Source organism: Tachysurus vachellii, chromosome 9 (assembly GCF_030014155.1).
Source record: "Tachysurus vachellii isolate PV-2020 chromosome 9, HZAU_Pvac_v1, whole genome shotgun sequence".
NCBI classification, from domain to species: Eukaryota; Metazoa; Chordata; class Actinopteri; order Siluriformes; family Bagridae; genus Tachysurus; species Tachysurus vachellii.
In genome coordinates, this window is record NC_083468.1 from 16,651,352 (window position 1) to 16,795,530 (window position 144,179).

Consider the following 144,179-nt stretch of genomic DNA (forward strand, 5'->3'; position numbering starts at 1 on the left):
CAGAAGTGAACTAAAGTGCAGCTTTAAATGCCAAACCGAGGCATCAAAGGACTCATCACACTTGCCTCCTATTTCATGATGTTATAAAACACTGTTCCTTTCATCTGACAGGTTCAGATAGCACCTCAATATCTGCCTGTTTAATGTGCTGCCCATAATGAACTCTCATAAAGCAAATTCATTAAAGGAAAAGTGCACTCCAAAGCTCTGAAAAGCCATACCTGCTATGAATTATGGGTTCATTTTGAGCAAAGAAATTATCTTAGAATGGAACAATGAAAAAGGAGTCTGAAAAGGCGTCAAGCTCCTCATCACCCAGTCCCATCTTACAATCTAATTGAGGATTTAGGATCTTATCATGCTGTTCAAAATAAGACGATGGTATTAGCTTTTGAAACAATTTTAATCCCACCTGCTATCATCCTCGTTTGTTGCTCTGAGTTTTCTCGCAATTCAATTCCCAATCCAATTTTATGCTCACATGTCTGTTTTGTTCTGTTTTCTCTCTCTCTCTCTCTCTCTCTCTCTCTCTCTCTCTCTCTCTCGCGTCTGACCTCGCTAATGCTTTTGTGTCTTAATGAGCAAAAGTCCTTACAGTCACACTCCAAAATTTTGAGGAAAGCCTTCTCAGCCAATCTGGAATGGGAATCATAAAGTGCATGAATATGAGTGATGCACTGAGTGACTATGAACTATATCCATGTTTCCTCTCATATATTTTAGCAAGGGAAAGCAGTCACAGCTCAAAATAACAAAATCCTAAACTACTAAACTATATATATATATATACATAGAGAAAGAGAGAGAGAGAGAGAGAGAGAGAGAGAGAGAGATTCTTTTAAATTTTTTTTTTTTTTTTTTTTAACTTTAAGGTAGTTTTTTTTTGGAAATCCATTTCATTGCTGATGTTAATACTGCATTACACTACCAGTGGAAGAAAAGACTTTTAATTATGCTGACAGGGTACCATGGCAACAGTGACAGGCCAATCTACAGTGTTTAATAGCTAATAGTTCTGAATGGAGAGAATGAAGAAACGAAATGGTAAAGAAGTCATTTTGAAGTCATATGAAGCATGAAACCTGAGAAAGCCTGCAATGCCATAAGCGACAGTTAAGTCTGGATCCAGCGTGCACTATAATAATATTGCAGACCCTTACTGTCCGTGCTGCCATGATACCGGCATAAAATAAGCTCAATACTCTATTTTTTGATTGATTGAATGATTTCACAGATCTACATGTTTCTAAAGACTTTTTTTAAATATTTTTACAACAGTGTTTATATTCTGGTGTTGGACTTAGTTACAGGGTGAGGGTTCAGCCAAACAGGTGGCTCAGGAGACACTTGTTATTTTATATGTTGAGTTGCAGAAGCATTATAGGCAGTGAAAGGGTAGAGGACAACGTACATGAACAACTGGGAGAGCATTTTAAATTACACATAAACGAGTGATTCCATAATTATTGGCACCCTTCAAAAGAATTGTATTTCATCAACAATAATCATTCATAAAATTGTGCAAAATTGTTCGCAAGTCTGGAACAATAAACTTACATTAAGATGATGATTAAAAGAAAAAGGCAAAGTGCATGTCATTAATTGTTTTCCTTTTCCTTCTTTTCATAGAGTGCCAAATATTCTGGAAAATTATGGTTTTAAGAATGAGAGAATGGTCTTTGCATGTGCGTGTGTGTGTATATATATATATATCAATTTAAATTATACGTCTCCCCTGACATGGGTGTAAGACGCTTTTACATGTCACATGCTGAGATTACCTCGACACGAAATGAACATACAGTAGGACACAATCCTCTGATGACTAATACTCTATTCATTTTCCTGCCTCATTTTCTAAAGCCAAGCATCATATTCCTGGCATCCCATCCAATTACTTGAGCCAGCAGTCTCCACGTTTAACAAAGCCATCAACTCACAAAGACAGCCAGCGAACAGTTTCAGCCGCGCTTGCGTCCTCCAACGCACAGAGCGTGAGATGCACGAACCACGGGAGCCAGTATTGATTTGGCCCTAGCCAGAAAAAACTAATGACAACACTGAACACACGAGTGCACAAACAGAGCAGGACAAGACGGCCTTGGCTCTGCTCATACTGCTCCAACAGCTGCCGCTGTCAATCTAGGTGTAACTCTGTCATCTGTCATGTGAGAATCACAGCAAGCACACACACACACACACACACACACACACACACACACACATGCACCAATTCTAGATTATGACTTTTGATACATGATTGAATTGTATACGATGTTTTCATTTCCTGTGTAGTGTAGTTCACTCTGAGAAAGGCTAAGGTCCATGCACATAAACACACTCAATACACATAGTGCTTCTTTTCACAGCCTCCCACATGGTTGTAAACCAAGCAGCACTTTTGATAACTCTCTCTCTCCCTCCGTCTGACCTGCGTACCTGCACGAAATAAATAAAAGGCTGTGGGGAGTGGGTGTAAGCGTTGCCCTGGCAATGATAAAATAAGAGGTGGCTACCATGGAGATGTAATGGAGAAATGAGAGACACCAAACACTCACACTGGCTTCTGGTGGGCTGCTGCATCACACTCAATTCAGACTGCTTTGTTTAAACAAAGACACTCCATACCAGACATTCACAACAGGACAATTTGAGGACTATGAGTAGATGTCCTAAACTATGCAAAGAAACAGCACTAAAACTGAGCTTTGTGAAAAGCATGCTTCTGTATCATGTTTGTTTTTTTGTCTCAGACATCCTACAGACAGACTGTAAAGAGCATTTTCCCTTCCAACAAGCCCCATTCCATCTCAAACCAGTACAGCTTTTTTTTTAAGATAGAGGAATGTCACTGACCTGCCTGGGCTGAAGATTATTTCTGTTCAGGAAAAAAAACTAAAAAAACAAAACAAAACAGAAGCTTAAAATACACAAATTAATCAGCTGTACATTTTCTTTAAAATAAAAGTTAGTAGGTTTATAAACATTCAATCATGACAAACTACACTTTTGCTTTTAGGCTTTGTGCACATCCATACGTCCCTAGACCTTTATTACGTTTTATAGAATAAATTAAACATGGTGATTTTTTTGCATCAGGTTTGCGAAAGACATTAAGTCCTGCTGGACATGTCAGGAAAATACAGAGAACATTGCAGACACACAGACACACATACAGACACACAGACACACACACACACACACACAAACAGACACACATACAGACACACATACTAACACACATACAGACACACACACGGACACACACACATTAAGCTGCACATTAATCTAATAATAAAAAATAAAAGTTGGCAGGTCTGAGCTAATTTCAACTTGAATTTGTGCTGGATATTCTATTGACTGGAACAGAACTTGCTTACAGACTACAATCCTCCTCACTGAGATTATACACATATATAAACGTACATATACACATACATGCAAACTATAAACATAAATACACACATGTAGACAATATACAAACATATAAACTAAAATACAAACAAACAGACAGACGTTCACATATACACAGAGACATGTAGGGGTAAAAGTATTGTAAAAATCATAATGTTGATGATGCGTATGTTCATGAGACAAAGTATATCCATGTTCTATTATTAAGGGTCTAAAAAATTCTGGACATACACAGATCTCTTGTCCTGTACTTAACATAAACTTGCCTAAAGTTCAGCAATATTCAGTGCTCAGTAAAGAGCAGACCATATTAGCTCATAACACCACGGTGCCTTGTGAATTAGCTGTAAGACAGGCTGAAACAGTGAGCAGGGCATTGTAGCTAGCTCATTACTCATCGTCCGCACTCCTATGTAGACATTCGCTCCCGGAGCAGCTGCTGACCCATCACCATGAGTCTCTCTGCTGTCCAGGACAAAGCAGGACGAACCAGTCAAAACCTGTGAGTCAGCCATATCAGAGCCAGCCACTCCCGCTTGTCTCAGCAGGATGCAGAAAATCTGTACTCTGGAGTTTATACAATACTGAACTTAAAGACACTAATAGCAAACTTTTGGAGGACTGCGAGCTAGGATGATGTCGTATCGATAACATTCTAACATTTATAATAATATAAGCATTTACTTTGTACACATTAAATAAAAGTGTCCTTAAACTACTTGGGAGGTTTTGCCAGTTTTGCCAATATAATGTGATGCATATTGTGTATCATAGAAATGTCCTGATCGTTATATGATCTTTTGTACTGTAATGTCGTCCATCCCTAATTCTATCCTGCTACTTAACTTAGCAAACCTGATTATATAATTGGTATCTTAGGAGTAAATTCTGCTAACTGCCCTTTACATTGTAGACGTTTCCCCAGCTTCCAAATCCTCTGATTCAACACATCAGCAAATAACAAGACTGCATTGGGTGACTTATATGAGCAAAGACTCTAAACTGTGCAGAGTTGTGGGTCTGCAGGACCAGGATTGAGAAGCACTATGTATAAATAATAGTTATGGCTCCACTGAATTGTAAAATATACAATAAGGATAAGGTTAAAGTGTATGCAGTCAATGATTTTAAGCAGAGCATTACCGCTATCACATGCATTTATTTCTCATATGCATTCCCTCCATCTCTGGGCTGCTCAGGTTTTGTATGTTTTTTTCAGTTTTGCATCATTGCTTTTTTTTGTTTGTTTGTTCTAGTTGATTCTTGATTAGATGCACAGAGAATAGTTTTGAACATGAAGAAAAAAATGAACAAATCTGAAATCCATGTAATCCACTGTAAAGCAAGATTAAATCTTCAGGTCAAAATACATTTTTAAATAAAAAAAACAAGATTAAGATTTTGTGACAGCACAGACCAATTTATTGAGACTATGTGTTGGGTAATCCCAATGTGTTGGGTAATCTCAATGTGTTGGGTAATCCCAAAGGTTTGGGTAATCCCAATTAATACATCAGGTGTGTGAAGACCAAGTCCAAGTCCAAAAGACTGCGAGCACTAATGACAATGTTTTCTTTTTCATTTTTTTTTGTAAATCTAAGCCTGTGTATAAAGGAGTTAACGTATGACATTTAATTTGCTTACATTTAAATTGTGACCTAGAAATTGTTCAACATCTTGAATATTGAATAGTCAAAATGTCGCACATTTCTGTTTTTGTTTTGCATTTAATTTTTTTTTTTTTAATTTCTGTTTATTTTTAGTTTTAAATGTTTATAAAAGTCCCAGATTTTCAATGTGGGTATAGGGTTAGTGTTATATAGCTCCTAGAGGAAGTGAATTATGTAACAAATCAGACATAATATGCGTGCTGTTTATAATGAAGGAAATGGTAGTGTGATGTGGCCCAAGAAAGATTTATTAAAGAATTTTCCATTTCTTAATACAACTTGATACAACGTCGTACATCTCATGATAGATTTAGGTTTAATGTTGTGGAAAATCTGACATTATAACAACTATAAACAATCATTCTCTCACCACCTCTCTTATTCTCTCTCTTCAAGATAATAAGATTAAAAAAAAGCATCTTGTCATGTTGCCAAAAAACTAAAATATACATTCTGCCCTCTGTCCTAAAGACATTCCTGTGTCAGAAAAATAAAAGGAAAGGATTTTGTCACCGGAGACAGAAATATATCCATAACCTGGGGTGAAAAAATACTTAAAAAATTGTACTAAACTATTATTGTGAATCATTTATATTTTATGTATTACTTACTTTAATACATTATATTAAATCTTATCTAGCTGCATTTCCAAAAAAAAATCTATACATTTAGACCTTCAAAGCACTCATTACAAATCTCAAAGGTTTCTCCTCTCATCCAGTCAGTGACTGTAAGCTGCATGTCAACTGAAATTGCTCAGTTTAGCATCCAATTATTTCAGTTTAGTATCCAATCAAGTTCATCGGTGTGGAAAAAACAATCTCAATACTCGTACAGTGACCTTCTCATGCTACACAATGTAGTTAACGCTATAGTTAGCTGTGTATATTTGAATATGGATAAGACACCAGACTGCAGTGTTGAGCCAGAGGATGATCGTCCTGGCCGTACCTCAGTAAAATGTGCTAAAATGAGGTGTCTGAACTACAGCTGCTAATATTAGCTAGCTGTATTTTACCAAATTAGCCTGATTTCTCTGCTAATGCCTGGTTATACTAGAATCAACTCCAGCAGCTAACATAAACAGGCTGGGCAGAAAGGCAAATTCTATCTAATGATAATTATTAGCTATTTCCAGGATATTGTATTTCTGATTGTTTTATCATCAAACTACGTAGCATTATTTGTGTATATGAGCAGCAAACGTACAGAGAATGAATTTCTAAAGATTTAAATAAGTAAGAAAACTTTTTTAATATGGGACCTTATGTTTAATTTTATCAGTTGAAAACATCTTTTTCATCTTTTACTTGAGTACATTTTGTGACCAGATTCACTTTTAATTGTTTCTGACATATTTCCTACACCTATTCTATTTAGATTTTTCCATTCCTGATCATAACAATAATTTTTTCTCTGTGAACTATTTTATAGAAACCCTAACATTAGAACGAGTGCAGTAATACAACCCTGTCATTTGTCTTGTAGCCAGCACTGCTGTTATAGAAATTGGAAGAAAAAAAAAAGAAATTCCAAAAACTGGAAATTTTCCAAAAACTGGAATTTCTGCCTGTTTTGAGGGTGCTCTGGTTGAGCACTTAATTTATTTGGGATGTCACACTTCACAGTAATGATTAATGGCTCAAGTAGACACTCTTTAAGAAGAGTGACATAGGGCTTTAAGAATAGTCACATAGAAGTCCCCTTTTCCATCGTCCTTCTCACCAGCAGCTAAACATACATTCATGATACTCTACACACAGAAACCCAATAGTGTCCTGACTAATCTTATAAACTGACATCCAATCCAACGCAACTGTACTGAGAGAAAGGGATAATCCTCACCGCCAGCCAGAATTGAGAATGTAATAGTGCTGTAAGATAACTGTTTTTGCCAATAAATTAATTGAGTAAGAATAATTAAATGAAGTATCCTTAATTTCTTGGTGAAGACAAGACTGAAGAAAAAAGTTCCCATTAAAATAAAGAAAGAAAGCATCTTTATAATCTCTGTATTATGGGTATCGCATAGTAAGAACGACAGTCAGGTAAACACAAGATGTATGAACGTCTCGTATGTTCTCCTAGTGTTATTGTAGGTTTCCCTCAGGGTTCTCTGTTTTTCCCCCTACGACCCATCAACATGCACATACAGACTGGCTATGCTGAATTGGAATGAGGGTGTGAACATGTGTGCATGGAGCCTTGTGATAAGCAGCCTCCTTGTTCAGATGTATTCTGCCAGCCTTTAGCCAATGTTACCAGGACAGACTCCAGATCCACTGTAACCCTGACTAAGATAAAGCAGTTAAAGATGAATTAGTGATTTCTTACTAATGCTGGAGTACAGGGTAAATAAAAATAAACGTTTTCCATGATCCAATAATATATGCGCTGCACTGTTCATTTAGTTATGTAATTTCAAAAGACAAAACTTACTGTCAAATACAGTCAGCCAAGTAAAAACCGAAGCACATAGGACTTTGTATGCAATACTGAAACTGCCAACAGCATTCCATGTCCCTTGTGAATAGTGGTACAGCACAAACACTACACTGTTTTCATGAACAGTGCACAATTGTCAAGGACTCGCACAGCGCTTTTTAGTCTGTGTCTGCATGAAATAATAAAAACGCACCCATCGGGTGGGCTGGGGTGCTACCTATGATTGTTCTGTACTTGTATCTGAGTGTCTCTTTAACCCCCTTCCAATCTGTTTGCTATTAATTGATCATCTTTGTCAACAACCTGCTCCTACAGGCAGCTTGGCTAATCTGTACAGCTTCCATTACTCACACTCAGGCTGAAGTAGTTTCTCCCCTAGAAGTCTCTCAGTCTGTCTTCCTGCAGTAGAGATTCTCACAACCCCCCCAAGGAGTAGGGCAAAATGCCAAGGCTTGTCTCAAAGCCCATTGATCTAAAGGAAAGCAGGGGCACCAGGGCATCCTAATGCAGTCCCTTTTTTACCCACATGCTGACAAATTCCACACCCACTTAACCTCCAGTCACACTCATCTTAAAACAAATTATCCTTCGATAGCACACACGCTGGAATGGACGAATGTGATAAGAAATCATGCTCTTGAAATTTAAATCTATTTTGGTTCCTACAACAATTTTCAGTAAGTGGAAACTACTAAAACTGACAGGAAGCAAATAACATAATTATTTCAATTATCAGTAACTAGCCAATGAGATGAAATAGCTGCACTGTTCTTTCCTCCTTTCCTATGTTAATGAATCACCAAATGAGGGCTCCTCTTTTCGGGTTAAAACTCGAAAACTAGATTTTATAAACAATAAAAATGTATTATTGATAAAATTAAAAGCTTGATCTTTATCATTATCATATTTTTTGTTACTTGAGCATCTTTGCTACAAGACAATATACCATCTGTTTGGGTTTCAGATCCCAGTTCGTAGTTTGTAGCCTACAGAATGTGCCTAACACATACGCATACACAATTAGAGGGCTTTCACACTGGCATTTTAGTCTGAAACAGAGCACGGTTTGCATGAAAAATTGGTAATGTGAAAGACTATCTATACGAGGTGGCCTGAGTTCAGGTTCACTGGAACTATGCTGCAATTCACATGAATGTGAACGCATCTGGTAGTCGGGTATGCACTTGTTCAGGGTGTAAAGTAACCTGCATGTGTGTTTTAGCTGATCACGTCATTAGTTTCATAAAAGCATGTGTATCATGAGTGGCAGGGGAATACTGTGGGACACAGAAAAGGTGCATTATTCAGATACGTGTAGAAGAAAATCATACAGGAGCCGTTGCACGATTTGTTCAAATGCAGATGTATAAGATCACAGAATTTAAAAAAAAGAAAAGTGAGTTATCTTGCTTTCTCCATGTGCATTTTGTGATGGTATAAGAGAAATGCAAATGCAATGGGGTTCAATGGAAGTAAGTGAGTCTGAAACCAGACCAATGCTGTGGGGGCGCCGGGAACAATCACACTCAGATTCGGACCATTGCAGCCAATGTTCCCAGTGTGAAACCACCTTAAATATATTTCTTTAAAGCATGAGTCTCTGTATATGACATTGCTCCAGTATGCAGGTCAAACTGAAAATACTGCTGTTAAAAATACATGTATAGGAAATCCACTGGTTTTGGCTGGATCTTCTTAACCTGAGACGAATACAAATGGATCTCTATTTCAGCTAAAGTTGGAGCACAATGTGAGCGAGAATATTTCAATCTATTAGATGAGAGCTCCAATGCAAGAGTAACCTATTTATAAGCTCTTGAATAGGGCAGGCTTCTAGACAGCAGTCTGCATTTGTAAGGAGAGTTAACCTAGTTACATCTGCAGGACTTCTGTTTGCCACATTCTGCTCCCTAGGTTCTGCGTTAGCCTAGTTACAGTACAAAAAGAGTTGCTGAACCGCCATCAAATAAAGCTGGCAGCTTATCACTCTGAATCACATTTTCTGATTCAATGCATTTTTATTAAATGTAACTCTAGATACGTACAGAATAGTACTGTACATCGCTTACTATTCATTGTACTGATTTATTCACAACAAAGTTTCAGCGCAGTGTCACACTACATGCACTGTGCATAATTTCCGAGCATTATGGCAGGAAATAGATGGTTCTCTATTACGCCTTGCATTTACGGGTCAGTGGAAGCACAGAGCTGCAAAACAAAATCGGGTTGACTACATGTGCTCACAACGCATCTAATTTATCACAACAAACTGTAGCCATCTCTCAAATAATGCAATTAATCCCAAAAGCGATTTCTCATGTCACTCTACATCAACAAGGGTGGATGTTATCTAATTAGCTAAAGACAAATATGTGTCGAAGAAAATCAATGGTAATTCATCTCCAGAATACAGGCATGCTGTGTGTGCAGTGGGGGTCGTTAGGGGTGCACTTTATGTTTTAAATGAGGCACATCTCTATGCCATCACTTTCTCTCAACATGGATTATGTTCAATTTTTTTGTCATTGCAAATATTTTACATAGTATTTTTACAGCGATTTCTGGCAGAGCCACACACAGAAGTTTAATAAAGACCTGCTAGGGTATGGCATATTAAACGTTTAGAATGAGCTAAAGTTTTGTGCTCATCAAGGTGTGCAAGGGATTTCAACTGAATTAAAGGACCAACAGTTGACTGAATATAAACCACAGTATTTAACTGGACCAATAGAATTTGAAAATTTCAACATAACAGATATTGCATACTATATACTACAGTATACATATATGTCTAAGCTCTATAAAGACTACTATTATGACTACATGCCACACCATCAATACCATTCTTTTGTCAAACAAAATATACTGTAACTGCTTTAGACACATACTGCATGCAGATCTGAAAGGTAACCATTACTGATCCCAGCTTATTGGGATGCTTGTATTTCCTGGAGCCTGTCTAATTATTAAAGCTAAGGATTTTCCATTTAAAAGTGAGACAAAAACTATTTCTTCATACTAGTGCCTATGGAATGTTACATGAAAAAATGCTCGAGTTGAATGTGGAGGCGGGATGTATGCAGATGAAACTGGGGCATATATATGAGAAATGAGGGCATATACATGTGGTAATGTTATATATGCATTACGTTATACGTTAGCATATGATAGGGAGCACACTTTTCTGTTGCACCATTCTAAAGCTCCTGGCTAAGCTGATTTGATTAAAAATACATAAATAAAACAAATAAAAAATATTTTGTGTTAAATTAAAAATAGCTCGCTATTGAATCACTTTAAATGGTGTGCAGAGATCAACAGAATATGGATTTTTACACTGTATCTGCCTTTCAGCACAGAATACATGTATTTGTCTGCCGTAAATCTGTATCTATGTCTGTAGTAAGGTGAATGTGAGAAAATTGAAGCGAGCAATTGAGAGAGAGACAGAGCGAGAACATGCGCACGTGAGAGAGAGAGAGAGAGAGACAGAGTAGATGAGCACATCAGTCAGGGGAGTTATGGGAGAATCCCTTCACTTTAGCCAAGCAGAACTCCATCACGCTACCTTCTTAAACAAAGCTTGTAAACTCTACCTTTCGATGTCACTGGGGTCTCCAAAGACATACACTATTTGTACCCTTAGTATGTATCATTTACATAGATATATCCATGTTAAACGTATGAAAGACGTTCCACCCAAGTGTAAAGGAAAACATACAGCTTTATACCCTTTTTCAATTAATTAACTTTTATTTTTGTGATGTATTCTATAAATAATATACTGAGTGTCCCTTTAAATGATCTTTTAACATATGTTTTCCAGGTACACTATGACCTTTATTGTCAGAGGCATTTTTAAACAGCATAATATAAACTAAGCATGAAAAATGTTGTTTTTTTCCTCTATGTGTGGAAATGTTTGGGACACCCTGTTTATGTATGTATGTGTGTATATCGCTCTATCTATTTATCTATCTATCTATACACACAGAGCACTATTAGGAACACTATACCAATACAGCATAGAACCTGCGTTTACTCTTTAAACAGCCAGAAGCCTGCAGAATTTTCAAGTTCATTTTCATGCTGTGAACCTCCTGTTCTACCACATCCCAAAGGTGTTTTATTAAGAACAGTGAAGTCATTGCCATGTTTATGAAACCAGTGTGAGTTGCCTTTTGCTTTGTTATAAGGTGCATATAATATAGTACATTGTGTGCATGATGGGATGCAGATATTCAGCAAAAATACTCAAAAGTCTGTGGCATTCTAGCAATGATCGCTTGCTATTAACGAGCCCTATTAACAAAGTGTGCCATGAAAACATTCCCCTCACCACTACACTGCCTCCACCAGCCTTTATCAATACAAGGCAAGTTGAGTCCATGGATTCATGCTGTTGGCAGCAGATAATGAAACCTATAATCGGTGTGCCTTACAGAGCCGGTTCCTGCCAATTCTATTAGGATGGACTTGTACAAAAAATAGTTGGGCAATCAGTGGTAGTGGCCCCAACACCTAATCCAGTTCAAATTTACAAAATTCCAAAGCCAGAACTCGTTCACACACAAACCTAATTACACAAATGATGCACAAATGATGATGACATTAATAACGTTTTTGTTGTTTTTTACTAACCAGCATACAATCTAGGGTTTCCCCTGTTGCTTCTGCACATGACTGTAGCTGGATGCATGCGTCTGTTATACAAAAAATGTTCTGTGCTGCAGGCACGAAGCTTTTTTAGTGTGGGGCTGCTGCAGACAGATCATTGTCCACTGGCTGTAGGCTGCCCACCCAAACAGAAAATAGAAATCATGCAGGTATTTTCTATGTTATTTTTCCCTTTGGCTAAAATAGAAAAAAAAAATTTAACTTTAATTGGTTGGGCAAGAGCCACATTTGAGTGCTGCTCCCAGCCCAGGTGCCTCAGCAGAAATGAAGATTCATCAGATTACTGGGATCACATTATTCCCATTGCTGATGTTACTTAAATCTACACTTTTCAGATATGGACTAGACTTTTCAGGTGTTTTTACAGATCTCTACCTGAGAGACAGAGAAACACTGAAGGCGTTTTGAGAGAAATCCTACAAATGCAAACACCATACTGTATGGATTCAAATGATTTCGTTCAGGTTTGTAGCTGCGCGTGAAGAAGGGTGCGTGTACAGAATAAAAGCATCATGGAAGAACCCCTGTACTTGAACCCCATGCAAACCCACCATGCGCTCGTGCAGCACCGCTGTCTCTTAGCAACGCAGGCTCCGGGCGGAAGCATCAATCAGACGGGAGGACTACAAAGACAGGGGAAAGCCAAAAGGAATACCAGAGAGAGAGAGAGAGAGAGAGAGAGAGAGAGAGAGAGAGAGAGAGAGAGAGAGAGAAATAACTATCATCTATGCTATAACCACTGCATAAATCTAAATTAAAGGACCAACAGTTGACTGAATATAAACCACAGTATTTAACTGGACCAATAGAATTTGAAAATTTCAACATAACAGATATTGCATACTATATACTACAGTATACATATATGTCTAAGCTCTATAAAGACTACTATTATGACTACATGCCACACCATCAATACCATTCTTTTGTCAAACAAAATATACTGTAACTGCTTTAGACACATACTGCATGCAGATCTGAAAGGTAACCATTACTGATCCCAGCTTATTGGGATGCTTGTATTTCCTGGAGCCTGTCTAATTATTAAAGCTAAGGATTTTCCATTTAAAAGTGAGACAAAAACTATTTCTTCATACTAGTGCCTATGGAATGTTACATGAAAAAATGCTCGAGTTGAATGTGGAGGCGGGATGTATGCAGATGAAACTGGGGCATATATATGAGAAATGAGGGCATATACATGTGGTAATGTTATATATGCATTACGTTATACGTTAGCATATGATAGGGAGCACACTTTTCTGTTGCACCATTCTAAAGCTCCTGGCTAAGCTGATTTGATTAAAAATACATAAATAAAACAAATAAAAAATATTTTGTGTTAAATTAAAAATAGCTCGCTATTGAATCACTTTAAATGGTGTGCAGAGATCAACAGAATATGGATTTTTACACTGTATCTGCCTTTCAGCACAGAATACATGTATTTGTCTGCCGTAAATCTGTATCTATGTCTGTAGTAAGGTGAATGTGAGAAAATTGAAGCGAGCAATTGAGAGAGAGACAGAGCGAGAACATGCGCACGTGAGAGAGAGAGAGAGAGAGACAGAGTAGATGAGCACATCAGTCAGGGGAGTTATGGGAGAATCCCTTCACTTTAGCCAAGCAGAACTCCATCACGCTACCTTCTTAAACAAAGCTTGTAAACTCTACCTTTCGATGTCACTGGGGTCTCCAAAGACATACACTATTTGTACCCTTAGTATGTATCATTTACATAGATATATCCATGTTAAACGTATGAAAGACGTTCCACCCAAGTGTAAAGGAAAACATACAGCTTTATACCCTTTTTCAATTAATTAACTTTTATTTTTGTGATGTATTCTATAAATAATATACTGAGTGTCCCTTTAAATGATCTTTTAACATATGTTTTCCAGGTACACTATGACCTTTATTGTCAGAGGCATTTTTAAACAGCATAATATAAACTAAGCATGAAAAATGTTGTTTTTTTCCTCTATGTGTGGAAATGTTTGGGACACCCTGTTTATGTATGTATGTGTGTATATCGCTCTATCTATTTATCTATCTATCTATACACACAGAGCACTATTAGGAACACTATACCAATACAGCATAGAACCTGCGTTTACTCTTTAAACAGCCAGAAGCCTGCAGAATTTTCAAGTTCATTTTCATGCTGTGAACCTCCTGTTCTACCACATCCCAAAGGTGTTTTATTAAGAACAGTGAAGTCATTGCCATGTTTATGAAACCAGTGTGAGTTGCCTTTTGCTTTGTTATAAGGTGCATATAATATAGTACATTGTGTGCATGATGGGATGCAGATATTCAGCAAAAATACTCAAAAGTCTGTGGCATTCTAGCAATGATCGCTTGCTATTAACGAGCCCTATTAACAAAGTGTGCCATGAAAACATTCCCCTCACCACTACACTGCCTCCACCAGCCTTTATCAATACAAGGCAAGTTGAGTCCATGGATTCATGCTGTTGGCAGCAGATAATGAAACCTATAATCGGTGTGCCTTACAGAGCCGGTTCCTGCCAATTCTATTAGGATGGACTTGTACAAAAAATAGTTGGGCAATCAGTGGTAGTGGCCCCAACACCTAATCCAGTTCAAATTTACAAAATTCCAAAGCCAGAACTCGTTCACACACAAACCTAATTACACAAATGATGCACAAATGATGATGACATTAATAACGTTTTTGTTGTTTTTTACTAACCAGCATACAATCTAGGGTTTCCCCTGTTGCTTCTGCACATGACTGTAGCTGGATGCATGCGTCTGTTATACAAAAAATGTTCTGTGCTGCAGGCACGAAGCTTTTTTAGTGTGGGGCTGCTGCAGACAGATCATTGTCCACTGGCTGTAGGCTGCCCACCCAAACAGAAAATAGAAATCATGCAGGTATTTTCTATGTTATTTTTCCCTTTGGCTAAAATAGAAAAAAAAAATTTAACTTTAATTGGTTGGGCAAGAGCCACATTTGAGTGCTGCTCCCAGCCCAGGTGCCTCAGCAGAAATGAAGATTCATCAGATTACTGGGATCACATTATTCCCATTGCTGATGTTACTTAAATCTACACTTTTCAGATATGGACTAGACTTTTCAGGTGTTTTTACAGATCTCTACCTGAGAGACAGAGAAATACTGAAGGCGTTTTGAGAGAAATCCTACAAATGCAAACACCATACTGTATGGATTCAAATGATTTCGTTCAGGTTTGTAGCTGCGCGTGAAGAAGGGTGCGTGTACAGAATAAAAGCATCATGGAAGAACCCCTGTACTTGAACCCCATGCAAACCCACCATGCGCTCGTGCAGCACCGCTGTCTCTTAGCAACGCAGGCTCCGGGCGGAAGCATCAATCAGACGGGAGGACTACAAAGACAGGGGAAAGCCAAAAGGAATACCAGAGAGAGAGAGAGAGAGAGAGAGAGAGAGAGAGAGAGAGAGAGAGAGAGAGAGAGAGAAATAACTATCATCTATGCTATAACCACTGCATATGTGTCAAAGCATGTGTCATATCTATTATTTAGCCATATATAATAACAACAGAAATAAGACTCGTGCACAATTTCACTCTTTCAATAAGTACCATAGCTGCAGAAAACTATTAACATACCTTGCAAATCGTCTGAAGCATGCATCTCCATCCGGTTTTCTTAAAATTTACGCCCCCCTGCTGCTGAGCTGAGACTGGAAAATCAACGCTAAATCATTCCCACATCTTTCTTCCATAAGCCTCGTAAAAGGTTTACTCTTTCAGCCTGGAGAAGATGCTAACGCGCTGCAGAATGAATGCATGCAGCCTAAGATGCTAGTCGATGAATTTGCTCTGTCCAGATGTGATGCTGTCTGCTTTTGCTTCCCTGCTGGAAATCTGTGAATCCCTGCTTTAAATACAGCCTATAACTCCTGTGTGAGGTGAATCTGTTCACCTGAATCTTTCAGACAGGACAGCTTTGCATTAGAACACCCCTGAATAAAGCACCCCTTCCACCCGCATTCCCTAAACTCACCAAAAGGGCTGATTGGAAATGTAGTTCTCTACTGCTGGATCCACAACCACGTTTTCCCAAAATCGTTACCCAATGAACACGATAGAAATAAATGCTTACATGTATATTGGGTTTTATAAACGAACAATTCTGCATTTTAATAAACGGTACGTACACAGTGTAAGGCGTTACCCGTGGATTATTTTGAAACTACATCTCCCATGATGCACTGCGCTCAGAGCGTCTTTACAGAAGATTTTTGAGCAGAGTGACAGAGCAGTGATTTTTCTCGCCGTGCATTTTCACAGCTTCTTATTTATGTGTTGGGTATAGCTATAGTTCATGGCAGAATCATACCAGTAAAGATTTTTAGGGAGTTTTTAGACACTTTTTAAATATTTAAAAACATATTTTGTTTTAAACAATTAGACATTCCTTTATAAGCGTTTATGCCAAGGGTTCTGGGTAACACCAGCCAAAAAGACATGGCTAAATTGATTTTGTTGGTTGTTCTGTCTCTCACCCTCCCATTCTCAGAGATGGCATGGTTTAGTTCCATAGAGGACTTTATTATATGGCGTCACCGTGTGGATGCGATGTTAACATGCACTGCAACTAAGTCTGTCTTATTGGTGGCTAAGATAAACAACTGAAACCTAACAGAGAACAATGTTATTATTTGGTCTGTCACACGAAGAACACAGACTGAGTTCTTGCACAAGTTCCAAATGGATGAATATAATAGTTAACTGCTTTCTTTTTTGCTGTAGACAATCACTCCTATTCACTCGCTTATTCACCCACTAGTTTGTTTGTCCTGGGCCACTGTGAATTCCAAGCCTCTCCATATCTGTCCATTGGAGGGCATCAAATGTATACAGATTCACACTTATTTACACTTTTCAAAAAGAAAAAAGAGTGACCTAAAGAGATCTGGTGTGTGCACCTGTATGCAATACATACATATGATGCCTGATAAGATAAGATAAACATTTTATTATGTTATACAGAGTAGATAAGTAATAAGGTAATTACATATAAATATGACAGTAGTAATAGGATCAAAAAAAAAAAGATGCCATGTTATAAGTCTAGAATATATGGAAAGGACAGTACATAAAGTACATAAAGCACAAAGGAGCCAGTCCAATTTTCTTGGTTATTGTCCACATATGTAAAAGTACAAAGAAAATGTAGTGCTTAAAGCTGTTGTTTAATATAACAGTGAGTGTACTGTACTTATGTCCAGGTGTTATACATCCTTACACCTGCACATATAAAGGACCTATGGGATCATTCTTTTCCATAATATGGGTGGAACAAAAAAACTAGTTTGTAGTAGTCTGTCATGATGGGTCACCGTTGTGGTAAATACTGTACGTCTGGCTGTCTTAGGTAGATCCAGTCAAGTCTCTTTAATACAAGGTATGTGTATGTACTTTACTGCAGTGGTGCAATACTTGATGCTAAATGTTTTTCTCTTTTACAGTTTAGGAAGTCAAACAGTTATGAAACAGAGGTATAAACACAACCAGTATACAAGTAATATAAGTTTTCATATAATTGATATATGATCTCATTGTGTTAATAATTAATATTTGATTTCATTGCATTCTCTTTCAATTACATTTGATCATTTACCAACTATCTTCAAGAGATCAAGGTTTATTCCCATCCTGAAGAAACCTGCTCTGAATATCCCAGACATAAGCCACAACAAACTGGTATCATATCTCTCTTTTCTTTCTAAAATCCTTGAATGCACTGTTTAGAATCAACTATCACTCTTTCTCTCACAGATTAACCTCTAAGATCCTGACCAGTCTAGAACATTCCAAAAGAGACTGACATTGAGAAACTGCATGCTGCTAAATCAGCCAAATTGTCATCCATCCTTGACCTCTCAGCAGCGTTTGATATGGACCATAAAAAAGTCCAAAAGACCTCCCTAACTTGAAAGTTGTTCATATCAAGCAACATGGAAGGGATTGATATCTTCACACAGGCAAAGTTGCTCAACTCATCTTCTTCTTACCTTCATACCTTAGACACCACTGCATGTGCTTGGATCTCAGTATGTCTGGCAGATATTTCATCTTTGAAGGCAACTCATCTTAAATTCAATCCTAGCAAAACTGAACTGCTGTTCATCCCAGGTGATTCATCCGTTATGTCAGGATCTTGCAATCTCTCTGGACAACTCACTTTTGTAAATTACACTGGGTTAAGGGTGTCTACCAAATGCTGTAAATGTAAATGTAAAATACATGCTTGGAGGTGAACTGGCAACACTAAACTGACCTTAGATGTGAATCTGTGTCCACAGATCCACCATTACCCTGACAAGCATAAAGTGTTGAAAAGATGAATGAATTATATCATCAAGAATTGGGCCAACGGACAATTCTAGGTACAAAGAATTGTATGTGCACCCAGATAAAATGTAAAAGATGGTGACTAATTGCTTTCATTTTTATGTAAGATGGTAATACCTGGAGCTAAAGTAGTGAAGAATCTTAGCTCTGATTCTTTTAATATAAGGGCAGTCACTATTAGTCCTGGGAGTCCTAAGAACATTTGGTGGATCCACCAACCACCGGTCAATATGTGCTTTTCTATACTTTACTAAAACAGTGCTGACCACTCAAGTTTTCTTTTTCTTGTGCTCTGTGAACCATGTGTCCTTTTTTATAACATTCCCACAGCTCACTGCTTCCTGTAAACAAACTTACTATCTTACTATACTGATACAAAATGTCTTCCTAATATTAATTACCTCCATTCATGTGCAATATTTCCTCACTACTATGCTGTAAAAACAGCTCTAACGCAATACCTCAACCTGTGACAAAAATCAAACGAGGGCACAACAACTTTAGTGAAATTATTTCCTTCAGGCATCGCGCAGGACAGCTAACGCTAGCGCCTGGAAATCAGAAGGACCCTAAAATCGTTAGAGCGGCGTTTGCAAAACCCGAAGTTCGCGAGCTAATGTTGTGAATGCGTTGTTCATCTGTCGATATCTGCAACATCCTGATAGTAACGTCGGTAAATTGTTTTTGTACGCTATTATAAGACATCAGAGAATGATATTATCGATAAATGCGTCTGTTTGAAACACAAAAGAATAAATTAGAGTCTGATTGCGACTTTAGCTACACAGGCTAGTTATGAATGAATATGCTAACCCGATAACTAGCAAGTCACTGATTGTGATTGTGGAGTTTAGCAGTTTTAAACTTAAAAGCCCACACTTGTGTTTATATAATGACCAGGTTTCTTCATGTAAGCGTAGATGTTTGCTGCTCATTCGGAACCGTGTTATTATTATGTACTCAAACGAGTGTGTAGTGTGTTAGCCTGAGTGCTAGCTAGTGACAAGCTAAGTCAGATTACAGCTCTATAACCGCCGCGTTTCTTTTGTTTATAAGACAAATGGGTGTTTTATATGTTCTAGGTAACGAATAAAAACCAAAAACGAGCAGAAATCTTAAAAAACCAGATGGCAGTTAAAACAGTTTAGCAGTGTTTGTAGCTTAGCATGCAGCATTGTTCATCAGCCAGAGTGTTCAGTTCATGGAATCTCGTGTAAGATGTTATGTAAAATGTTTAGTCAGTTCTGATCATCCCTATTTATTTTTTGGTGGTTAGAGGTGAAGAGGTAACGTTCTCCATCCAGAGCTGAAGGTCCAGAGACATTGATCATGTTTCTGTACAACCTGACCTTGCAGCGTGCCACTGGCATCACTCATGCCATCCATGGCAACTTCTCAGGTAGCCCATTCACACTGTTTTAAACTAATGATGATCGCATTTGTATATAAATGCACCTGTACCACACTGTTTGTATTTCGTTCGACTAATGATTGTTGTGGTCCCATATCTTTCTATTTCACCAACATCCTTAGCTCAAACGTTCACAGTGTAGTTTGTATTGATGTATATTATTTTTTTTTAACTTCAGGTACCAAGCAGCAGGAGATTGTTGTTTCTCGAGGAAAGATTCTGGAGCTGCTGCGCCCCGATGCCAACACTGGCAAAGTGCACACACTGCTCACGATGGAGGTGTTTGGCATTGTCCGCTCTCTCATGGCATTCAGGCTGACTGGTGGCACAAAAGGCAAGTTTTATTTGCTATATGACTTAACTTCTTACTTCCGAAAAAATTCTTAGCAATCCTCAGAATTGTTATTATTTTCTGTAAGTAATTTAACCACTCTGTGTCCCTGACCATGATACAGCAGTTACTCCTGTATGAATGAATGAACGCAGTACAAATCTAACCCAGAACCACTATATGCACACTCACATTAATGAAGTGGTCTGTCTTTGGCATGTGATTTCCATATTTGTCAAGTCAATAAGCTTTTATTGTCATTTCAACCATATATAGCTGTTGCAGTACACAGTGAAATGAAAAAAGTTTCTCCAGGATCATGGTGCTACATAAAACAAAGACAGGGCTAAGGACTCAGTAAGTTAGTCCTAGATACATAACGTGCAACTGTGCAACCTGGTGCAAACCATGCAGGACAAGACAGTGCAGAACAAAACACAGAACAAAAAAATACAATACAAAAAAGACAATACACAAAAGAAAATAAACGGAAACAGCTCCGACCAGTGTAAATACTGTATGTTCAACAATACTGCGTGCAGTAATACTAGAATGAACATAGTTTCATAGCAGCAGGTCCCTGAGATAATGTAAAGAATTGTGCAAAACAGCAAATGACTGAAATATGAGACAGTATGTGCAAAGAGCAAAAAAGTGTGCAAAAACAGCATGTAAACAGGCTGATGGATATAAACAGCATGTAAACAGGCTGATGGATATTGGAAGTGTGTGTAGTTGTGTGGCTGCCCACTAAAGACTGACCACTCTGGCAACTTTCTTGTCCTGCAGGATTCCAATCCTGATATTCAAATTTTCTGTGTATTTAGAGATTGATTTTTTCCCCCATGTCTCACTTTGTTGGTGTGTTTCTTCTTCTCTTGTTAAATTGTAGACTACATTGTGGTAGGCAGTGATTCAGGTCGCATTGTTATCCTGGAATATCACCCATCTAAGAACATGTTTGAAAAGGTGCACCAGGAGACCTTCGGCAAGAGTGGCTGTCGACGCATTGTTCCAGGACAGTTTTTGGCTGTGGATCCCAAAGGCAGAGCTGTTATGATAGGTGAGGTTTTTCCCTTTTTTACACCATATATTCAAGGAGACTATTAGGATGCCATTTGGAGTTCTAAGTATAGCTGTGTATGTGTCTCTTACGAAAAAAAGTCTACTTTTACTGTGCAGGTACTGTGCAGGTCTACTTTTACTCTCCCAGGTGTCCTTTTGCTCTTTCCAAAATGCAAGGCAACTATATTGTTAAAAAAAAAGAAGAATTTTGCCCTGTATGGCATATATATATGCTAACAATATATATATATTGTTTACCTTACAACAGACTAATTATTTAAGGTTTTCACTGTTAAGTTTTCAAAATCGTTTTTTGAAAAACAAAAAAGTTTTTAAATTCACCCGTTTAAGACTAATTGTTTTAATGCTCCGATTCAGGTGAAATGTTCATGACCAACAATTTATTTTTACATATCTGACCTTGGAGAGCTGTTTCAAAAAAAAAGATTTATTCAGTGAATAAAAACACTTTCATATTGAAAGAGAGACCAGTGTACATTTTTTTCTCATTCCATTGAAGTTTTCACATTTCTCTCTCAGTAACTGGATATGGTAAATAGGTTCACTTACACAAAACCAAGGCAAGACCTTGCTGTGGATTAAGTTTGCCAGCGAATCCTCATTTCTCCTGCTTTTCTGTAACTTTATGACATCTGTTAAAGATTGTTGTAGTTCTTATGTATGAGTAAACACACATTTGATCTTCCCATATGTGAAGTTTTTGCAATTGTTTAGTGTACTTAAGATTATTATTTTTTAATTACATTTTGTTATAAGCCAAAAATATAGATTCTACTATATGAAATTGTACCTTGGCTGTGTGTTTCACTTAACTCCATTGTTTTATGCCCCTTTTCCACCAAAAAGAACCGGGTGCTGGTTCAGAGCTAGCACTGGTGCTGGTTCAAAGTTGGTTCCACTGGCGAACCTTCTAAGAACCGGTTTGTCTTTCCACCAGCTAGAGAGCCATCACAGAGCCGAGTCTGACGTCACTGTATACGTGTCACGTGTCCCAGCAACTTTAGCGCAGCAGCGGCAAACACAAACACATCAACAATGGCGGATGTTGCTTTACTGTTAATGCTCATGGCTTTGTGAACCTACATTAACACCCAAACGCGGCGAATCTAACGTGTACGTGCAGCTCCATGTAATCTGTATAAACGGAGGTTGTAATCGAAAGTACATAACGTTATTTTATCATTAACACAGAAAAAAGTTAGCCTTAGCATGTAGCTACTTACTATCATGTGTGCTGATAATGTATCATATTGTAAAAGTATGCCCACAGCCCCTGACACAAGCGGTTCTTAAGTCTAGACCAGCAACGTTTTGGTGCTACTTAAGAACCACTTTTCCTGGTTCAGAGCCGGTGCTTTGGCGGTCGAAACAGAAAGAACTGGTTCTAAATTAGGCTCTGGCTCCGAACCAGCACTCAAACTGCCTCGGTGGAAAAGGGGCATAAGACTGGTTTCTTTATATAATGTCTGTATTGCTGATTTTGAAGCAGAGCATGCCATCTGCAATGAACCGTTAGTGGTTTTCCTTCTTTACTATGGCAGTATTAAAATGAATAGGTAAGTTGTTTTATTTGAGACATAGGTGCTGGAAGCTGGCAGACCACTAACATGTTCAGGGAAACACATCTGCATAATCCATGTGTTTTTAAATGGCTTTGTGGGTTTTTCAATACAGGTGCTATAGAGAAGCAGAAATTGGTGTACATTCTGAACAGAGATGCAGCTGCTCGCCTCACCATCTCCTCCCCTCTGGAAGCACACAAAGCTAACACGTTGGTCTACCATGTGGTTGGGGTGGATGTGGGTTTTGAGAACCCAATGTTTGCCTGTCTTGAGATGGACTACGAGGTGAGAATAGTTTTTTAATTTTTCCATTTATTTTGGTGCCATTTCTGTTTAAATGTGATTATTTTTTTTATTTTTTGAACAAAATGTTCTTTGTTTTTCCCTGTGAAATGATGAGTTTACTCATGTCTCTTCTCTGACATCTAAATGGGGAGATTGTAAACACTTCTGATCACTGCATGTACACTGAACTACACTTTTTTTTTTTATAACCCTGCATGTTTTTCCTCTTTAAGACACATGATTCTCTTTGACAGGAAGCTGATAACGACCCCACAGGGGAAGCGGCAGCAAATACACAGCAGACTCTGACTTTCTATGAGTTGGACCTTGGTCTCAACCATGTAGTACGCAAGTACAGTGAGGCTTTGGAAGAGCACGGCAACTTCCTCATCACAGGTATGGCCTAGTTGAGTCTTGTCAAAATGAATGTGGTTGTGAGAATTCACATTTAGTGTGTAATCAATATGATGAGCCTTCATGTCTCTTCTCTGATTGATGTGAAGAGAAATGTTGATATCTGAGTTAAACTTGCCAAGACACAATCTGCGGATGCAGTGTAAATGTTGATTGCAGTAAGTTTTAGCACTTGCCTTATTCATATATATTGTCTTGTGTACTTGTGTCACAGTGCCAGGTGGCTCTGATGGGCCGAGCGGTGTGCTCATTTGCTCAGAAAATTACATCACTTACAAGAACTTTGGGGACCAGCCGGATATCCGGTGCCCAATTCCACGCAGAAGGGTGAGTATATTGTTGTGCATCATTGAGGAGTTTCAGGATTAAAACCATATTTCAAACAGCTGTAATCTGGCTGTAGTACTCCCAACGAAATGATGAGGTTTTCATGTCTCTTCTCTGCCCCAAACCCTGGAGACAACCAAGACTTCTGATCTTGTAACTGCTAGGTTTAGCAAAAACATAATTATATGGTACTTGTGGTTTTCCTTGTCTGTATTGTAGAATATGTTGTGAGTAACGTACAAGAGCTTGAAAATCTGCCATCGTGGTTTAGAACTGATCCGTTTCATTTCCTTTCTCCCTTCACCAACGCAGAATGACCTGGATGATCCAGAGAGGGGCATGATCTTCGTCTGCTCAGCCACACACAAAACCAAGTCCATGTTTTTCTTCCTTACCCAGACTGAGCAAGGAGACATCTTCAAGGTTACCCTGGAAACAGATGAGGAGATGGTAAGATCTGTGGGCACTGACTGTGCTCTAGTTATTATAAAAGTGTCTCTGCACAACCATATGATCACAGCATCCCATTTAAAGCAAAAACATGGGTAAGCTAAATGTCTGGTTTGTGAGACTAAGCTGATCACTGTTAGTGAGTTACAGATCACTAAAGGAAATTCTCCTTTAGTTCACACAAGCAACATCAAGTAGTCTGTGTCTAGTGTTATTTGCGGGTATTTGATGACTGCTACTGTGGTCGCTTGTTGGTATACCCTTTACATTTAATTAAAATGTTTGTGCATCAGACAGTCAAAAGGGTTTCTAACTGCAGGTAGCCCGCGTGTGAGTAGGAACTAAATATTTTGCTGTGTGCTCGGAATACATTGTGGTTTTATTTGAGCCAGTCATTTGCGTCATACCTAATTTGCATAAACTCAACCTGTGTTGCACATTTAAATGCATAGGATTAAAGAGTTGTATATTGATTTGTCTATTGCCTATTTCAGTATTGTGAACGCAGGACATGTCTGTAATTTGGAAATGATGATATACCTTCATGTCTCTTCTCTGAATAATGCTGAAGAGAATGTTGATATCTGACCTCTACTTCGACATGTTAAAAAAAACAGCCTGTGAATTAGTTTGAGCTGCATTCCACAAGTTTGTCATCTAAAGACGGTTATGTTTTCTTAGGTCACAGAGATCAGGATGAAATATTTTGACACCATCCCAGTGGCCACTGCAATGTGTGTGCTGAAGACTGGCTTCCTGTTTGTGTCATCAGAGTTTGGAAACCAGTAAGTTGCAAAATACAGTCACAACTGACAGCAGACGTTAACTGAGACTGCATTTACTGATAAAAGAACTTGTTTACAAGAAAGAGGCAGGAAACTTTTTTTTATTTTTTTATTTTTTTTTTTTTATTATAAGCATCTCTGTAATAAAAAACTGTAATAGATTGACCCTTTAATTATTGTGAACGTGAACTGTTTGAGCACGTCACAATAGTGCTGGAAAGGTTTTACGTGATTGAGCACAATTGGAGAAAAGGCTAACACTGAGAACAGACACACTTTTTTTGGACCAGAACAGATTTGCAGTTTGATTAAAAAAAGCTTTGACATGTGTCTCACTTACCATGATGTGTAACAGTAAAAAACTGAAAGAAAAATATTTCAACTACATGAAAGATAATTAGCTCAGAATAGCTCATATGACTTTTGGCCAATCCAATCTGTTGTTGCTATGGTTAAAAATGTAAAATAAATAAATAAATATATATATATATATATATATATATATATATATATTATTTATATTTATATATATATATTATTTATATTTATTTATATATATTATTTATATTTATTTATATATATATATATATATATATATATAATTTATATATATATATTATTTATATATAATATAATTTTTGTATGTGTATATATATATTTAATTTATTGTATATATTGTATATTAGAAATATACAATATATACAATAATAAAAACAATTTATATACAAATATATAAAAGATATTACAAATCTTTTCATCTTTAAATATTTGAACTGTAAGAATTGTTAGAGCTGTGTATGTGGACTCTGGAATTGGAAAACTTTACACCGCAAGTCAGAATTTGGCAGCATGTTTGGAAAAGGTGCTTCAGTACAGACTGTCAGTCAGTCGGCTGTAAAGAACAGTTGCATTTATTTGAAATGGATGGTAATGTGAAGTTTGCATGACCATCAAAACTATTTACCTCATGTAAATGATTGCATGTGATTCAACACACGTTCCTTTGTTGTTGTTTTTTTTTTTGTTTGTTTGTTTTTTTCCTCCCTCTTGCCATTTTGCATTAAAAACAAAATTATGATCAAAAGACTCCTTAATGGAATTAAGAGACAATGTCTTTGAAGTGATGGAATCACATGTAATTTTATTGGAATGGGCCACAGATCATAAATGCTAATGAACTGAACTTGAATTTAAATGCTGGTGTGTGTTGTTGAAACAATTATTGTATCCAGTATGAAGTTAAAAATTGGCAGAACTCCTTTCAGAACAATGGGTAGAGGCAGGTTATAAAAAGGTTTACAGTCTTATAAATTCTTATCCATATTTCATGAATGTGACTATAGTAAAAGGTTGAAACCCGAACTTTAATGTTCAGTCGGGTGAAAAATGAATAGAGAATTTTTTTGAACCACAAACAAAATGTAGAAATAGTATAAATTAGCTTGGATTTGACAATAATGTGAACATAAGGAATGTGCCTTCTACCTAACTTTTAATATTTAGACATCTGTACTAGAGTTTAAGGTATTTGGTTTAAATATTGATTTAAATTCTCAATTTCTTTCTCCCAATATATGAAAAAATATTGTTGCATTATACGGACTATGGACGTTTTTCTATTGTTGAGTTCAATGAATAATGTTGAAATGCTGAAAATTTCATCAGGTGACACTGGAAATTATGCATTAGGGTAATCGCAAATGTGTATGCTTTATATATCATCACACCTGTCTTAGTATCTGCCTCCTGTTTCTGTCTTAGTTATCTGTATCAGATAGCACATCTGGGTGATGATGACGAAGAACCAGAGTTCTCTTCCGCCATGCCTCTGGAGGAAGGAGACACCTTTTTCTTCCAGCCACGACCACTTAAGAACCTGGTGCTTGTGGACGAACAGGAGAACCTTTCCCCCATCATGTCCTGCCAGGTATGTTAGTGGTATGTGGGTGATTGGCTAAAATCTGTTTGCAAGTGTTGGCTAATTCCGATCATTGTTTGCTTGTAGCACAAGTTTATTAATTGCGGAAGCTAACGTGAAATTGTTCGAATTATTTTCCAAGTGTTTGGTATTACAGTTTTGTTAGGAACTACAGAATAAATAGCACAATTATTGGTCAGTCATTCCCGTTTGGTGATTCGTTGCTCCAGGGATTCTTTTTCATTTTAGAAGATTGAAGCTGTCAAAGTTGGAGGCAAAAATTGTTTTGAAGTAGTCTTCCTCCTGTCAGACTTGTGCAAGTGCACTGAAGTGAAGTGTTTTCTCAACTGTCTGTTAATGATTGTTCATGGGGGGGGGGGGGGGAGCTGCACAATTATTTTCCATGTAATAAATGACTTGAAATTAATAAGAAACATTTTCACAACAGTATAATGGAATCAAAGTTTAATGGGGAGGCTTACTGTTGCAAAATATTTTTGTTTGTCAATGTGTATTGTTTATTGTTAAATTAAAATTTATCCAGAGTAAATTGGTACAAGCTTTAGTCTGGTTTCCAGTCAAGTGACCTCAAATTATAAAACAATACACTGCTTTTTTATGTTTTCATAAATCTTAGGAAAACCCCTGTCAAACATAAGGTTTTTGTATACATTTATACCGTACAGGACACAACACAGTGAAATGCTGGATGGTTAACAGAATAGAATTTAAAAAAAAAAGCTGAGTAAGTGGTAAAAAGAAAAGTAATGAGGTGGAATGGTGTTAACAGCTGTGCTTAGTACATCATGGAGAGAGTATAAAGTGACTGTTCATATGCAGTTGGGTGGATAAAGTGATTTCATGTGAATTCCTGTTGGACTGTGAGTAGCTTCTGAGCTTTTGCGCACTCCTTACCTGGGCTGGAAAGTATCCATGATAATTTTGTGGGCCTGTAACCTGAATCCTGTTTTTATAAAAGGATGTATTGTTCTCAGTATGAGGTGGCAAAACTATTTCTTGGTTCTCTTGTTGTGTGACCAGAAGATGTCTATGGTCTATTTACGCCAAGTTATGTGAAGATGGTTGTCATTTCCACTGAAAAGCTGTAGATCCTGAGAAAGGTGGAGTCACCTACGTGCTTTTCATTGAAGTCCACACCCATCTCCTTGGATTTACTGAGGTTTTCAGCCCAAGCGTATTGGCCAAACACTATATACCTGAGCCTTCAGCAATGTCACTGGCAGCTTTGTTCTTTATGTAGCCTGGATTTCATCCAAGGCTTGTACCTGGGTTGTTTGTGGAGACATGGTGATTGAAGTAGAGGGCAGATAGAAAGGGCAACACATGATTGTCAGATGGTCCAGAAAGCCAGAACATTTCAAGGAATCACTCGTTTTTCTCCTTGTACTTGCTGGAATCAGTTATTTTGTCCTTGTAGGAAACAGAAGGGCTCTGAAAGTTTGGTCAGGTATGAGTGCTTTTGGATAAGTTTCAATGAAAGGATGTTTTGAATCTCTGACATCTCATCATTATTAGAAGTTTGCTGATGCCCCTTGTTCAAACCCAGGGGTCGGCAACTTTAAACACTCAAAGAGCCACTTGGACCCATTTCCCACAGAAAAAAACATGGAACCACAAAACCCTTTTGACATCTAAAAAGAACATAACACTGCATATGTCATTTTTTTACCTTTATGGAAAGTAGGGATGGGCAATATGGCCTAAAATCCATATTTCGATATACATTGCAGCCTCTTGCGATAACGATATATATTGCGATATATAAATTATAATAGAACCATTTCAGAACAGGTTACACAAACCCTTAGGAAAGCCAAACTGCTAAATGTATTTTTTTTTTTTTAAGAAATAAAGAAACGTATATCGTTTTGAGAACATTTATTGTGCAAAAGCAAAACTGTAATTATACATCAAAATGTTGCAGATAAATAAAAGTCTTTCCTATAAAACTATACTTAGTTTAAGTCCTTGGTTATTAAATGCCACCCAAGTTGCAGAGAACAGAAAAGCTGGTGTCTTTTTAGTTAAGGAACATACACTGTACTGAAAATACTTCCAGTATTAATTAGGCAAAGAAAATTATTTTGTGTAAATGCACAGATACTTTAAATAAAAACATATTTCAAACCTGCAGCCGAGGTAACGCATTTGGTTTTAAACATTTTGTTCTCCTAATGAAATTAAAACTGGTATCTTGTCTTCTCAGTTAAAAAGCAACAACAACGAACCCTAAAATCAGGCACTCACTGAGATTTTGTTTAATACACACCATTTGTCATTTGTTAGGCCCTAAAGATTATTAGCCAGGAACACAAGCTTGTCCACAGTCTCTGGCTTCAACAGAGACCGGTGGCATGTAGCAATGTTGCGGTTACCGCTCTTAGCTGGAACTTTTGCCCCACACACTCTACAGAGTATATTTTTCTGCGATAGTGCAATAGAATTAAAATCTCTATCGTAGGCCAATTTTGTATCGTTTATATCGCATATCGTTTATATCGCCCATTACTAATGGAAAGTGTAGAAAAAACTGTAGTGTGTTGCATTTATGAAATCAATGAACTGCTACCGAGTAAATGATTTTATTTCCTCAAGCAAACAAAAATATTTTGAACAGTTTGAACTAACCTTAACAAAAAAGACGCCGGGTTGAAGGTTACTTTCAAATAAAATGTTCAATGTCTAATTGAGTCCTCTTCGTATTCGTGACATCAAAATTTGAACTTGCCGGCTGCAGCAAACCAAAAATGCGTCTGCTTCTGTGTGTCGGATTTCGCAAGTCGGCAGTTATGACGCATAAATTGAGCAACAAATAAACACGGTTTATTTCAATGTTACAAGAGCATCATAATCTTAGAATTTAGAATTACATTTTTTAAAAAACGAACTAACTAAAATAAAATAAATTTAAATTAAATATTTATTTTACAAATCTTCAGAGAGCTGCAGCAGAGAGATGAAAGAGCCACTTGTGGCTCCGGAGCCGCGGGTTGCCGACCCCTGTTCTAACCACTAAACAGTTCTCTCTTCTCACTAGTACAGCAAAACATTAAGCAAATGAACTTCACCTTTGTTTTTTAGTACATGTGCACAAATTTTAATATTGATTTTTGACATGTACTTACTGAAACGGTTTACTTTGTAGTGTGCACTGCAGGGTTATTCTAGAAATACAGTTTTATGTTTGTGCAGTAAAACACATTCAATACTCCTGATATTTCTTGGTGCAGTGTCCACTCGTCCAACACTGTCTGGCTCAGCATCATTATAAATAATTTCTTTTAATGTTGTGCTTAACAGTAGTATGATCGAGTGCAAAAGACCACTTTGTTTCTGTCAAAGTGAAGAATGTTACTTCGGTGCTGGCTGCTTCTTGTAACACTAAGCCTGTTTTTTTCCCTCTTGCAGATTGCTGATTTGGCCAACGAGGACACACCTCAGCTGTATGTGGCATGTGGTAGAGGTCCAAAATCCACGCTAAGGGTTCTTAGACATGGTCTGGAGGTACGTGTGTCTGTTTAGACAAGTGTCTCATTTTTGTTCACTGCCTACAAAGTTATTTCCTCTGTTTATATTTAGTGGTATATCTGTGGTTTGAAACCTTTTATTTTATGGTATGTTGCATATGTGGCCTGTTGGAACATCTGAAGTAAGTGTGTGTGTGTGTGTGTGTGTGTGTGTGTACTTGTACACATAGGTCTCAGAGATGGCTGTGTCTGAGCTTCCTGGTAACCCCAATGCTGTGTGGACTGTGAGGAGGCATGTAGAAGGTACATGCCCTATATATACCTTGAAGTGGGAAAAAATTTGACCTTTTAGGAACATATCTCTTGAGAGAAAACGCAAGCACTATATACAACTGAAGGCTTTTTAATGCATTTTTTGATTAACATTGCTATAAAGGAAGCCTTTAGTGAGTACTAGAAATTACTGGTGTTAGGTCAATACTGACATATGTGAGTATGCAAATCTTGTGTCCTGTAATAACATGAACAAATGAAGGGAAACTATTCCACTTTTTAGTTTTAGTCTCCTATTTCTTTAGTTTTGGTCTACTTGGTTTTGAATAGTTAATAAATCTGTGTGATTGAAGTTTGAAGAACACAACTATCATGTTCTTTTAATTAGGAAATATTGTGATAATGTAGTATTAGTGTAGTAAATCGTCCATCTAATTTTAATTGATTTAATTGACAAAGATAAGAAAAAAGAATAGTTTGCTGCAGATCTACATAGAAACGCTGATTCTCACAGGCTTCTGAACTGCAGTACATGATCAAACAAACTAGTTACAAGTGCTGGACCAAACTTGTTGATTTTTGTCTGTAGTCTTGGCGCTTATGAGGAACAGTTACACTATTCAGAGTTCAGCCTCAGTGTCAGACTTGCTCTCACTTGCTTAACTATTTAGTGGGAGTTATTCTGCCCATATTACCCTTTCTCTGTCAAACAAGGCCTAATGCTAAGCTGTGGTGTGGTGCATTTTAGGTTAATTGTTCTCTGCCAGAGAGGATTCCTTAATCATGTGATGTTTTTATATTATTTTTTAAACAGTCAAAACATATCAGGTTGAGGGAAAGGTTTATGTGGATAAATTTGGTTCAGTGTTACATAATTATATATATATATATATATATATATATATATACACACACACATGGTTATATAATTATTTGCACTCAGTAGCAAGGTCTTATTTTGTAGAGAAACTTGAAACACTTCTATAAAAGTGGCACTAATCTCATTTTATAATGTACATGTTTTTGAATTGACAACAGTAGAGGAATAAATGACACTGGCGTGATTAGTTTCTGGTTTTGTAAGAGTTGCCTGACACTGTAGTTTCCTTCTTACTGTGAATTAACTTTACCAACATCTGGCTTCCATTTCGCAGATGAGTTTGACGCCTACATCATTGTGTCCTTCGTTAACGCAACGCTTGTGCTGTCGATCGGAGAAACTGTGGAAGAAGTGACAGACTCTGGCTTCCTGGGAACTACCCCAACTTTGTCTTGTTCTCTGCTGGGGGAAGATGCTCTGGTGCAGGCAAGTAATGTGATGTTTCTCACGCTCTGCTATGCTGACAAAAATGCTCATCATAGTTTAAATGAATCCACTTTGTATAAGAAGTGGTTCATGTTGACATGTTCATACAGATCCTTCAAATCACGCATGTCCACCCACACAGTTCTCATACTGTGTTCTATTGGCTGCAGTAACACCCCGGCTATTATTACCGTACTATTATTGCAGCGCACACGCTGACTGTTTCATGGCTGTTCCCAAGGAGTTCAGGTGGCAAAAGTTCCTTCTAGAATTAGGTTGCAGTGAGTCCACAAGAGTGCAATTCCTATAAGGGATAACCGATGGAACAGTAGAGAAATTCTTTGTCTTTACAGAGTGGAAAATGAAATCTATGCAGTGCATTAAAAAATTTTCAGACTCCTGTCACTATTTTCAATTTTATGACGTTAGCCTGATACTACAATCTTTCAAATGATTTTTTCCCCCCCATTAATCTACACTCAGTACCCCATAATTACGACGTGAAAACAGAATTATAGCAATGTTTGCAAATGTATCAAAAAGGAAAAACTGAAATATCACATGTACATAAGTAATCAGCAACAACACTTGAAATTTAGTTCAGGTGTCTCCCATTTCTCAATCATTGCTGAGATGTTTCGACACCTTGTTTGGAGTCCATCCATCACTGCAACCCTCCACAGATCTGGGCTTTGGCAGAGTGACTAGACGGAAGCCTCTTCTCAGTGCAAAACACATGAAAGCCTGCTTAGAGTTTGCAAAATAAAGAACACGACTGACTCTCAGACTGTAAGGAACAAGAATCTCTGGTCTGAGGAAATCAAGATTTAAACAGTTTGGCCTTTATTCTAAATGTCATGTCTGCTGGAAACCAGGCACCGCGCATCACTTGCCCAATAGCCTCCCAACAGTAAAGCATGGTGGTGGCAGCGTCATGTGGAGGTGTTTTTCAGCTCCAGGTACTCAAACTGGTCAGGCCAAACCGAATGTTCACTTTCGGAGAGACATCCAGAAGTGGCTTACGGTCAATTCTGTGAATGTCCTTGATTGGCCCAGCCAGAGCCCTGACTCGAACCTTATTAAATAAGGTTAAGGCCTGACTGAGCTTGATGGTATTTGGAAAGAAGACTGACAGAAAAGCCCCTATCCAGGTGTGCAAAGCTTGTTGCATCAAACCCAAAAAGACTTCAGTTGCTGCCAAAGGTGCTTCAGTACTGAGTAAAGGGCTTGAATACTTGTGTACATGTGAGATTTTAGTTTTTGCTTTTTACTAAGCTCAGGCATTTCTAGAATTCTGTTTTTACTTTGTCGTAATTGTGTACTTGATTTTTGACTTTCTATTTGAGTTTAACGATTGTGGTATCAGGATGTAACAAACAAATTGAAGAAAGTGCAGGGGGTTGGATTACTTTCTGAATACACTGTCTAAGTGGTGCTTTTAAAGTTATAAAATTATACTCTGTGCTCCCATGTACAGCAGATTGCATGAATCAAAAATAAAATGTGCCGAGGGTGCACATGCTATGGAGGAGAGCCATGTTTTCTAAAATCAATGATAATCAATTTAATAAAATGAATGATTCACATTTGGTAAGAATTGGATTTTACTTAAAAGTAAAAAATCACCAGCAGACCCTAAGGTCTTTTTATATTTAATTTCTCTTTTAACTTTCTGATTTTTGGCATCAGGTTTACCCAGATGGTATTCGCCATATCCGAGCAGATAAGCGTGTGAACGAGTGGAAGACTCCAGGAAAGAAAACAATCGTGCGCTGTGCCGTGAACCAACGGCAGGTGGTCATTGCCCTGACAGGAGGAGAGCTGGTGTACTTTGAGATGGACCCAGTATGTCAACAGAAGCAAAGCATTTTCAATTGATCATCCTCACATTTTATACCTAGAATAATTCTCGGTCTCTCTGCAGTCAGGTCAGCTGAATGAGTACACTGAGAGAAAGGAGATGTCTGCAGATGTTGTGTGCATGAGCCTTGCGAACGTTCCACCAGGTGAACAGCGCTCACGGTTTCTGGCTGTGGGTTTGGTGGATAACACAGTGCGCATTATCTCCCTAGACCCCTCGGTATGTTTATTTTTTACTTGCTCTCTGTTCAAGAACATTGACTTTTTTCCCCCCTCTATGTCCAAAACTGTAATACTTTGCTTCTTAAAAAAAGCATAAATATCCATATTATTAATTACATAGAAGTCATAGATTGTCTACTGTTCTTTAGATTTGCCTGTGTAGCATATTGTGTAGTTCTTATCTGCAGTAACACTAAGTTGGGGAAACAAAACTAGATAAAAATCAGGTTTGCACTTTAATTGGTTACAGTTGAAACTTGTAAATAGGGAGATTTTGATTTGATGCATGTCAGTAAAATACTATTATTCTTCAATTAGCTAATTGTAATCACCAATGATAAATTAGGAGGCCAAACATTTTTAACTCCCCTTTTTTGTTTGTCTGGTTTGGTAGGATTGTCTACAGCCACTGAGTATGCAGGCTCTGCCTGCACAGCCAGAATCACTGTGTATAGTGGAGATGGGAGGTGTTGAGAAACAAGATGAGTTGGGAGAGAAAGGTACCATTGGCTTTCTCTACCTCAACATTGGCCTGCAGGTAATGAGCCTTCTGTTTTTCTCTGTATTATCATCCATCATTAACTATAGCACAGATTTTGTACCCTGATTAATTTAACCAGGATAATTTATATATATATATATATATATATATATATATAAAAAAAAATTCTTGACACCATCTGTTTTGGTGACATGTATTAAATGTCTCACTGTGTGTGTCTGCCTGCCTGCCTGCCAGAATGGTGTGTTACTCCGCACCGTGCTGGACCCAGTGACTGGAGACCTCTCTGACACTCGCACACGCTACCTGGGCTCTCGACCCGTAAAGCTTTTCAGAGTGCGGATGCAGGGCCAGGAAGCTGTAAGTGTCAATGCGTATTCTGGAGCAGTAGCTGGTTCTGATCTATGTGCTCTTTGTGAAGGAAGATTTTTATTTTTATCATGCTGTTTGTCTTCTACAGGTATTGGCCATGTCCAGCCGATCATGGCTGAGCTACTCTTACCAGTCACGTTTCCATTTAACACCACTTTCCTATGAAACTCTGGAATATGCCTCAGGGTTTGCTTCAGAGCAGTGTCCTGAAGGCATTGTGGCCATCTCTACCAACACACTGAGGTAATGGCAACACTGTATAGACCACAAAGTATATGCTGAAAATATTCACCATGTCAGACATGTATGCCGCTTTTAGGGTTCTCGTTAAGGTCCTGGAAGTGTAATGTTGGACTTTTTAAATTGGATGAATTGGATAACCATTTTTTAAAATCTATAAATGAAAAATCAGGTGGGCTTTTACCGCATCATATATTAACATTTCTCTCATTTTAGCATATTTGCTCCCCGAGTTAATGCTACATAATGTAGTAGGAACATCTGTACACCTGATCATTCATGCCATTATCCAGTCAGCCAATCATGTAACCAGAATCAGCACAATATGCAACCAGACCAGTTGTATCTGACACCACCAACCATGAAAGGTTCACTCAGGATCACATAATAGTATTATGTGTGTAAATTACATTCTGTGTGTATACAGAGTCATAATAAAACTGATCACATTAGAGCCATTTAAGGTAAAACGGAAATATTTTTTTTATGAGGTAGGGGGTTGTTAAACAAATGGAAAAATTGTTTCAGAAATACCTTCAGGGTGCAAAAAAGTTTTTTCCCATGACTGTATACATGCTTGGCTGTCTTCAAGCTTAGTCACAACACATCAACACAGAGGCTGGAGGAATTTTAAAAATAGCGGTCACTTTATTGAGTAACTTGTAATTTTAGATTTCACACTTTGGCTGAAGTCATGCATGTTAGAGGGAACTGACTAAAAGGAACATTGGTTGCAGAATTTGCAGGGTGGTAGTACGAGTTGTATAGTTGAGCATTTAAGATTAAATTGGTGTCACGAGTATAGCAGATTACTGGTGCTTACAGCAGTAATTAAAATTCTATATGTTTACATCTTTCCTTTAGATTATCAAGAAATGATTTTAGTTAAAAATAGCTTTGTTCTGTAACTTGAATCTACTTGCACTTAAATTATAGTTTAATTCCAGTCACAAACAAACTACTGCAAGAGTATTAACTTGAGAAATATGCTTGTCATTTTATAGCGCTCTTTTCTCTCACTGCTGCAAGATGTGTCTTCAACACAAACGAAACATTTGTAGTATTATATTTGTAATAAAATTTATAATTTTTCATTTCATTTTAAAAATTTTATTTGTTTTTGTTTGTGGTGTTTTCTTGGTTAATATTAATCCCTTTTGTGGGTTTTTTTTTTTTTAAAATGCTTTCAATTTTAGTTCTTTGATAAACATGCTTCTGCACTGCAACCGCATGTTTAAGCTGCTGTGGTTTTTCTGAGTAATTCTTGCACCTCACAGTACATAAGAATCTGGTCATGATCTTTCTTTTTTCTATTTTTTTCTTCTTTTTTTCCTATAGGTATGTTCTTTTATCTGGTTTATCTTGCTTTATTCTGATGCTTTACCATAGTAGGAAAAGCATTGAGAAATGAAAGTAATACAGATGCGAGAATGTTAAATGGAAGTCATGCATTTAATCATGAAATAGTTATAACATGTGTATCTAGCTTAATGATCTCAGACTTAAAAGTAAAATTGTCTTTTAAATCCTGATCTACATTTCATATTGCAGTGGTTAATGTCATTACTAAATAACTGAATTAAAATTTCATGTTTTATTATATAACAGCTCATGTAAGTTGTCAAAGCCTGTATTGAGAGATGTCTTGTGGCTTGTGTGAATCACTTCATGCCTGCACATGCATAGCTACAGCATTACTTGTACTGTGTACCATGAGATGTTATATAAATGTATATCTATTTATTATTTATATCAATAATCTTTTATGTATGTTATCAGACTGTAGTATGTGTTTTGGTAGATGATTCATATGTCTTCAAATGGTGTTTGGTTTGTACTTGGTGTTCTAAAGGAATGTGAAGGAATCTTGATAAATGTTAAAGTGTACTTTCACTTTTGCTTTCCTCACACCTCTGACAGAATTTTGGCTCTGGAGAAGCTGGGTGCTGTGTTTAACCAGGTGGCATTTCCTCTGCAGTATACACCACGTAGGTTTGTCATTCACCCAGAGACCAACAACTTGGTCCTTATTGAAACAGACCACAATGCCTACACTGAAGCCACCAAGGCCCAGCGCAAGCAGCAGATGGCAGAGGTGAGGACACAAGGCAATTGGGGTTATCATGGGTTTGACATTCAGCTGTTCTTGGTGCTGATTCACTCACTTAATGATGCCTTTACATTTGGAGTTGAATCATTAGCTAAATCAAAGTGCTCTGTATTGCATGTTGTTTGGTATGTTTAGGTTGGTGGCCAGTGTCAGGTCTCATTGGCTCAGTGGGATTACACATTACGAGTGTTATGAGCTAAGAACCACACGTGGTACATTCAAAGCACACTGCCAGGATCATAGCCAACACAAACATTGGAAATTCCTCGGTGCTATTTTTATGTTTGTAGGAAATGGTGGAGGCTGCAGGAGAGGATGAGCGGGAGCTGGCTGCAGAAATGGCTGCTGCCTTTTTGAACGAGAACCTTCCAGAAGCGATCTTTGGTGCCCCGAAGGCTGGCTCAGGACAGTGGGCCTCATTGGTGCGCCTGATCAACCCCATCCAGGGAAACACCCTGGATTTGGTTCAGCTGGAGCAGAATGAAGCTGCCTTTAGGTAAGACAGGAAATGATGGGAAAGTACTTGCAACAGTCTGGAAAAGTCTGGAATCAGGCATGTGTGGAAACAGGAAATGGTGCATTTGATATAATCATTGGACAGAAATAAGAAGAAAATTCTTGCGTTGTGATTTTAATTGTTTTGACTGTTTTGTTCATTTACAAAACCTGGGGTGGGTTCTCTCTCTCTTTTTCTCTCTTTCTCTCTCTCTCTCTCTCTCTTTTTCTCTCTCTCTCTCTCTCTCCCTCTCTCTCTCTCTCTCTCTCTCTCTCTCTCTCTTTGTGCAGTGTGGCTGTTTGTCGCTTTGCTAATGGAGGTGATGACTGGTATGTGTTGGTGGGTGTCTCAAGAGACATGATTCTTAACCCCCGCTCAGTGGCCGGTGGCTACATTTATACCTATCGCCTGGTAGGAGGTGGAGAAAAACTGGAGTTTGTACACAAGGTGAGTTCAGGGGGAAATAACTTCAAAACTGCCCACCACTTATCACTTCTGTAGACAGTTGGGTGAAGAATGAAATCCCCTACATATTTTTTTTGCATGCAGTGTTATAACTATTATAAGACTCTCAGGGTCAGAGATTAGCTTCTCTGGGCTGTAGGAAACTTTTTTCTTAGCTAATAACTGAACTTTGAAACCGTTGTTAGTCTTTTTTTATGCCCTCACATTGTTGATTCAGTAAACTCATTTTGTCTTGCTGTACTTGCAGACCCCAGTGGAGGATGTGCCCCTGGCTATTGCACCCTTCCAAGGCAGAGTGTTGATTGGGGTGGGCAAACTGCTGCGCATCTACGACCTTGGCAAAAAGAAGCTGCTCCGCAAGTGTGAGAACAAGGTAAGCAAGCAGGAGAATTAGACAAACTTGTGTTTTCCATTGATTGGAATCACACATCAGAATGAATGTTTAAACAGTATTGGTTTATGGTTTCTAAAGAAATCAAATTTTGTTTTTTTTCCTTTGACTCCTCAGGTCAGGACCTTGCAGTTTAGTGTCTGCACAAATAAGATGGTCATTTTATAGTTTATAGAGACTGGAGCTGTACCAGGTCTTTGAGAACCCGCAGTGACGTAATTAACCCCCACAGAATTGACCAAATTCCAGTACAGCGCCAATTATTATGAACTCAAATGTAATTCAGTACCCATACTACTTTATTCTTTTTGCCATATAGTAATAATAATAATCACAGTAGTATTAACTGTTGGTGTTATTTTAAAAACTAAATTTAAAAAAAGGTAATTTTTTTGTAGTCCTTAGCATGCTTGAAAACTTGGACGGCACAAGCAAAAGATTGGACATGCTTGTGTACCCCACTGACTCTATATTGCCCAGAGACATTTTAATTGCGGTAAATCCTGATTCACCTGCATATGCCTCTTTTTAAGATGGACAAATTTACAATTGCATTTATTAACTCTGCACCAAAGGATGTCACACACTTGATTTTGTGGGGGATTTTTTTTTTTGACAGCAACTTTAACTTATAGGATTTGTTCACTTAATGATTTTTTAATGCCCAGTTGATGGCAAAATTTTCATGATATTCATATAGGCTTTTTGCTGCCTAAAACGGCGCTACCATGATGAGATTTTTCAACTGTCATGCCACCTAAACTGGAAAAGCAATGCAATTCTGTACATTGTGTAATGTGCCCCAAAGTTTTCATGCATGTACATTGATGGGGCATATTCAGATGTGCATTGACATTTTCTGTTTGGCTAGCATTACTATTGATAGTATTGCCATGGCAACATTTTCTGTTTGGCTAGCATTACAATTGATTGTATTGCCATGGCAACACCAAATAAACAATTAAACAACAATCATACCACATTTGGTCAGCATGAAAATTTTGTTTTGAATAGTTTCGCCATGTCAGCATCAATAATGATGCAGTCCAAATAGCTGCTGTTTCCTCTATACATCATAGGATGTGGCTCATGTTCATGCGTGTTTCATTCCAAACCTGTGTAATAGCATCCACCCACCCAATGCTGTACAGTACTGTCACAATGTCACAGCAGACTGTTAAAACATGAGGCTTCAAGAACAGTCTTTTATATTTTACAAAAGCCTTTAAGTTCACAGGGATTTCTTAAAAATCATCTTTTATAATATAACTCAGAACTGTGTATTTAAATAATCTATGCCGTTAAAGTGCGATTACTGGTTAAGATGTGTATTTGAATAATTATACAGCTTTTAATTACAGCCTGTGGGTGATTTGCTTGTATTGTCTCTCAGATCCTTTGTCATTTATAAATATTTCAAATGATTGTATACTTATTTTCTGCTAGCTATATATTTTTTTGCTGCCTCTATGGAATACTTAGGAAAGTTGCACTTCTTGGCATCTGATTATCTTGTTGTCTATTACATGCCATGTTAAACTGCAATTGCATTTTTCATATTTTTAAAGCATGTTCCTAACCTGGTGACGGGCATCCACACCATCGGCCAGCGTGTGGTTGTGTCGGACATCCAGGAAAGTCTGTTCTGGGTGCGCTACAAGCGCAATGAAAACCAGCTCATCATTTTTGCTGATGATACAAACCCACGCTGGGTTACCACTGCCTGCCTGCTCGACTATGACACCATGGCTGCAGCTGACAAGTTTGGCAATATTAGTATTGTGAGTACTGTATGCATTAGCTGTTAAATTCATTTTAAATTCAGTGTCATTTCTAAACAATGAAGACTGATTAGTCTTGTTTCTCACATCAATTCTAGGTTCGTCTACCACCAAACACCAGTGATGATGTGGAGGAGGACCCCACAGGGAACAAAGCACTGTGGGACAGAGGCCTGCTCAATGGAGCTTCCCAAAAGGTACTGGCCTTCATTAAATCTTCACTCTGTCCGGGCATGGGAAAATTGCACCAGACAGCCTCTACAATTGTTTCTGCGTCAGTGTTTGTGTCTAGCTGGGGTTGAGGTCACTTTAACACACAACCAAACATCTAGAACAGTTTTCTGTGGTCTGTGCTGTGGTCAGTTTCTAAAGACCCCAGAACCACGTTTCTCTACATGCCAGACGTCAGGTTCCTAGAATTGCTTAGGTGGACATGGGGGAAATTCCCAGTGTGCTCCAATGACTTGTTGGGAATTTATGGACATGCCAAGAGTGTGTGTAAGCAAGTAAGAGGAGGCAATGGTTGGTTGACCTTGGCTTATTGACAGGGTGCTTGCTTGTTTATGCTACTATAATGACCTTTAATACGAACTAGATATGAATATTAGGGCTTAATTTATCAGAACCTTGTGTGTTGAGTGTAAAGTGTTCACTAAGAGGACTTTGGAGGACTTTAGTGGGCAGTTGACCAACACATTCTTACACTTTATTTTCTGTTTCAGGCTGATATAATTATGAACTACCACATAGGAGAAACTGTCTTGTCACTGCAGAAGACCACACTCATCCCTGGAGGCTCGGAGTCTCTAGTGTACACCACTCTGTCAGGTGGCATTGGCATCCTTGTGCCCTTCACCTCTCATGAGGTATGCCTTTATTGTAGTTGAACAGAAAAAGGATCTGTTTTTTTAAATATATATAAACGTGTCCAGTTCAGTGCTCTTGTACTGCTTATTCAAAAGTAATTAGTTTTTGTCCACCAGTAGTAACAAAAAAAAAAAAGCATTTTTAAATTAATTATTGGCTGGAATTTGGCAATGACCTACACAATGTTATTAGTTATTATTGTATTTGATATATGCCTATGCTTTTTTTTTTTTTTTTTTTTTTTTTTTTGTACTGCAAACAAACCCATGCAAATGAATATTATTTCTGTCCCCTCAGGACCACGACTTCTTCCAGCACTTGGAAATGCACATGCGCTCAGAGTTCCCTCCACTTTGCGGCCGAGACCATCTTAGCTTCCGTTCCTACTACTTCCCTGTGAAGGTCGGTACCTGTACAGGAAAGACTGTCAGTGTTTCACAATCCTCTTTTCACAAGTGTTGGAATTTCTTAGTATGTTTAAAGATAGAGTACAGTTATTTTGAGCCTCTAGTGGTTATATAAATATCAAATAATGACTTTTCAGTAATCAAGCCGAAAGCTCGCATTAAAAGAATTGCTCTGAGAAGCTGTCATTACTGTATGGTTTTGCCTAAGGGAGCAGAAAAGGAAGTCTGTTTCATGGGCCAGAGGCAAGCTTCACCTGAGGCAACTTGCCAGTGTAATTCTAACGAGTGAATATTTTTCTTTAGTCAGATTTCTTGTTCCTAGTAGGTTTGGAATGTTGTCTCTCAACAGATCGGTCATATAGTGCAGCTCTGTTAATGCTTTTCTTTGTACTGAAAGCCAAACTAGTATTACTACAAAAAATTAATTAAATTGAGGCCCAACAAGGGACATTATAAGCAAAAGCCCTCAACAGCCCTTTAATTTACTGAGTCATGTTCTACATTGTGTTTTAGTGCTGAATTAAATAAAGGGAAAGATTAAAATAGGAGGGTAGGAGAATAAACTTCTGAATGGTGCTTTAAACTGCATTTTACCTGTTTACTCTGTGTTGCAGAATGTAATTGATGGGGATCTCTGTGAGCAGTTTAACTCCATGGATCCTCATAAGCAGAAGAGTGTTGCTGAAGAGTTGGACCGCACACCACCAGAAGTGTCTAAGAAACTGGAAGACATCCGCACACGTTATGCCTTTTAAAATTGTTTGTTATACTGATTGTGAATGAGTGCTCCAAAAACTGTTCAAAACAAACCATTAAAGAGGTGTTCCTTATGCAGGGTAGTAAAAGCTTTCCATTCCAAGGTTGTGGCTTAAGGAATAAGAGCAAGGAGTTGAACATGTTGGCAAATATTTTTCTGCTGCCAGTGTTTGAAGTTGTCTGATTTTTATTGTGTGAATAATAAGATTTCAGATTTAGCAACATGTTTTAGTTCTTTTGAAGGATGAAAATAGTACTGCTCTTATATCCCATTGTTCCAAATGATTTGTGGAATTTGTAAAATAACTATAGCTGTCTGTGCAGAGGAACAGGGGTGTTTGTGGTTGACTTTTTTCCTTTATACTTGGACCTTTTGTCCATTTCAAACACAAACCCACACTTTTTTTTCCCTTTTAGATAAATCTGTACTAAAAATACTCTTTGTAAAATTGATGTTTGAAAGAATTTTGTAAATAAATTTTTTAAATTAATTTTGGTGTTTTTGCTCTTTGACACCTTTTGTTAGGCTTTGCAGAGAATGGTTTGTGTTAAGAATACAGACACTTTACACACTTAAATAATCACACTGGTAAGACAGGATTCCAGTGCCTCCACTTTCAACTACAACCTAAATTCTGTTTGTTCCTCACAATAATGTAAATCTACCTATGTGAAGTGGGGAAGGTCTGTTTCTCTTCCAGTGTGACAAATATTTCATTTGCCTTCGGCCCCAGAGATTCAGTGATGTTCTTAAGTTTTTCTAGTAAAACCTCAGGACTGTCTGTAAAGGTTAAATTACTTTAAATCGATTTTGTGTTAACAAAAAAACCTGTGTGGATTTTTTCATGTTTTGAATGGCCCTTTGTCTTAAAATGTGTTTTACTTGATTTTTCCCCCAGTTACTATTTTAGTTTGCTACTTGTATGGGTTGGCTGGCATGATTGGAACATTTTTATTGGCTGAGCCCTTTGGATTTCTCCATAATACTAAGATAATATAGACAAAATTAAAAAAGATTTAACACCAGTGTGTGTGTGGATTCTGCAGCTAATGGTTTGGGTAAGCACATTATACTGGATTGATCTATATTGGAAATGTTTGTTTGTGATTGCTTGGTTACTGAAAACCCCTTTCAACATCACATGCATTCATCTTGATCATATGGTTAGAAGTGTGAGTAACGTGTGGGGGATGGGGGGTTATGTGAAAGTCTATTGTCTTGAAATGTCATCTGACCTCTAATTTATTATTTATTAAAAAATATAATTACCTGGTAAAAAGAAATGATTGTTAATCTCATGCAAATATGTGAAATACATATGTTAAAGCATGTGTGTAAAAACCCCATGACCTGTTTGTAAGGGATTACAATGCTGTCTGGTTTGTTATTGATTTTGCAAAAATGTGATGATTAGAGGGATCTCTAAATAGTATGATGTACGAGTCACAGACTGGCACAGTTACTGGGGTAGGGGGATGTTACATAAGAGAAATTCTGTACTCAAAGAGTGTGGCCTTGTTGTTTGTTCCAGAATAACTCAAGCCATCTAGCACTCAGTATTAAAAAAAACAAAACTTCAATATTCATGCAGGATTATTGGGTCTCTTTTGTAGTTATTGTTTAAAAGCTTCAGTCTCTAATCACTATCATTGTTATGGTCAGAGTGTATCTGGGGCCTTTCCTGCAAAGACTAAGCACTAGGTGGGAATTCCCGCTCCATGAGGCCACCAAACTTTCAGACATAGACTGTCCGCCTACATGCATGTCTTTTGGGAGGTGGAAGAAAACTGGAAATTCCCAGAGCAAATGTGAATAATGCATGAAGCAGTATCCCAAGCCCAGGATCGGCCTAGGGACCCAAGAGCTGGAGGCCACCCTTCAATTTATAGTATCAGTTAAAAATATGTAACGTAATTAAAATCTCTAACAAAAGATGTTATGGTCACGTGTGCCTAGGTCGTCATATCTGATGTGAGTAAAAAAAAAGGTAAACCGGAGGTATTTAGGGAACATAAAGATGGCTAGGACCTATTTAAAAAGGATCAGTTAAAATCACGTCATGTGGGTCTATGCATGTCTCTACACATCTCTACAGAATCTACAGGAGAGCAACCAACAGGGTCCCTAATTAGAGAAAAGAGACTTTGACTCAGTGTCAGTAAACAAGGCTGACAGTAGCAGTAGAATTGGAGTGATGACACGAAGAGATTTTTTTTGTTGTACAAATAATACGTAAAAGTATGAGTGTGACGCAACAGAAAAATACACAATATTATGTCTCAACCTTTCTTTAAACAAGTTAAAAAAAGAAGCACCTGTTCACCATCATAAGAGTTTTGAGGGTAAAATAACTTTAATAACTTTTGATGACTGAATTTACTAAAAGCCATATAATAAAATACTTGTTATTTTTTGTATTGCTCATGTTCTAAAAACCAATAGATAAATCCTTAAACAACACTGAGAACCGGTTATTAAACTTTACAAAAATCAATCCAGGATAACGGGAGATAAAAGGGGAGTATTAGACAACCTGTATCACCACGAGAATTACTCATTAATTTGTGAAGCCGATTTAAAGCTTTCATTCATGATTTTCCTTCTGGGTTTTCCCAGTTGACATCATGCTGTGTGACAGATGGCGTTTTTTGGCTTGAGGTGGGGGCCACGAAATCCCCCTTTGTTCTGCTTTCGAGCTTCTGTTTGTTAGTTGAAACTCGACAAAGTAATCTGGATGATAAATGTGGATTGTTGGAAGCAAAAAAATAAGCAGGATATCAGCCTGTTCCTGAGAAGAGTCAGACTCAAGGCAATGCAGGCTGTGGTTTTTGGCTTTATACAGCCAAGCTGAGTGTACTTGTGTGGTAGGCAGGCAGGCGTAGCCCACTTCAAGCAGCCTCACAAATAGCGTTTTAACAAACTTTGCCCAGCTTGACATTCTTAGTAGCTTCTTTACCGCAATGAATGATGGAAGGAATTAGTAATGTAGGCAGGTGGGCGTCTGCGGGGAAGCCAGTGGTTTGTGGAGAGAGCGAGATGTGGGGGTGTGTACACACAAATATATGGGTTGATTGGGTTGTTTGCTTGCTTGCTTGCTTTTAAATTGTGTTCTAATTTGACCAGATGATTATTACAATGAGGCAAGTGTGTAAATGCCAAAAGTGTTGGAAAGCAGGAGTTAAATTAGGACTTAGGAAGTGATTTAGTCCTAGGTAAAGGAATTGCTCAGCCTGAAACACATTAAATGTGTATACATTGAAATATTTGAGATATGCTTAGGAATTCTAGTATTTTAATATCTGTTAAATAGGAGGAAAAAATACAAGAATTTTGAACATAAGGGATGTCATATTTCACAGTTAGCTCACACACACATTCGTGTTTTGCAGTCTCAGATGAAACTGTGTTACTGTAAAGCAATGTAGATTTGTATTCTTCATTCTTACTGAAAAGTCACATTCGAATAATCCCATTAGACCAGTAAACATACATATGTGTTTTTCATTTTGAACACATATTTAACACTTTCTGCATGTGATTTAAAAACCCATTAAAATTGTCTCATCACATGGTTTTAGTTTTTAGTGTAGTTACATATTATTAAGACAATGTCATATGTTTAATTGAATTCACATGACATGATGAAATGCATGTTCACATGCTTTTCTTGTGGTCACGTATTCTAATCACGTGAAAAAATGGATGATCTCATAAAATGTGTGTGATTTTTCTGTAAAGGCAACATTGCTTTGTAGCTTTGGAATGTTAATAAGCTTTGCCGAGTTTGAACTAATAGTGTTTGTATAGGCATGGACAACACAAATTAAGACTGGAGTTAACCTTAAGGGGAAAAAAGCACTTACACTTCACTGGTGCTCATGTTTTTAACATGTAAATAAAATGTAAAGGTGTCATGTTCTCAAACTGCACATGTGAATTCAAGTAAACACATGAAATCTGTCTATGAACTGCATCTCAAGAAAAAATAGGTCTTACACCAAGACAATGAGCCAAGCACCCAAGTGTGTGTGCAAAAGAATGATTAAAGAGGAACAAAGATAATGTTTTGGAATGGCCAAAAAATTGTTAAAGGTGTTTTGTACTGAGGAATGAAATAAAATTCTTCCAAGACATGGAAGTGGATTGATCAAAAGTTATTGACACTTTAGTTGGAGTTATTTCTTCACAAGAGCTTACAACAGATAATGAAAACAAATGTTCACATAGTTAACCTTATGATTATGAGTTAATCAGATATGTAATGCCTGATCATTTTTCTCAATAATTAAATAAAGAAGTATAATATGGAGTTAAAAATAGCATGGAGTTAAAAAAAATCTGTATTTCACTGCAGACTTAGAAGCACTTTGGTTAAGTGCTCTGCTGTGCACTATAAGAAATATTCCTCACTACACTTCTGCAATTGCCTGGAACTCTATAACTTAAAAAACAAGTAACCTCAAGTGACAACAGGAAACACAACAGACTTCAATATTTAGTCATTTGTTCCGAAAAAGTAAACATTCAGAGACCTGGTGGGAAAAATTTGTATACCCTTCCCACTTTCACAATCCTAAAGTGAGTAATTAGCAGCCAGGTGTAACTAATGAAACATGTAAGATTAGTTAGTAATCAGGAGTGTGACTATTTCTATAAAACCAGATCCTTTGGCAGTTTGGCATTTTAGAAAAGCATTCTTGTGTTTATAGCCTGCCAAGAAGAATGCTAGCTTTGATGTAGTTCCTTTCATTCAGCGTTTGATTTTGGTCTGAGATGTTTGAAGGGTTGGCCTTTCTGGTCCAACACGTTTTGGTATTTTTCAATATGAGGGTGAGTTTTTTTTAATGACTTATGCTTGCAAAATTATTCCACCCCCAGCGCTTTCAAAACTTCCGATTTACACTGATGAAATGAACTGCCTTAATGAGAACCAATGGCATCCACTTGTGAATCATTAAAGTTTTTGTCACTAAGAACATACAGAAGTTAAAGAAATGGTATAAAGAGTATAAAATATTAACTAGGTGTTTGGAAATCCCAATGATTACAGCTGGATTCATAATCCGGATGTGGAAGCTCCCAGACATGCATGCCAAGAAACAGCTCAAACATATAGAGTTGTGCCTGGAAGTGTGATAACAGTGCACCCTATCAATATTACTGCACACTTTGTATATAAGCGTGGCAATGAAAGGATCCTTTACTAAACAAAAGTACCATATGAAGGCAAATATAAAGGTGACCAGAAAGCATGTGACCTACTTGCATTGTAGGTAAGATTAAGTAATCAAATAAGATCAAGATAGAGTCTTGAAAAAGCACTCTGTGTGGCACAAATCTGAAACTTCCCATACTTCCACACACCATCGAAACAGAGAAATGTGTTGGTGGCATAATGCTGAGGGGTTGCTTCTCATCAGTAAGGACTGGGCATCTTGTTAGAATTGAAGGAAGAATGGATGGAGCAAAATATAATTTGCTTCAGCCTGGTAAAAAAAAACAAAAACTGATGTTTGGGAGACAATTCAGCTTTCAGCAGGACAATGATCCCAAGTACAAGGGCATCACAACACTGCCCTGGCTCAAGAACAAAAATGTAAATGTTCTACAGTGGCCCAGTTAAAGTCCTGATCTCAATTTCACTGGGAAGCTGTGTAACTGTAGTAAAAGGTAATTAACAAAGTAATATTTCTTTTTTATTGATTATTACACTAGCTTGATTTTACTGAAAAGTTACGAATTTGAAAATTGAAGATTGTCTTAGTACTGTATGCCAAAAACTTTACTGTCTACTGTGTTTTTTATATTATTCATTTCAATGAGAAATTTGGAGACAATTCCTGTTATTGAAAGTCGATTTCCCAATGCCGCAAACAAGAATGCTACAAAAAATAAGAATTGTCCATACATGTAAAGCCCTAAACCAATGTGAATATTATAAATGTCCCAAATTCCCAATACAATCCTAAATTCCCAACTGTTTTCACTTTTGTTTTCACAAAAGTGCTGCTTTCCCTTAACAGTCAACAGACACTAAGCACTTCGTAAATGGATTTTTGTGTTATGATATGTTAAGAGAGATTAGACAAGGTACAAATCTAAAAACTGTACATTTCATAAGAACTTCACAAGAACTTAATAGTTGAACTAACCATGCAAACGATTCTTCACGAATTCTAAACTTCTGGTGTTAATGATTAATTGTAATCTTGGTCTTGAGGTCTGTGCTAAGCCTTTGCTTCCACATGCTTTGCAGTGAGCAGATGAACAGATTGGTAAACAAGTGAGCTCTGTGCTTTGGGTCAGGGCCGGGCTAAACGAGCTGAAAAGTGAAAGTAAAAATGTCGCACAAGATCTCAGCTCTGCGTGTTCACACAGGAGGAACTCCAAGCAGAAACGCACAGGCAAAACGTCAGCATTAGAAGGGGCTTTCGCACTGTCGGGCTTTACAAGACATAGTGTCGGAGTAGGAAGATTGATTTTATTTTCTAATCCCACGACAGACGAATAGGACCTCTGGACTGAACACCGAGCTGTCGCGCAGCACATTATCATAAAAAAGAGGTGCGTGGACTTTCCTTTCTCGAACCTGGGTGGTTTTTTTTTTCCTCAATTGTCTTTTTTTCCCTCAGTTGCCTCGATTCACCTTATTTTAGATTGTTTTCGAATTGTGAAGCTTTTATGATGAGTTGCGTATTTTTTTGCGCGGTTTTGTGCACTGTTTAACGTATAAAGGAAGGCTTTTTATTTATTTGCGCTTGTACTTTTTTGCCTTTTACGCACATGTGCACTTCATTGCGCAATGCATCTGCTTTTCATCACACTTCAGTATGTTAAACTCGTGCCTTCTTTTTTCCTTTATACTGTCCATGTACCTTAGATCCAATTTCAACATATTTTAGTTACAGGTTTTAACCTTTCTTTTACAGCAGACACTTCTTGAACAGGGGGTGAAGCAGCAGCCTGCATAAGCTCATTGAAAAGGCTTTCCAGCACGTGTCGGTAAGGTCTGGAATCCAGCATGGAACACATATTACTAATACTAAGGTGCCATGCTGGAAGATATAGGTACAGATAGGTTTCTACAAAAAATACAAAAGTCAATGTTTGACTACATATTGTAGGAAGAAGAGATGCTCAGTTTATGAATTAAAAATGAAATTGCTGAATTTAATGGTGTTTACACTTAAAGATCTTATATATGTCAAATAGGACACACTCAACAGATTAGTATTAGGAATTTTGCTGTGTTCAAATGAGACAGGATCTTCATGGGATTTGGAATATGATGGCATATAACAGGATGGTAACATTTTTTTGAATTTTTTTTTTTTTTTTTTTACAATTATTTATAAAGGAGGTTAATTTGTTAGGGAAAAACATTGGGTTTCATTTGCTGTCCTTGGAAGTATATTAGGTGTATTAGCACTATCCTCTCTGTCACAGACATGTAAATAGATGTATCTGATTGTACTATGTTAGCATTAAACCTTTAGCATTAAGCCTATTGGCTACAGCGAGAACATCTAGTACAACACAAACATCACATGACTGTTTCAGATGACTTTATAATTTTTTTAGCTACACTTACATGCATGTACATGTAGGTGCCTAACAATTGCTAACCCTCTGCATGCTTTAAATGACAGAAATGTATGAAGACAATGCTGATGGCTATGGCTGGTCTTATATCTGTTGTTCCAGGTTTGGAAAAGTTTGGAGACCTTTGTGCTTGAGATTGATTTGGATTTCACTTGAGTGCAACTTCAACAGAAACATGGTTCGATTTGAAGCTTGGCTCTTTAAGCTGTTTCTGGGTAAGTGGAGCCCTTACAATTTTTAGGGAAAATACATTGAAATGGGTCACTTTAGTCTTAAATAATCTATTTTTGGTAGAAACATCTGTTTTACATTCACATTGTAAACGTCTGCACCATATTGTCTCAGTGTTAGGAGTTCTGACTTACTCATCTGTCAGTCATCAGAATGAATTAGTTGAAAGGGATGCCATTGGAGAATTTTGAGAGTTGCTTGTGACCAATAAATGAGCAATCCCAAGTGGCAAGTTAACTCAGATCTAGTTTTTAACCAAGACAAAACTCATATTACTGAAGATGGATTGACGCAGAATGACGTTAGTTATGTCATGTGGTTTTTACAGCTACTGAGCTACTGTATTAAATTCTTGTGCATGATGTGTCATTTCATCGTCTGAGGTGAGAGGTCTGCTTCAGCTATTTTTTTCTCTCACCACTTCCTCTACTGAGGAAGGATGTAAAGGGGTGATTAGAAGGAGCAAAAGAAAGCTAAATGAGGAGGACCAAGTTCAGAAGGATACCACTGTGAAGTATTTGACTGGGATCCAAATATAGTCCTGTAGCCAATTTGAAGAGTGTCATCTGAAACTTGGCTCAGCTGAAGAACAGACTGACAGCCCTGTCTGTGTCTGTATCCTTCTCTCTTAGCCTTGAGTTATGCAGTCACAATCACTTAGTTTCAACTATAAAAGCCTCTCTAGTACAATAGGCACATGATTTAATCTGTGTCTGCATTACAGCTATGGTTCCACTGCTCCCAGTGGGATTCTAACCCATAACTTTCTGGAAACCCTGTGCTTTATACCCCTGACCGATTTCACAGTGAATTACAGTGTAGCAATGTTGAAGAAGCAATTGTATTGTTGCTGCTTATAGCTTGTATGTATTTATTCAGTGTTTGTGGAATTGTTTGCCTTAGGGAGGAGATGAAATACCTCGACAAGTGCTTTGGAGGAAACAATAATTTGATCATTTATTTTTAGTCTGTACAATGTATAACAATATAATTAGCAAGAGTGTGCACTATGTTGAAAGAGTGATACGTTTCTTTGTAAAATTAGCAGTGGTTTGAGGTTTTTGTTTGACTTGGTGTGAGCTGTTTCCTTTCACACTTTATCCTTTAGTTGTTGTGACTACAGTCACTGGGTCTTTCAAAAGAAGTTTGAGTAAACTTGCAACCTTCTTTCTCTCTTACTTGCAGTTTCTTGTGTGTTATAATAAAAGTAATTTACAAAAACAAACATATTTCCATTAACATATATTAGATAAAAGTTATAAAACCAGCCCAAAAAATAAGTTATGTGATAGACCTTTGATATGTTTGCTGAGAAGCATTTGTGGTGTGTGTGTGTGTGTATGTGTGAGTGTGTGTGTGTGTGTGTGTGTGTGTATATATATATATATATATGTGTATATAAAAAAAACATTTACAATCCAGCTCGTAAATCTGTCACTGGTGGTCACTGGTAAAGTGCCAACACCACAGAAATGATTAAATAATACTCTCAAAAGCTTTATTTTACCAGAAGCTATATATGTGTGCCAGTTAGCATTTCCACATGCTACTCATATAAAGCCTGAAGTTAAGAATGTGAATCTTCATTCCGGATACAGCTCCAATGTGTTTATATAATGCTGGACTCTCTCTTGCTATTGTTTTTGCTTTAGGTCTGATGTGGGCATTACCATTCTGGATGAGTCCTGTAACATCTAATTTATGCACATCTCTGACAACCCTGAAAGATGGGCTCAATGCAACATTAAGGAGACGATTTTTGGTAAAGTAATACTTTTAAATTGCTGATGTTAGAAAGAGCAGTGCTACATATGTCATAGGGATTTTGATCAGTTTGTTTCATCTTGCTCTTCTTATTTTACATGTTGCAAGGAAAGTGACGTTATTTTTATGTTTTCCATTATTATATTTTCAGAAATATAACTTTCCTATTAACTACACCATTCAAGTGCGTTATGAAGAGGTCTTCAGACTAAGAAATATCAGTCGGCTGGTGAGCAATTGCCCCTGACTCATTGGATTACTATGACTTTTTCCCCACACATTCCACAACTTCCTCCCCTTTCACACACTCACTTTGATATTGTCTCTCTCTAACCATGATGTCACCATTTCTTTATGATATCCACTCATTGTCTATTCTTTCCTTGTGTTATTTTCTTGTCTTGTGGTACTTTTTCTGTTTTTTTCCAAATCACATCCAGTCTGTCATTTTTTTTCCTTATAGAATGACACTGTAGATGTGAGGGATCTCCAGGATGTGTGGGTCAAGGTCACCAAGACAGGAATAAAGAAGATTTTGGCTGTGCTGCCAGAGAAACACCCAACACGCCATAAATACCTGAAAAACCTTGATGAACTTTTCTCAAGCTTCTTGCAAATCTATCTAAAGCAGAACTCTGGGGAGGTGAGGACAAAGACTTCCAGTGTGCAGTCTTATATGCAGCTGCCTGAAAGCTCATTTTTATGCACCCCACCTCCTCAACACACTGGGTCTCTGAACTCATTTGTTATGTGACAATAAGGGAATCTGAGTTATAAATCTAGCATTTTGCTGTATTGATCTAAATGGTGGAAGACAAAATGTTAATTTCAGATCCAATGCCTATAAAAACAAGATATTTAAATCAAGGCAGCATACTTTTCAATGGGCACACACATAAGAAATAATGAGATTTTAACATTTTAGATAAGCCAAAATGACTTTAGAGTAGACAGTTATGGAAGAGTAATGAATTATAATCAGTATTTGGTGTCACCCAGAAGAGAATGAGTTTACTTTGAGCCTGACTCCTCTTCAGGTTTCCGCCGTACTTTGGAAACAAAATCTAAACCTGAAGTTGCTTTGTGATAGCTGTTAAAAGCACCATACAAATACGATCCAACAAAAGTGTATTGGAGGACGCTAAAATTCTACAAACTTTAACAATCTTTGTTTTCTGGGGTTTTGAGGAATTGCTTGCATAGTAAACCATAACTATTATTAACAGCCTATGGAATTTTTTTCTAAAATGTTTTTCTAAGACCTGAATCAAACTTGTTTCATACATTTTATATGAACTCAGGGTGAGTCTTAACCTTGTGATGCTGAGTCATACTGACAATGATGCCTGTGTGTTTGTGAGACAGAGAGATATTCCAGATGTCATTGAGGACATTTTTGAACGCTTGGAGGACCCATACTACCAGGGCTGGAGATCTGTCACACCTAAATCATTGCTCGACAACTGTTATCGGACCATGCACTGCCTATTCAAGGACTGCTTCTTAATCAACGGCGACGAAGACTGTAAGTGATCTGTTAATTATTTACACTGTAGATGAAATTACATTGAGATGATTGTGTAAATCCTTGTTAAACTGGTTATACAGAAACATGAGAAGTTGTTGACTTTGTTGCTTGGTTTTAGTTACATATTTGAAAATGATAGTCAATGTGGTAAGGTTGATGCATATAATGTGAATGCTCTTATAAACTCTGTTATGCAGTTGCTTGGCCTTAGGGGTTAAAACTTTGCAATGCTGAGTTGATATACAAATATGATATACAAACCTGTTGAGGAAAATTAGAAGCCACTTCCGGAAAGAACATCTGGTGTACAATAAGACATTACTGTTAAGTCACAGTTGGAGAGGTTTTGCAACATGGTGGCATAAAACCTCAGCTGACCATCATATCTGGTTAGGCACACATTGAGTGGGAGCACATGCTAGCAGGACTGAGTCAAACACAGTTTTCCTGACAAGTAAGATGGCTTTGATGTCTGATCCTGCTGGCTTCCTGTCTTGGCGGTTTGTGACTCATAGTTGATTTATTAACCCATGGCAAGACACGCTGCAAAACATGATACACACACAGATTATTGTCAACCACACACAGTTAAACCGTGTAACTATGTTTGCATATGCATGTGCTTATTTGGGCAGTAATTAATATATGAAGTGAACTTATCAATATTGTTTCTCTTTGTCCCCATCAGACTGCAAATCTCAGCACTGGAGAAAAGGAAAAGGAACACAGGGATGATAGAAAGTTCCCTAATTGAGGATTTTCTAATGAGAAATGCGCGAAGGCCACAGGCATGCAGTGTGTTTATTAGCGCTCACAAAGCTCCTGCTCACCAGAATACAAGCCATCCATTCTTACCTTCATCCATCTATACATCAGTTCTTCATAGATAGATAGATAGATAGATAGATAGATAGATAGATAAACTCCATAGACTCCAACATAAGTGCAGCTATGTGTGTGGAACTGATTCATGGCTTTTCTTTTGCTATAGCATAATTCTCTAATTTGAAACTATAGCTAACTCAACTACATGCCCCCTGGATTCACACTGCCAGCAAGGATTTTAATCTTGTGCTTAATCATGTTCTTGATCCTGTGTGCCAAAATAGAATTGAGTGTGTATGTGTGTGTGTGTGTGTATGAATGTATGTGTATATATATATATATTACATGCAGATGTTTAGCTGACTGCTGGCTTAGTCAGCAAAGTCTTGTTTCCTTTGCTTTGCGCTTTGATAAGCTGTGTTCTTATAAATATTAATGTCTGAAGTTATAATTTTTTTTATTGATGTTCATTGTTTTTTATGCATTTTATGTTATTTATTTGGGGACTTCTACAGAATGTTCTAGTAACTATGTTGGAGAAAATAAAAATAAACGTTCCTCTGGCTCCACCATGTGTTCAAGTGGACATTTACTGGGTTCTGAAATCCTGAATTCAGTACTTGTTATGTAGGTGGAAAATTTATATATGCTTTGTGAGAAAATATTAAACTATAACCCTGCTAAAAAAAATCAAATTTAGTTTCAGACACTAAAAGCTATTAGTGCTGGTAGAAAGGAAACAGAATTACAGCTATCAATGCAACACTAGACCAGTTGTTTTAAGAAAATTACAGATTTTTAACATGATCAGTTTAATCAAGTATTATGGAAAATAAAAACCGACATGTTTTACCAACTGGTAGCTGGTCAGACCAAGCTAGGTTTTTCAGTAGGGGTAAAACAATACAGCAATAATTAAAAAAGGAGAAAGACTTTGGTTATTAACACTGCCAGCATTCTATTATATTAAAGTATGTACCTAGTATATTAAAGCAATCTCACAGCAGGAAAAGTGCCGAAGTAGTAAATATTAGCATTTCTGTGACTCAGGCACATGGCCACAGGTCAGTGACTTGCAGAGCCCTGAACTCAACCCCAGTGACCTGCAGAGCCCTGAACTCAACCCCAGTGACCTGCAGAGCCCTGAACTCAACCCCAGTGAACACCTTTGGGATGAATTGAAACACCAAGAGGACACTAATCAGTGCCTAACTTCTCTAAAGCCCTATTCGGACGGGACTAGTTTTACAGGGGGTCGTTAGAGAATTTTCAGTTTCACAGACGTACTTTGTGATTTTAATCCCGTCCGAATCTGCCATGTCTGTCTTTTTCTCACACGACCTGTGTAAAAATTCCAGCGCAAATTACCTACTGTTTTTCAGCAAAATCGGCGCTCCTCTGAGAAATCTAATCCCGTCCGAATGCGAATGTCTGTGATTGCCGAAAATGTTTTTTCCAAAACGCGTTTTCTTGTCTGTTTTGGTCAACGTGAACTACCGTATTAACCCTAGCGCACCGGTATTCAACTCTCTGCTTTCTGCACACCAATAATGGGTGTAAATGTGTTTGCTACCTTGCGAAGAAATATAAAAAATGAAATCAACAAGAAGAGCCAAATCACGTAAATTGTAAAGACTGGCTACTGTAATATCAGTTTCATGTAAGAGTACTTTCATTTCTATAGTCAATTACATAACGTGAAAATTATATAAAAACGTATTTATTCCAGTGGGTTTATAAGAAGTTCTATATAAAACCATTTGATGACCATAGGCAATCCACGCATCCTGGACATGTGGTCTTGTGCAATGCCCACATGTAAAACACAGACACTCCTATCTCCGTAATAAACACAGAGATGTTAGTCCCGTCCGAATGCATACATGAAATGACAGACGTCGGCTGAAAAAAATTCTAACTCGGAAAACTAGTCCCGTCCGAATAGTGCTTAAGGCTCTCGTATTTGAATGGGGATTTGAGTTCAGAGTCTAATGTGATGCCCTACAGTAGGCATCAGATTGCCTAGAGTTGAAAGCTACATGTTGCATATTTTGGCAATGTTAATATTCTTGTAAAAAAAAATACCTCCATTGTGCAACTGTATGTAGCAGATTATACAGACTGTGATCAGAAAATACTTCCAGCATTATAACTGTTACATTACTGTAAATAAATAAATAAACAAACAAACAAATAAATAAATAAGGGGCACGGTGGCTTAGTTGTTAGCACGTTCGCCTCACACCTCCAGGGTTGGTTCGATTCCCGCCTCCGCCTTGTGTGTGTGGAGTTTGCATGTTCTCCCCGTGCCTCGGGGGTTTCCTCCGGGTACTCCGGTTTCCTCCCCCGGTCCCAAGACATGCATGGTAGGTTGATTGGCATCTCTGGAAAATTGTCCGTAGTGTGCGTGTGCGTGCGTGTGTGCGTGTGTGTGTTGCCACTCCGTCCAGGGTGTATCCTGCCTTGATGCCCGATGACGCCTGAGATAAGCACAGGCTCCCCGTGACCCGAGGTAGTTCGGATAAGCGGTAGAAAATCAGTGAGTAATGAGATCAGTGAGATAGATAGATAGATAGATAGATAGATAGATAGATAGATAGATAGATAGATAGATAGATAGATAGATAGATAGATAGATAGATAGATAAAACGGCTTTACAGAGTCTACAAATTATAATCATATCAAATTAAAAGTCCCGCACATCACTACGCAATTACGTTAATACCTTCTGACCCATGTAGGAAAAACCTACATAACACACATAAGTAAAATATCAAACACATGAATGCAATTAATATACAATTGAACAATCGAGGCATTAACTAATATGTGAACTTTAATTATATCTAGGGTTTGTTTTGCATTACTGTTGACCCTATGCCAGTTTTCTGCCAGCATTGTATGAAAGCTAGGAAACCACAGAAGCAGGACAAATGATACATTGCCATGTTTTGATCAATGAGCCTCTCTTCGCGTTATAGTTAGATGTCGTTCTGAAATTCAAATAAAGTGGGCGTTACCCGAAAGTTACAGGTTTGTCCCACTGTGTGTGCCGTACTTCGCGATTTTGATTCGCCTTTGCTCCTCACCTGGCGAGTTGTCACTCTTTGTTTACCCGAAGATAAATACGGTTTGTTATTTGTAAACAAAGTGCAAATAAACACTTGACGATGTCTTCCAATGGTGGGATTCAGATACCCAGCCGTTTGCCTTTATTACTAACTCATGAAGGGGTTCTTTTGCCGGGCTCCACGGTGAGAATTAGCATCGACTCGGCGAGAAACATGCAGCTGGTGAAGAGCAGGCTGCTGAAGGGGACCTCACTGAAAAGCACTATTATAGGAGTGATTCCCAACACCAGAGACCCGGAGCACGACAGCGAGGAGCTCCCGTCTCTACACAGGTAAATCCCAGCTAGCACAGCTGGCAACGTTAGCACAGCTGGCAACGTTAGCACAGCTGGCAAAGTTAGCACAGTTAGCACAGCTGGCACAGTTAATACAGTTAGCACAGTTAGTACAGCTGGCAACGTTAGCACAGCTGGCAAAGTTAGCACAGCTGGCACAGGTAGCACAGTTAGTACAGCTGGCACAGTTAGCACAAGTCGCACAGGTAGCACAGAGTACAGCTGGCACAGTTAGCACAGCTGGCACAGTTAATACAGTTAGCACAGTTAGTACAGCTGGCACAGTTAGCACAAGTAGCACAGCTGGCACAGCTAGCACAGTTAGTACATCTGGCACAGGAAGCACAATTAGCACCGCTAGCACGGTAGCACAGGTAGCACCGCTAGCAAATTCTCCCTGTCTAATAAACAGAGGTACAATTAAGCAACATCTAATTGTGACTTACTTATATTTATATAATTATTACTTGTATTAAATTTACTGTTAGGAGTGACGTTAGGTTGTTATTTAGTAATTGTGTATTTAGGGGACAATACTGAACATTGTCATTTATGAATCTTGCCTCACTGATGCACAAGTGGGAAAGAGGGCTGATTTTTCTAGAATTATCTTTGAGGACTTTAACCTTGTTTTTCTGGTTGCCAGATTGTGCCTTATCCTACGCGTTGACAGATACCAAGCATAATACACAGTCTGTCAGTGTTTATACCAGTTTGCTTAATACCGTTTAACAGCGTCTATTGGCCTTTCAAATAAAAAAAAAAGAGAAATAGCGACACACTTTTACTAAGGTCAAATAATTTTGCCTTTCTGAATTGTGAAGATTTAATCATTGTTGAAAGCAAAACTGTGGTTTTTAGGAAGGTTTAAATATTATTTTCCATGTTATTGTTAGTTGTATGTTTAGCAGTGTGGTGGGTTAGAATTGAAGAGATTTGCTGCTTTGAAGTGAACATTAGCCAGAGATAACAGAGTGATTTACTTTCTAATCACCTCGTAATTCTTCTGTACTTTAGTGACATTCATTGTAAGATTTCAGGGAATAAAGATTGAAATAAAACAGCTCCAGTATGCAGATGCTGCTTCCTAAATCATGCTATGAAAATTTGTAATCTACAATATCTGTTAACAACAAAATTTTGTAATGGACTGCAGAATAATGTTTTTGAACTTTATTGTTTAAACAAAAAATTACATTTTGTTTTTAGATTGATGCTCACTTTTCTACAGCCTATGGCTTTGTCAGTATCACTTGGTGGTTGAGAGATTTTTTGAATATTTACTGTTTTCCCACACTTCCAATTTATTGCCTTTGAACAGTAATGTTTATGTTTGTTGTTCTCCCATGTGCTTGAACGTGTATCTTATGCCAACAAAGACTTGCAGAGATATTTGGAATAATAATTTGTTTCCTTCACGTCGTCACATTTTTTGTTTGAGCAGCTAATTTACAGTGAAGACCACAGTCTTGTTCCTCCTATCAGAAGAACCTGCTATTGAAAGCTCCAGCATTATGTCTGTTCCTTATTAGTTCCATAAATCTTGCTAACCCACATAACTTCAGTATTCAGGTCACTTTAAAGTACAAGAGCTGAATTCCATGTTGTATATAAATGCAAAAAGAACAGTAAATACTATAATATCCAGATTGTATAATATTAAGTTGATTATATTATTATACTGATTATGATTTTTATATGATTATTATACTATATGATTATACTGAATCTTTATGAAAAATATTTTCTCCAAATGTCCAATTTTTTTAAGCCTCAGATCTGTGATTCTGTTTGTTTTCCACTTTGAAGAGAAGCTACATGGCTTATAAACATGGTGAGATTCAGTCCATGTAAATCAGTGCAGTCATGATGCCTTGTGTTCTTGCAGCATTGGCACAGCAGGCTTAGCAGTCCAGGTAGTGGGCAGTAACTGGCCAAAGCCACACTACACGCTGCTCATCACGGGTTTGTGCCGCTTCCGTGTGACGCAGCTGATTAGGGAGAGACCTTTTCCTTTGGCTTTGGTGGAACAGCTGGACAAGCTGGAGCAGTACACCGAGGGACAGCAGCTGGATGGAGGCCTGGGAGAACTTTCTCAAAAGTTCTACCAGGCTGCAGTACAGGTGACGTGGGTGTGGGGGTACACACACATTAATTCCTTTTATCGGTTCTGTGCAGTTTCCTCATGCCTCTTTTCTCTTTTGCTTCTCTGTTATCCTGTCAAGCTTGTACTTAGTTGTAGCTGATGTTTTGATTAATATATAGCAATATGGAGATACCCGAGCCATGATTCTGATCTACAATCAGCAACACATCAGTTGGGTAATGGTAAAGGATGGCACAAAGGCCTAGAAAGGAGATTTACAGTCAGGTCCATACATATTGGGACATCGACACAATTCTAACATTTTTGGCTCTATACACCACCACAATGAAACGAACTAGTTGTGCTTTAACTGCAGACTGTCAGCTTTAATTTGAGGGCATTTACATCCAAATCAGGTGAACGGTGTAGCAATTACAACAGTTTGCATATGTGCCTCCCAATTGTTAAGGGACCAAAAGTAATGGGACAGAATAATAATCATAAATCAAACTTTCACTTTTTTTAATACTTGGTTGCAAATCCATTACAGTCAATTACAGCCTGAAGTCTGGAACGCATAGACATCACCAGACGCTGGGTTTTATCCCTGGTGATGCTCTGCCAGGCCTCTACTGCAACTGTCTTCAGTTCCTGCTTGTTCTTGGGGCATTTTCCCTTCAGTTTTGTCTACAGCAAGTGAAATGCATGCTCAATCGGATTCAGGTCAGGTGATTGACTTGGCCATTGCATAACATTCCACTTTTTTCCCTTAAAAAACTCTTTGGTTGCTTTTGCAGTATGCTTTGGGTCATTGTCCATCTGCACTGTGAAGCGCCGTCCTGTTGTGAACACCCTTGACAACAGTTGGCCAGATCATGAACACTCTCCAGGAGGTAGGTGTATGTGTGTCAAAGTCAACAATCAAGAGAAGACTTCACCAGCGTGAATACAGAGGGTTCACCACAAGATGTAAACCATTGGTGAGCCTCAAAAACTGAAGGCCAGATTAGAGTTTGCCAAACAACATCTAAAAAAGCCTCCACAGTTCTGGAACAACATCCTATGGACAGATGAGACCAAGATCAACTTGTACCAGAGTGATGGGAAGAGAAGGAAAGGAACTGCTCATGATCCTAAGCATACCACCTCATCAGTGAAGAATGGTGGTGGTAGTGTCATGGCGTGGGCATGTATGGCTGCCAATGGAACTGGTTCTCTTGTATTTATTGATGATGTGACTGCTGACAAAAGCAGCAGAATGAATTCTGAAGTGTTTCGGGCAATATTATCTGCTCATATTCAGCCAAATGAATCATTCAGAACTCATTGGACGGCGCTTCACAGTGCAGATGGACAATGACCCAAAGCATACTGCAAAAGCAACCAAAGAGTTTTTTAAGGGAAAAAAGTGGAATGTTACGCAATGGCCAAGTCAATCACCTGACCTGACTCCGATTGAGCATGCATTTCACTTGCTGAAGACAAAACTGAAGGGAAAATGCCCCAAGAACAAGCAGGAACTGAAGACAGTTGCAGTAGAGGCCTGGCAGAGCATCACCAGGGATGAAATGCCCTCAAATTAAAGCTGACAGTCTGCAGTTAAAGCGCAACTTGTTCGTTTCATTTCAAATCCATTGTGGTGGTGTATAGAGCCAAAAATGTTAGAATTGTGTCGATGTCCCAATATTTATGGACCTGACTGTATAATATAAAGCCATAATATGTTAAAAACAATAATGCTCAACTTACTGTGTGTTTTATTTTGTTTGTCATCTCAAGTTGGCATTTGATTACATATTTTTTCTTCTACATTTTTATTTTGCACCCATTTAAAGAAATATCTGCATGATAAGGCAAAATAAAATAAGTTAATTTATTCCCAGTTATGACTGTAGAGTCATATGAAAGTAAAAAAACATCTGTATATGTAAAAGTATATGTATAATATGGATATAAATATACTGTTTGCTATATATTACCCAAGTCACTGATGTGTATCTTTTCCCATTTTCTTTCCAATTTGGTCTTTCCAAATCCCAGCCATTAGCTTACTCTCCCTATCCCATGATTGTTACCAGCTGGGGAGAGCAGTTTTCTCTGACACAGTTTTTAGCTGTTCATGGTGCATCACAGGGCACTGAAAACTTGGAGGAAAGCGCCCTCTTCTGCATACATAAGCTCACAGGCTCCCACAATTGGCTAGAGTTTCTCTGATATACACACAGAATTTAATTTCTCCCACCCAGAGAGCGGTGCTTCTTGGTACACACAAGCCAAAAATAATACAGTACAGCTTGTAAATGAGTGATCAGATCTTATTTTCCATTTGTGTAAGCCTGCTCTGGTACAGGGTTGAGCTTGTGGATTTGTTGTCTTGGCAACAAAAACATCAAATCATTAGCAGTCTAATCCATCTAACCCAGTAATGTACATTTGAAGAATATTTCTCATGGCATACTTTTTAAATTTCATTTTGTATGTACAGTTAGTGGGAATGTTAGATATATCAGTGCCCGTAGTAGCGAAGCTGAGGCGGCTGCTCGATAGTCTGCCCAGAGAAACCCTGCCTGACGTGCTGGCTGCAATGATCCGCACCTCCAACACAGAGAAGCTCCAGGTATGTTTTTTCTCCACACTGTGTCTGTAAATTCAAATTGCTATAGGTATCCTTTTGTTTTGGGCAAGCTAAATATTAAGTTTTACCAGATAATATGTTCTGCCGTGATTTCATTTTCCTCACTTTTAGTCTGCACTGAATTCTCATTCATTTATAATTTCTTGTATATATTATTACTTTGTTTTATGGTTTGATGTTAGGTGCTGAATGCAGTAGATCTGGAGGAGCGATTTAAGAAGACTCTTCCACTGCTTACCAGACAGATCGAGGGCCTCAAACTGCTGCAGAAGACTCGTAAACCCAAACCTGATGATGAAAAGAGGGTAGTTCTGTTAGTGCTCACTGTATACTTTATATCTCATCACCTTTGTTTTTTGCCCACTGATGTCATGCCATGTAAATGCTTTGTCCTGCAGGTACTGGTTATCCGCAAAGGCGGTGCGTTCCCTAGTCGTCAGTTCTCTCTTGATGAGGAAGGTGAGGATGAAGAGGGTGATGACATGGCTGTGTTGGAGAGGAAGGTGAATGAGGCAGCAATGCCTGAGTCAGCCCTACGTGTATGTTTAAAAGAACTCAAACGGTATGTACAGCACTTCTGTTTCTGCTTTATGCTTTATGCTAGAATTTTACAAAATGACACACCAATACACACTTACTGGTATAAGAGAGGTTTCTGAACTGTATACACAAGACACAATGAACTCTCCCTCAGAAAAAAAGCCTAACAAATAAATAACAGGATCTTTTGTACAAAAAGCTACAGAGACCAATTTCATGACCAATATGATCTAATAAAACATTTTTTTTTTCTTTCTGTTTTGCTTATTCCCTGTCTTATGCAAATTAAAGTTCTATAACCAGCATATTTAAGAAAACAGTTGTGGGTAGGACTGTGATGTTAACTTGTATCAGGCATGGGGTAATAGGCATCTGATACTAGTGAAAAGTTCACTGGTATGTGTATTATTTAGATTAGCGCTGTGTACCTGATGTGTAGTTGGCACATCCAGTAACTTTTCACGATGCAATATTACTTGGTGCACTAAGAGTGTAAATGGCTCGGGCTGTATGTAAAGCAACACATCAGTAGGATAAGATGAATATACTCTTTGTTGTTGAGATGAAATTGGTGCCACTGCCACATTTTCCACTGTTTTCTCAAGCTTAAATGTAACTGGGTATCAGTTCACATAGAGACAAACACAGGTGTGTATTAGAGAACATAAAAAAATTTGCTGCTGTTACTTTTTTCAAAGGTGCAAACACCACAGGCTTTAATATTAATTACATTTAATATTTCTTTATGACTAAGCCATGATTAAAAGACTTTTTCCAGAACTTGTTTTTTTATTCTCTGCTTGAGAATTTTAGTACAGTAATCTTCTGCATTTGTATGTAGTCTGAAGAAGATGCCCCAGTCCATGCCAGAGTACGCTCTCACCCGCAACTACCTGGATCTCATGGTGGAACTGCCATGGAATAAAAGCACCAAAGGTGAGAGTTTTTTTATACACACACACACACACATACACACACACACATATACAGTGCCTTGCAAATGTATTCAGACCCCTGACCAATTCTCTCTTATCAAATTATAAACTGTGCACTGAAATTTCATTCTGCTAGATATTTTATTTGAAAACAGTGAAACTCAAAATCAATTATTGGAAGGTGACATTGTGTTTTTGTTGGAAAATATCTTTAGGAAAAAAAAACTTAAGTATTTTGCTTGCTTAAGTATTCATCCCCCACATATTAATATTTGGTTGAGCCACCTTGTGTTGCAATAGCTGCTTTAAGTCTGGATACAAATGCCTTGAACACAGCTTTGAACACAGTGATGAAGGGATTTTGGCCCATTCTTCTTCAGGTTGTTCAGATTGGTTGGATTACACTTGTGTGCTGCAATTTGTGCCACAGATTCTCAATAGAATTCAGATCAAGACCTTGACTGGGCCGCTATAGGATATTTATCTTTTTGTTCCTAAGCCACTTCAGTGTTGCTTTGGCTTTGTAATCATTGTCATGCTGAAAGGTGAATTTCCACCCAATCTTCAGTTTTTTAGCAGGCTGAAGCAGGTTTTTTATTATAATGTGATTTCAGTGGATTATGTGAGGAAGAGAACAGCAGAATATTCTGTTATTAGAAAATAATCAATGATGCTTTAATTTTCCAATAAAAAGAGTTTTCATCTTACAGCACAGCAATTTGACAAAACTAACATTCATTCATTCATTCATTCATTCATTTTCTACCGCTTATCCGAACTACCTCGGGTCACAAAACTAACAATAACTAACAAAATGAACAATCTTTGACAAAACTAACACTTATTTATTATTTAAAGATTGAACCCGGCATGTTTTTGATTCCATTTTGTAAAAGATAAAGCTGTAACAGCTTTAACAAATAGAAAGCACTGACAGTGGAGACTCCTTCTATAAATGTTAAATAAATCTTCTTGCAAGATGTGCCACTGTATATAATTTTACTTCTTTCTTTGTTATTTTATTTATTTATTTATTTTTAGATATTTTTATGATTTAAGACTTGAACAGTGTTGTGATATGATGATTTTGTTTTTGTGTGTTAGTTGACATCATATTATAAAGAATATTTTATAGAATGGTACCTTACATATATTGTACTTTTAAAGTACAACAAAATTAAATCTGTTCTCTTTTTCTGTTATTTCTGATATTTTTTTTTGCCGGATGAAATTTAGCAAATTTACGGAATTTGCTAAGTTTCTTAGGTTTATTTTGCTCTTATCTCATGAGGAATGTTGTAGGTAATTTGTAAAGGTAATCAAGCTATTGGATTATAATTATTTTTAATATATAATAGCTATATTATAACAGCTGTTATGTGATAGTTTGCAAGAAACTTACAATATTGGGATATTTTTAATACAGTAAGTGTCATAAAATAAATTGCACTGTGATCATCTTGCCTGTTGTATTACTGCACTGTGCCCGGTGTCCACAAGGGGGAGCGCTTTTTACGCTGTTTACAACAGAAAAAGACAATAGAGCAGTTTTTCCTTGGCTGCTATCCACCAGACATTTGTGATGTTGTGCAACTGGTGACTGATTGATATGTAACTTGCTGATTGATACCAGATGCCTTTATTTTTAAAAAATAATGCAGACAGTAAATTGTCAGTAAATAAAAACAATGTATCCCTTGATTTGATATATAATCATTATGTGAGCTGTTGTAATCTCAGTATGACGAATGTAATGTCAATGGGTATGGAAACATTTGTGTATATTGTTATTCCCCATCAATGACTGATGCCCCCAAACACACACACACACACACACTGTACAATGAACACTGTAGATTTGCATCAGGCCTTAGGAGGAAGATGACACAGGGGAGATTGTCATGTGTATGCAATAGAGAGCCGTATAGGCTGTATGAACAGAATCATATAGTGAAATGTTTGTCCTGCTTTCTTTAAAGATGTTTATTTATTACTTTTTCTGATTTATATACAAAGGCACTTCAGACAGTTTCTCTACCCTGGTTATGTTGCCTTGTGTGGAAAGCTGTGTGTGTGTGTTTGTGTGTGTGCTTTCTGTTATATGAGCTGGTGATGATTCATAGTCCACTGACAGAATGCCCAGATTCCGTTCAGCTCAGTGTGTGTGTGTGTGTGTGTGTGTGTGTGTGTGTACACGTGTGTATAGAGTGAACACTGATTTGCTGTAATGTTATTACTGTTATAATTTATGACTGCTTGCTCCTTGCTTTCTGTTCAGACTGCCTAGACATTCGTGCTGCACGGGTGCTTCTGGACAATGATCACTATGCTCTAGAAAAGCTGAAGAGGCGGGTGCTGGAGTATCTTGCAGTGCGGCAGCTCAAGAGCTCTCTTAAAGGTCCTATTCTTTGCTTCGTGGGGCCTCCGGGTGTGGGAAAAACTAGTGTTGGTCGCTCCATTGCCAAAACCCTGGGCAGGGAGTTTCACCGTATTGCCCTGGGAGGGGTGTGTGACCAGTCAGATATCCGTGGCCACAGGTACACACTCCTACTATTCTAAAGCACAGTATTTTTTCTCCAGATCTGCAAAATTATATATATAATTATTTACCAGGCTTATTATCAATTTTTTTCTGAAATTAAGGGTGTTAAAATAAAGAAAGCATTATTCAGGGTTACTAGACATGAAAGACTTTGTTGCAATATTTTCAGTGTTAATTATTTAAAATACACAACACATCTTTTCCATAATAATGGAAAACCCTGTTCTTTGTGCACTATGAAACTATGAGTATGTGGTTTTACAGTATCTTCCTCTAGTGCAAGTCACCTGAACCGACGTCTCACGATGTTTAAACAGTATCTTTAATAGAGAGAGTAACGATGGCTGACTTGAGCTCACAGAGGATCTGTGATCAGTTCGGCTAAAAAATGAGCCTGAACTCACCTAGTGTGTGGAAAGGAAGAAGATCACACGGAGAAAACTGTCATCTACGAGAGCACTTCTATTCAGCAAGCACTGAGCACTGCAACAAGTACACTACATATTGCTCACAAGTTAATGTTCAAGTCATGATATATTGGGTTCATTTTTAATCCTCACAGCGCTGCTATATTAGATACCGTTTAGATGGCATATTCATTCATTCATTCATTCATCCATCTTCTACCGCTTATCCGAACTACCTCGGGTCACGGGGAGCCTGTGCCTATCTCAGGTGTCATCGGGCATCAAGGCAGGATACACCCTGGACGGAGTGCCAACTCATCGCAGGGCACACACACACTCTCATTCACTCGCACAATCACACACTACGGACAATTTTCCAGAGATGCCAATCAACCTACCATGCATGTCTTTGGACCGGGGGAGGAAACCAGAGTACCCGGAGGAAACCCCCGAGGCACGGGGGAGAACATGCAAACTCCACACACACAAGGCGGAGGCGGGAATCGAGCCACCGTGCCCCCCAGATGGCATATCATTTATAAAAATTAAATGCATTGCTACAGCCGCAGCACATGGAAACAACCAACATAACCAGAGCTAAGCAAGTTATCTCCTATCTCTCAACCATCTGCTAACACTGACTGAAAACTGAGACCTTTCCCCTTAAATATCTGTTGCAATACAAAAGAAAATGATTTATAATTTAGTTGTCTTTAACCAGGAACCTAGTTGTGACTTGTGCAAAGCCAAATAACTCTGTGTAGACAGATTATGACTAACGGAGGACTTTTGGAAAATGATAGATAAACTCCAAAGGCATCAGATATCAGCTGCAATTTCTTATTTGTTACTATTACTGCCGAGGACTATCGCAGAATCTGAAATCTATACTAAATGTGAATCTACAGTCAATGGCTTATACATGCTCTATGAATAAATAAGGTCTGCACCTGGAGTTACTTCTGCAGTCCTTAATCCAAGTTTAAATGGACATTTGAATAGTTCCATACTCCAATAAAATAAAAGTTAATGTAGTTCTGCTGGCAGAGGAATGTCATTATCTTTAACTCCTTTTTGCTGGTTGCATGGATGAAGCCAGGTGTAGGCTGGAGCCTTTGAGACATTACTTATAGCCTTGAGTAATGCGAGGGAACCTGAGCTTCAGCACTCCAAGCTACACTATGAGGTCATCTTTTGATGTTCTGTCTGATCTCTGGTCACTAAGGAGACAGACAGGATTACATGACATCAAGGCCTGCAGGTTAGGACAAGTCCCTGTAAGTTCCCCAGCATTACAACAAAAGTTCTCTAACACAATTTTTCATCTATTAAACCCCAGCATTTATGTTATATTTTTTTAAGATTCTCCAGTTTCCTCTCTCCTACTGAAAACTTGCCAGTAGATGGATTGGTTTCGACAGGGGTAAATAAGTATTTGGACAATGACACAAGTTTCATAGGTTTGCGTCTGTACACCACCACAATGAATCTGAAATGAAGCAATCAAGTTGGGATTGAAGTGTAGACTTTCAGCTTTAATTCAAGGGGTTTACTCCCTTTAGATGCTTTGCCAGCTCTTTACAGCAGTCTTCTGCTCAGTTGCTGCTTGTTTGTGAGCAGTTTTTTGTTCAGTAAGTGAAAAGCATGTTCAGTTGAGTTGAGGTAAGGTGACTGATGCAGCCGTTTAAGAACATGTTGTATCTTTGGCTTAGAAAGCTTTTGGGTTGCTTTTGTCCTGTGTTCATTCATTCATTCATCTTCTACCGCTTATCCGAACTACCTTGGGTCACGGGAGCCTGTGCCTATCTCAGGCGTCATCGGGATACACCCTGGACGGAGTGCCAACCCATCACAGGGCACACACACACTCTCATTCACTCACACACTAGGGACAATTTTTCCAGAGATGCCAATCAACCTACCATGCATGTCTTTGGACTGGGGGAGGAAACCGGAGTACCTGGAGGAAACCCCCGAGGCACGGGGGAGAACATGCAAACTCCACACACACAAGGTGGAGGCGGGAATCGAACCCCGACCCTGGAGGTGTGAGGGCGAACGTGCTAACCACTAAGCCACCGCGCCCCCCTTGTCCTGTGTTTTGCGTCATTATTCATCTGTACTGTGAAGTGTTGTCTTATCCGTTTTGCAGCATTTGACTGAATTTGAGCAGAAAGAAGCTCTATACACAGAATCCTGCTACTTGTATCAGCAGTCACATCATCAGTAAACACAGGTTGTTCATTTTGTTTTTCAGCTTTATGATGGCCTCCTTCACTTGCATCCAAACCTCTTTGGATAGTGCATTGAGAATTCCCATTCAGAGCTATCAAATGCAAATTCAACAACTTCAGACCTTTTCTTCTCTTTTTATTTGTCCTGAAATAATAAGGAAGCACCAATCAGTCAATCCTCCAATTACTTTTGTGCCTGTGAAAATGTTGGGTTATATGACTATTGTTGTAATAACAAATGGCTATAATTTCTAAACAGTTAATGCAATATTTTTGTTCGTTCCATTGAAATGACACTTAAAGTCTACACTTTAATCACACATTGACTGTTTCCTTTAAAATCCTTTGGGGGAGTATTCAATTCAATTCAAGTTTATTTGTATAGTGCTTTTTACAATGGACATTGTCTCAAAGCAGCTTAGAGACACAAAACTAGGGAGTACACAAAATGAAGCCAACATTTAAGGAAAAATTGGTTCACTATACAAATACTTATGGACACGACTGTCTATATGTGCCTAACACCTGAATGTGTCTGTTTGCACGTTGCTCTGTCATGGACTGGGTGTATTCCTGCTTTGTGCCCAGTGTTTCCAGGATAGGCTTCAGATCCAGCTTGAGTGTGAACAGGATAAATTACTTGGTGTAGCAGTTGTCCTGTGTTCACCTTTGAAAATCACCCTGCATTATTTCAGAGCATGAAGATCTGTAGTACACACTCCACCAATGTTTTGTAAGAGTTATTACTGTACAGTAATACCATCAGCACTTCCTTCTTATGTTTGCAATTATGTCATAATATGTTTCCCCTACATAGTCTGCATCAGCTAATCAGCTCCCTGTGAGCTAGACGAGTAGGAGGAAATCCATGCCTTACTCATCTTGGTTTTGTCTTTTCTCCTACATGCTTATCTTGTATTTAATTCTCTGTAAGCTTGAAGGCTTGCCAAACATGCTAAATGTGTTCCTATTAGCTCAAAGCACTGGTCCTTATAGCACTATTTCCAATTACCTCTAATGTATCTCTCCCACTCCTGCCCCTCCTGCCCTCCCACACAACCTAACCTTGCATCCTCCTGTCTTTATCCTCAGGAGAACCTACGTGGGCAGCATGCCTGGACGCATCATCAATGGCCTGAAGACTGTCGGCGTTAACAATCCTGTATTTTTATTGGATGAAGTAGACAAATTGGGCAAGAGCCTGCAGGGAGACCCCGCTGCTGCCCTGCTGGAGGTAAGACGTCCTTTTAGCCCTGTCCTCCGCTGATCCAATAGTTTGTAGTAGTAGAATTCTCTCTTGCTTACTTGAGCAAAAGAAAAATCATTTTGGAGGTGGCCGCTAAAATAAAGACGCCAACAAGAAAAGAAAGCTGTACACTCTCAGGCTGAAAATGGAGCTATGAACTGGGAGATGATAATAAAAGAGGCATGTAGTTGCACTGTAAAAACAGCAGTGTGTTGACCATGGCATGGTAACCTTACACAGGCTGTGTCCCTCTGTCCCAATGTGACCCAGGCCACCGGGGTGTTAGCGTCCTTCTTCCTGGAAATTCTCAGGATGCAGTGTTAATTATGTCTCTCATTTGGTGTGCCACATGAAGAGACCAAAGAGAGTGCGTGCTTACTGACTGTCATTTCATCAGCTGGAAACATTTAGGGCTTTAGTGCCTCTGTATGTGGACAGGTCTACACTGCACTGCATGTAGTATCTTGTTTCACTGTTTGTGTGTGTGTGTATGTGACAACAACATATGCAGGACTTACAGCAGCCTGGTGTGTTTTGCTGATACTTCACTGATAGTATTATCTACCTGTTCGCTCCTGTAAGCAAGGACAAACACAAGTGTTTTTTTTGTTTCAAAATCACTCCTCAGTTATACAAAACAGCTTATGTACATCACAAGACATATACCATCACAATCACAATATGATTATGGGTTAACATCAGAGAACATTTAGTAGGCTTACTGAAAGTGCTTTTTCCCATAGCACATGGACATGTATTGGAACATTTTATAGTTGAAAATGATCTTTCTTTTGGCTGCTGGTTCACTTCAGTTAAATTTAGTTTTTATAGTGCTTTTAACAATGGACATTGTCTCAAAGCATCTTTAGAGAACATAACATTTTTTATTTAAATTTATTTGTATTTATCCTTATTTATCCCTGATGAGCAAGCCTGAGGTGACAGTGGCAAGGAAAAATGTCCTTTAGCTGGTATGAGGAAGAAACCTTGAGAGGAACCAGACTCAAAAGGGAACCCATGCTCATTAGGGTGACACCAGAGAGTGTGAATTTTTATATATATATATATATATATATATATATATATATATATATATATATATATATATATACACACACACACACTGTCCTGTCTACAGTCATATCCAGTCAGTTTGGTGTAACCAGGAGCTCCTGAGCAACTCATAAATTAGCTCATCATTGGAGTTCATTATAGATTCAACTTCTCTGTGCTGAAGCCTTCAAATTCTCAATGAAGGACATACAGCACATGCTGATTCATACCAAAACACATGCAGTGTTTGGTATCTGCTCAGGAAAGACTGACACAGTTAAACCAACACTGAATAAGAAAAAATCGGAACGCTAAAAAGCATCGTTGTGCCATTCCAGTTCTCAAACTGCTCAAAATCTTTAATGTACCAAAATAGCATAATAGCACAAACAGCATAACTGGACTAAAATGTTTTCTAAGCATATGTGGTGCACATTTGCTCAGCCTACTGTTGGTTATTACTTCCTTTTGTATGTTTTTTTTTTATATTTTAATTTTGTTAAATCTTGTTTTCCTGCATCATTTTACAAGCATATTTTTGTCTTGTCATTGTTCTTGGCCCAGTTTTCAAAACCCTTTAGCAGTAACGTCACTGTAGCTCACCGCCGACTGCTGTTTAATGATAGCGGTCAAACAAAGGTACTGTACAATGTTAATATGTCTGTCTGATCCATCTTCATAAGTGAAGAATGCTGTTGTTGGTCACTGTAATGGTGATGCAGTTGCCCTAACTGTCCACTTGACCTCCCCAGGTGTCAGGAATCTCAAGGCAATTTTGGCTTCTGTTGTCTGAATAGTTTGGCTTTCAGCATCTTCATTGTAAATCATCTCAGCTAACATCTAAAATATGTAAATAGGTTCATAGTTTTACAGCAAACAGTGTTTTGTGTTCTGTTTAAGTATTATATCTCTTTCTCTCTGCTGGTAATCAGGTTCTGGACCCTGAACAAAACCACAGTTTTACTGACCACTACCTTAATGTGGCCTTTGATCTCTCACAAGTCCTCTTCATCGCCACAGCAAACACCACAGCAACCATCCCCCCTGCTCTGTTGGACAGAATGGAGGTTCTGCATGTGCCAGGTCAGAGTTCATGGGTGAAAAGTCACAGTAGTGTAAGGGGTGTCAGTGAAATGAGAGCTTTCCTTATTGTGAATGACTGATTGGTCTTTGCTTTATTGATTACTGATGTTCACAAAAGTGAGCACGTTTTAGTGATGCTGCCAATTAGGCAGATGGCTTTGTAATAGTGTGAATGGATAATTGCGTCATGCTTTGTATACTTATTGTGTGTGTGTGTGTGTGTGTGTGTGTGTGACCGTGACCATTCTAGGATACACACAGGAGGAGAAAGTGGAAATCGCTCATCGGCATCTGATCCCCCATCAGCTCGAGCAGCATGGCCTCACTCCTCAGCAGCTGCAGATCCCTCAAGACACCACACAAGAAATCATCAGCAAGTAAATGTGCACGCTCTTTCTCTTATTTACACACTCACCCACGTGCACACATACGAAATAGAACAGAATTGAGAGATTACTGTATCCAGACAGATAAATCAGGTCAGCAGGTTGACTCAGAGGCAGACAGACATAAAGAAAGTGTAGCCACATCCCCACCCACACACTCATCTCCCTGCTGCTACACTACTAGCAATTACTGAGTCAACTTGGCAGTGAGTCTGAATGTGCAGAATAAAACCAAAGCCAACAAAGGTTCTGGGTAGATCCTAGCTGATTTACAATGCATTGGTGTTCTAATAAGGATGATGATCACAGGGAGAAGAGTTGCATGCTGTCAGATTATTACAATTTAGTTATTGCAGTGTCTTCTGACAGATGAAATGAATATAAAAAACAGCATTTATGTGAAAACCCATCTGTGTGTGAGGCAAGACACAAATTCAGGAATGAGTGTAGCAAACGTGACTGAATGTGTGTGTGAATGTTTAGGTACACACGGGAAGCTGGTGTGCGCTCTTTAGAGAGGAAGATTGGAGCCATCTGTCGAGCAGTGGCTGTGAAGGTGGCAGAAGGTCATAAGATGTCAAGATCGGAGTTGTCCAGTGAATCTGGAACAGGTACAATTCTGAAGCAGTAATTATAATGCTAATAATAAGATTTATGGCTTATTATAGTGCGTGTGTGTGCACCTGTGTGTGTGTGTGTGTGTGTGTGCATGCGTGTGTGTGTGAGCGTGCAGTCAATGCTTTAGTGTATAGTATCACAAAGACTGAGCTGGTCAGTCTCACTTACACGCCACACCCCACATAAAAACATATTCAGCTACTAAACAGCAGTTTGCACAATGAAATTTCTTCATGTTCACCGAGACTCATTGTCTGCATATATACTTAATACTCTTTAAGTCTGTTTCTAATGTCCCATGAAATCCCATAAAACCAGATTTGCATACTGAGAATATCTGTAGTCTAAAAATCCAGTAAATTTGAATTTAAGACAGTTTAACTTTAATTAAGCGATTTTAATTTGTACAAAATTAATTTCAGACAATTTAAGACATTTTTTTATGCACCCACAGGTGCCCTGGAAACCCCCACACAGAAATGAGTCATGTATTTCACGCTTTAACATATGCACTCACACATGCTGAACAATGCAGAAGCTTCCTTGACCAGTATGAATAAACACTCTTGCACAGACACGCCCACCATCAGGTTCTTTAGCACTGAGTTAGAGGGAGGAAAGGGTGCTAACAGCCGGCCTCGTGTCCCCTCACCCTCCCCTTGTCTCAGTGCAGCTGCTCGTGTGTAAGTCGAGCGGTCACAGTGCCAGTTAACACAGCAGGGGGCAGGGGAGTCTGTGCTTGATTGATTAAGCTTCTCCTCCTCCTGTCCAGCATGGGCCAGCTACAAAGGCCAACAGAAGGACTGAATGAGAGCGGCTCTCTTAACTCACGCCTTGCTAATTGAACGCGTCTCTATTTCCTAGTAACATACCTATCTGACACTCTGAGTGCAACTTTGTGACTGTGATCAGAGACAAGGGCCTGCTGTTCCAACTCACTGTTTTCTTCTGAATGAACAAATACTGAATGACTATGTTATGTTGTAATTAAAAAAAATTTGTTTGTCACATGACTTATGGGTAGTCAGTGTCACATGCATACTAATAAGTCTCAATAGATTAGCATACACACATGTCTACAACATTCCCTCTCTGAAAATAAGAGGTGCACCTGCTCTCACCCCTCAGTGGGCCTCTGTGCTACCCCCCTCTTCTCCTCCTTCCCTCTTCTCTTGCCCCTGACCTGATGTCTCATACATACCCCCTGTAAAACCTCAAATAATGTCCATGTAATAAAGGAAAAACAAACTGATGTGGTTTCTGTGTATTCTCATAATTGACCTTTCTTTCCCTCTCTATCCCATCAGTTCAGGAGCGAGCAGGGACAGGACGGGATTCTGACTTGGCAGCTCCTCCAGAGATGCCCATCGTCATTGACCACGTTGCTCTCAAAGACATTCTGGGGCCACAGCTCTTTGAGATGGAGGTTAGCACGCAGCCAAATCAGTTCCAAACCGTCCTCTTGGCCAAATGTTTCATTTCCCCAAGTCCTAGCTGAGTGCAGATGTTGCTGCTTGTCTGGGGTTCTGCAATTCAAACCATTTCATAAGGTTTGCGTTGTGTGGGGATGTCTGAGATCCTTTGAAAGTTAGTTTCAATTTTTACCCTATAATTCTCTTATAAAACACAAAAAACTTGTAAGACCTCAGGAACTTTAGGGAGGTTTACACTTGGCAGACTAGGGATGAATTCATACTGCTGTTGATTAAAACTTGTAGCTGAGAATTTCTCATTTCCAAATAGTAAAAAAACTAAAAAAAGACAATGTCTGCTCAGTTTGGAATTCCTACTCGAGTTATGCTGTTTGAGTATCTGCTTTAGTTCAGTTAACATGAAGACACGTTTGCTTATCTGTAAATAAGTCTGTAATTAAGTGTCTAAGTCTGTAACTTTTTTTACTTTCTTATCTTTAAAACAACATTTAAGGAAGTAAAAACACTTTAGCCATTACAGATAACTGACTAGCTTGTTGCTAACAAAAGATGGACAAGGAGCTTCTTTGTAGCTTGAACGCTTGGAGGTTGAAAATGCTCGAATTCTGTGTGAAATTTTCCATTTCCAAGGTAAGGTGAAACAAACTAGAAGCAATGAGCATCTGAGCATCTGAGCTTGAGCATGCAGAAGAGGGCAGATAACACTTTCTTCACTATGTTAGGCTGCATAAGAAGCAGCCCTAAAATATGCAGTTAGCTGACTTAATATGTCCCAGAGCAAGTGTTAGCCTTGACGCTCTCTGCTTGGTGGTAGCGATGGGGAGAGCTGCCTGGTAGTTGGGAATTGCCAGGTGACCAAGTTGTGGAGACAATAACCAACAAACCCGTGTCCAGCAAACATAAAGAACTGGAACAGTGAGACAATACGAATAAACCACATGGGTATAAATGTGTGTGCTCTGACTCCATCTTCCAAAGCTGGGCTGTGTTGTAGAAAGAATTTCACAGTGTTGTGATGTATATGTGACAAAATAAAGGCTTCTTCTTTTCTTCTAAAATTCTTGCGCCGTTATCGATGGGTCAGATATAGAACACAGAAATTTCTATTCAGTCTCTTTGCTTTTACAGTTTGAATATCTTATGCAACTGTGTGTGTTTGTAGGTGTCCGAGCGCCTGACTCTCCCTGGTGTGGCTATAGGCCTGGCCTGGACTCCACTTGGAGGTGAGATCATGTTTGTGGAAGCTAGTCGCATGGAGGGTGAAGGTCAGCTCACACTAACTGGCCAGTTGGGTGATGTCATGAAGGAGTCAGCACATCTGGCCATCAGCTGGCTCCGAAGCAATGCCAAGAACTACCAGTTAACAAACAGTAAGGCGCACACACGCGCACACACACACACACACACACACACACACACACACACACACAGTGCTACCTTTTCATACACATTTATTACTTTTTTTTAATGAGATAAATTACTGTTTATATAAACACTTAGTATTCTCTGTTCTTATTGTGACATTGAGGTCACATTTGGTTTAAGATTATTTATGTGCAGTTGCAGGCTCTGCTGACCCTCTTGAGGGCACTGACATCCACTTACACTTCCCTGCCGGTGCAGTCACTAAAGATGGCCCTTCTGCTGGAGTTACTATTGTAACATGTCTAGCCTCACTGTTCAGTGGGCGTCTGGTGCGCTCTGATGTTGCCATGACAGGAGAAATCACACTGAGAGGCCTGGTACTGCCGGTGAGGGAAAACCTAGGAACACTGTGAAGTTTAGGAAAACTCTACCTGGTTGGCTCACACACAAACATTACACATTCGGGATGGACGGTTCACAAAAAACTAATAAAAAAATAACAAATAGCCTGAACACAAAAACAGCTTGTACTGGGCGCCTGGATTATTATTTTTTTTTTTGTTCCCTGTTATACATTATTCTTTCCATTTGGGTTATATATTGTACTTGTACAACATACAAAGACATCCTGTACAATTGTATGGTTTTAATTTTGTGGCAACAGCTTGGTGAAGGCCCACATCTGCATGCGATGGTCAGGTGTCCACAAATGCTTGGCCATATAGTGTTGATTTTTTTTTTTTTGCATTTAAAAGAAAAAAGTGCTTCTCAGTGGTACAACACATCTTGCTGCTATGACTACAGCACACAGTACTCATTCTGATTGTAGACTGTGTCTGCATTTCTTACCCAGGAACAAGCAGCTATGTATAAACACTGGTAAAACCAAGTAAAATAAATTACGTCGCAAAGAGCTCATATAACTCATTATATGCAGTAACCTTATTTACCCACTAATTAATCTGAATGCTGTTCTTTATTGGAGCTGTAAGTCATATAGTGAAATCATGCCCTGTAACTGCTCTTTCGTCAGGTGGGTGGCATTAAGGATAAAGTCCTGGCAGCTCACCGTGCTGGTCTCAAGCGTGTCATCCTCCCCAAACGTAACGAAAAGGACCTAGAGGAGATTCCAGCCCACATCCGTGCCGAATTGGACTTCGTCCCAGCTAGTACTTTAAACAAGGTTCTTAACGCTGCCTTTGACGGTGGTTTCCCTACTGCAGCTGTAACACATCCACAAGTTAGCAGCAAGCTCTGAAACTGCCAACACTGTCTTCCTCTCTCTCACACACCACTTCATGATTCTTTGAAACTGAAGGCACTAGTGTGAATATCAGGTTCAGCTAATGGAGTTCTGAAACTCTACTTATTTCTACTTAAAAAACCCAGTTTTATTAGATATAGTGTGTGATGATAATATCATTTATTTTAATTCCACTCGCACAGAAAGCTTCACGTTTAGCGATGCACCGATTTCAGAATTCTGATTTGACACAATGAATTATTTCATGCTATGAACATCTGCACGTAAACACAAGAAACAGCGTGTCTTACATGTACGTTGTTGTACGTTTGGAAACAGAAGCTCGGAGAGTCTTTTACTGTGAGGATTGCTGCTGCATCTACACTAATTTTATATTTAATAATGGTGTTAAATTAGTTTGTTACTAATTAGAAATCCTCTGCTACGTTTGAGGGAACAAGTCACTGAACCTGGTTATAATTTCTGATCTGAAATGTAATGTCCAGTAGCTTGTTATTGCATCACTTTATGTTTAAAAAGTGGAACAGTTGTGAAAACGGTGTATTACAATCTTTCTGATTGATTATTAAAAATAATAAAGACTACTGTGAATACTACATTTTGCCCCAGATTATTTTATAATGTTGGTGATATGTCTTTAAAGTTAGTGCTCTGTAATGTCTGAAGGTTTAAGACAATATATCTCACCAGCAGTGAATAAAAATCAAGTCAGTGTAAAGAAAGATGGTAAATCCTACCTTTCCTAGCCTGTTTTAATTGACTTGAAGTAATAGTTTGTGTTCCCCGTCTTCATGGACACCTGCTTCTATATCCAGGTTTGTCCAGTCTCATCTGGCTGTAATGTCAAATGTTTGGATTGAGCTGGTCATGAATCCTTTCGGTCAGCCACAATAAACTGAGCAGTGAAGACAAATTGCCAGAAGATTGCTCATTAACTTAAATCAGTAAAGTCTCATTAAATAATCAGTAGCTGAGGCTTTTCGTTCATTTGACCAGTATACAGTTCATGCTCTACTGACCATATAGAAGTCTTACCTGATGTGAAATCTGAAGTGTCACTTTAATGAATTCACTAAAGCACTTGAACATAACTTAGTTTTAACTTGTGTTTCTGCTCATCACCTGAATGTGCCCATATACCCAACCCCACAGTGAAGCACCTGCGTCTGCTCGTCTGGAAGCCTCCTCATTCCTTGATTCCTCCGAGTTCATCTTATACATTGGTACGTCCTTAAACATTGCGGATTTGAACGGTTTCCGGGTCATGAGCCGAACGAGTAGAAGGGAATCGAGGAGACAGGCAATCAACCAACTACAGTTTTATGGATGTACACCAAGTGCACATATCCCCACTCCTGTTTACTGCCTCTTCCCAAAGCGAGGCTGAAAGTCTCTAAACTTGGTCTACATTTGCCACAGTAAATAGCATTACAATCCTGAACTACATATAACCCAGTATCACAGGACTAACCAACACAACAGTACCTGTATTAATAGTAGCCTTCACGCCTAGAAATGCTGTTTTTCAAGCTATGTATTAACTGATGGGGTATAACTTTAATAATATTAAAGACAAGACAAATTTTCCTATCACATAGGGCTGGGCGATATGGCTGAAAACTATGGCGATATCAGTGTTTCATATCGGTTGATATCGATAATTATTGATATTTTTTATGACCCATTTAAAACAAGGACCAGGAAAAAAATATTACATTTCAACATTTTTATTTTAAAACTTAACCTTCCTCTGATCGTAATTCCCTCAGTTATTAAGACAGAAATGTCAACAACCAGGAAAACTCAAATAATTAAAATGTAAACATAAGTCTAAGGTCACAATGAACACTTAATAATTATCTCTTAAGGTGCAAAATGAAAAACTGCCATACTGGCGAGCTGACTTTTCCTCTTTTATTTACAATTTCCTCGCTCGCTGAGGCACTCATTTTATCAGTTGCCGGTTACTGAAGAGGAATCCAGCAAGACCAGCATGAGACAACGATATGGTGCAACCAAAAAGATACTGTTACATGATTGGCTGTTAGTGTGTCACTCCCTACGTTGCTAGGTTATCAGAGAGTGAGTGCCTTTGTTAATGCAACCAAAGAATGAAGAATAAAAAAATATCGAACGTTTAATCGAACACATTTATTATTGATATCGATCACTTGTCTATCGCGATACATATCTTTACCGTTTCATCGCCCAGCCCTATCACATATCAGTTATTTTGCTGTAGTACCATTTTTTAAGGCCATTTAACTATTCGATTTTGAGCCAAACCATCCTGTTTTTGGGAGGTGGGACAAAACCACAGAACCCAGGAGAAACCCACATGGACAGAGAGAGAATGTGAGACCACACACACACACACACACGAGCTCAGGATAAAACCCAGTACCCTGGAGCAGTAAGGAGGTTACTGCTACTGAACACCAATGTATTCAATATGAAAAACAAAACAAAAAAGGTATGAAAAAGATAGATTTATTTAATGGCAAAATAGACCAAAACAAACAAAACAAACATTAAAACAAAAATAAAAACAGACCAGGACCAGGAACAGTACAATGTATCCACAGAGATGTTTTGGCGTTTTTCTTCACCTACTCCTCACAAAAACAGACACACATACAAAACAAAAAATCTGTACTTACAAAAAACAAACCAAAAAACAAACAAAAAACAAAAAGAGGTCTTCTGCAGAACAACACTATATACAAACACTGACAATTAGCCACAATGTTAACAACAGCCTTTTCATTCCTTTGTCTAAAGTTATTACAAAATGATAACAATAATCTCAATAATAACGGTAGAAATTGAGCTCACTTCTAGTCTGATGAGAGCCTCACCCCTCTGCATGAAGCGATCACCATTTCCACATGACCGAGACAAACGTGTTTACCTGGCAAACTAAAGCACGATCCGTTCAAATGACTTCACATTCACAGGTGCAAGACTGCTGTTAATAGCACCTGGTCAGAAAAAGTAGGCTACTGTATGGAGAAGCTAAACATGTGAATGGAAGAGTGGCTTTGAGGACGTCAAAACCTGATGTGGTCACATCAAGTTCATACAGAACCTTCTCATCACCTCTCCCTCTGATTGAGCAAAGCCTCTGGAGAAACTCTACAACGGTTCAGGCAGAAACTACAATTTTCAGAAAAAAAAATCTGAACACACCAAGCCTTAGTCAGTGGTCATGCAAATACCTGCAGCATCTTTCGTAGGGGAAAGGATATCAGACAAGACCGGGTAACGTTGGATTAAAACATAAAACTGCATAAATTCAACTTAAAAAAAAGTTAGTGTTTCATTTTTGAACTAATGATGTCAGTCTGGGGGAAAGAAAAAGGAAATAATGTTTCTGGACAATTCTAGTTTATCTTTTCGAGTTCTCCCCAACCCTCAATTCTACTGTGCCATTCCTTTACCCCTCTTCACAAACAAGCTGTGTGTGAGAAAGTCCACTTCACAAGGCTCATCTTTGTGGGCAATTGCTCTCAAAAATGTAGAATACATTAGATATTTAACTTATTAGAATATTGTAGCATAAAATTAAGAACCTGGGAAAATGTCCAGTTGCTGGATGTGCCAAGCATTGGTAAAGGTCAGTTCTGTTGAGTACTTGGAACGTACAACAGCGAGAAGCTCCCTAGGTTAGAGTCCCCAACCCAATGTACACCTCTGGGTGTCTCGTGGTGGTTGTGAAATGCGTTAGTGTTTGCCTATGTGGGTGCGTGTGCAAGAATGTATTTGACAGTCCTCAGCACATGGATATGGTGACATTAATGCCCAGGTTGCCATTTTCAGCAAACAGCTGGGCGATGGAGGTGTCGAACACTAGACAGTCACTGTTCATGATGGCTGTGGCAATGCCCTCATGAATGGATCGTGGTGTGGCTTCCCAAGTAAGGCGCCGCCGGTGGCCATTCAACTCCAGCCGGTAGGCAAAGTTCTCTGCCTGCTTGCGTGTGCCGATCAACTGCACGATGGCAAAGAACTGCTGGTGCCCATCATACTTCTCCTGCTTCTCCAGGACCAGCATGAAGTGGAAACCGAAGCAAGACTGCATCATGACCCAGTCGACGGCACCAGGCAGATTGATGTCCGTGGCCAGGAAGACGATGTCCTCGCCCTGCAGTGTAGTGATGGACTTGTGCTGATGCAGGAGGTGAGGCATAACGGCGTCCAGTGAGCCCTGCCACTTGCACGAAGCACCCGGACATGGGCAGGAGTACGGCCGGAATTCACACAGCTCCTCGTGCTCGGCCTTGTCCGTGTGTGGCAATGTCACTTCGCAGCCCGACGAGGCGTACTTGCAAGGAAATAGCACTGAGTTGGCCACCTTTTCCATGGCTAGGTTACGGATGGAGCCCAATGGGCCACGGCACGTCGGACAGCACGTCAGCTTGGGCCGGCAGTTGCTGCACACCAGATGGCCGCTCTGGCATTGCAGGATTGGAGGCAGCACATAGTCAAAACACACCGGGCACTCGAACAGGCTGGCTAGGTCACTGTTTGAGGCAGTGGTGTTCACACGCTGAGAGGGGGGGCACTTTGAGGTTCCTGTGGGCAGCGCGGTGGCAGTCTGGCGACTCATTTCTAGAAATTGGAAGAAACAAGGACAGTGAGAAAACTGGGGATATAGGGCAGAGTATAAAGGTCATGAAAGAAAGCGGCTGATACCGATAGCAAATGAGAAGTTGGAGAAAAGAGGAGGAGGAGGAGGTGGAATTACATGCAAAATAGTATAATAGCACAATTTAAGTGAAAATATTTAAAAGGTGAAAAATACACATGGCAGAACTCCTGCAACATGAGGCACAAAAACTGGGTTAACAGTTATACAATCAAATTTCTCCTAATGATTCTAAACACAGATGTTAGAGCCTGCCTTTCAATTGACAGTTTTCCGAGTGATTCACAGACAGCAGAGCTATTTGTTGTCTAAATAATGCACAGGCATTTGTCTTTATCATAGCAATATATGGAAACTGCTGAGTGGAAAAGTCAGACTTAGGCCTTAGGGAAGCGCTTGGGGCATCTATATTTGGCACTGACAAATTCTATACTTTTGTAAAAGGCAGTAATAGAGAGTGGGGACATAGGCAGCCTTCAGAGCGCATGCCTGCTGAAGGAGCGTTCCTATGGCAACAGGCTGTGGTGTGTGGAGAGGAGGCCGAGATCACGGCTGGATTTTTCCCTGCTACATGGCAGAAGCAGGGCGTGATCCAGTGTACTTACTGTGCTGCTTTACATAATCTAAACACATCTGCCTCTAGCAAAACCCAGTTCACTGAAGCGCAGCATGACAAGGAAACATTGTCATTTTTTTTTTATTCTGGCCATCAGTCCCATCAAAATCACTGAAGCCTGTTCACGAGAATGAGCTGATATTATGGAAGAAAAGCTCTGTATGTGAATGTACATGGCTTATAGGCAGCTTGTAAACATATCGGTGATAAAGCCCTGTGTATTTTTATCCCGCTCTTGCCAGAATTAGCACAGAGCACAAGAGGCCTTAAGCCAGCCCTAAACACACAACCTGAAGCTTAGAGAAGAAGATGGCCAAAAGGTAAAACCTGGCTACAAAGGATTTTTACATTTTTGTTTCAACAGTGTGTTTAGTTTGCATTTCATGTCATGAGTGACCTGTCCCATATTTAGGCCTTTTCAAACCAAACATGCACAACCCCACCCCACCCCACCCCACCTCACCCCTAGCCAGAACACATCAACCCAATCTGTAAATGACATGTGAAGAGCTGCTGGCATGAGAGATGCTACTGCAGCACTGAGAACAGTACAGTGTGTCCACCTTCTGTTAAATGACACTGCCACTCAGTGTGTGCCAGCTCCTGAAAAAGACTGCAGCACACAGCACTGATAAGCAAAAGCCACCTCTTTGTGGCTGATGTAGTGGAACGAGACTAAATAAAATAAATTGAGGAGGTGCAAGTGAGTGGAGTGTGAACTTTAGACATCTAGCTTAGTGCTACGGGTGGTGAAGAAAAACAAGATTAGTGGCAGAGTTATTAATGGATGTTAACCTTACAGATGATGAAGCAACTATGATGTTTGCAAAACACACAATGCAGTAATCAAACAATTTCTTTTACTATATTGCTGAAATGACATCAGACAAAAATGTGCTTGCAGTCTGGTGTACTGTCTGGAAGCGTCTGAATGATTACTGCATAGATCAAAACCAGATTATTTCTGTCTGGAATTACTCTACTTCCTAGATCCATCACTGTTCAGCATATAATCTAATGCTCATTCGTGTTGTAGATGTACTTGGAGATATATCTCTCAGAGGATTTCTGTGCGAATTTCTGGGATTTACAAACATCAAGGACATTTACTCATTACTAAATAACTAAATATTAAAAAAAGTCTTAGTAATAAAGCAGAAAATATCTACATGACTGCAGCATGCATAACAGTACTAACAGCTATTAACATGGATAATCTGTTAATTCATCCATGAAAACAACATTTGTTCTTGCTAATGTTACACTGGGATTTTAGTCATGTCTGCATTGGTCATGGTATAGTTTTTTTACACTGTGCATCTGGAAAGCTTATGTCATCTTTAACATGCTACTAAATGACCTGTAGAAACATGACACTGAATATACGGTTTAATCCTGCCTGAATGAATACAAAAAAGATTCCTTTATATCCCACTGAAAAAGAGGTTTCATCATTTTTCTTCAGTTATGGAGACAATCCAGACAGAACTCTTCCCTACCATATCCTGCTGAAATCAAATTCAAACTAAGTATCAGCCAAGTTGAAAATAGAAAAAAAGGACATTTAAATGGAACTTCCTAAGAAGCCAAGCTTTTAAACCACTAAGTGAACCTAGCACAAGAATAACCTTCAAAACACATTTGTTATGGTCACCTGACGAAATAATCAACTGCACATGTCCTTCAACAACCAGCATTAGGCCAGAACAAACAAGCCAAAACTATTAGTGTGCATCAATATAATGTGTTTGTAGTGTTATAGTGATCACATGGTCCTCCATCAGTCGAGGTTCATCGTGAATCTGAGTACTGATCTCAACTGCTAGAAATTTGGAGTTCCAGAAACTTCAACAAACAAATATCCCTCTGTAATCTCTGGAGGTTACAGGGTTTGATTTTCTAGAAATGCATCTGCTTCAAATACTGATGGAAGTTAAAATTTTATTATTAACATGAAGTGAAGTTACATACATACATACATATACATACATACATGTCAATGGAACAGTACACCAAATAAAGGGGGAAAAGTGAATTAATGTTCAATGTTTTTGTTTTTAATCCTTTTCAAAAGTTCAATTGGAATATCGGTCCTGCAGCATTCCTGTTTCTCTTTGTAATAAAACCAGCTGCCTGAGACCCGTCACACCCTTTATTCCAGGAAAATGCCGAACTGAACTGCTGTGCAAGTGGAAAGTCTGCAGCCCATCACACAGCACAGGAAATCTTGTATCCCCAGAGGAAGCCACTTCAGCAGCACTAATGAAAGTCTGTATGACATGGCTCTAGTTAAAACATGATTACAAGCTATACACACAGACAGTCATAAGAGTTTGTGCTGTATTCTATTGTCATTATAATAACTGAATATTCAGGACACCTCCTTTTGGGAATGGATTCGGAATACATTAGAATTTTACACAACTTATGTTTTAAAACAGAACGTCCATACAGCAATTCTGTGTGGTTTATGTGTTAAGACTTCTTACTTTCTTTGTATTACATCTACTTTGAGCCAAAACACATACTTAAGTATAGGAAGAGTTTGAACACACAGACACACACACACAAAAAAAAAACAAAAACAAAAAAACCCACACACTTGCCTTGCCTCAAACGTTGCAACTCAGCCATGATATAGCTGGTGTCTGAAGTCTGTTCATTTAGTTCTGCACTGGAGCCATGTTGATAATGTAGCTAAAAAGTAAGGGAAGTAAGTATTTTAGCCTTGTAACTCTAGCAAAAACTAAAAAGCTAAAGTTGCCCACCAAATATGTCATGGCTTATGGACTTGAAATTAGGAGGGAAAAAAACCAAATTGGAACTATTGCTTTAATCACGAAACAATCTTTCACTTCATGCATTAGCTGTTACAATGTGAGCATAAAGAGTTTGTCTGCTTATATGATGTGAGTTGTGTGACCTCTAACTGACCCAACATTGGTGCAACGGCAGCAAATACTTTACATTATCTGTTAATCATATTCCAATTAACATGGGAACAGGCAGCAGTGTAAGCAGTGTAATTTAACCCAACCATTCACCCAGACAGCCATTTCTATCTTCTATCATAATTTAACTGTAGAGCAAAACTATGTACAGTGTGTATTCATGATTCACAGTATAGCAGTAACATTAAGTTACAATTTAGCTGTAAAATAACTGCAACGGCTGATGATTTGTCCTCATCTACACACAGCTAAGACAGGTTAAACAAACTAGAGAAGAGACGCAGCAGCCAAATTCAAAACCAGTGTCAGTGTTGAGCTGAACCCATATGACTACTCTGAATAAGAAAGACATTCTGTTATGAAGATGTTATTCTGTACGGATTTAAACACCAGTCAGAAATGCATGCTGATCGTCAAAGCACAGTTTCAGCTTACTACTTTTCTCAGAATGCGAGTTTTTTTAAAAAAGAAAGAAAAAAATAATGCATTTTTAAGCTTCATTGGGAATAGAGTGTTATCCACTCCTTTATAAAAGAGGTAAAATGCAATAGCAACCGTTACATGTTACCATTGAGGCTTGATTAAGATTTCTGAGCATGTCATCTGCAAGCATGTCCAGTCTTAGTACATGTTCTCATTCTGTATTTGCAGTCTGGTTTCAAATGGTTCCTACAAAACCCACAAAGCCATGTCACTACCTGCCTTTAGAAGCGGTAGTGGGATTTTATCTCTGCCTAAAGAGTGATATACCTCCACACGTTCAATCAATGCCATCAGGCACGATTCTAACTCTTAACAAATACACCACCAACCAACCAACAGATTTCTGGCAAGAATGCTAATAAGATCAAAATTTATAGATAAATATCATTAATATGTATCAGGGTAGTGTTCTCTTTTAAGTCGTTGACGTATTGAAGCATTGCAGCGTAACTAGTACTGCAAATTGTTGGAAATCGCTGAATAATGGGAGTCTAAAAGATGTATTTACTTACTAATTAAATTACAATTATAGCTACACCTGCTATATTTGTATGTTCCAAAGGTTATGGTGGATTATGTATTTATTTACAGAAAATTATTTTGATCATATCTCCATGTTTCACATGAAACACAAGAAAGGAAACTTGAAAACAGCTCGGTCATGCCGTTAATTTATCTGTCTGGAGGAGTTTTATTATAGAGGAGGCGATTTATTACAGAGATCACTCATCTCATTCCAGAAGCCTTTTTTAAAAACAATTTTCAATTGTGAGCTATTGTGTACAAGATTTTAATTTACAATTTCAAAATAGTACCCTTTAGTGTTTGATTTGGTAATGTGTGGTCTGTGGTGTATTAACAATTTACATTAACAGTGTCACTGTCTGTAATGAATGTTTATTTCTTATCCAGCAGTGTTTCATTCCAAAACTGGTAGTAATACACAGATTTTATGATGTATGTTATGGATATGTTAAAGAGCCAAATGTCATGAAGACACAGACATTGTATTACCAGTGAAGCAACTTGAGCCCTTCAAGTTTGTCCGTGTTGACAACGCAAGTAAACAGTGGTAGTTTGGATATTTGGGAATTTTCCATGATGCTACTTACTGCTTAAAGACGGATTAGTTAGGTCTGCAAGTTCCGATTATGAAGTTCCTGTGTTTGTCTAACCAGACTGACTAGACCAGGGGTCACCAACACGGTGCCCGCGGGCACCTGGTTGCCCGCAAGGAGCACTTAAGGCGCCCGCGAGGCACGTTCTAAAATAGCACTGGTCAAAATATAGCTACGCCTAAAAAAAATTTCTTGCTGTAGTTTTTGAATAAAAAACGCTTGCATTAACAGATTTTAAAATTATTATTTAATATTAATATAAATATCAATTATTTATATTATTATTATTATTATTATTATTATTATTAAAAAGTGATCTGTGCAATTTTGCTCTTGAGGAAGTTTGTATCAAACCGGTAGCCCTTCGTACTACTCAGTTCCCTTGAAGTAGCCCTCAGTCTTAAAAAGGTTGGTGACCACTGGACTAGACAATGTAGAAATATGCAGACTGGGAATGAGGAGAAATGATAAAGCAACAGAAAATCTTCTCTGTCAGATGTAGAAGAGTTTTCAAAAATACACCTTTAGTCTAAATTGGCTGCTAGTAAATGTAAAGATGGCAAGAGCAGTGCTAAAAAAAAGCAGGTCCTGAGTTGCCTGGCCTAGCCACAAACAGCTAAGAAATAATAAGTATGGTTTCATATCTATGAGGGGTGACAACAACAGTAGAGTGGTGCAGTAATGTGTTGTACAATGTTATAAAATACTTTATTTAAATGCTCACACAGTAGTTTTTGTTGTTTTTCATTTAATGTGCTATTATATGTTGGGCTTAATGTACCCTTGCTTTAATACTGCTGATTTTAAAGCAAGTTAACGGGATTATTTTTGTGGTAAATCTGTAAAAATCTGTTTTATTTTCCTTGCCAACATCCCGCATGCAAGCTGTATATGGTTATAGGGTGGGGGCATGCATGCAGCACACATGAATCACTGTGAAGCACCAAATACTGAGATGTGCCACATATAAACAAATCAGCACATAATCTGTAAGGTATACAGCAAACCACTTCATAACCATTTAGCATGATATTTTTAGACCATATTACTGCTGCTGCAAGCAGGCCGTTATGTGCAATGCAATAATTATTGTTAATTGTTTAAATTCTTTTTTAGGAAAGAACATTTTAATGGGTCTGCTGTTATCATACCTCAATGTTGCAGCAGTGTGCCAGTATACAAGTGACATGTTCAGACAGTCATATAGCAGCACCAGTAGCCAACAGTGGGTTTGAGAGAGAGATAAGAGAGAGGGAGTAGGTGGTGTGGTGTGATGAGGGCAAGCTAAAACAACACACTATCACCACTCCCCATGCTGCAAGTGCCAATAGTGGGTCACAGTACATGGGTGTCTGACAGCAGAGACCGGCCCTGCTCCTCCAGATGATGATGGAGGGAGATTACAGGGCCAAGTCACAGTGAAGGACACAGTCTTCAATTATCTGGTCCCCTCCTTCTCTATTACCCCCATTTTCACCACAACTGTAGCAAAACCTCTTTTTACTCCACATATTTAAGCTAAAACATCCTTAAAAAAATCTAACACTTCGATAACCCACACAAAAAAAGGTGATGTTTAAAATATTTTGAAGTACTGAGAACTTACCTTCGTCCATATGATTCCCCAGTAAGGCTATTTTCTTCTCTTGAAATGTGTGGACCTCTACAAAGAGAAAAAGAAAAAAGAAATAATGAAAAAGTTCCTGAGCTCTGGTTGAGTGACCCTTGTGCTCAGTTGCCGTTAGGCAAGTTACTTTTTCTATTCAACAAGACTGGCTTTACCTGAAAGATGAAGTTACATTACAATTTGCCTTGAGTATGACAGGTTACGAGCACAGTGACTTGCACTGACAAGTAAACTAAACATTTCCTCATTAGGCTAAACTTGATAGAAATGCCTGATTCACACTTTATATACGAAAAGTCAGAACATGGAGCGGTTTGCTATGTGTTTTATTCTCTCGCACACAGGCATAGTGCAATATTTTAGTGTCTTTACTGATAACAGGTTTAACAGCTTTAAAGATAGTTAATGATGAAAAATGACTAGAAAGCCAGAAATACTAACATTTTTTAGACCCTGCCTAAATGTGCATATATTTACATGTTTGAAAAAGTTTCAAAACTACCATTTTCCGAATTCACTCTGACTTATTTACGCATGCTCTGACATCACAGCATTAACCTGAATATGGCCAGTGAGGCTTGAGTGCATGTTATGTGAATGATCTACCTTTATCATGGCTGATACTCAGGTTGTTACTGTGTGAGGTGTCATTTTTTTATTTTTATTTTTCACTGAAAATAACAAGCTGCACTGCTTCTGAATCCACCACTCTGGTAGTACAAGTCAGCACTGCAAATGGAGTTTCATAATATTACGCTAAGTGTCGCATTATTTCCACATCATAGTCAGACCACACATACGAATCCTGGTGTCCATTTTTTGTTTTAGTACGTTTGGCATACCGTGACCCTGACCAGTGTAAAGCAGTTACTGAATGAATGAATACAGGAGCTTAAGACTTAATTATGGTGCTAGAACATCACATGTAAAAAGTAACAAGCAGTGGTCTATATAAGAAGTGTTTAAATTAATAAATGTTTACAAAGCAAGTCATCGCATATTCTATTGGATGGGCATATATTGAAACTCAGAGGCAAAAGGTAATGAAGGATTAAAGAGGTGCACAAAGATCCAGTGAGTGAATCAGCACTGTCTTTGTAGGCAGGCATGTTCCAGCCTGTTCTGGCTTTAATCACATTAGACCGTTTACTAAACACACTTACTGTTACTACAGTCCACATTACAGTGCTCTAAAGTTACATTACAGTGCTCTACTTGCCCTGTAAAGAAACGGTAAGAAATTGACATTTTAAATTGTTCCCCAACACAGTTAAATATTTTTATTATCTAAGTTAACCATATATATTGTGAGAACAATTGAAGTTTCTTTTAAAAGATAAAAATAAAATATGACAATGAATTGTTCATGGAAATAGCATTTTTCAATTGCTCTTAGTAGCTCTCAATTCATGTCTTGGTTCCCTGGTGTATAAATAAGAGTTGCTCATTCTCTTGATTTGAACCTGATCACTTACTGCAAGTGGCATTCTTTTTAAATGGGCCTTTTTCCCCCTCAGGTTCATGAAGGGTGCCAGTAATTCTAGAAGATGCGGTAAAGCACAACAGCTGTTTAAATGAATGCTTTATAAAATGTAAGTTTTTCTTTAAGTTTCTCTCCAATCACAGCAGTGATAGACAAACAGAAACAAAGCAGAATAATACTAGAAACGATTAGAATCTTACAACAGACCAGAAAAAGCAAATTACAGCAAATCAAGGAAGTGCCTACATTGTTTTTTAAAGTCTCAGTCTAGCGTAAGCACCAACACCCACACTCAGGAGCTAACTTGTTGGAATTTACCTACAGATCAGGCCCAGATTAGGCCTCCTAGTGAGATGCACTCCATTCCCATATGAATATAAAGCCCAAGCCTTGTGTTAATAGGATGAGGTCTGGATGCATGCTAAAAGAAAAAGAGACATTAAAGCATGCACTGGGCTTGTGTTACCTTTAGGCTTGCTGGCCGTGCGGGCAGCTACACATGTGAAGAGCTTGAACACCCCCTTCCATGAGTAGACAGGCTGTAGCCTAGCGGTGGGAGACATGGGGATTGCAGCGACTCTTCATTGCGCTCTTTCCATAGAAACAAGACAGCCCATAACAGAGGGCCACCAGCCAGTCCAATATCCGATATGCTCACACAGTGCTGGCTCAGATAAAAATACTTCAGGGTGATGCCTGGCCACTTACTCACACTCATGCAAAACCCTGTGAGCTATTCAAATGTTTGCTCATTGACTGCTACAAAGTAGATGTGTGGCTTATAGGGAAAAAATACTCCTTTAAAAACACAGCCCAGGAAAAGCACAATGAGAAGTTGAGAACCCAAACGAAGGACTCCAGGAGTAATCCAAAAATGTATACTGAACACAAGAGTGCCTGGCAGGAAGCTGAAGAGGGAGCCCAAGGAGAGTGGGAGCGAGAGGGGCAGCTGAGGAAGAGAGGAAAACCAACAGCAGCAAAGCCAGTTTCCCCACTCGTCTAAAGGCACATTCCAGCGGCAGAATGAGGGGCCACTCCCAGGCAGGCCCAAGTATCCTGTGTGAACTCCAGATATGAGACGGGAAGAAGAGCTCTTTTTCTGTAGCGCTTTCCTGTGATTTTACCCCTGCCCCACAGAGAATAAGAACAGAGTCCTGCCTGCGTACACTTTCGCCAATACAGTCTGTAGGCTGAGGAGTCGAATGTCAAGCCGGAGTTGGAATGCCCCCCCACTCCCTGTCTCACTCTCACTCACTGTGCCTGAGCTGTATTTTGGGCCTGGCTCGTGTCAGATTACACAGCTCCACCTCCTCCTTTAACCATGTGCCTCAGACAAAGAGACACACAAATATAGCAGCACTACACCGAAACCCACAGAAGAGGGCACAGAAGGAAAAAGCTAGAAAGTAACTGTACTCTTCGTACTAAAAGAAAGCATTTCATTAAAAACAACAAAAGACCTCAGAAGGGTCCCTACCACCAAGTACTCATAAAATGTAAATCAAAAATCTTTAGTGAGCTCGGACTTAAAAGTAATTTCAAGACTGAAAAAGCTATAGTGCAGAGCCTTGTTACACACAGACTATGCTTTTCCATTACACCACCTTCAATAACCACACTGTCCAAGTATCTCCAACACCCAAAATACTCCAGTGTAAACACAGATACACTCAGGTCTGCCAACACTTGACCTTTCTGCCTGAGGAGCTCAAGTTAATGCCATTGATAACCACAACATGGTAAAAACAGCAAATGCTACAAGATGAAGCTTCGTGTTTTGAACGAATCAGTCAAAACACCCTTGATGAACTCTATCTTTATCTGGCAATGTATCTTTGTATTTTGATAAGTCTCAGAATCAAACCCATACACTGGTTTCCAAAATATTCAAATGCCAAAATGTCAGGGAACAAAGAGAGTATTAAAAAGGGAACATATGAATGCTTAAGGGCTTCAAGAAAGAATTGCTCACCTTTCTAAAATTCCCACAATGCACTTAAGGCGATGACAAGGACAATTCTGCAACATCAATGACTCAGCGACACTACAAACCCGAGAACTCGTAGTACCCTCTTAAAAAGCCACTGACCAATTGATCACAGTTTCTGTTTCAAGTTTCACCTTTACAAAAGGGCAAATGCAAAAGCTACGAGTCACGCAAGCCTCTTTCCCACTGTAGGACTGAATGGTTACGAACTCTGATCTCTTCTTACAATTTGCTATGACCGATTGATAAAAAAATGGGAATTTGAGAAATGATAAATTCTTTAAAGATGCTTAGAAACTAATTTTAAGGGCAACATTCAAGTGTACTATGAGTTCAATGTTGTGGTCATGTTCATTGCAGATCTGGGACTGGAGTTAAAAAAAAAATTTCTTTTTATTCTCTGTCTGTTCCACAATTCATTATTTCTCAAAACCTTTGGACAGATCCATTCTCTCTGCATGCAGATGACCATTAGACAGTTAATCTGAAGCAACAGCTGGAAAGAGACGATTGTTTAGGTGAGTGATAATATTTAATTTGATTGATGTTTATTTAGGTGCACAACATGATAATATTTTATCCAACTGCCATTCAGGTAAAATTAGGTGTAGTCTATTCATTTCATACCATTCTATTCATAAAGTGACTAGCAGAGTTCAAATTAAATGGCTGCAATTATAAAGGCATCCTGTTGGGGCAATGTTCATCTGAATGACTAGAGCAAAAGTTATTTTTTTCAATTCAGTCTTTGAATTGCTCCTGAATTTTAGAAAACACATAAGAGATAAAATGCAGAGGTGTAACTTTAATGATGTCATTTTCAACCACTATGTGTTCAAGGTTCAAACTAGGAAAAAAGTTGTCTGATTCGGTTTGTCATTTGTTGTTAACAAGCTAGCCAACTGAATGACTAACATGGTTTAATAGCATTCAAGACTTAACACTGCATTTGTCAGTTTCTCTCTTTGATTAGAACCATTCAGCCCTATAGAGGAAAAGGCTCAAGACTAAGAGCGATATGATGACAAACAATCTAATAGCATGGACAGGAGTCAGCTTAAACCTCACACTGGTACATCGTTTAAACCTGTACATGTCACCAACATTTAAAACCCTGATCTCTATAATTTCAGCAAGTCAAATTCAAAAGGCCATCCAACCAAAACAAACTGATTGCAGATTTTACTTCCCAAGTGTGCATGAGGTGAATTATTTTCAGTGTGTCAACTTAAAAGACAACACAAAATCTCAATCAGAAATATCAGCTCTTTTCGGGACCGATACCAAGCACCTTAAAATGACTTGAAACACTAACATACTAAAAATGTACATCATCCATGTTAAGAAAATATAAGAAAGAATGTTGACTACTAACAGATTTAAACCCACTTCATAAATATGAACAAAAGCATAACATCAAATAATAAATTGATGCTGCTTACAGCATAAATATCTTCTGCCCTCTGTCTCTGTAATTGATGCACAGTGCATGTGGAATTATATTAGCTAGCTACTAAACTAGACTAGTTGAATGACAACTGTTTCTATTTTTTACTGAGTTCATTTAATTAAGGCCACAAATGAGGAATCCTATTTATCAAACCCAAGAAGATTGTAGTAGACTCAGCAAAATCATTAAAATATCATTTGAAAAGCTCTAACTTGAAAAGTAACTACAGTTTGGAGACCACAATATTACTGAGAAAGTATAAATACAATTTTTATGAACGGACTTCACAGCTTTGCATTACAGACAGGGCTGTAACGACGTGTTAGGACTACAACAATAACATCTACTTCGACTGTCTAAGACCAAATGAAGCAGAACATACTGTCTACAATGCACTTCATTACAGAGTCCATCCCAGCCATTACCTCCTCTTCATCTCGAACAGATCCGTTGCATGGAGAGAGCCCATTAGTGCCCCGCCTGGTAACGTGATACGTATAGAGAGCATGGCACTCAGTTTGCTAAGGTAACATGCAGTTGAAACCATTAGAAGACTAATGCAGTATACCATGTGACTTAACACTGTGTGCGCGTGCATGTGCGTGTGTGTCAGATGATATCCACCCTCTTATAAACCGCCCCCGAATGCAAAAACCAACAAGATCTTTCAGTGACAAAATTGTGAATATTTAGTGAAATGATAAAACGCAAGCTGTCTGCACAGAGGTACCGGAGTACAACTACAAGCACAGTGCTGGATGAAAGTAAATAAGTGCCAGCTATGCTCTCGTAAAAGACGTCTATAAACAGATTTACAAACATTTAAAGCTTAAAGAAATGAAGAAAATCAATGTGCAACACTTATTGCTCTGGTATTAACACTACCCACCTTGTGCCTAGAGAACAAAAATACACAGACTATGTGCTGAAAATAAAACCCCTAGGGTTAGTGGGTTAGCTAGCATCCATCAGTGCTTAATATACACAGAATCAATACAGACACGGACAGACATAAGCCTATCAGTGTGCTGTGAGATTACAGCTGAGCAACTATGAGAAACTGGTCCTCATTAACTGTGACAGTCACATCAATGTGCACAATAGAGTTATTATTTTATCCCAAGCCACATAATACCATGCGAAATACAGCAATTTGTCAGTACACCACTGACTATTAAGGCAACTACTATTAAGGCATGCTAATCAGTTCATACTACTTAGTACATTGTGTGTTCTGGCAGATTTGGATGTGGACCTGATTTCTTAGTGCAGGTGTAGTCATTTGTGCAGTGCAGAAGAGCACAAAAGGCCACAAGAAGAAGTGGCATGAAATTGTGTAAATCTTACATCCAGTAGCTTCAATGTAAAAATAGGCACCTTCTCAACTGTAAGGCATATCCATGCCCTAAATATTGAGTCCCAGTATTTTTCAAGGGCTGTATGGTACACACTGACATGATATTGTTGCTAGTGTAAAAAAAACATCATAAGTAATGAATATTTAGGAAAATAGATAACCTCTTGGCATTGTGGTCTCTCAGTTCAGAACCAAATTCTATTTAATCAGAAGAAATATACACTCTTGAATAAAAGCCAAAACCCTAACAGTTTCTAGAGTCACACAACATGAAGGTTTATTTGTTACAGTTGAACAGATGCTCAATTAGTATTATGATCATGCACAATGACAATAAAGTTGAATCTAATCTAATTATCCAGCAGGTATACTGTTATACAAGGGAGAGACAGAAATGGTATTTAGAATGAGTTTAAGTAAGAGGACAGATCCTTTTGAGATGCAACTGTGAGGAAACAATATAAGAGAGAGGCAAAAGGACTCGGGACACAGAAGTTGTAAAAGGACTCAAAAGAAGCAGCTGTCATGTGGTGAGAGGTTGCCAACTGTGCATGGTTCGGCATGTGCAGCTGCTAGTGAGGCTGCAAAAAGCCGAGGGGCAGACTGATACTAAACACATGAAATAGTTAACTGGCAACACTATATAAAATGACTCCACGAGGCCTCATACATGAATAATCCAATTTACATGATTATCATATTCAAGGTTAAGTGTTGGCATCACACAATCAATACAACTCAATTACTTGTTCCATGATGGCAGCAGATGCTACCCAAACAGATGATACAAAATTAATATCCTTTTCCTTAAAGGTCCATCTGTTATACCAGCTATAATTTGTGAAAGTCCAGTTAAATAAATGGTTACAAAAACATGATTAACAGTTGTTGCCAATTGTTATATGTTTATGGCTATAAATAAGAATGCAAAGTAGTTATGATTTGTTTGTACATAGTGCTTCATGCTCTTTTGACCAACATTATGCACTGTAACCAGATATCCATCTCTGTTCAGTGATTAGTAATTTCTCTGTCTAATCATTGTTATACTCCATGATTTTAACAATGACAAGAAAGTCACATTGTGCATGTGTTACTCAGACCTGACAGGACAAACAAAATCTATGAAATCTCTTCTCTTTGTGACTTAATCAAACCATGTAGCTAGTCACTGGTCCGATGACCTGCTTTCAGCGAAATAATCTAAGTGCATGTGATTGGTTAATCCTTACAGAAGATAAAGTGCTTTATGGTTTGAAATCTCGAGTCATTAAAAGCCAGTCCTAATCACGTTTTTTTCAGCTCTGCTACAGAACTCTATTCACTTTTTTTTTTCCCTGCATTTCTGGATACCATAATGACTATACCACAGTGACCACACTTACAAAGCTGATTAACCCAATTCACCATTGGAAACTATAGTCCATATGAAGTGCCTTATGCAATTATCTGAACTGTTTTCCAGTGTGTTGTGTTGGACGGTAAATGAACATGAACTTGAACATAAACAGAAGCATACATCCTGAATGTCGCAGCACAACAACATGGTTAGACTGAATACTAGTGGTTAGGGAAACCTGACCTGCGCCATCTTATCACAGATTACCCATCTGCAGGTATTGCCTACTGTAATAGATATAACAGTGCAGCTGACGTGAGATTAAAACTGAAAAATCATCTCTTCCGTTATGGAAGCCTATCGACAGCACGGATGCAAACAAAACAATCAATCACACCAGCAACATTAACACCACGACGCATATAATGCATCCAAGTAGCATGTGAAATGCATCATGTTAGTATCAGTAGCTAACCTCGGTCAATATGTGTGTCCTATAGGACTGTTATTCTATATCGCGAAACATAAATTATATAGATATAAGAACAACAGGTTATACTAAACCTTCAGGTATCATGTCCTAAGCTGCATTACAATAAAAAACAGAACATGAGCATAACTTAGCTGCAGGTTTTCCTGCACTCATCCTCAGGCTGCTCTTTGCTTTATTATTATTCTGGGTCAGAGGGTCGCACGCTGGCTGGCAATAGAGCTAGCAAGCAAAAGTATTAATGCCGTCACTAAATGTACCGTATACACGAAATGACATTTTAGTATCGTTTACTGTTTTAATATCACTGCAGAGCCGCATAAGGAGGTGGTCAGACGGCTAGGTAGCTAGCTGTATACACACAAATCACACCTAGCTAGCTGTCCGTGAGGCTCGCTAGCGACCGTGTAGATAACCATTTAATTAGCCAACTTGGCGGAGTAGAGAAGAAATAAAACAAACAATAAACCTGCACAGGTTTGTACAGAAACATAGAGGTATCTGACCAGCTATTGTGTTATAACTCGAACACTGGTTACTCAGTGTGCTAGCCAGCCTCACGATTGCTATAGTGACAAACTAATCTGCCATGTTTACATGCTATCGTCATTAGCCTTGAAGCTAACTAGCGTTAGCCAGCCGTTGTTCGAAAAATAAATGTAGCTCCGTTAGCTCAAACGAAGCACGTTACTCGTACAATTATCCACAACTTACCTCTAGTTAAAAATCCTTGTGTTTCTCCTATTAAAACCCAAAACCGACAGTCCGCCCACTGTTATGGTTTGGCCGTTTCAATGTCCACATTCGCAGAGGAGCTACAATGAAGATGCTGTGGCTGCCGGCAGCCTCGGGCTCGCGCACACACGGACTCATATAGTTTCGTAACAAGGCCGCGGGCGGCGCTGTGCTACAGCTCAGTGATGTGGTCTATATTACCGCTGTGGAGTCGTGCTGTTGGGACAGAATGCAAAATCTACTCAAGATTTTTGATTTTCTGAAGACATGACATGACATAGAATAGAATAGAATAGAATAGAACAGAACAGAACAGAACAGAACAGAGAAGTCACGGCAACACAAAATCAAAATCACTTTCAGTATTCACTTTATTGTGGTCAGGGTCAGTGGAGTCAATGCAACAGGTTATAGACCTTGATCGCAATCGTGTTGCATTCAACAAACCAGGAATGCAAACAAACAAATAAACAACACAACCTAATTATTCAACTTTCCAGCTCCCATTTGGAAATACAGAGATGCTCACACACGACCATAAATGAACTAGAAATGCTGGAGCTATGAAGCAGTAGTGTGACCCTCTGCTCCACTGTGCCACCTACAAACTATCAAGTATTTACATAGTCTCAAAAATAAAGCAGTGGTAGTAAGTAACCTGGAAGTAGACATAAATAAATGTTTAGGTGTGTGTGTGTGTGTGTGTGTGTGTATATATATTATATTTATATATATATATATATATATATATATATATATATAGATATATATAGAGAGAGAGAGAGAGAGAGAGAGAGAGAGAGAGAGAGAGAGAGAGATAGATAGATAGATAGATAGATAGATTAGATATTATAAATATATATAATAAAGAAAGAACAGAGTGTAAAAAGAATAATGTTTAAATTTAGTACATCAGCGATAATGAACGATAGGTTGTTGGGAACGATGCTGATCAAATAACTGATCAGTATGAACATAGGCTCAAGAAAGCCAGGCTTTACAACTTTGGTGGTGAAGTTGACTGAACCTGCTCACTTAACCTGTATAACCAGCAGCTGTGATGTGAAGTGTAGACCTTGTACCAGCTACAAGACAGTTGCTAATATGTGGCAAAGAAGCAAAATCTATGAATTGTCAACACTATATGAGTGTGTAGATGGTATAGAACAGTGAAGGTAGTAAAGAAGCTGTGTAAACCAGTCTGATAGCGTGTGTAACTGAACAAGTACTATTAGTTAACAGTCTATTATGTGGTGTGATTAAGCTTCCATATCCAGTTGCACTTCCAACACCAGTCAGTTCCTTACGTTTATCAATAATTTACTTTCCCAGTCACACTGGACCTAGAGTATCTAGGAGTAACACTCAGATACCTTTCACTTCATGCAAACCTATAGTATTACTGTTGGTCATAATGGTGGTAATTGACACGGTGATGTTCTGGAATTAGGTGGTATTTACAATATTAATTTAAAAAAAGAGAAAAGGTAACATAAATATGAGACAAGAAGGTGCTGATGTATTGCAGGTATTTGTTAAATAAAGGTTTTTGTTCTGTAGAAAAACATACAAGTTTTGTAGACTCTCTCACAGGACCAATTACAAACATAGCTTTCTGCCAGGCGTGGTTCATCTGCAGTTTTAAAACTCCCATTTTTCCACCTCTGCCCCAGCTGTCTGACTACAATGCATGCAAATAGTGTCTGATAGCAAATAGACTCTGTTTAAATGAACAGGCGCATTCGAAAAACACTTTATGTGCAGATTCAGCAAACTCATGCCAGCATTTTTAGATCAGCCAAACCTAATCTAGAAATGGTCATATTTGGATAAAAAGTTTAATACCACCATGATTCATGGGTTTACATGCAGAAACTCCCAAATTTTGTCATTGTATCGTCAACGCCTTCTCAGTAAACTCTATTTAAATTGTGTGAAGGTGCAGCAATTTGTGTACGCTTGTTCTAGCAAATTATGTGTGAGTGAATGAGTTGTGTCTTGGTTATACAACCACAAAAAAACGAGCAGCCTTGCTTTCTTTCCAGCTTCCAAAGTTGCCAGCTCAGCCCTGGTGAGGAAATGACATCATTGTTTGCAGCTCTACAGCAGATGGAGGGAAGGAGTGGCCCCTCCCAGAGCCAAGCTAGTGTGCCACATGATGGAGTTAAAACAGTGTGTTAATTTAACATGCGGTCTAGTCGCTGTTCTCCTTGCATAGCATGCAAAAAAGTCACAGGAGCTCCCCACTCTCCATGACGGCTGTCTCTACTGTAGCAATTGCTTCATCAGCAAACTCATGAATACACCCATTCACTCGTCTAAATTGTCCAAATAATGCCTCACTGGTAGTGTGTATGTGTGAGAGCGTGGAGTGGGGGATGTTTATATGTACAAAACTGCTGTTTTGTAGTGAAGGAGAAAATTCTGTGCTTCTTATTCCTTCCTAATGGTGGGATGAGTTGGCAAAATCCACATTGTAACATATATAGTGTGTAAACTTGTTAAGGAAATCATTTCATTTGCAAATCCTGCATTCTCCTGGTCTCAGTCAAATAATACTGTATGTACACAATTTAGTCCATTCACTAAACTTGACACAACAACATGCTTGCATGAGAAGCCATGTGTCTGATTAGTCACAGTGCTTTCTGGGTAGACTTTAAATCGCTTGTGGTTCAGTCACTGACTTCTGTTAATGCTGTAAAGCAAATACGTCTCCACACGAGTGTTCTTAATTAAAGAATAAAGGCAGCTATTATGTCCACCCTTGTTAATGTGAGTCAGTATGAGTGTTCCATTATGGCACGGTATGTTTTAATTAAACAGAGGGCCATATAAATATATACAGTATATACTATGAAAGAGAGAAAGAGAAGGTAGGCGATCTAGGGCAGAAAAGCAGAGGGAGGAGGTTTTGGGAATGCAACACTCCTGAGAATGTTGAGCTGTTTTGGAATGTTCATGGTATTTGAACCTTCCTCCCAGAACAGTGTATTGTTTTTCCTTACCATGTTGGGGTAGAGGCGAGAAAGGAAAAGACTGTTTCTTCGGGATCTTGTGGTCTCTTTGACCAAAACACCACCTTGTCTTTTAGAATGTTTTTACTGCAGAATTCTCTGTAATCTAGTCAACTTTTTTTCATCGTCCATTGCATAAACAAATGGAGTTTGAGGCTCTCTGACGCTATACACACTTACCATAGTGCATTATAACCTCATTTCTATCAGTTTCTCCCACAGACACCAAATAAAAGTTCCAAACTTGACCTTTCATTGTTGCTGAGAAGGCACCATCAAAAGCACATCTTTTGGTCTGTATCTTTTAGCTGGAAACGTGTATGTGGTGTCATTTTCATTAAAGTTTTGATGGTACAGCTCAGTTTATTTTTGAGAGCATACAGTAATAATGTCACCAACATACATGTAGAAATGTCTAATTTCAAATAAAAGCAAGCTGAGTATCGTTAACAATTCTACACCTTCATGCAGTTTGGTCGTGAGAGGAATTACTGATAATAATGTATCCCTGATGACAAACTGGATACACTCTGTGATTTAATATATCATTAGACAAACCCATATTTCAAGCATTTAGTCTTAAGGTGTTGAGTAACTGATGATTAGCTACCACCTAACACCACTGTTGCAGACTTCGGTAGTGTTTCTATTAAATGAGAATACAACATCTCTAGCATGTATCCCCAAGAGTTTAGAATAGCAGTAAAAGATACTGGAGTGATATGTTTTATGATTTTGCTTAACTGTAGTGCAACAATTATAATTTAGAGCTCTTTAGTCTGTGATTCCATCCTAAATCCAATGCAAATCTGAATTTGGAAATTTTAAAGAGAATAGGGCAAAAAGAGCAAAAAGAATTCAAATCTTGAGATATAAACTGGAGAGCCATTCTAAAACTACTGTACTTCATTTACAAGTTTCATTCATTTGTTGACATAAAACAAGGACATGTACCAATACTATGATGACAGCATAATGCATTCTGTTAATATTAAATACTTAATTCTAGGCATCTATTCTAGGTTAGTGTCAGTCTTGTTTCTAGTTTGTTTTTTAGTTCATAGTTCAAAGCAGCTGTTTTGCATAGTAAAATTTCAGGAATAATCTTTTACGGTTTTTTAAGAACCCGTGCATAGAGAAAAGCAAGAAGAAAGAGGGACAACCCCTCAGTCAAAGTGAAAAAAAAAAAACAACCTATTTTCCACCCACATTTGTCGAACGAGCAAACTGAAGGTTAAGCACAAACACTTGTCTCTTATATTATTGAAACCAGTATGCCAAAAATACAACAGTTTATAGCAGTTCTATATCTGTAAAGAAGTCTTTGTTTGGTTGATTCTATTGTGAAATAAAGAACAAGCCGGAGAAGCCAATAAATAATCATTGTGCATGTATTCTGTCTATAATATATCACAACAACTTCCCACCCGTATCACATCTCTCCTTTTTCTTTTTAGAATTCTTGAGTATTTAATTGTCTCTCTTTGTTATCCAGAATGATGTTTAAGTTGTCTCAACCTGTCTGGCCACTAGATCAGCCAAACCTTTGTTGATCCTCATTGTCTTTGAACTCTCAGCAGCCTCTGACACAGTGAACACCATCCACCTTTCTATCAATTTACCAGTAACACATACACGCACGCACGCACACACACATGCACACAGTCTATCTATCTATCTATCTATCTATCTATCTATCTATCTATCTATCTTCATATTGACAACTATTTTAAACATTCATACTGGCTTTATCAAGCCAACATCAAAGTTTGTCATGACAAACTTTAAAAAAACAACAACATAAATAACAATTTATAGTTACAGTTAATTTTGTGCAATGAGTCTGATTCCTGTCAAGAAATGTCCGATTCCTTCCATCATAACTGGCTTCATTATTTCTTTAATGAGATAAGCCTGAATATCTATAAAGTTGTCAACCACATTAAATGTCCAATAGCTATAAGGATATTATAAAAAAATATATAGTAGTAGTAGTAATAATAATAATAATAATAATAATAATAAGAAGAAGAAGAAGAAGAAGAAGAAGAAGAAGAAGAAGAAGAAGAAGAAGAAGAAGAAGAAGAAGAAGAAGAAGGAAAGAAAGAAAAAAGAAAGTTAAAAAATTTTCTAGTCTATGTCGCCACCATGTGGCCAACCTGAAAATTACTCATCAATTCAAATCTTCAGAGTACATCGAGTGGGATGTTTATATGAATGAAAGCATGAAATATAAAAGTCTGTGAGGAACATTTTCCTGAAGACAATAACAAATGAACCCTCAAGTTGGAGTCCGTGGACAGATGTTAACTCACATGTGTCTTCCCTGCTCAGTCACTGCAGAATTGGCTCAGGTTCCTGTAATTACTTCTATGATAGCTGTGCTAATGCTGAACGCGTGTTGTGACGTCACACAACACGTCTTGGTACAAATCAGAAGCACACATAAACACGGCTTTCTATCAATCTACCTGTATCATTCTCTCTCTCCTTCTCTTTCTAAAAACAACACACTCTCTCCATCCATCCATCCATCCATCCATCCATCAATCTACCAGTAGCAACACCTAAAGTAATTGGAAATACAAACTACCAGGTATGTGACACGTGAAAATGTTCACCTCAATGAGATGTGCTTTATGGTTATTGTATTGACATCACACGTGTGTCACATGTCACGTGATGTCACATGCATGGTAAGCAGGATCACAAAACTCCAGCAAAACTACGTGACATCACAGGACATTATGTGCACATAAAATCCCAAAATAAGTAGAATCTCCAGATTATTGTGGGATACATATATGACACCAAAAGGCTAGTCTCAATGATGAAAATTGTGTTATGGGTAAAATAGTGAAGCCATACAGTACATCACTTGCATGGTAAGCTATTTGACTATGTATAATGACTACTTTAAACTGATAACTCAAAGCCAACATCAAGCTTATTGTGACAGACTTTACCTATCTAGTTGTACTTACTGCTTTCTAACAGGGTGTTAGTTCGATATTCTTTTTTGCTAATCTATTTATCCTAGCACAACCATTTTTGATGGGGATTACAAAGCATCCTTTTTCTTCATGTAGTACTGAAGGTGCTGTTTTATGAAGGTGTTATGCAAGCCATTCTGTTTTAAGCCAAGGTCAGGTGTGAACAGCCTTCAGTGTCCATGTTTTTCTGTTGCAATTGATTCAACATTTTAAATGAATGATATTCTGAGTAATGAGGTAACAAGTACACAGTGCTCCCAGGTAAGGGAATAATGATCACTGCTCTCCAAAAGCCTGCTTTTTGTCAACATGTCCACAAGTAACCAGGGGAAAGACCACTCAAATTCACTGTTTATGTGATGAACACATAAATGGCCTTTATTAACACTGTCTTCCACTGAAGAAAACAGCAGTTTGGACAGCTGTGCTGTGAGATACCCACAGTTCACCTGGATAATGTTCTGCACAGGTCTGCACAAGGCCCAGGATTATATACAAATCCACAAATTATAATCCACTGCTGCACATAATCAACACAATCAACACAGGATGGAAGTGAAGTTGTGCAAGATTTCCATTGTGGTTTAAATTTATGTAAATGAATAAAAAAAAAACACCTTTTTTCCCCTAAACCTGTACAGGAATTTGCTCTCAGAATGTAGAAAACTGTTCTTAACGTTGTTCATACAGTCATAAGTCAGCCACATAGTTTCATGTTTTAAATCACCACCTTTAGAGCTGGTTCAGTAATCAAGACACAGCAAGGTACTGACAGAAGTTTAATTCATGTGAATTCTGCTAGGAATTCAGTACAGATTGCATAAATAAAGTAATTTGTTTCTGAAAATCCAGATTTAACTGAAGTGCTAGGCATTTAGGACGTAATAGACATTAGTTGTATACTCCAATATAGCTGTTGGAAGCCATTGTAATTTAATTGCATTTGAATTTTTCTACTCTCCAAAGAACTTCTCCAAAATGTTACATTCATGCTTCAAGCATTAGTAATAAATCCATTGCCATAGTTGCATTATGAAGTAGTATTCATTTTCTAACCCCTATAATCAAGGGACTAGTTACAGATGACCTGGGGCACTTTATTGCATCTTCAGTATGACTCAAATGGGTCAATGCCCAAAATCATTGTTAACAAATCTGACAGCAAAAACAAGCATCTGTCCTTCAGCAGCCATTGCCATAAAGCCAGTTTAAATGTGTGGCTAAAACACCTTTTAGAACAAAGATTTTTCCATTGATAAATTAAGAAGAATAGTAATGTAATAAATATGTACATAAAATATATGCCACTTGGACTTTACATCTTTGAACCTTCGTTTAACCCAAACCCAAAATAAAGTGTATTAATTGTGCTTGTAGCTACATGGGAAGGATTCTGTAATCTTGAAAGCAAAGTAGAACAAACAACAAAATTCCCTAAATGAACAACCCACTTGCAGCCTTATTAGTAAAATTACTATTATTAAAAAAAAAAAAAGAGAGAGTCATGTTCATGTTCACCATTGTTCTGTAGTCACACTGATATGAAACACTGCCTATTGGTTGTGCGTGTGGTCTCAACATTGATGTGTTCAGCCTAGTAGGAGGCCTGATAGAGCATTCAGGTCCCTCATGTAAGGGTTGTCATTGAGGATGCGGTCGATGCGCTGCTTTTGGTCAGGGAAAATGTCGTACAGCTTCCTCTTCAGCTCTGTAGTTTCTAAGGGTGAGCGCTGTGGAGGTGGCGATGGGGACGGACGAGGTGGATGCCAGTCAGGTGGGCCGGAATGGGGCAAGTGCGATACTGATTTGGACTGAGTGGGCAACAGGGCGTGTGTCTGGGCATAAACTGATGGCTTGACCTGTAGGTCCTTCCTTATTGGGGGCAAGAGATGACTTGCAGTTGTTCTAGGGGTAGAAGGAACGAGGTCACAACTCCTTCAAACATAATTGTTAAATACTAAGTCATCATAACTGTTTAAAAACAAACAAACAAACACTTTGTCTGGATATTTTTTGGGTAACTCACCGGCCATCTCTGCACAAGAAGTGCTCCAAAAGTGGCCCGTGTTTTCCTAAAGGATCATCTGGGATCATGAAATGATCCTCCACAAAGGTGAACTGCAAGAGTCTGAAGAAAACAGTTCATTTCAAGCTTTATTTGTTTTCAAACTCTATATAAAATAATAATACTTTGATCGTTACCATAACACATTAAAATGTAGACAGAATTCCAAATGAGGAGAATTTTTACCTCTCCTGTATGATCTTTCTCCAAGCCTCAGACTGTGTAACAAAGTCTCTCAGGTTGTCGTTAGTGACAATGATGCCCCCTGTCTTCTCTGCTAAATGAAGCAAGAACCTGTAGACAGCAGGAAACAAAACATTTCAACAGATGCTGCAATGTTTAAGTTCAGCTTTCAGTAATTCTTTGCAAAGATAAACATAGTTAGCATTCGCCTACAAGGAAAGTCACTTAAAAAAATAAAAGAGCAGAAACCATGATATAAACAGCAGTGGGCTTGACCTCTTTTAGGCATTAATACCTGTCATCATGTGATGTTATCCTTTGCCCACAGACCTCTCTGGAGGGGGTGAATGACAGCAAACGCAGATCCTCCAGCTGATTAAGGAAGTGTTGTTCTGTGAGACGTAAAGAAATAAAATTTATCACTGGAGTTAATTTATCATTGCGATTTCTCAGAGAATTATGTGAAAAATCGATATTTAATGAACATAAACAGGCTACAAGAAAAAAGTTCAATGACAAATAAATAAAGTATACTAAGTATTGTAAAAATGTATTTACATATTCATATGGTTAATTAACCACTAAACCTAGTCATAAACATTACATATGTTAACACAGAGTTTGGTTGCTTTGCACAGGAGTTTAGGATTAGGAGTGAATCAAATTTGGCGATTTAGAGATTAATGATCCTAAATGGTCTTTCCATTCGGGGTCTTGCAATGATGGGCATCTTTTTGCCACCTGCTTGTGAGACATGGCTTGGAAATTACCACTGAACAGAAAGCTTTGCAAGCTTATAGGTTTGTTAGGCTGAATGGCTGGAGGCAGAAAATAATAATTAAAAAAAGGGGGGGGGGCAAAAAGACAAGAAACTTCTAATTTAGCCTTTTTTAAAATTTTTATTTCTGATATGCTCTGCAGCTAAATTTTTCTTCTTTTATTTCTATTGGAATATCATCTCATTCCAATTACATCTACATCCAGCGTTTATTAGTAGTAACTGTTACAGTTACAAATTAGGCAACTGGTTTACCTATTAATATTTAATGTCATTTAAAAGTACAGCCAGAGATTTTAGTGGAAATTGAATACTGAATCAAGCAAATCTGAGTACAAACCCAAAGCCTTCAGTGTTCCCGGCACACAACATGTACTTGTTCTATCTGAGCGTAAATACACGATTGCTAGTATATTTTATTGAAGCTAATATGTGGAGAACCACCACTGAGTTATTTATATATTTATCCCACAAACCTAAATACAATTACACAAACCTACAAATCACATGAGTTGTATTGAAAGTAACACCTATCTGTAATATGTTTATCTTATATAATATCTCTATATCTTTCTAATATGACTCATTTGTAAATCATTTAAACTTGCTATAACTAGAATTGATATCTCAATTCTATATAGATAAGGTTATAATAGATAAGGAATGACTACTATACTACAGCGTAGAATGTCTGCCAGTCCCTAATGTCCTGGAAAAAAAAAAACTGTAGAGTATTACTGTGAAACCTTTTGACTGACATTTTCATTTTGACATTTTCATTTTCAACAGAAGATATAGAGTTTTTTATTTGCTCTTCCCCTGACCAGATATTACACTGCACCAGACATTCACATGAACCCACATGTGACTTGTGCATGGAATTATTTGTTCACGTTTAATCAAATCAGTATTACTAGATGCAAACACTGTACAGTAAGAACATGGTAATCAACATCAGGATTATTTAACTAAAATGTGTAATAGTTACATGAGATTAAACTCTTTGCTTGAAAACAAAGGTCTGGATATGAACCGTGAGTAAAATATTATATTTACAAAATGCAGAAAAACTCAGTTGATGGAAAATCATCAATTATTGCTGACCATATACTTAAGTTTTTGTGTCTGGTGGATGTCTAACTTTAGCTGAAATCTAAGAAAAACTGCGCGAGTCTGGTACATTTACGGCATTTAGCAGACACCCTTATCCAGAGTGACTTACAACTGAGCAATTGAGGGTTAAGGGCCTTGCTCAGGGGCCCAGCAGTGGCAGCTTGGTCCTGGGGTATGAACCCATGACCTTCCGATCAGTAGTCCAACACCTTAACCACTGAGCTACCACATCCCACATGGTACAACTATTCACCTTGTCAGATTGTGACATTTTGTACTACACCTACATATACGGCTAAAAGTAAGTGGGTACCTGACCATCACCGACATTTGGGCCTTCCCCATGCTGTTGGAAGCACACATGACAAAGAATGTCTTTGTACACTATGATGTCAAAATTTTACTTGTACCAGCATGATTTTTTTGCACAAAGCGAGGTCCATGCGTTATGGCTGAAACGGAAAAACCCAAGTGGCCTGCACAGAGCTCCAATCTCATCCCTCACCGAAACACCTTAGGGATGAACAGGATTGCTGACTGCACACTAGGCTGCCTCGCCCAACATCAGTGCTTGACCTCACTAAAGCCCTGTGGGTAAACGGGCAAATCCCCACAGATACGCTTCAAAAACTACTGGAAATTTTTCCCAGAACTGTAAAGATCACTATAAAGGCAAAGTCTGACTAAATCTGGAATTGAATCATCATCAAGCACATATGGGTGTGATGGTCAGGTGTCCACAAACCTTTGGCCATATAAAGTATATACAGTACTGAAAACTACAGATTATTTCTTAAAATGAAATTTCAGTTTTGGCATGTCTAAAGTTCTGACTTCCTACAAAACTGCAAAGATTTCATTTCAGTTCCACTGAAAAACACACCACCTACTATGTATTGCAACTCTGAGTCATATTAACATGTACAATTTCATTAGCATGTAGAACAGAGAGTACCACAAGTCATAGAATCGACTCTATAGGATTTATCTCACTTAATGTAGCTCATGTTAGCTAATTTTGAGTTGTGGAAAATTTCAGTCGAGTTGAAATTGACTGCATGGTTGTAGAGGCATGAAACTGAATAGTCAGTGGTTAAAGGTGCTGCTCATGCACCAAACACTGATCTCTGGAAATCCTGGGATTTAATTTCACAACACCATGAGCACTAGCATAGAAATGTCACCAATGAGTTATTGCTGCTCCCCTAGTCAGATCATAGGACAAAAATTCTAGCCATATAAAGAAAGCCTGAAACAATGAAACAACCCTGAAGTGAAGGAATATATTGAGCACTTACCTGTGATGTTAGGGTCTTTTTTCTGCCTCCACTGGGGTACGAACACTGTGATCTCTCGATGTCCCCTTCGCCAGAAGGCTTCAACAGCAATGGCAATCCCACGACACGAGAAGATTCGATGGAGTCCATGTCTGGAAAAGAAGCAGTTGTGATATTCATGTAAGTGGCACATGGAATTAACATGCTAGGAACAAGAGACACAGAAGCAGACTTTTAAATGGTAAGAGAATATGAGTTTTGTGATAGTAAGAGTGTAAAACATATTAATCCCCAGTTAATATTCCATAAGGAAATGGTGAAAGAAAAGACTGTTTAGTTTTGGTTCAGGAAAAAGTCTACTATTAAATCTCAAAGGAAACCTAAATTCAACAAACACCTGTATTTTATCTAGGAACTCACCTTTACACACACACACACACACACACACACACAATTTTACACACACACACACGTTTACACACACCCGTTTACACACACACTTTGGAGGGAACTTCCCTCTAAGAGAAAGTTGAACAGGAAGTGTTGCTAAATCCACCACAGTTGACGTTCATAGTAAAATAACCTTACAGTCTGGAAATGTAAATTGACAAATATGTAAAAAACCCATTTAATTCTCCCATTCTCTACCAAGAAATAACCACAAAAAACACCCTCATCATTTTTTCAAGCCAAGATCCACATTATCATCAACTGAATCACTTGCTCTGCTAACCGGTTATTGTAAAAAAATTACAAACAAAGCAAATAAAAGGACCATGATCCAAAAATGCCATAATACTAAAAACAGCAACGATGCTCAGAATCGGTATTTCATCACATTCACTTACTACATCACCACAGTGGAAGACATCGATTCAATTGAACACACTGACTCAAATAGTGCTGTTAAATAATCAGGTACTAGAACATCTCGAACAATCTTCTGTGTTTATACAGCAGTTTAGCAAGCAAAGAAAGAACTAAAACAAGTAAAATATGAACGTCATGAACATCCAGGTATTTCAAAATCCAGTGAGAGCTCCTGAGTTTGTGTAATTCTGCTTATAAGGACTAATGTAAACCTTGATATGCTTCAAAGTGTATAAACGTCCTGAAATCCTGCATTTTTATTCACCAGTTTTAATGTGACGTTTAAATTCCTTCCTTAATTTAAATGCTCAGAAACGCAACTAAAATTTGCAACTCTTTGTTGCTGAATATTAACATTCTGTAAAAAGGCAATCCAAAACAAATTTATAGAATAAAACAAATAAGGACTTGCCAGCAGAAAAAGATAATTGTCACCTGTATAACTGATGCACTGAAAGCATACTGTGCTTAGACGGAGTTCTTTTAGTTGCTGTGACCATCATTTATCACCAGTATAAAAATATATAATTATTATATATATTTAAAAAAAAAAAAAAGATTCTATATATCTATATATAAAAATGACAGAATCATTTGTTGGGAATACTTTGACTTGGCAAAGGTTGATAAATGAATCCTAGAGTTTCAAATATCTATTTTCAAAGTAAACATCTATTTTCACAGATTTTCCTTCTCCAAAAAGAAGCAACTTATAAATAGGTATAAACAACAACACTGTTATTGCAGAAGGTTGAAATCATCCAGTGCCACAGCATGAGGGATAGTACAGTGATCATGTTTGTTGGAAGTAGAGGAGTTATGATCTCTTTAAACACGATCCATCAATTTATGAAATCAGTATTTTACACTCTAATCAACTATGCTATGACTTCTGTAAAAACTTTATTTTCGCCATAAAACAGCAAGGGTAGTAAAATACTGAACAAACAAAAAACAATAATCACAACAATCATTTCTAATTAGAAGAATTAAATAAAGTACTAAAGTAAAAATAATGAAGTTTGGGAGCAATGCAATGCTGATGTTGGTGAGGGAAATGTTCCAGATCATGTCACAGCTGCACGTACACAAAGTCATCATGCTCTAGTCACATGTAGGTCATCTGAGAGAATCATTAGCATACAGACAACATGGGACAAAGTAGGTCCTATAGTACAGACATGTCTTATTATCTTTTTATCACACACCCCCACAAGAATTTTTGGACTGCATACATTATTATAGGTCAGGACATCCCATATTCCTTTTTCACTAGGAAGCATCTCAAAACCTATTGCTCTGGTGTGTTTTCTTTTTAAACCTCTTACTACTACAAACACCTCATTACCACACACATAATTTCACTGTTATTCAAATATGTTCCTAGCATAATTCATCCACCTACATCCACCTTCTAAACCATTAATCACACCTTGGTGCCCACTGTCACAGTTCTTATAAGAAAAGGGCCTTGAAGGAAACCACCTAGAGAACAGAAAAGAAATGCTGAAAAGTAGCATTTGAAAGAGATGACAGAGAAGAGGAAGTATGAAGATGCATGGGTACAGGTCACCCACTCATTTTGCACCTTATCTTGCTTTGACACCCACTCTCTTTCATACACACATGAATACACAAACCTGGGTTCAAAAACATGCACATTTGCACGACTTACTGGAAGTGACTTCTTAACCTTTAAATAGTCTCTCACATTCAGATACACACACATCATCCCCATACATCCATGACTACAGTGGGGAAACGATAGTGACTTTTCACTTTGGTTCTCAGCTAGATAACTATATGTATGCACATTTGTACGCATACCAATCAGCTAAATAAACATACAAACTTACGCCATGGCCACATTACTGCCGTCTATGATGATGTGCCGGAGGTCTGGGTGCCCGGGTACATCCTGCAGGACTAGTCGATAAGGGGTGCGCAGTGATTGCTGAAAGCGGGACATCCCTGTAAGAGGAATGGCCTTTGGCAGTGCTGGTGGCTCAGTGTGAGGCAGTGGCACTCGTGCACAGGTCTGGTAGGAGCAACTTGGTCGTGTTTCCAAAGCAGAACTACGCAGTGCCGTAACAGTCTCCATCCGCATGGGCCCCACAGTCTGTGAGCCACCCCGTGACAGGTAATCAAACCTGGAATCTGATTTAAGATCCAGTGGCCCGACTGTCCTGCATTTCCTCCCAATCTCTATGACATCGTCGTCATTGTCCAGTGATGCTGCATTGATGGTTTGGCTCTTCTGGTTCCAACCATTACTGCTGTGCACTTTGATATTCTCCTTTAACTTGATCTCTGTTAGAGCACGGCCTTGCACCCGTTCCTTCTCCTTGAGCCGAGTGTAAGTGGAGTTGGTGGATGGACATGGGTTAGCCATAGTGGAGGCATCTTGGCTCTTTTGGCTCTCCTCTACAATACGCTCTAGCAGCAAGAAGGTGTCTTCAGTTTGGCCTGTTTCACGCACTACCCGCTCTACCACATCCTGCTGGTATCCCATAGTTCTGAAGAAGTTCACCAGACACCGCAGGTTGGTCTCAGGGCTCACGGCTTCATCCTCATCAGATGTATCCCCAGAGTCCAACACCTGTATGTCCATCCTGCCAGGTGGTCTTGACCGTGTTTTGCTGTCATCACGGCCACTGTCTCTGTCCTGGTCCTCGTCCCTTCTCTCCAGCGAGTACTGCCTTTTTGTGTCTCTTTGCTCGCTCTCAGATGAGCGCCGCTTGTGAGTTGGCCGCCCATTCAGTACCAGCACATCAGGCATGAGCACAGGGCTGGATGCCTTGTCCTCATAGGACGCCTTGTCTTTTGTGGAGGACTTTTCCTCAAAGGTTGCAACCAGGATTTGGTTGGAAAGCTCAGTGACCGGGGTGCTGGTCTGAGAGCGATCCTGCTCAAAGTCTACAATATGTTGTGTGGGGCTCTGCACCAGCCCCAAAAGCTCCTCCTTTAGAGCACTAGGCAAAAGCAGCAGCTCCATCGTGTATTTGTCTGCCCGTTCCTCCACAAAGTTCTTAAATGTTCGCTTGACTGAGGGCTCACGATCAGCTGGCAAGCTACGTTTCTCTTGGAAGAGGGCAACAAACTGTTGCACGCGGCTCTGTGCCATTACCACGGCTTCGGCACAACCCAGCAGCCTCAGACGGCCTGGCTCCAGCACCTGCACCTCAGCGCTTGTGTCTCGCAGCAGATGGTCCAGAAAGAGCCCACCGGCACCAACGAAGATACAATGCATGTCCACTGGATATCTTTCATCTTTCTTCAGCTCTGGGTCACAAAGGCCTTTAACATACTCCTGTAGAAAAATTAACAGATTGGCTGCATTAGATATCACAAAACAAAAGATAGTGGGCAAAACTTTACAAATATAGTTCATGTGATGCAGGATTTTGGAATACAATAATTTAAGATTGGGTGGGTTGAACTAATAATAGAAAATGAAACCACAATTACTTAAGTGCAAAACCAAACTTATTCAAGTCAAGGAGTACACCCCAGCATGTTTTTAAATTGATTATGTCATTGATGTCCTATAGCACTGAATCTGTTCTCGTTAGTAAGGCCAGACAGAACAGCTTTTATTGGTTTTATTAACCACTGGGACAGTTACAATTATTGTTACAGATAATATTTACAGACTACTATTAACAAGAAGCTCACATATCACACAGTCACACACACATCACACAGTCCATTAATATAATACGTTCAATATAGAACACGTTCAAAACCCCAAAACCAGTAGGTGTTTCTGTGTGGTTACTGGGTAATGTGGACCAGTCTAGCCTACTGGATAAGGCAACTGCTTATGGTAGGACATCAGCGGTTGGTGGCAAAAAAAGAGACTAAAATAACATGCATTACCAAGGATACGTGTATGTTAGTCTGTGATGTAATGACTTGTTTTCTAACTCTTCTCTGCAACTATCATCATGATACGGAACCCCCTCAGAGTTATACATCAATAAAATGAAGACGAGATTTTTCTCTATATAGTTGGAATGAGTATTCAATTTACCGAACATTACAGTCAAAGATTGCCAGTAATGACAAGGGGCTGAAATGCATAGCTCTGAAAAACAGTGGAACATTAAGTGTACAGCGGGGGTCCCCACTCTGACTAAGCAGAAACAGAAGTATGACAGTACTGATGTCATCACAGGATATGTGACATGTCCTGCCTAAGACAGGTGGAACACAGGACAAAAGTAAGATGTATTTAAAACACTGGTCCATGATCAGTGAACAAATCACTTCGGTGCAGCAATAAGGCATTTAGGCAAAAATGACAGTAGTTTAAAGCAGAAACCTTTAGATTTTCTCTTAAACTTGTGTGGGAATAGTTCTTGTTTCTAAAGCTGTGTTTTTTTTTTCTCTTTTCAATTTCAGAGCTTCTAAGATTATGACTACACCCTGTACAAGATGATCTCAGCAAAATTCTATGACAGAGGTTGTGATAATGCGTTCTCTATGTCAGATTATACATAAAATTATATCGAAAAAGTTCAGGAAATAAGTATTTTAGGTAGATGCTGGGGAATATTTTATACTTAATTAAAAATGACTTCAAAGCTGTTCAAAGAAAAGGTTTTGAAAGGTTTGTTTTCTGGATATTCTTGTTGTATACCAGAACTTTTGCAAAAAGGGTATCATTAAGTGCTTAAATAGACTTATTCAACATCTAAATAATCTGACGTATAATTAAAGCAACCGGTTTATCACGGTAGTATTCACATTTTGATGTAGCTGGTCCTGGATTTTCCAGTCTAATGTTCATTGTGTAGCTTTTCCACATTTCCCGGCAGCAGAATTTCTTACTTCCGCTTCGGAATTCAACGTAAACAACGTAAACAACTGAGTAATGACAGTAATGACACACACTCAATAGTGGAATATTGTGTTATGTCAACTTCACAGTGCCTAGTGTGTGTGTGTGTGTGTGTGTGTGTTTTGCTGTGCTACTATTACGGTAAACCTTAGGGTGGAAAGTGTGATGAGATTTTAGTGAAGCATTATGTAAAAAGCTTCCTGTTGTGATTTCTGTGAATACTAAAGTCCACTTTAAAGTCACTACATGAATCCTATCCTCCTCTGGGGCTTTGTTTATGTAAACATTACGGTCGTTATAGCAGATATTAGCCACAAATGACTATAAACACGATACAGTTAGTTGCGTTACCTTTGCTTTGGTAACATCCTCTTTTTTCCCCTTCAGCTGAAGCCAGATTTGCCTGGACGCCTTACTTCCGTGGGCTCCTAAAGTGTGGTCCAACAGGCCAATGATTGTAAACGCTACATGAAAAACTTGTTCGACTCGAGACTTGGCGCATTTTAATTCGGGTTCTTTGCCTTCGTGCACTGTAAATTCGTCGACGGTCCAGGCATCTGGCAGGAGTGTAGTAGCGGCAGGAGCTCTGCTGTTCCCCGGCGGCACTGCGCAGGAAAGCTCGGTGATTCGCTTCATGCCTGGGAGCGGCCGCGTTGTTGACATTTTCCTTTTCACTTGCTATTTATTCTGTGTCGTCTACGGCAACGCTATATAACCGAAACGGTGTAATACGACTCGCTTCCCCCCTTCATGATAGCAGTAATCAGTATCGTCTCCGTCCTCGTCCTCGTCCTCAATAAGTGACACACCAGCAGTGTGGCGTTTAACTTTTATTTAGCGTAACTAGCTTCATCCGACAACCCACAGAAACCGGAAAATCCCAGATGACGCAATTAACAAGCGACAATTACTAGCTCCTTACTAATCAAACCGCGACAAAGAAATAAACGTCTAAAGGTGTAAAACAAAACAAAACAAAACACAAATGTCTATAATCAGAGAACCAAGTGCAATCAAATATATATTTTTTTGACATGATTATTTGACATGAGATTAAACTCTTAATTATACTATCGTACAGATAATAATAATAATAATAATAATAATAATAATAATAAGTCTTATAGTATGAGGGAAATATTTATTTGTCCTAAATCACATGTAAAAAGCATATGTACATTGTTAGAAAAGCATCCTTCAATTTGAAAACAGCAATAATTCTTTTAATTATTATTGTTTTTTTAATCCAGGCTTTCCAGTGGACGAAAAAATCCAGAGAAATCCAGGGATTTGTTGTAGAAAGTTTTGCTAATTAAAAATGAATATTTCTAAAGATTAGGGGTGAAAGCCATGAAAGCAGACTTTGTTACGACTTTTTTTTTTTCTCATTTGGTCACACCTTGGCCTCTCACCGCATCCGTTTTCCATGTTCTTATTTAATTGTTAATTCTGGTTATAGCCCAGTACATCTTAACTTAGTTTAACTTATCAGACTCGAACATGCATGCTAATTTTATAGTCCTTTAGGCACAATTAACAATAGCATCACTTCATTAGGTTTTAGACACCTGAAAACTGGCTTATCGCTAACATTGATCTTTTCCAGCACAAAGACTCTTTCACAGTCAATTTTCAAGGTCATTATTTTTTATTAAGAACACAATTACTTTTATAGCATTCAGAAGACGCCTTTATCCAGAAGGATGTGCATTTAGAATTGCAAAATGTCCTGTTTTTTCCAGGATTCTCCTTCTTTTTAATAGTCAGTCCCGGAAAATTTATTCTCTCCCCTGGACACTGAATGTCCCGGTTCCAATAGGCTAAATTGTTATTTACCGTTTCTGCTCATATATAGAATGCTGTCATTAGGCTTGGGTCATTAGCTATGTGACAACATAATCTGTGCCTCAGCCTGGGTGGCAACAAGAGTCAGCAGTCAATAAGAACTGCCATTGAATGTGTTAAACTTAACATATTCTACTAAAGAAATTAGCTTAAATCCTGCCCCCTGCTTCGATGTTGTTTATGTTTTATGTCTGTATGTATGTTGCACCGTTGACCTGTGAGACACGACATCTTGTTTCACTGCATGTCTCAACATGTAGCGGAATGACAATAAAGCTAACTTGAACTTGAACTTGAACTTGAAATGAGTGGCGAAACCGAGGACAATGACATGGTGTATGCTGTGTTTGATGAGCCACTAAAGAAGAAAATGAAATGTTCAACTTGTTTCAATAACGACTGGCTGGTAAATGAAAGTTATGCTGCATGGCTGGATCCACTGTCGGCTACATGCTCCATATGTTCAGTTAAAATACTGGTTTTACAAAACTTTGGATGATCATGCTAAAACAACAACATAAAAAATAACCCCACTAGAGTCGGATTCAAATCACCTGGCAAACTAAAGCAATTTCACCGTTCATGACTCAGACAAGGACAATATTGCCATGTTGACAATATCACTGAATTATCAGCTACTTATCATGGTGTGTGACATGGGGATTGCTAACTGTCCTCTGAGTGTGGGAACAAGGTCAGCGCAAAAATATTCAGTGACTCTAATATTGCAGCTAAGTTGTACTGTGGCAGAAATAAGAGTAAGGCCTTAGTTGAGAATGTGGTGGCACATTTTAGTCAGGAGAGATTAGCAGCAGAACTACATAAAGCATATTTCTTTGCAGTATTGTTACTGTGCGTTACAATGGTATAAAGTCAGATTGAATTTTAAATTGTCACGCACAGAGTTCAAGTCATTGATTGAAAAACAGAGGTCTCTGATGGTTGCAGCAAAGGGAAGTGCCAAGTACAAACACATAATTAGGTAATATAAGGCTTAGGATTTGTAATGTTTCTTTTCTTAAATCAAGAAGGCAGATGTTTCTATTCATAACGTTTGGGACTTACTTCACAAAGTAAGTCTTCTCTAATTCTCTTTAATTTATAATGTCTCATTGCTTGTTGGCAAAGTGGTTGTTGAGAAGTCCAGGTTTTGTCCAGGTTCTCTGTAAGACACTGTTGGAAAACCTACATGCATTTGATCTCACTTTTATTCAACTGAGCAATTAAGTGTTAAGGGGCCCAGCATTAGATTTTATATCTGTAGTCCAATGGCTTAACCACTGGTTAAGGCACTTGTTATACTGTATAACACACTGCCTTAACCACTGGTTAAGGCACTTGTTATACTGTATAACACACTGGATACAGATAACACACCGGTTACATTTATATAAAGTTCTATAATATGTCACATCACTTCCCAACATCTTTGACAATTATTTTTGTCATGTACTCATTATTTCTAAGACTATTGAATGCCATGTGAAGTATACATAGCATTTCTTGGAATTGTACTAAAAGCCAGTGTAATTCTGGTTTTGTCTGAATTTGTATTCAAATACAGACAGAAACACTCTATTTCATATTTCATCTCTCCTATCAACACACAAGTGACACTGGTGCCCTTTATTAGTAGTTACTCTGAGATGAGAAACACAATTATTTACACAATCAAAGACATGCACAGGTGTCTTTGAGAAAGCTGGTCTGAAATAACTAGGATTGAAATTTCCTTGCTGGTGGAACTTTTCAATAGTTGCTCTTTCCTAATATCCATACCTTTGTCATGCTCTTTACTTTTACTTTACTACTATTTACTAATTTGCTAAATCCTTTGTTCTTATCAGTAACAAATATCCAGTTACTTGTAAAAGTGAATAATTCCCTTCACATTTCTTACACTGAGTATATAAACCGATCTCTCTTTGTTCCAACAGTCATCAATGTACTGCTGTTACGTTGATTCATCCCCCATTTTTGTTGCTTTACACATGGATCTTGTTTGCACAATGGTCAACACAGACTATATAGTCAGTGCTGTTTTATGTATCTGTCCTGTATTGTATTGTGGTGTCTGTCTGCAGTGTCTTTTGTCTTGCATTGTTTGCAATAGGTTACAAACTATGCACTTTATGTGGCAGTGCCAACTACTTTTTGGCCTTAGCTTTTGTCGCACCATGGACCTGGAGAAACATTGTTTCATTTCTCTATGTAGTGCATTAGCTATGGTTGAAATCACAATAAAAACATCATGACTTGACTTGAATAGTGTAGTGGAAATTCTAAATATCATGAGTGTTTATATGTGCTTTCATGGTAAATTCTGTGTGTCAGTCTAGGGAGAGAGAGAACAGGAAACCCATGATCCTGTCATAAATGTCCCTGCCATAAACAGTCCTACCACAAATGTTCCTGCCATAAACATGTGTTAAAAGGATGGGAACTAAGGGGAGTGTGGGTGCACGTGCTTGATAAGACTTGGCCTTACTGACGTCACAGAGACACAAGCACACATTTAGGGTATAAAAGGGAGAGCTGAATCACTAATCTTTGCCTCTTCACTGTGTAGACTTGGCACTCTACACTGTATGGAAGACTCCTTTTGCTACAGCAAAATAAATACCATCTTTACTTCTTTGCTTTTACCACCAACTCTGAGTCTGACTGTGTTTTTTATATGTAGATCAAACATGCCACCACAATTTGATGAGAGCAGTAGCAATATTAAGATGAGGAAAGTAACAATATTAAGATTAAAGAACTGATGGACTGGTAGAGTCTAGAGACTGGCAGGAGTTTGAAATATGGCTGGAGACTTACTAACATCACAGACATTGGCATCACAGCACTATCACAGCACTATGACTTGCAATAGACACAAAAAGTCAGTGAAAACAAAAATAAACAAGCAAGAGATAATTAAACCTAGGCAAAAGACAAAACAACTCTACAATAACCCATATTTTAAGTGTTTTCTGGGTGGGAGGGATGACATAGTCTCTCTCCCCTAGCAATTACAGAGACACCAGCTGATCATGAAAATCTGAGGTCATGCATGAGGAAGGGGTGGATAGTTCTGCTGTTCTGTGAGGCATAGGAAGGAAGCATGTGATAGCCCTAACCTTCTGGGTTAGTATAAAAGAGAGAACTGGTTGGTGGGTGGGAATTGGCCAACACTATATTAGGAAGAAAATCAATGGAATAAAATGTTTGTAGGCTTGTACAGAGTGAGAACCGGAATTGAAACTCCTATTATTTGATGACTACCCCATGCCTTTATAGGGATTTCCCATTTAGAGTCATTACATGATGTGTTTAACAAAATAAAAAAAAATAACTGGGAGGAACCAACATTAGTCAAACGCACAATTTTCAGAAACATCCTGAACCTCTAAGCAAAACTCCAGGTGGAAGTCACCTTTCAAGGCCACATGCTGGGTCATAGTGTTTTAACAAATACGCAGGGGAAAAACACACAGCATATTTCCTCAATCTTCTTAAATAGCAGAGAGAGGCAGTCACTATTGTTCTCTGTCAGTGGTAGTGAGATTTGCGTTGAATCTGAAGTGTTCAATCAAATCAGACTCTGATCCCACTTGAAGATCATCACTTTTTCCCAGAGAGCAGAGGTTGCCAGATTGCCAGTCTAATATCTCTTGACCTGTTTTATGCCCTGCCTGCATTCACTGAACTCACAGTGGAACACATTGAGGGAGTCTAACTGGTGGGAACAGACCCATTATGCTTATGGCTAAGGTAAAAGGGGAAGTCCATGTCTGTGTGGACTTCTACAAAGTCACTCCTTTTTTAAAATTTGATGCCTGTCCAATGCTCAGTATTGACAAGCTCCAAGATTAATTTGGATTTGTCCAATGACTATTAGCAGATTCCTTTATTGACAAAGTCCATGGTGAAGTGTCTCTCCCTACACCCTGTTTGCTTTACACTATTTTAGCAATCTTCCATTTGTTTTTTTTTTTTCTTAGAGCCCCAGATACATCTCAAAGTCAAAGTGACTATGTTCTTTGACTCCTCTGTGCCATGTGCCAGTCAGATTGGAATGATCTAGAAAATTACACCTCTAGCTTGCTTCAGAAATGATTGGCAGTGGCATATTCAGCATCTTAGGACAGTTCTATAATTCTTTGCCATGAGCTGGCCTCATAACAAACCAGAATGCGGGTCAGCTTATAGTATTTGGAATTTCACTTGTCATAGACAGATGGGTCCCCAAATTAATAAGACTGCTGTAATTACAGTCTGTGATTATGGTGAACCAAGATCAAAAATGCAGTGAGAAAGTTCCTGGGGCTGGTGGCATATTATCATAAGCTTGTACCTAATTATTTGGACCTGTGTGTGGCATGTGGGGGGTGTGATTTAGCATGGCTCTGGATCGGGAGAGAGGTGTTTAGGGGCAAGCTAGAGGTGTAATGATTATCGTGTCACACCTGAGCCCTTGAGCGGTGAGCTGATCTGTGTTGCCAGCTGTATTGCATGGAGCAAAGCCAAGTAGAATGTTGCAATCAAACTGGAAAACGTATTTGTTTTGGAAATGTCTTAGATTTATTGTCTGACAACAAATCAAAAAAGTTCACCTGCCCTCACTCACTCGAGAATGATATACCCTTGTACACCTTATTGAATAAATATGGGTCCATCTCGATGATCAAAATGATTTACTTCTGCACATAATAAATACTTTATGCATAGTTGAAGCGATATTTTTCTGTATTCACTGGAGTAAAAGATTAAACTAATTTCCCATTAATTATGTGCCAGTGCCTACAAAATCTTAGTGATTGCGTTAGTTAGTCATAGATTAGGTGGTATTTGATGTAATAGTCTGAATGTTCATTCATTCATTCATTCATTCATTCATTCATTCATCTTCTACCGCTTATCCGATCTACCTCGGGCGTCATTGGGCATCAAGGCAGGACACACCCTGGACGGAGTGCCATCCCATCACAGGGCACACACACACACTCTCACTACGGACAATTTTCCAGAGATGCCAATCAACCTACCATGCATGTCTCTGGACCGGGGAGGAAACCGGTGTACCCGGAGGAAAACCCGAGGCACGGGGAGAACATGCAAATTCCACACATACAAGGCGAAGGCAGGAATTGAACCCCCAACCCTGGAGGTGTGAGGCGAACGTGCTAACCACTAAGCCACCGTGCCCCCCTAGTTGGAATGATTTATATGTATAATGAAAACTGTCTGTATGTAAAGTGGGGGTCATTGGCACCTCAAAAAAATGATCACTATAGAAGACACAATGACAGTAACACTGATGTAACACTGAATTACATTTGCTATCAAATCCTTCACGGTCAAGGATTTCAGTGAAAGAAGAATGCACAGTTATCATGATACAGCCCTAAAAGTTTAGCAGAGATTGCACTTGATGTCCCATATAATCAGTGCAAACATAATAAATAGTTGCTTCCTTTATTTAATTGATCAAAATGAAATTAAATAATTAACTAATCTGTTTATGCTAACGTAGCAAAAATTAGCCGAACATTTAGCCATACTGTATATGAAATATCCCCTACTCTGTATTCATTTCTTGTTGTAACACAGCAAACACAATGCGACAATATCACATGACCTGTGATATACTCAATTTTAGCACAGCTGACAGTATAGCTTGCTTTTGTTTATGGATATTGTCTGCCAATTGTGGTATGGAGGCTTATTTCCAATCTTCTTTTAAAATAATATTTGCAAAAATAATTGATTTAATAGTATTATTTATTGATGGTGCTGTGATTAATGATGTGTGGTTTGAGGTGCTATTGACTCAGTCTTAGAAACTACATCTTTATTAAATATTTGTTACTGGTGTAACAGTCACAGCTGTAACAGCCTGTGCTTCTGGCATCATGGACATAAACTCCAATGATGTAAACATGTATATTGATAATTTATTCAAAAAATAATTCTATAAAGGTAACAATTTCTAATTAGAATATGAAAACAAAATTAAAAATCAGAACATTTTGCCAATCATAAAGTGTCTTTGAAAGTGTTTTTAAGAATGATGCACAATACAGTATGTGTCTGTGCACTGCACAAAACACTGTATGTGTCAGCTTGACTTATAGTCACAATTTGCACTACATGCACATTGTTTGCACTTTACTAATATGTATTGCATTCTATATCCATATCACATCATTGTATCATATTCAGATCCTTTCAATGTAATCACTGTATTCAGATACGACCTTCTCAATTTTTCTTTATTTATTTTTTGATTGCAATTTTCCATCATATTTTTACAATTTTATTTTTAAAATAGAATTTTACTTGCATCATATTGTTATTCTTTAATTTTAGTGTTAATTGGCTCTATTTTAATATCAAGGACAGTCATAATAAGCATTAGTTAGCCAGATTCAGCAAAAGCTGAAGGACATTAATTATTTACAGGGAATGAATGACTGAATGCTTTTTTTCCTCATGATTTTTTTTTCTTCTGTTTGCTTGGAAACCAGGAGACTAGGTGTGTGTGTGTGTGTGTGTGTGTGTGTGTGTGTGTGTGTGTGTGTGTGTGCGCGTGTGTGTATTTATATGAGTGTGGACTGGGAATAAAGGACTTGACATTTGTAAGCTGTGAGGCCTTGGCATAGTTCCACGCACAAAACAAAACAGCAGCCAATTTATCCGCTTATCTACTGAAGATTATTTCAGAGCACAAACTGTAGCACCCAAGTCATATTTCATTCACACACTTTGGTAGAAACCCATACATACCCATACTACAATATGCCAGTATATACAGTAAAATGCAGGACTAGCCTATATGGAGGCACAGTGTTTCTCATCTCTTTATCCCTGCTGTGTTCTTGTATCCTAGCCATTTTTCTATCAGCCTCGCTTAAGAGTGACATTAATATAACAATTCCTCCACTCATAGTCACTATAGTAACTTCAAACGTCTTGGGTTTTAAGCCTCCAAATAAGACTTTTTTGTGTTCTTCTTTACTAGGTTCTTTTCCGAGATCACTAGATGGTGCTCTCGTTGTGTCTGAAATCTCTGTTTCAGTTATTCATTATTTATTGTATACACGGTTAAATTTAGCGCAGTAAATGTGATAGCAGAAATGGAGACAGGAGCCTGAATTCAGACAACACTGTCTAGTGAGAAATATGATGTTGACCCAGCATTAGATTTGAATTTTAATGTTCAAAATTACATAATAGCCTTTAACCACAAAATAAAATACCGAAGTATTGCAAAAGATTTGATGTATTAAGTCCACCATTGACCAATACCTTCTAGCTTTGTCAGTCATTAAACATTCCTTTATTTATATTTATATATGAAGTTGTATACTTTGCGATGGATCCTGACAAGTGCATTTCACTACACTAAGCACTAAAATAACGTATAAGGATTTACACAGCACTATGGATTACAATATAGTGCACTCAGGAGGAAATAATTGTCCACTGAGAATTCAGACAACACAACAAAATGGCTGCACCCCAAATAGTGTGTTACATGGTGAATGGGGAATGAATTCACACACAGCATCACTCTTTCTTCTTTGCCTTCACTCGCTCCCGGTCGCAGTGGGTATTGAGCAAAATGTAATTCTCAGATCAATATGTTTCATTATTAGAAGTCCAGACGTACAGAACAGGGGAATACAGTCTTTATTAAAGTTTACTGAGAGGAGCTGTTGTGATGAACAGCACAAGAAAGAAGACCAAGAGGTTATATAATGATCATACAGTAAAAGACACAGAGACTAAGGTTTTACATGTTTGTTTGTTTAACTTATTACACTAGTTATAGGTTATGGAAGATTTTTATGTGGTTTTGGCAGGTTTTATGGGTTATTACTACTGTTAGTTATAACAACAATGACAGTAACAACAGCAATAATAATGGCACAAATTAAATGACGCTACGTGTACAGAAATGAAGTAAAGTAAAAACGAGGGAAAATAAAAACATAAATAATAAAAGGCTGAAGAAGTACATTTTGTAAAATTTCTATTAACGGCTGAGATGAGAATGAATTACAGGATTTACAGTAGGCTGTACCTCAGGAAGAGACCACACACACATACAGCCAGATACACATCCCTTTAATGGGAGACAGATCTCTTCTGCACAGATGGAGCATACACTGCACAGATGAGTAGACAAAGAATTGTTGCAGGACATGTGTGTGTAATGTCCCTCGTGTGTCTCCGATGTGTTTTCACCCATGTGTGAGTGTGTCTGCATGCGTGCATGTGTGTGTGAGACTCAAGTGATGGACAGCACACCAAGTCCCAACTTGGCGCAACATCCCATGGAGAGAGGAATAAATATAACACCACATAAAAGGCAGATCATGAATAATAAAACAGCCATAAATTCTATAATCTGGCTGGATGATTTATGAATTTATAGTGTGATATGGCCCTGGCCACACTGTAAATATTCATGTGACAAGTACTAAGCTCTATTTAATTGTGATTAATGGTAATGCATCGGAGCAGGCCTCATAACTGCCAGCTTTTATTACAGGCAGCTGGCTGAATGCAAATGTTATTCCATGTAAGATTAGGGAGACAAATTGGGCCTTTCCGCTGGCTTCTGGCTTGTAGGACAGACACAAGATCTCAGCATGTATCCCAGCCAGAATGTACCAGCTTGGAAGGTCCATCAGAGCGTCGCCCCCACAGCCAGAGAATGCAGATGAAGAATCACGATGAAGTCACTGATAAATGCTGAACATTGGACAGGAGATGAGTGTCCCTGTCACACCTGGTGAAGTGAAATATTTTACCTGGTTTCATACTGTGAACAATCGTATTGCCTCTGAAAACCTTCGACAAACAAAGCCCAGTACTTTTCTCTCTAATCTAAGAGATAATATATCTAGTTTCCTTATTCCTAAAACAGGGAAAATGTGTGTCTGGGAAGACGAATCCTATTTAACCTTTTAGGTGATGCTTATGTAAGTAGTCAGAAAAAATGCTTGAAATATATGACATTGTCTTTCCTCAAGCCTTTCAATTAACATCTAACTTATGTCGATGTCAATTGTGCACATTGTCCATATTTCCTAAGACCTCTCTGTAGTTGCCAGCTTATTAGCTATGGTCAATTTGCAATTTTTGTCTTATGTCTATTGTGTGCCTGACATGTTCAGTTTTTTCAGGATGACAAGATTCAGTTGGAAAGAACTAATCGTTTCTTTTAAGTGATCTGCCTTATTAGCTGTGAGAGAAGTGGTGGGTTAGGCAAGAAAAACATTTCTATAGCATTTGAGTTATACATATATACAGAAAATAAAGGTAAAAGTATTATTCCGTGTGAAAGAGACATTTGTATACAAAAGGGATGTTTGAATTAGTGAAGGAGGAAGTGAATGTGCAAGACTTTCATAATTACATCCATTTAAAGGCACACAGACTATGTGTTGAAACGAAATGTGTATGAAAAAAATTCTTAGCAAGGAATTAACCAAGGTCAACAGAGTGTGAATCATACTTTATACATTACATCTGTAATATGTGTACAATTTAGGAATCTTGGCACAGAGACCACAGTGACAGCAGCATGTTTGTCATTTCTCTCTCTTCTTACTTCCTCTCACAACCTAAAACCCAGCTTTCTTTTCAAAACCTTTTTTGAAACTGACATATTTAAAAAATCTTTCTAACAGAATTGTTCTGTTGTACTCCACCTCCACCCTCCTTCTTTCCTGTTTGCCTGTACTTTTCTGTTATAATACACGCAGTCCTATACTCCAGTATGTGAATCGGTGGGAGAAGAGAAATCAATAAAGCCTGATGAGCTTTTGCTGTGACATTTAGGCAAAGAGCTCAGTAATGAGCCACCGCTCGGGTTCCATAAACACACATTATATACATGTGTTGAATACACTATCCTTTAGTTTGCTGCTAAAACCAGCCTTGTGCTTGAGGCCAAATAATATCACAAAACATAATTTAGCGGTGATGCCACTCGTTAGACAAAAAATGAAGAAGCACCACATTACAAGACAAGAACAGGAACAAACACTTAGTCACAGCTAGACTCCACTTCACAATCGTTTTCTATCTTTTTAGTTTTTTTCAAAAAAATTATACCCCTACAATCTCTGTATGAATCAGCACTTCACATTAAGATCAAGACAACAGAGAGATGAAGACTTTTCATACAGCATACTGATATTCTCTGATTTGATTTTGAGATGTCTTGATTTTAAAATACACTGAAATTATGACATGGACATCAGGTTAGACAGTAGGGAAAGCAGCAGCAGTTTCTATCTTAGAGGAACTAGGCATCCACCCATTTCCCCAGAATGGCACTGCTCTGCAGGGGCTGAATCAGCAGACATGCTTCTCAGGCTCAGGAGCAGATTTAGGCCTGACTGCAGCACCGCTCCCTAATTGGTGGCAGTGTGGGGACTGGCACACAGCCTCAGGAGGTGGAGGGATAGAGGAGGAGGAGGAAGGTGGATTGTGCCTGTGTGCCTTCTCTGCCAATTGCAGTGGTTAGAAAGAAACAGACGACAAAGGGAGGGAAGAGGCAGTAGTGGTCCTCACGTCGGTGACCATTTCTGGGAGGCAGCCAATCAAGCAGGGAAAGTGAAGATAATGTACCAATATGGTCCACCTTCAACACGTCTGATGTATTACGCTTCCTCTCAGTTCACCTCCATTTCTCTCTATTTTTCTGTCTTGCCACCTCAATGATTTAACTTCTTGTGTGAGGCAGCGTATCCTGTTGTAAACACCAGAGAAAGCTTGTTCTGGTGTGACACATCTTGAAGAGCTACAGGTGACAGAGAAACAGACAATGGTGCAAATTAATGTCAAAAGTGACTATAGCTCAATATGAGTCTTGTCTAATGTCACACCATCAGTCACACAGTGGCTGACATTAAAACTCATGCAGCGGGATATTTTAGGGAAAACCTGTGACACTTTTTAACCTTAATCATTCTGTATGAGGTGAGAAAGATGCTGTCATTGAAATACTACAATATTAAAAAAAAAATACTAAAAGAAGGCAAGACAGAATGCCAGCAGCAATGTCTGCATGCTCTGCTGGAGTGAGCATTTTAAAATAAAATGAAAAAATGTGTGGACGGAAAAGCACTGTGCCTTGCTGGATCTAGCCACTGCAGTTCATTCCAATTGTCTGACAGTGACCCTCTTGCCTTCACCCCTAAAATAAATGCACCTACTTCCCCTCTGGCCAAATCCTTACAGATCCCTCTCGCCACCATTTTTTACTAGTCTAGCTTGCAGGGAAGAACAGCCACTGAAGCCAATTAGCAGCAGCATTACAGCGCACTTTTACTCAGGGGCTGATGGGCTCATTAAGCATTAAGAATTCATGACATTTAACTCCTCAACATGGTGGCCAAGAAGCACTGAATGTGGAAGCTGGCAATTGGGAACGAGGAATGAGGAGGAGGCAGTTCCCCCTAGTAATGAGCAAACAGGCTACACTGTCTGCACTAGAAGAACACAGATGTGAACAGGAAAAGATACGGATCTCCACTGTAAACAGGTGTGCTCCTTCTCACATGTTCTCACATGGCAGCAACTGTGACAAAACATGTGCACATTTATGCACAAAGATGTGCACAATGAACTCAGTTGACTGTTTATTGATTAGTCGTTAACTATTAACAAACACGTTTGAAAATGCAGCCAATAAATATTTACTGACTTCAGGGAAAGCGAAAAACAGAAACTCATGGATAGTAGATTAGAAAAATGATCCTCATAGCATTCACTGTAGACTTATAACACATTTGCATCTATTCTCTTAAAGAAAGGTGTATTTGTAATAGATGTGTGTTGCATAAATGTGTAGGCATGATATTATATCTTGATATATTTATACATATATTCTACACCGTCAGTAAAAAAAAAAAAAAAATTAAAACAGCCTAAATGTTTTCATTTAAGAATTACTAGGGGGATCTGCCTCCTCCTCATTCCCAACTGCCAGTTTCCACATTCAGTGCCACCATGTTGAGGAGGAGTGTAATGTCATGAATTCAGTAAAGATTGAAGAATATGTTTATGTTTTATTTAATATATAATACTGTAATATATATATATATATATACATATATATATATATATATATATATATATATATACATATATATAGCAGTCCATTAGTAAAGGAAGCACAAGAAGAATATATATATATATATATATATATATATATATATATATATATATATATATATATATATATATATATATATATATACACATATATATATTATATATATATATACATATATATATATATATATATAAATATATATATATATATACTTTTCTTGTGCTTCCTTTACTAATGGACTGCTATTGCTATTAAAAAAACCCTTCTATTAATCTGCACCTCTGATAGATTAGTAATCAGCATTAATAAGTAGCTATAATGGATTGTTTCTTATTGTAAAACAGAAGCATGTGTAAGACAACTGCTATTAGCCTAACAGGCAGCAATAGTTCAGAATACAGTGCATATTTATTTAACACATACTTCCAGAAAAGAAAAAACAAACAGAATCAGAATCGCTGCATAGTCTGTTGGTGTATACGATCTATGAAAACCCCAAGAAGTGACCTGTGATTTCCTAATGAACATCACTGCCCTTTCAGTTTTGCCCTACTCCTCCCTTCTATCTACCGTTTGCTTTGTTACCTATCAGAGCACTTCTTTTTATCTAATCTTTCCATTCCTTCCCCATCCCTCTCTTTGATCTGTTCCCACTCTCCTGTTCTTTTCATATTTTTTTCTCTTTCTCCTTCCTCCCCTGCCTTCCTTGTTCGTTCACTTTGGTATCTGTCTCCTTGTTTGTTAAAGATTTTCTCATTTTTCTCTGGCTCCACAGCGTCAAATTTCACTCCCACTGGCTTTCGTTCCATCACATTCATTACCTCCAAAATTCACACAGATAACGTCGAGAAGCTGCAAGGACGTTTGCTGATACATCCACGTTGCCAAATCTCCCCTCATGCATTTGGCATGAAAGAGGGCAGGCTGACTAGCATTCATTACATAATTTATCAATCATTCCCATGATTTGTCCACAGTTACATCCCTGTTCACCGTCCTTTTTTTTCCTTGCTGTAATGCTAAAGGGCAAGAGCAGCAACTGTGTAGCTGCATGAGTGAGACTGAATCTGCAATATTAATTTCTTTGGCTGATCTTTTTTTTAAAAGAGGCTCAGCTGCACATGAACTATCATTCTATGCAATCTGACCTGCTGTGCACCTCTTTTCCGACTGCTGTTTTTACCCTGTCACTGTCGTTATTACACCCTTATTACACATTTATTAACCAGTTATTATTTTTCTGTTGCGATAGCATGATTTTTCAATGCACAAATTCATCAATTTCCTTTTCTTGCTTCATTCTTTCGTCATGTATTTATTGTGATAGAGAAATAAGTTCAGCAAAAGAACCAATGTTTCTCTTATCTCCTCGATATCAAAATGTTCCTTTTTGCTGCACTTGATGAATGAGAGTGAGAGATTGGAGCTCTGTGCAGGCTTTACAAAATGAATGGCAAGTAATTAAAGGATGTTCACTACGTGTCCCTTGACAAGAATAGGTGCTTCGAACAGATGTGGTTAGGACAAATCGATTCTGCAGGGTAGAGAAAAACAGCATGAGGTAGCACAGGAGAAAAACAACAACCTGAGACTGCTCTGTGTGTGTGTGGGGGGTGTTTGTCTGTATTTGTGTTCAGTCAGCTGAAGTGTAGCAAAGCAGTATCTCAGACACTCTGGACCTTTATTGAGCTGTCAGTGGTGGGTAGAGAGTCAGTAAGGGCCTGTAACCTCCTCACACTGAACACACCTGTCACAGTAACAGGCACTACCATGGGTTATACTATAAGGTGTAATCTAAGAAAAGACATAATCTAAGAAGTCAGAAAGTGTAAAAGTCACTTTTCTTGTTATTTCTGCTGCTCTCCCAATATCTTCATATTTCCTTTTATTTCCTTGATTCAGTGATCCATACAACAATCAATTCCTCACAAAACTCCATCTTTGATACCTTAGTCATGAGAAAGGATTACATAAACAACATTTCTGCATACTGAAACAGTCAAAAGAGCTGAATGCTGTGAATTGAATAAGTAACTAAGGAATGAGGACCTGGAAGCTTTGCTAATGCAAGAGGTTCTCACCTGAACAGCTGACCTGAGTGTGCTATTACTGGGCTTGTTAATGGCCAAGTGCGATGGAAGAAGATGACCTTTCTTCAAAGGTACTGAAAATACTCTAATTAGTTGCATGTTTACAGCAGAAAAAAAGATGACCATAATAACTGATATGCACACATCTCACGGTGAAAGTCAAGGGTGAAACACAGATTTTTTTCACTTTTTTTTAGAAAAAATGACCTAATTATTATTTTTACTCATATAAATGGTATATTATATTTACATTTTATATAAATGGTTGAAACAAATAATCACAGTTCTCAAACACGAATTGTGTTGCAGGGTTTCAAACTTTCTCTGCACCTAAATCCACAGAGTGTCTTAACACCTTATTCTTAATGCTCAGCTTTACTATCATTAAATTAGCAGTATTTAGGTAATTAGATTTTCTACACGTTCTCGGCTCACGTGTATTTTCTCCACACAAGTGTTTGAAAGAAGCCAAACAGAAATAGTAACTGGTTTGAAGAAGCTGTGGGGGTCAAGCTATTATTGGGTGTGATTTTCCATCAGGGGTGTCAAAAGTCTGATGCTGACCAATTTAGCAGCTTTATGTCAGGGATGAAGAAAAAGAAGGCAGGACAAGGAGAGGTAGACAATATAAAGAGGAGGGTTCACCTCCCATCCCCATCCCCTTGGGACACATGTGAGAAATACAGTGACATCAAACCTTCATGTAAACGCTGCTGTTTGGCTTGGTTTAGGGAGGTAACAAAAAGACTGATCCAAAGATTTCTCTAACTGTGCTTTGAGAGCTGTCTGTTAGAAATGATGTGATACAGAAATAGTGGATGTTTAGGTTTAGGAACGAGCACATTACCGTTTAAGGTGGAAGTGGAGTTGATGGTGAAAAGAAACGTGAAAAACCCAGCTGTTTTCTGATCTAAAAATGTGAGTAGCTTTACATGTGTCACATCCGTGTTAAAAGAGACTGCGAGTGTGAAACAAGCTAGTAAGACTTCTTTTATCTTCTGGTCTATTAACATATTCTATAACATTGTAAGTGACTTTGTCTCAAAGAATCACAGTGAGAAATGAGTGTAAAAAACTGGTAGACAAACAGGGGCAAGAGGAGCAGTGAGGAGCCTGAGAGAGACATGCACTGCCATAAATTAGCCTGTGCTGTTGAAGGGGTCCCCAGCTGGCTCCCATCCACATGGAGAGTAATTGCATTGTTTCCCTTTCTCTCTGCTGCCAGCCACCAAGTCATCCAGCTCAAAACAACACCCAGTCATCCTCCTCTTCCTCTGCCTCCTCCTATTTCTACTCCTAGCCATACACCTTTGCCTGTTAATGCATAAACACACACACACACACACACACACACACACACACACACACACACACACACACACACACACACACACACACACACACAAAACAGTTTTATTCTGCCATTTTCTGTCATTTTCTGTCATTCCTGCATGTAACTTAGTTAAAGGAAGTTAAATCAGATGAAGAATAATTAGAAAAATGTAAAATGTTTAATGTGAGTTCTGAATGCCCAGAAATGAGGAAAGGTTTTGACATTTTCAGAGCCTGAGATCACACAGTTCCCACCTGCACAAACATGTTCATTATCAGCTTCATCACTTTGCAATGTGTGAACAAATGACACAGTAGAAGATAATAATAATATTTTGGTGTTTTTATAGTCTAGAATAATGATTGGTTCTAATGTATTTCTGTGGACATATTTCAATAATTTTCTGCTACTCTAAACATATAATCATCCATCAAAATCTCAGTGTTATCTCATCGTTATCTAACTTGGGTATTAAGATGCTTCAGATTCCAACGTGCATCATTTCCTATTGTGAGCGTTATCATTGTGTGAGCATCATGATGTGGATAAAAGGATAGACTAAAAAAAAGGAAGAAGTAAGATGTGTCACACTCCACTGTCCCTTTTTTAAACTCTCCATCCATCCTTATTGTTATTTAATGTTACTTCTCACTATTTTAGGCCCATTATGCTGCCACTGCCTCATTATCTGCCTGAAGCTCAGAATGGATCGTGGGGAAGGATCCCCTTAAAAACACAAGGTGGGATGACCCCGGCCTCCCTCACATTCCCTCGTCCTCTTTGCACATCGCTAAATTGCCTGTTATTTCTCTATTTCTGGGCAGTACATCCTCAGTCTGTGTGTACTTTAATGACAGGTGTGGAGAAGGTTGGAATGCACACGCTCATTAAGCACTGAGACTGCATATATCCAAACAGCCATGCCTGTGAAGTCGCTCACCATTCGATTTACTCTAAAAGTAAATCTCTCTTACCTGCTATGTCCACTCGTTTTTAAAGGACAAAATCTTACAGTGCTTACTATAAATTAGGTCATATGTGTCTAAATAAAATTGTTTTGATGAACAATTAACCTGTTTTAGCAGTGGTCATTTTAAATTCATCCCATTGACTCAAAATGATTTGTTTAAATGAATCTTTCTGTAAATTATTATGTAATTACACCATGCATGTGCATGCCTTTTTAGATATTATGAGTAATTCACTGTTTCATTCATTCACTACGATCAATCATAGAAACAAGTTTTAGTATCATAATTTATTAATATTTCTTAATTATGCTTTGAAAAGCACAACAGCACATAAGGCTGGTCTTAGTGCTACAGACCTTTCACATGCACTGTTCCACCCTCTTTCAGTACTTGTTGAAAGTCTGGTGAACTGAACAAACGAAATGCATACGTCAACCAAACCTAAATCAGGATACCATTGTTCATTCACCTTGTTCTTTCCTTTCATTCACAAACTGCATACCAGATGTATCATTTCAGTAGGGCTACCGATATTGGATATAGTCAAAGTAAGACGTGTATTTGGTCAATGTGTTCAACCAGTGGCATGCTTATTCACAGTCCTGATGCAGTCTTTAAAAATCAGGAAAAAGCTGAATGGCAAAAAAATAAGTGAAATGTTGGGTGCCTCCCTGGAAACAGATTAAAACCCCAAATGCAGGGATAGAAGGCATACAGGATTTTTATTAATAAAATGACTAAACCAACAGACACAGGAAAACACTAGGGAAAATACTAAGCAAGAAAAAATTACAAAACAGGATACAGGGAAGCCCAAAAACATAAAAACAGTGAACAAAACCAGATGACAAAACACAAGGACTCAGCAAATGCACACACAAGACTGCAGGTATAAATAGGAGAGGTAATTAGAAACATAAGGAACAGGTATGCCAAGGTGGGAATGGGATAAGGATCGGGCGCAGCACATGTGAGCATAAAATAACAAAAGCACATGGCACAGAACATGAAACGCCCTGTGGTATTCTGGTGTTCCAAGCCATCCATGGCATAAACATGTTGCTGCGAATAAAAAAATATCCTCAAGCTTCCTTTGAAAAATGTAAATGTTTATTTCACTTTCACTGAACGATGATCATATCATTAAAAAATTTTCTCAGTACTCTGGCTTTTAGTTGCAGTTCCTTTCACACAACTTTTCCTCTTGTGATTGGACGATGTAGCATAGATTTTTGCAGCGTCATTTGGCTGTGTAACACACACCTGCCTACAATCAGCAGCAGATTTAAAGCCTGAAAAAACTAAATATTAAGAACATGTATTAACAGTAATACAAAATGAACTTGTGGTGAAGGCTTGATATGTATTGTAATTTGTAAAAAATGTTTTATATATATATATATATATATATATATATATATATATATATATATATATATATATATACATATATATATTCTTGTAAAATATACTATATATAAGAATATATATATATTCTTGTAAAAATTACTTTTTACTTTTTTACTAAGAAAGCAACTTATGTTTAGGGGCATGGTGGCTTCTCTCTCTCTCTCTCTCTCTCTCTCTCTCTCTCTCTCTCTCGCTCTCTTTCTCTCTCTTTATTTTAACACATCAATTAACAACATCTCAGGTTCTGAGGTAAAACATTTCCTTGTAATGAGAAGCTCAAATCCTGATGGTGCTGATGATGGAAGTGTGGCCTCTCTCTCTCTCTCTCTCTCTCTCTCTCTCTCTCTCTTTCTCTCTCTCACTCTCTCCCTCTCTCTCTCTCTCTCTCTTTCTCACTCTCTCTCTTTTGACTTCTTTAGTCTCTTTTACTTATAGTATTTCTCTTTTTGGAGAAACATCTGTGAAGAATTGATAACTAAATTAAACCCATATGAGAATTTCCATAAAGACATTTTTCCACAGGGAGAATACATGTACTGAATTTCGCAGTAATCAACATCAATAGAAATAAACAAAATATAGTAAATGTTGTTTCTTAAATAGATTGTAAGTATATATTTTACAGTAATGGAATGTAAATAATTATTTAATTAATGTTAAATTACATTAAGTTTTTTAGAGAAGTAGCTTATTTTCAAACATTCTGTATAGTATGTGTCAGGACTCAGCCCGGACTTTTGGCCAGGTGCCTTTGTTTACGTTCCTCATCACGTGTCTGCCCCGCCTTCGTCTGCCCCCCCTGTCTCCACACCTGTTCCTAATTGTGTCTCATTGTCTTTTGTATTTAACTGTGCCGCGTTGCCTTGTGCAGCGTGGAATCTACTGTTGTCTGGTCCTGTCTCTAGTCCGTGTCATGTTTTGTGTTTTTCTGTTATTAAACCCTGTTTATTTGTCTATCCTGCATCTGGGTCCGTTTTATCTTGTGTTCATGACAGTATGGTTGCTGTCACTCAAAGTTACTATCATTTAAGGGGAGACCAGGGACGATTGTATCACATTTTGTCTCAGCTCAGCACCTTTAACTTCAACAGCTTTTGTATTAGATCTTGAACATATTTATAAAGTTCTCACATTTGTATAATTATTAACAGAAATAGCAGTAATGTTTGTGTAAGTTGTAACATTAAGAGGAAAGAAGCAGAAATTGAGCTCACACTACACTCTACAATGTGCATTAAAAAAACTCGAATTAAGTTCTAAAATGAATACATTGCAGTCAGTCCGTGTGTGTCTTTATATATTAAATATAAAATGCCGGATCCTTTTAAACCACCTCGTTCTCAGACAAATGTAATTAATGGCATAATGGCAAAACCTTGTGCTTTAAGGTTCTGACAACGAAATGAATAAAAGATCAAAGTACAAATGCTGTTCTTCATCCATATGCATAGTGTCCTTATATTTTAATTATGATCTTTATAAGTATATTACAGTTTATGACTTGTTTGTGTAAGTTTCTCCGTGTTCCTCCTTTCTCTATTACTACTGTCAAAGCTAGGATTCTGTGATGACAGAGTACGGGAATCCATGTGCGGAACGATAAACAGCTTTAATAAAGAAACAGGCAAACAGAATCCAAATCGTAATACAGAATCAAAGAAAGGGAAAAGAACAGGCAGGAAGGCCAATAAACACAGGTAAGCAGTCAACGAGGCAAAAGTACAGACGAGGGCAAGGCAAATAAAGAGTAATCCAATAATCAATAGCAGTGTTCATAAACAGAAAACACACAATGAGCACTAGGCTTCTAGGTGCGTTTAGTGCACGTTGCTTAAATACCTGGAAGGAATCCGGAAGTTAGTACTCCGGAGAATGCCTCTTCTCAATTACTTCCACAACTGAATGGTTAAATTTTGCACTTCACTGTCTATACTATGTACTGTATATCATATCTGTCTATAATCTAGAAATATTCTTCATCAGTGGGAGTGTGTTGGAGCACACCACCATCCCCCCCCATCGATTTTTTTTTATAATAGATACAATTTCCTTGTGCAGATAGATATTTACATGCATTATTTTAATAGATTGTGGCATTTTTAGTAACAGAGAAAACATTAATACATTTTAGTAGTTTTGGGGTTCTTCATTATTGAAGCAACATATAACTACATATCAAATAGTTTATTATCATACGTAGATTTTTTTTATAATAGATACAATTTCCTTGTATTTCAGCACCATGCAGCAGAGTGGGTATTTTTGCCATGTGACAGTTTGCTCCTGAGCTCAGGTTACTGTCTGTGTGGACTTTTGCATGTTCTCCAAATGTCCGTACACCTTTCCTCTGGGTTCTCTGGTTTCCTCTCACCTCTCATCACAACATGCTTATAGGTGTACGGTGTGTATAGTGTTAACATCTCTAAATTTCTATTAGGTGGGAATGAGGATGTGAATGTCCAACTCAGGCTTAACATCCACCGCTGTGCTGACTAGATTAAAGTAGTTCCTGAAATTGAATGATGATCAGTTGTACTTAAAAAAGTCAATTTAGTCATGGTTATATGAAATGTCATGGAGAGAATCTGTAGAAGCGTGTAACCTCTGTGTAACAAAGGTGAAACTCACAAATTTATAAAAGCAACGGATTAGTTTCATTCCCCTGTCAGACTCTGCCACATGGTGTGACCAGCTGAATAAACAGCATGTAGTTTGTCTTGGTGTGAGTGTGGCAGACTGAACAAGAAGACAAAGGCAGAGAGAATTTTCTTTTTTCTTTCTTAGCCTCCCTAGATGTATGAACTAAGTGCATTGTGACTGCGTAAATATGGAAATATGGAGGCAGAGACATTGTGTAGGATTACACTATATCCAGCCCAGTGGTGCATCAGTCTGCTCAGTTTTGGGCAACACTACCTAATGTGACCCATGATAGACCATCTGCCAATCTGTATGTCGAGGGACAGGCTCTGAAGTGACGACTACTTCATGACTTCTGACCCCTGCTGGATCAGGGAGCGCTGTATCAGTCTTCCCTGGCAGGTTGGAGGTTGAGGGGGTCTTGAGGGACTAACACAGCACTGACATCACCATAGAATATGTAGCACATCGTATCTGTCTGTTTCTGTTCCAAAATACAGTTCAGTCTGTGTTTCATTTGCGAAGCATAGAGGGGAAAAACCCACTTTTCAGATTTGCAAAGTGAGCAAGTGGGTGAAGAGATATGATGAAAAATATGGACTGTGAAATATAATATAAAAGTTCAATCAGTGCAAGTGCTGCACAACAGTCTGGCTCAAGTTGAAATCTGCTGCTTTATATAATCGCCTGGAAAAAGGGACAGTTTTGTTCAGATCACAAATCATTCTTTATTATCCTGCAGATTCATAACAAAAGAAAAATATTGTAATGAGTCGCAGTTTTTTCCATACCTTGCTAGGAAGTGAGTGCTCATTTTTCAGCCATAAATTTGCATAAATTCCCATATATTTAAGCATGTCCTGCCAAAAGTGATAAAGAACACCCTCTGCAATGTACCATAGGGTGGTGGTTCGAGGGTGGGCGGGATGAGGGGGGAATTTGCCACGAGGAAAACTAGAAACAATGCAAGTAAATTCAAGGGATGGGAACAGTGTGGAAGATATAGATATGAAAAACATAGAAGGGGATGTACGTTAGAGTTGGGGTATTCACAAAGCTGGGCAGAGAGGGGAGGGTGATGACATGCAAGAGTGATTGAATATGTGATAAAATAATGAACAGGGAGGGAGAGGTAGTGAAAGAGTGAAACAGGTAGATTTACAAGATGTAGACAGGGGAATGGGACAGAGTGTTGGAGGGATAAGTGGAAGAATGAGTGAGGCACTCTGTTTTTACAGCAGCACTTAAATCGAACCGCTTGAAGGCAGAACTTTAAATTTTACTGCAGCTGTGATTGAGAGAGAGAGAGAGAGAGAGAGAGAGAGAGAGAGAGAGAGAGAGAGAGAGAGAGAGAGAGAGTGCGTAGGGGAGTTATTTTTGTCTGTGTATTATACAGTATATAACAAAATAAACACATATTCCCATGACATATTGGGATTAGGCATAGTGAAATCTAAATCTAAGTAAACAAAAGCAATCCTTATGGCTCTTATTTTTTTATTTTATTTTTTACAATGAATTATTTATTTTCATTTATTTATTTCTATATGTCTCCACCAAGGTATAAGTAAATGGAGTGTTTTGTTTCCATGTCTGCAGAGACATTTATTCACTGGTCATTTTAATAGGAACACGGGTGCATCATTCCTACTAATTTCAATTCAGCTGATTTAGCACAATGCATTAACTGCAAACATTGAAGTAAGTGAAAATATCTTGAATACATTTACATTTATTTAGTATTTCCTGTCATAAGTTTACAATGGACCAAATATACGCTAATTAAACCTATTTCTAGATATATTTGACTCATTTCACGCTTTAGATTTTCTTGTTCTATTGGTAGATCTTCCTTCTTCCTAGCTTCCTTCTGGAAACCGTCGTTTAAAATTGGTAGAATGGACATGTGTGTAGAATGTGTGTAGAGTATTTTCAGCTTGTAAAAATTTATAAAACTAGGCTTTAGTTATCTTATATTTGGTTTGTTCTAATCTTGTAATATGAAATACAAGATAAGTTTGACTTTTTTCAAAATATTTTTTACTCACTTTTATTATTGTGCTGTAAAGTGGATAATTGTGATCTTAGTAGCTTACACCATTGGTGCCAGTCTGAGGCTTCACCGTTCAATTGTGATCAACACAAAATCAAACAATTGAAAATCTGGAAAAATCCCAGGCCTCCAGTTTCAGATGAAATAATGTTTGAGCTCCTTAATCATTTATTTATTTACCAGTAACTATATTATCTTAGGCATTCAGTAACCTGTTTTAAGATGAATAACTGAATAATAAGGTGAAATTTTATGGGTTTGACTGCTCTCTATACTTGAATTCAGCTTGTCACTGCTTTACCAGCATAAATGCTTGAGCCTAAATTGTCCATGTTTACATGCTCATTTACATGGCTATTAACACATATGCCAGAGTAGGCACAAGCACATGCCTCTTCCTTGTTCCTCTCATACAAGCAAACCCTCTTCCTTCCTTTTTTTTCTCTGTCCATCTCTTTTGGTGTCTACGTGTTCTGGACAATTGAGCGAGCGTTCTCAGCAATGAGCCGTTTCAAATCAGACGTCTCTCGTCAAACAAAGAAGGGAATGGCAAGAGAAGATGAGGACGGTCAGAGAGGAAAAACGTGGGCACTGATGAGTATTTGATCCTCACAGAAAAATAACACAAAAAGGAAAGTAAAGGCTCACCACTGGAAAGGCGAGACTGAGGAGGAGAGGTGACAAGAGTTAGAGAAAATACTCCTTTTTATAAGTTGGATATAATCAGACTAATAGAGCTGTCTGCATTTACATTTTAAAAGCTTCTATCCTTGTCTGGGAGAGCAGGACTAAGGAACTGCTTGTAGGCAACAAGAGACAGGTGACGTTTGAATTGCAAGTGTGAGACACATCTAAATTGCCCAGAGACACAAACTGTAACAACTAATAATCTCCTCCATTTAAAGTCTTGTCTCTGTCTGACTATGCCTGTCTAAAGTGGGTCTCCAGTGAGGTCTGGAGAACTCTCTTTTCCAGTCTGTAGACACACTTCCTGCTGCTCTGATGGAGACTGGCACTCTCACTGAGAGTACTGACGATGGCAGGTCCCTGTGTGTGGGTCAAGAGACGCTGCTGTTTTTCCTCCAGTCGTCCTGACAGGCAGGTGACAGAGATTAATAGCCCCCATATTGACTGAGTAACTTGCAGTTCCTTATCTCTGTCGGGCCCGGGCTTGGCCCGAGAGCACGCCGCTGTTATTAGAGGTATAATTGCGGAGACATTTAAAGCGTTTTCCCTCCGGGGACAGTGGAATCCAATAAAGCTTTCATAAGAGCCAAGGCAAGGCGAGCTGCTCCAGCATGCTCTGAACGAACAGACACACACACATACACACATAGAGAGCAAAGGCATCTAAAGCTTAGAAAAAAGCCCACAGCGTCATTGGTACTGAGAAAATGAGTGATTTATGGTACGTCACACAACTTCAGATTACTTGTTTTATTAAAAGTGGATGAGGTGAGGTTAGAGATATGACAGTGCTTCTGCTTGTATTGCATCAAATAATTGCTTCAGAAGATATGTGCAGTTACTGGATATGTTTGATTGTATGTAATAAATGCTTTATTATCAGCTAGTGGTTGTAAGCAAGTAAACCCTTATGTCCATTAATAAATTGAAGTACAGACTAACACATAAGGAACGGTCTGAGTCTAATACCAAGAACAGTTTTGGGAAATACATACAATGTGCACAGAACAGTACAGATTATGTTTGTTAAGAGTCGAGCAGTTTGCATCACAACCTAGAAGTAAACTGTGTTAAAAGAGATATCTTTTTCTACATATGGGTAAAGCCCATGGGGGCGAGGTGGCTTAGATTTTAGCATATTTTTACCACACCTCCATGGTCGGGGACTTGATTCCCCCTTGCGCTGCACACATGGAGTTTATATGTCATTCCCTTGTGTGTTTTGAGTGTTTCCTCTGCATACTCCAGTTTCCTCTACCAGTCCAAATATCTGTGTTATAAACTGATTTACAATTCTGATTTGTTTTGAAGTGTATAATTTTGCCTTGTGATTGGTTGCCACCTTGTCCAGGTTATCTCCTGGCTTGTGCTCTTTGTCCCTTGGAATCGGCTCCAGGTTCCCAGCAACATCATGTAGAATATGTGGTACACATTTACTTGATGTGTTTTATTTATTATAATTTTTTTAAATATTTCTTTGAATTCTTAACTGCTTAAAAAGTTTCGACTCATTTGTAAGTTAATTAGGAACATTTGGGAGTTTTTTTAGATTGTAGGGTTAGTACAGGTCAAAGTTATTAAATGGTAATCTCGGAGAATACATGGTGTAGCTTTTCAATTTGTAATATAACATGAAAGTGTGAATACCAAATGATACAGAGGATTCTTATTGATTGATTCTAATAAAGTCTCTGTTCATTGTGATTACACATATTTATGTTGGTAAATGTGAAGATAAAGATTTCTAGCAAAGAATTGCATTCATTTTGAACAAATAACAATCAAATACCACATGTATGGCTTGTATATTTCCATGCATTTATATTTGTTTGACATATGTGAGTGTTTTCTCCTTCTCATTTGTTGAGTGTGTGAGAGGCTGTAGATGGATGGAGGGCTGCTGAATATGCAAAGCTATCTTGATTGGTGGGGCCTCAGGGCTAGAGAACAAGGGGGCAGCATTGTACCTGTTCCATTTATGAGTCAAAGTGGAGATTGTGGTCCTGTTTCCTTTCCCTCGTGTCAGGTGTATGATCATCTTTCAGACCATCCAACATACCACAAATCTGCACTTCCGCTATGAAGCTTTGCGCTCATGGAGAAATATCCAAAGAAAATATTTTTGAAGTTCTCCACAAGGTCACACGTAGAGCCGATGTTTTTATTTTCGAGTTTGAACAGAGATGTGCCTTCACCATACTCCACTTTCACCTTGTGTTTGTACAGAAAAAACAAAATTCACTGAATGCGAACATTAAACAAGGAAAATTACAAGGTCTGTGTGTGTGTGTGTGTGTGTGTGTGTGTGTGTGATGTGTGCACTGCTCTTTGCCCAGATGAGGTAGATATAACAGAACAGAGGAAGAGAATGGAGAAGGCATAGAAAGCGTCCGACCTGACAAAGCAGAGCACCAAATTAATTCACAAGCGTTTCAATATATTCTCACCTTAGACCACAAAACATACAAGTCTGCTTATGCAAGCACTTTATATTCATTCCAATTAAAGACTAACTGAGGGATAAATGTAAAGAAAATGTTTAATTATCCAGCTATTAGAGAATGTAATAAGAACATTCAGTAACATATTCAATACGTTTTAAGAAGAGTAGGATGTACTGTAACTTTACTAAAAGCGATTTTGTCTGAGATCTAATCTTAAACTGAATTCTCAGGCTGGATTTAGAAACAGGAGGAAATAAAGTCATGTCTGATTTGAATGTTTCTATAGATGCTGCCCACTCAGTGCTGAGATCCAATTTATCTGATTGTTTTGTACTGTATATTGTTCTTTTTATCCTACACTGTAAAAATGTACTGTAGAATTTAAAGGAATTACTTGGCAAAAAGTTGGTAATAATATCTTATAAAAATGTTGTAATTGCTGTAAAATAAGACAAGACAGTACTTAAGACAAGGGTATAATACTGCAAAGCAATTTACAGTTAATTGTTTGTGAATTAAACTATTTTGTTGTTGTTTTACAGAAATATAACATTATATTTGTAGTATACATTACAGTATAAACCTGGCAACAATAGTCCCAAAAGTAATTGACATGAAAATGCTTTGAAGAGTGAGTTAAACAGTAATAAGCTTAATCAACAGAATTTGATTATTCTATGATTATATAACTATAATGTCATCAAAGAAATTCTAATTTTAATTTCATTTTAGAATGTTCATGTTTTATTATTTTTTTTAAAACAAACAAAAAAAAATCTTAAAAAAAATCATGTTTATCAAAGCAAGTGTATATTAGAAGTCATGGTTTTACTTAACCACTCTCCATTAACATCCCTGCTTAGCCCAAAATCCGTTAACCTTCTGAGAAATTTACACACGAGTGTTGACTTTGTTGGTCCTCTTCTTTGAGACCTTTCCACTCTTTTGCCTCCAACCATTGTTGTGGTTGTCTTGGTGCCAGTGGGTGGGTTGATTTCAATAAAACATCTATACAGAGATATAGGGGGGCACGGTGGCTTAGTGGTTAGCACGTTCGCCTCACACCTCCAGGGTCGGGGTTCGATTCCCGCCTCCACCTTGTGTGTGTGGAGTTTGCATGTTCTCCCCGTGCCTCGGGGGTTTCCTCCGGGTACTCCGGTTTCCTCCCCCGGTCCAAAGACGTGCATGGTAGGTTGATTGGCATCTCTGGAAAATTGTCCCTAGTGTGTGATTGCGTGAGTGAATGTGTGTGTGTGTGTGTGTGTGCCCTGTGATGGGTTGGCACTCCGT

General features: G+C 38.3%; 5 protein-coding genes across 10 annotated transcripts; 3 read left to right on the forward strand and 2 right to left on the reverse strand.

The window, feature by feature from the left end:
- Window positions 1–19,133: 19,133 nt before the first annotated feature.
- sf3b3 (splicing factor 3b, subunit 3) lies at window positions 19,134–43,178 on the forward strand. Of its 2 annotated transcripts, none has more exons than XM_060877972.1 (27): window positions 19,134–19,255; window positions 19,859–19,981; window positions 20,172–20,327; window positions 21,217–21,387; window positions 23,085–23,257; window positions 23,512–23,653; window positions 23,886–23,998; window positions 24,311–24,448; window positions 25,130–25,233; window positions 26,995–27,160; window positions 30,581–30,676; window positions 30,870–30,942; window positions 32,067–32,218; window positions 33,908–34,063; window positions 34,143–34,298; window positions 34,695–34,838; window positions 35,040–35,162; window positions 35,263–35,417; window positions 37,335–37,509; window positions 37,815–38,020; window positions 38,311–38,467; window positions 38,733–38,858; window positions 40,445–40,657; window positions 40,756–40,854; window positions 41,380–41,523; window positions 41,822–41,926; window positions 42,546–43,178. In XM_060877972.1, the coding sequence occupies exons 2-27, from the start codon at window positions 19,912–19,914 to the stop codon at window positions 42,684–42,686; spliced, it is 3,654 nt and encodes a 1,217-aa protein (XP_060733955.1). In that variant the 5' UTR covers window positions 19,134–19,255; window positions 19,859–19,911; the 3' UTR covers window positions 42,687–43,178. The 2 variants fall into 2 exon arrangements, with proteins under 2 accessions (XP_060733955.1, XP_060733956.1); XM_060877973.1 differs by having other exon boundaries at window positions 19,144–19,251.
- A 5,827-nt stretch (window positions 43,179–49,005) lies between these two features.
- Window positions 49,006–55,207, forward strand: il34 (interleukin 34). 2 transcript variants are annotated; one of them, XM_060877974.1, is made up of 8 exons: window positions 49,006–49,252; window positions 49,618–49,690; window positions 50,393–50,505; window positions 52,174–52,283; window positions 52,437–52,514; window positions 52,749–52,928; window positions 53,651–53,810; window positions 54,502–55,207. In XM_060877974.1, the coding sequence occupies exons 3-8, from the start codon at window positions 50,466–50,468 to the stop codon at window positions 54,546–54,548; spliced, it is 615 nt and encodes a 204-aa protein (XP_060733957.1). In that variant the 5' UTR covers window positions 49,006–49,252; window positions 49,618–49,690; window positions 50,393–50,465; the 3' UTR covers window positions 54,549–55,207. The 2 variants fall into 2 exon arrangements, with proteins under 2 accessions (XP_060733957.1, XP_060733958.1); XM_060877975.1 differs by having other exon boundaries at window positions 49,621–49,690.
- Window positions 55,208–57,683: 2,476 nt separating this feature from the next.
- lonp2 (lon peptidase 2, peroxisomal) lies at window positions 57,684–78,468 on the forward strand. The gene is made up of 15 exons (XM_060877976.1): window positions 57,684–58,042; window positions 59,934–60,168; window positions 62,617–62,748; window positions 62,949–63,071; window positions 63,165–63,328; window positions 64,148–64,242; window positions 66,520–66,778; window positions 70,517–70,658; window positions 72,656–72,806; window positions 73,057–73,183; window positions 73,676–73,803; window positions 75,118–75,236; window positions 76,406–76,613; window positions 76,804–76,994; window positions 77,642–78,468. The coding sequence occupies exons 1-15, from the start codon at window positions 57,810–57,812 to the stop codon at window positions 77,864–77,866; spliced, it is 2,532 nt and encodes an 843-aa protein (XP_060733959.1). The 5' UTR covers window positions 57,684–57,809; the 3' UTR covers window positions 77,867–78,468.
- Window positions 78,469–80,346: 1,878 nt separating this feature from the next.
- siah1 (siah E3 ubiquitin protein ligase 1) lies at window positions 80,347–98,312 on the reverse strand. 4 transcript variants are annotated; one of them, XM_060877978.1, is made up of 4 exons: window positions 98,136–98,312; window positions 89,295–89,351; window positions 85,743–85,833; window positions 80,347–82,483 (listed from the first exon to the last, which is right to left on the reverse strand). In XM_060877978.1, exons 3-4 carry the CDS (start codon window positions 85,768–85,770, stop codon window positions 81,645–81,647), a joined length of 867 nt encoding a protein of 288 aa, XP_060733961.1. In that variant the 5' UTR covers window positions 85,771–85,833; window positions 89,295–89,351; window positions 98,136–98,312; the 3' UTR covers window positions 80,347–81,644. The 4 variants fall into 4 exon arrangements, with proteins under 4 accessions (XP_060733961.1, XP_060733962.1, XP_060733963.1 ...); XM_060877979.1 differs by lacking the exon at window positions 98,136–98,312 and adding an exon at window positions 91,265–91,320; XM_060877980.1 differs by lacking the exon at window positions 85,743–85,833 and having other exon boundaries at window positions 98,136–98,311.
- Window positions 98,313–104,932: 6,620 nt separating this feature from the next.
- Window positions 104,933–116,164, reverse strand: n4bp1 (nedd4 binding protein 1). The gene is made up of 7 exons (XM_060877981.1): window positions 115,647–116,164; window positions 112,309–113,762; window positions 109,604–109,734; window positions 106,710–106,806; window positions 106,418–106,525; window positions 106,193–106,294; window positions 104,933–106,071 (listed from the first exon to the last, which is right to left on the reverse strand). The coding sequence occupies exons 1-7, from the start codon at window positions 115,956–115,958 to the stop codon at window positions 105,756–105,758; spliced, it is 2,520 nt and encodes an 839-aa protein (XP_060733964.1). The 5' UTR covers window positions 115,959–116,164; the 3' UTR covers window positions 104,933–105,755.
- Between the last annotated feature and the right edge of the window lie 28,015 nt (window positions 116,165–144,179).

Excerpts from the sequence above, each read along its gene's own strand:
- sf3b3 (XM_060877972.1), top strand. The coding sequence starts at position 19,912 with ATGTTTCTGTACAACCTGACCTTGCAGCGTGCCACTGGCATCACTCAT. Across the intron at positions 32,219-33,907 it reads GGGAAGATGCTCTGGTGCAG|GTTTACCCAGATGGTATTCG; the intron begins GCAAGTAATGTG and ends TTTTGGCATCAG. Across the intron at positions 34,299-34,694 it reads TTATCTCCCTAGACCCCTCG|GATTGTCTACAGCCACTGAG; the intron begins GTATGTTTATTT and ends CTGGTTTGGTAG.
- il34 (XM_060877974.1), top strand. The coding sequence starts at position 50,466 with ATGGTTCGATTTGAAGCTTGGCTCTTTAAGCTGTTTCTGG. Across the intron at positions 52,284-52,436 it reads CATTAAGGAGACGATTTTTG|AAATATAACTTTCCTATTAA; the intron begins GTAAAGTAATAC and ends TTATATTTTCAG. Across the intron at positions 52,929-53,650 it reads TAAAGCAGAACTCTGGGGAG|AGAGATATTCCAGATGTCAT; the intron begins GTGAGGACAAAG and ends TTTGTGAGACAG.
- lonp2 (XM_060877976.1), top strand. The coding sequence starts at position 57,810 with ATGTCTTCCAATGGTGGGATTCAGATACCCAGCCGTTTGCCTTTATTA. Across the intron at positions 63,329-64,147 it reads TGTTTAAAAGAACTCAAACG|TCTGAAGAAGATGCCCCAGT; the intron begins GTATGTACAGCA and ends ATTTGTATGTAG. Across the intron at positions 64,243-66,519 it reads ATGGAATAAAAGCACCAAAG|ACTGCCTAGACATTCGTGCT; the intron begins GTGAGAGTTTTT and ends CTTTCTGTTCAG.
- siah1 (XM_060877977.1), bottom strand. The coding sequence starts at position 91,361 with ATGTCTCCCACCGCTAGGCTACAGCCTGTCTACTCATGGAAGGGGGTG. Across the intron at positions 89,352-91,264 it reads CACGGCCAGCAAGCCTAAAG|AGGTCCACACATTTCAAGAG; the intron begins GTAACACAAGCC and ends TTCTCTTTGTAG. Across the intron at positions 82,484-89,294 it reads GGGGAATCATATGGACGAAG|AAATGAGTCGCCAGACTGCC; the intron begins GTAAGTTCTCAG and ends TCCAATTTCTAG.
- n4bp1 (XM_060877981.1), bottom strand. The coding sequence starts at position 115,958 with ATGTCAACAACGCGGCCGCTCCCAGGCATGAAGCGAATCACCGAGCTT. Across the intron at positions 113,763-115,646 it reads AGGATGTTACCAAAGCAAAG|GAGTATGTTAAAGGCCTTTG; the intron begins GTAACGCAACTA and ends ATTTTTCTACAG. Across the intron at positions 106,526-106,709 it reads ATAACATCACATGATGACAG|GTTCTTGCTTCATTTAGCAG; the intron begins GTATTAATGCCT and ends TGCTGTCTACAG.